This window comes from Topomyia yanbarensis, chromosome 2 (assembly GCF_030247195.1).
Source record: "Topomyia yanbarensis strain Yona2022 chromosome 2, ASM3024719v1, whole genome shotgun sequence".
Lineage (NCBI taxonomy): Eukaryota > Metazoa > Arthropoda > Insecta > Diptera > Culicidae > Topomyia > Topomyia yanbarensis.
This window is the reverse complement of record NC_080671.1, coordinates 30,864,991-31,009,169: the sequence shown is the minus strand read 5'-3', so window position 1 is coordinate 31,009,169 and position 144,179 is coordinate 30,864,991. Positions and strand designations below refer to the sequence as shown.

Genomic DNA, 144,179 nt, shown 5'->3' with positions numbered 1-144,179 from the left:
ATGCTGCTCTGTAGTATTTCTCTCTATTCCGGATAGCCTAAGGATGATTTTTTCCGTGATATAGTGATACAACGAATACGTTTGATTTACTTCTGCGTCTGTTGGAAAGTTCCGTAGATGAAGTCGGCTTTAGATGGATGGCAGTTCGCTGACTTGCCTGTTGGTTATTCAGACCCAGGTAGGGAAAGTGTCCTTTTGATCTTGAAACTTGCCTTGTTCTTCAAACATGTTCGGGCAGCTACAGTCGTAATTCGTTGGTTGGTTACTTTATAACCGGGCCGCTTTTTTAGTTGGACCCCCGCTAATTCGACCATTGGCCAATTGAAAAGCATCTGAATGTCAAAATCTCATGTCAAACTCATTTTAACAATCAAACTGTCAATAATTAGAAATGCAAGCAGATGCATTTTCACCACAGAGAACAGACATATGAGCTGGAACAAACTTTCCCGAAAAACCTGTGTAAACATTTAAATGAAAATACGTTGAAAATCACCATCGCATACAGGTTCACATGCATGAGTCACCATTGTATCCAAGTTTGCAAACAAGTCCCGTATAGCTCTTGCTGGCCGAGCGCCGCCAAATTGCTAGTTGCTGTTGTCATTTTAAAGCGACAGTTTTATTTCTTACACAAGTTGAAAACTTTACTTGTATGTCAGTTCTCAGTGTTTTCACTACTATTTTATCCTTTGGAGAGTTTTTGACGTCTGTCAATCAGTCCAATTAGCGAATCAAATTCGTTAGTTGGACAGAGGCTGTGAGCCAACCAGCGAATCACGACTGTATTGATGGTGGTTTATGCTGCCACTCAGTAGTTGTTGGACCGGAATGTTCGTTTTACTGAACTGCTGAAGCATCGTCAATATGTCCCATTGACTAAGGATGAGCAGATGGTCGCTATCTATTGTACTAGGTCATATTGACAAAAAGGATTACTCCAAGCAATGTTGTGAGGTACTTTATCGAAAGCTTTTGAGATTTTAAAATATATTGCATATAATAAAGGCGAAACACTCGTGTTTGAGCGTAACAAAAACTCGAAGCGTGGCCTTACTATCTGAGTAAATTCGTTAGACAAAGGTGACAGACACTGTTGTAGTAACCAACGTCTTCAAATTGGTAGGGTGATAATAGAAACAACGCCAAAATATACTCATTACCTTATTTGTTTTTTCTCGATCTAACGCACTCTAAATTATTATGTTTGGTACGATGCAGAATGTTGAATGAAAGTTCCCCATCATCGTCACCATCATTACCGTCATCATCCTTCTTATCATCGTCGGCGTCGTCATCGATGCCGCCACCGCCGTACGCGCACTAGCGGTTATCACAAATTTGGCGGAATGAACTGATTACCCCGTCTATTGTTATTATTGGCAAATGAACGACAGTTTGGTATGTTTTGGAAGGGTCATAGATTGGCCTGACAGTCTACCTTAGTCGCTCGCGAAGATAGGACCCTAATAAACAAATTATTTCGTCTTGTGAAATTTCGAGCGCTTGTACTTTGAACTCTTAAACCGTCAAGGCCAGGATGACTGATTGCAGTCTTTGCCAGTACGTTGGTATGTTTCTGTGATGGGTCTAACATAAGAGGGTAATCTTAATGTGCGTCTATATTTCAGGATTAATTGTTCGATACTATTTGTACGCATGGCTGATCGGAATTGGAGTTTGGTTCCTGTTGATTCTGGCCACCAAAGTAGGAGCCGATGGAAATAAGTTCAAATACTACGCAAAGTATGGAATGATCTATTTTGCGACTCAAGCTTTCACCACGCTGTACGTACCAATTTCTCTACTGAGACCTCGAAATCCAGCTAACGCACGGTGAGGATCTATAATTACATGAAATAATCGTTGTGTGATTGAGTAATTTTGATTTTAGAATAATCTCCACTATCGTGTCGCACGCGTCGTCTCTTCTACCGATTACGTGGGAGTTGCGAAATGCTAAAATCTTGAAAGAGGCCAAAGGAGCAGTAGTAATGGCCAATCATCAGACATCGATGGATATTTTGGGTAACGTACCGAACAAACAATTTAAAGGGTAATTCATCTAAATCCATTCATAGGCTGTTATCGGTAGCACCGATAACGGTCACCCGATTCTTTTTGTTATAACCTAATGGCGGGGCCTTAGGAGTTTTGTTTAAGTTCGTGATAAAAAGTATCGCATTCGAACAAGATAAGACGGGTTTGATAATAGTGCACCTTGTTTCGATGCGGTTAAATTATGCAATCCACCACCAGTAATGCAACGAGAGATTCGTAGAAATTTAAAATCTGGTTCATATTCTGAATCGTATAGTGCTAAAGTGATTATAACTATTCACTGATCGAACCATGTGGTTTCGCGCTAACACATTGTTATCTATTGCTTTGATATGCGTGTACCTGAGAAAATAAATGTCAATCTAATGGGTCAATACATCAGAGTGAAATAATATATCAACGCTTTTTCTTGAAAAGGGCGATACTAGCAGTGATACCATTCAAAGAAAATCAACAGTGAATATTTCCAGACTTGGTTTTATTTCCTATTTAAGAACTATTGTGTTTTTACATCCTAGATTGCATGGTTCAGTGATCGAAACCCAAAACTTCATGAAGTATTTGAACTTATTAAATTAAAATTTGTTTTTGCTATTGAAATTGACAAAATGATAGAATCGCCTTTTCGGTCCCACCTATCAGCATTGAAGTATCGCCCTTACGTTTTTTTACAATAATTACCGTTCTACACCACCGATTTCGTCCGTGTTTTTTCAATAGCGATCATTGTTACTATTTACAGCTGGTATCAGCCAGGGCAGGAAATATTCGAACCGAACCTATGTTCGAATACTTTCAAAGCGCGAAGCTTTGCGTTACTGGTTCGTATTCACAAGCTTCGCATCACAATCGCTTACCATCGTAATTGCGGACATTTGGGCGATACTTTTGCATGCTCTTCGGCGAGGACAAATGAAGCTTGGTGTTCATTTCATTGATGTTCGGAAAGATATGTAAAAGCTTTTGCGTAGTTTTCGACGAACACGAGCTAAGCTCTTGGTTCGTGTGATCGATATTTTTGAAACAGTTCCACGGAGCTTCGAAGCGATGTTCGCGAACATAGAAAAAAGATTACCTCGAAGTATTTCAGAATCGCGAACACCGAAGGATTATATCAGTTTAGCATCGCGAGGGCCATCGCTAACATGTTCGCCGGACGATATTAGTTTTCTTTATTCAAATACCTACCTACTAGTTATGCAAAAAAAAGTATATTCTAGACAGAGGCCTTGTATTAAGGGTGGAATAGGTGAAAAATAATTGTGACAATGTGTAGCTTATGGATGCTGGGGTTAACTGAAAAGTGACGTTTATTTAAGATAAAGTTTATTTAAGATACCCTACTGATATATTACCAGTAGGGATAAAATCAAGATTTCGTGACAGGGCGGGGATAAATTTTCAAATGAAATAAATTAGGGCTAGAAAATGAAGTTAAACACAATGTACACAACGTATTGAGTGGCTCGCTTATCTTAGTCATGTTCCTATGTCAGTTTCTTGAGGATCCAGTTATGTCAGTTTCTTGAGGATAAAGATATCGATATCCATTCAAAGGAAAAAATCGATTATCAGTTAAATAAATAACGTCATGATGTGTATGATGAATCCTAGAAATAAATAGGGAATGTCAATAAACTCGACCATTCCCGATTCATATTTGGCAGTTCTGGTCGTTTTGTAAATCTTGTTTTCGACTAACAGTAAAACCATTTTGATTCAGAAGTATGTTTTAGAAGGGCGCATGTTTTTTCGTGCACTTATTTAAAAAACGCTTTGAATCCATCTACCAGTGTGATGAGACATTTTTATAACTGTTTTCGAATATTATATCGGTTAAGAACTTTTAGAACATGATATTTCGAGAAATTTTGAAAGTGAAATTAAATCAGTTGTAAAGTTATAGAAAATAGCCTTTTAAAATGAACAGACAATCGAATTATTACTAATACTTTATGAATACATTATCTAAGTTCTTCATTCAATGCAATATGTATGTAAAAAGTTAAAAACTGGATTTCCCTTGAGAACTGGGCCAAAAAATCGAAAAAAATGTGTTGGCGATCCGAGAACTAGAACAGAAATTGTAACCCTTGGACCTCTGAAGTGCATGCGTACAAAATGCTATAGTCTAATGTTTGTTTTCATTCATATCATTTAATAATTTTCAGTTGAGCAATTCTGTCGCAAACTGCATTGTGGAGCGAGGGTCATAACTTCCTAAATTTAAGTGTTCTTATTAATTTAGTACACTCTCTTTAACATAAACTACTCTAACGAATGAACGAATGGGAGTAGGTTCGATAAATTTTGAAAGAAGCCGTTAAATCAACCACTTAAGGGATTACACCACCGCAAAATTAAAAAAAAATCGAAATTGATCTTGATTGATTTTATTATTCCATATCAACATTTGAATAGGGCTAATAAGATTTGTGAACAAACTTTTGTTTTGCTGATTTCTCTTAATTTGTTATCATTTCAACACAGAAAACATTTGAAATCGATTCTACCAAGGGCAAAGATGTTGATTCATGTGTATTTTTCATAAAATTCAACTCTGTAGCGGAAAAATGAGCGAAATAAGTTTGTTTACAAAAGTCTCATTAACCCTTTTGAAGAATTACTATTGTATTGATCTTAAATATGGGTCTTCAAAATTATATATCAAAATATGGAATGCGACAAAAAGCGAATAATAATGGAAAGACAGTATTCGAAAAAGTTCGAGTTTAGAACGACTTTCATTCTACTTGGAGTTATTTATTTCGCTTCTCATTTTCCGAGATTTCCCTTACATAAAGCATTTCGGCTATAACTGATTCAAAAAAAATACAGGGGGCCCTAAAGATTTCTTTCTTTTATTTTTTATTTGTAAAAGTCAAATAAGGGAAGATTACATCATGGAGAAGATAAACCAAATTTTGTCCTTTTCAGAATTGTTTTTGGATTTCCAACAAAAAAAATCACTAGAACATTGTTTGTAAATTCTTTGCGTTTCTCCATCAATAATTAGTTAACAAATACAATACAAACAAGTTGGAATATCCTTCTCATTATTTATCACAAAACACATGTACAGGAGTCAGGAAATAAATTTCATAAAAGTGGAACATGTAATAAGTTTGACACTTCATTTATTAAGTGAACAGATTCTGTCGAAAAGGTTTGAAAATAAATATTTTGTCTCTTGTGATTAGGTAATCAACCAATAAACTTATAAAACAATATTATAAAAATCATTTGGAATCTTTCCTCTTGGTTTTGTACAGATGCCAAGAAATTATAATTCAATTAATGACAATAATAATGGATTCAAGTATGTAGGTATTTGTTAATAAATTCATTTGGTAAAATTAAAAATAACGTTTAACACACAAATCATCGCATATTATTGAGTGAATATGACTAGCCGATTTAGGAATGTTGCGCAAGAACGTTAGAAACCGCAACAAGTTGAAAACAAAGGCCAACGGACTACGCCTAACTACCCCTCAGTAGATGCAAATAACTGAAGTTCGCCGTCTAACTGAACTCAGACGTCAGCAGTGAGATTCCTTCCGAAAATTGTTCTTTTTAGGAAGAATTTGTTTTAGATAGGGAGATTATTAAGAGAGGGGTAATGGTTTTAGCGTTAAAAAACACTATTTGCGATTTTTTAGAAATTTGGGCGAAGCGAATTGATCAAAACTTTTGTACATAATAATGTATCATTTCATCCAAAAGAGTAATTTCACCAAAAAACATTTTTTCACGTTGAAACCCTTACCCCCTTAAACATACTTTAAACATCTTCACCTAAACTCCTTGGCAGGGAAAATATATTCCGATTGAAGAAGAAAAGACGAGTTTGCAATCAAAGTAGCTAGTAAACATAATTGTATTCCGAAAAAAAGAATTTGAATTTCACTACCACTACGCTCATTCAAACTCGTGGCTCATAAATTGGTAAGGTATGCGACGTATGTATATTTCTATGTATAATCCCTAAATCCTAAATTATAATCTTAAAATAATCCATTTTATTTATACTCAAAATAAGATTTACAGTTTATGATAGTCACGTAGCGAACATGTTCGCGGTGGCCTCATGATGCTGATGCTTGAAGCGATATAAAACTTCGATGTTCGCGATTCTCAAATAAACGAGGCATTCGCTTTATATGTGTTCACCGAATATCGCTTCGAAACTCTGTGGAAATGTTCCAAAAACGCAAAAACCACGAGCCAAGAGCTTACCTCGTGTTCGACGATGTGTGCTTCTAAGGTTAATGTGAACTTTTTCGAACATTGTAAAGAGCGAACTAGATGCGAAGCTCGCTTCGTCCGAGCAGAGATAAGTTTTACCCCTAAATGTTCGCAGCGATTGTGTCAAACTCATCGATTGCATGTGGTATGCTTGAGAAGGTGCTTCGTGAAGCTTCGAACAGCAATCAATTCATTTTTCGAAATTTTCCTGCCCTGGTATCAGCTTGATAATCCTAAAAAAACACGAAAATAACAGTTTCGCCTCTAAACTGCTAGCAAAAAAAGTATCGCCCTGTTTGTTTGCATGGAGCGTGGAGGGCGAAACTTTAAATAAACAAACAAAAATACAGTTTCGCCCGTTGTATTTTTTGCTGTAGTTTAAGAAAGCAATATCATAGAATTAAAATTTTTAGGTTAATTTGTTGCGTTTCAAAGCCCTCATTCGCATGTATGAAAAAAGCTTTATGTTTACATTTGTAAGTATCGCCCTTTTCACAAAAAAGCGTTGATATCATCACTGCAATAGCGGCATATACCCTTAAATAATTGTACAGGGTCCGGCACTCGAAGTGTAACCAACTTCAGACTGTTCGCGCAACTGTCACACTGGCATCAACTGTCTACAAATTGGCTGTATGACAGATCCGAGTATTGTTTACAAGCGTACAAAAGCATTTTGCCAAAAGTGAACGCGAAAAAGTGACCTGTGATTGACTTCAAAAGAGGAGTTGCTTCGCTTGGCCGAAAGCGGTTTCAATTTCAAACATCGTGTTTTCTGACGATTTTTTTCCAAATTGAGGAATTTGTAAACGCTCAAATCGATAATGTTTACTTGACCCACCGTTCATATGAGAATTTGAGTCATCGGTTAACCGCTAGGAGCAGTGTCGTAATATTTCGATTAAAAAAAACTTAAAGCTAACTAATTTAATTAAATATGGTGCAATAATTTTTTTAAGGATATTACCTGATCACTACATTGAGAATCTATTGTTTAGGCACCATGAGGACTTTTGGAAAGCAGTGGGAATTGAATCTTGCACTGAACTCTTAGCAGAGGTCCTATAGTTGTCAAATTATCAAGAGTTCTTTTTGGAGGGATGTTCCGAAATATGGAATATGGAATGCTTCGAGTGTGAAGCGAAGTTTGATTAGGTTGATTGTCTTTAAAACAAAAAAAAAATGGATAATTTTTAATTTTTGCTAAAATGTATTTTTATGACAATGCGTAGAGATGACATAAAACCAGTGTTGCGAAACAAGCGAGAAACACATAAAACACGTTCGTTCGCTGGCGTGTACGAATAGCATGCCTAGCGTTCTTCGTCGTTCGCGCCCAGGTGAATTAAAACCGCGCGCAGGAATGCTCGCCAGAAACTCAAGCTTTCTTGTAAGCTTACATCTAGTATAGGGTGACCATATCAAGCGAGTAAAAAACCAGGACAGTTCAAAGGGCACTACCTCCCTCCAAAACCTCTTAATCGGCTGTGCCTTCTCCTCAGATTTTCGGCAACTAAAACGTTCTAGCTCCTGGCAGGCATAACTTCGATCACCCAGCTCTTTTTTTCGGATTTACACACACGCATTTCTTGTTTCATAGCCATCAGCGAAGGCTACATTTTGTTGTCAAAAAATCGGCAATCATGAATTTAGCATCAGTTCAGGACCGACGAGGAGTTATCAGCACTCAACACACGTCATTGAAGTAAAGCAGGAACATAAACGGTCCCAAGTAGCTTTCCTACGCTATTTCTGATTTAAAAATAAGTACCTGGCAATGACAATTATTATATCTGGATCTGAGAGCTAGGATCGAAACAGCTGTAAAAACTACCATTGATTACAAATTTTATCGATTTTTATATGAAAAACAGCGGATAGGTTCAGTTTGAGTGGGACCTTCCGTACTCGCTGTTATGTAGGATGCTATACTCGGCAGGTTAGTCGCTGTTCAGCGTCCAGGCGTGAAGCCATGTTAATCGTGGATTCGGTGCTGTTTGCATTGACCCTGAAGTGGTTCCATAATCACCAGCTGGAGAGAGCACTCAATGAAGTTATTCCACGATAGTTATTGATGTTTCGTCGTTTACCTTTCCTTGGATTTCCAGTTATACGAAAAATGCCACTGGAAAGAGAACTCAAGCAGAAGCACACTTCGATTTGTCTTCTCAGAGGTATCGAGCTGCAAAATTAGGAGGCGACATTTTCTACTAAACAAATTTCTATTTAATTTTTTAGTATTTCTTCAAGTTTCATTAATCACGATAAAAATCAAGTGCGGGTGAAACGTTTGAGTTTGTCATATTTTGGCGCCTGTTAACTATTTTTTAAAAAAGTAGGAGATCACGACGACGGACGCGATCGACCAAAATTATATACATATTGCTCAGTCTCAAAAGATTCAACTGAGATGAGTTTCCGAACGCATTTGAAGTAGTGGGAGTATGCAGACTAATTTACTGGGATTAAACCAGGGAACTCTATCATATACCGAGTGTTGGGTTCATGGTTAAGAATCTCTCGAGCGGTGATAGAGAATCATATTAGGGGAATAAATCGTTCTACACGAACTACCAAATCTCAACTGTTACAAAGTTATTGAACATTCCAGTCCAGCATAGTCGATGGGACAATCGGTCTAATAAGTGTTCTATAGTAGGTTAGTTTCGTGCGGAAGGTTTTTTAGAGTGAGTGAATCCGGCGATTAGCAAGGGATAAACAAATAATTATCCTCAACTATATGTATTATCACTATTTAGTGAATATCTTTATATTCAAAACGACGACCTATCAATTTCTATACATTAGTTGAATGCAACGAACGCAAACTACAAATCATGGAAAAATAAAACCATAAACTTAATAAATATGAAGGTATTTGCTGATTCAGATCAATTTATGTTATGATACGGTTTTTGTTGGAAATTTTGTACAATCGCTGGTTGGGTTGACAGATGTTAAAACTGGTCAAAGGGGATGTTATTAGTACAAGTTCATCTGCTCATATTTCTAACTATTGCCAGTTTTATTGTCGAATTGAACTTATCATGAGAATTTGACATTCAGATGTTGATACAGCAATTGCAATCAACTAGTATATAAAAATGGATAGGCCGCTATTTTTAAAACAAAAATATTCACTAAATAATGATAATACATATAGTTCAGATCAACTATATCGCCTATTTATTGATGTAGATGACTCTGTTTTATATTCTTCTTAATGTAGATTAACAATGAAACATTTACCTGTTCAATAATGAAAAAATAATTAGAATCGGTCAACAAACCATTGAGATATGGCCTTTTGAAGTAAACATTCCAACTTTTATTCATTTTTTTAGTTTTCACATGATATTTAACGTTTGGTAGACAACCCTATTTTCATATTTTTTCAGTGCACCATATAAATAACACCTTTTGTACATTATATTTATGTAATTAAATGGTATGGTTTTCCTTTAAAAACCGCGACACGTATAAACGATCTAAATAGTCAATGGACAAACATGGATTCACGCTTGAAATCTGTTAGAAAACCCATCTATGACCACATAACGCATTCAAATCGTTATAACTTTCGATTCCATCATTTAAATATTCTCAAACTTGCAGCGGATATACTTGATAACTATATCTTTCGAATGCCAAGTACCAAATTAGTAGACAAATATTTTTTCGTTTATAAAGATAGGACCAAACCCGTGGGTGTTTGCTGGTAGCCTTATGAAACGTGTCATAAAACTTCAAATTGCAATTTCTATCGAATCCCTCGATGGATCATTTTGAAATTCACTGAGAAGATGCTTGGATACTGTATCTTTCGAATGCCGTATGACAAATTTATGGTCATTTTTGTTAATAACGGTTTTAGGAACACCGTGTATAGTTTTCCGTTCCATTCGGTAAATTTTAGGTCCAATATTCATAATATAACATTATTTTAAAAAAACGTTGTAATACGTAAAAACGATTTTTTCAAGGATTTTTTTGTTTTTTTAAATAAATCTATTTTTTTTTATTTCGATTATAGAGGTTTTAACCTTAAGGTCATTCGCCTTTTCGGGTTAGAAAAGTCGCTTATGAAAAATTTCTAACCCTATGTGCGGGGTCGGGAATCGAACCCAGGTGCGCTGCGTACAAGGCAATCGATTTACCAACTACGCTACGCCCACCCCATAAATAAATCTAATGTAAACAATGTTTACTAAACATAGACAACCATACATAGGAAAACTGCGGTTGTTTACACCTGGCCTATCAAAACAACACCCAGAATGAAAAAACTATATGCATTGGATGGTGATTATGTCGAATAAAAATAACCCTGCGGGAAAACCGGGAAAACATGTTTTAATTTTTTCTGAGAGGGCATAATTTGTCGTGAAATTCGATATGTCAAATGCTTCTGATAGCGTCAAATCAAAACTGTCAGCATATATCATTATTTTGAATTTAAATTTTATTTTCACCAGATTCTTGGAATATCTCAGGGCTTGGCTAATGCTATCTGAATGTCCCATGTTTTTTTTTGCATATTTATGTACTTTGACATGCTACAAGACGTATTTTATAACCGGTCGAAAAGAGTTCTCTTTGCAGGAGGAACCAGTTTCCCGGAATACCCCGGGGTGGTGAATTTTTATCTGGGAATAGTTAGGCCATGTGAACTGTTTTGTTTCCAATTTTAACAAGTTTAACTTAAATAGCTTAGTTTAACGACAATAATTGCAGCGGCAGCAAATTGGAGAAAACGAGCTCCAACTGTAATACTTCGTTAGCGTCAGAAGTCACCATTGCCCAAACACGGAAAAAGCTTGCTGCATCTAATCAAAAAGTATGTTATTGCTAGTTATATAATAATAATCGGCGAAACTACGGTTCCAAACAAGTCATCGGCGACAAGATTCCAGAGACAGCCAGAGCTTAAAAAAATTGACATCCTTGCGTGAGCTTGAAAGAGTAACGAAATTCAATTCATTCCCGCTGCGATGAATGATATGTTTGTTTCGTTTCCCTCGTCATTCGTTCGCTTTGTCAGACAGCGCATTCAGGTTCGCATATTCTTAGTTTCAGAAGCAAACTGAATTTTGTTTCTACGCTAGCTATGAGAGGGATTATTGACTAAAAGTGCACCAGTTATAGATTACGCAGTTCACTTATGCTCGAAAATGTAGAAGATGTCAACACCAACAAACTGTCCGCATAATAACAAATAAATGCTTTGGTTAGTGAAGGAATTTATATTACCTCTGCAAGCATTCTGTTCTGCATGCAATTTCAGTCAGTTGGAAAGTTAATGAATGAGGGAGGCGTTGAATCTAAACGTTGGTTTCGGTAAATACAAGCAGAAAAAGAAAATTGATTTTGAAATTGACTGGTGACAGCATACCACCTTGTGAGTATCTCAGACACTCAGTTTTCCAATAAATATTTGCCTTAACACTGAGCACGGCTGTCGGTTGTTAAGCATTGCGTGTATCCAGTTGGTGGCCACCTTTTAAGCCGTGTGGTATGCGGCGGCTGAAGTATTTCAGCACATTGGGTAACAAACCTAATTTGGACCCCTACATATTTTGAACACTGTTAATATATTTGCCTCCTGCCGGGTTTTTCTGTATTGTTTGGTTTGACGCAATAATTACATTTCTAGGGTTGTCTATTAAGGTTCAATATCATTGGTTCATTTCTAATAGTTTAAAATTAAACAGAATCCACAGTTTTAAAAATAACACCGAAAACGTTTCATATTTCAGCGATAGCCAAGAGGAACCGGTGGAAGCGATACATTTTAAATTGGATTTGAATGTACAATTGTAATATTTTTATTGATTTAATTAGTTTGTCTGGTTTGGTATTATGTATGTTGACAAATCTAAGCGGCACATCATGACTAAATAATGACAATAGGAGTGTGCTTGTTGAATTCCTGAAACACTCACACGAACACGAACATTACGATTCAAGCGACGTAGTCTTGCTGTTTTAACATTGCGCCGAAGACTTGAATACCACAAGACGGAAACTGAAGAAAACGGAAAGTAGAGGAAGAGAAACGAAGAAAAGCTGAGCTTAGAAAGAATAACAAAAAACCTCCTCGAAAACAAAAGAATTAAAAATTAATATTTAGTACAAGATGATTCCTGACGAACTTTGAACCTTGATATATTATCTGCTTGAGGATGTTACACCATAATGATGTTACTGCCAGCTAAAATGACTGTCGTCGTTTCTGCTTCTTCTTTTTATTTCATCGTCAAAATCAAAACATTGCATTGGCGCGCAAGACAAAATTGTTTGTAATTTGAATGTATTATCTCAGATTGCTTAGTAATTGTATCACTGTGTGTAGGCACGTTAACACATGCAGATGAATAGATTCTCTTTACGAAATTTTGATTCGTTTGGAAAATTTGTTCTGTTAGAAATTAGTATGCCATGAGAATTCAAAAAAAAAAATAGCTGGGATTTGCTTTATAGCAGACTTGATCGCAGGAAGCGTTTTCCGTAGAGTATAAGCTTTCATTATAAATTGAACACGTGGTTGAATCGGAAGCAAAATATAGTTTATGTACCGAACCAGTCTTTCTTTCCTCATTTGCCAAGTGGTGTACCGTAAAAACCGTACATAGTCCCTGTTGCTATCGCTAACATGTTCCTTTTTGATTTTTAAAATAAATGAAACACGTGTTAAAAAATTGCTGAACGGTACGCTTGTGGGTGTGCCATCTCCTATCGGCATAGTACGTTCTGCCCGCACACAGATGCTGTAGCGTAACCCGAACATAACCGAACCTTTGGTGTGACGAAGATGTAGTACTCATCTGTCTTTTTGACACGTACTTTCCAGGCAATACGGAACCTTCCCTGAATTCTTTTCAAGTAGTTCTGATTCTTGGGCATTTGCTTCTAAATTTGTTAAAACCGAATCGTGTCTTTCGAATCCATTTTAGAAGCATCGCGAGGTCATGGATTACCTTCATGTATTACGAACAGTATACACGCAATGCTTAGCAATCGATATCTGTGCTCATCGTTAAGACAAGTAGCGATAAGAAAACTGAGTATCTGTGGCTGTCTTCAAGGTGGTAAGATGTCCTCTGTTATGGAACCTTGTCGCTGATGGCTTGTTGAGGAAGCTTAATGAGCTTGGGTTGCTGACATATGGTTTCGCCGATGAATATCATATAATGATCACCGGTATTTGCATTAACACACTTTTTGATATGATGCAACAAGCCCTATGTTATGTTATGAGTAGTGGTTATGTCTTCATGTTCAGTTAATCCAAATAAAACATCAATTGTGCTTTTCACGCAACGAAGGCTTACAACCGGAGTTCGTCCGTTGCAGTTCTTTTATTCTCAATTTATTGTCGCAGATTAAGTTAAGTACGTTGGGGAATTCTTAACTCAAAACTTAATTGGACAGCTCACATCGATTTCAGGATGAAGAAAGCTTGCATGGCCTTCGGCCAATGTAGACGGGCTTTCGGTAAATCTTGGACACTCAAACCCAAGTACATCCAGTGGACCCACACAACAATTTTTAGACCAATACTGGCTTAAGGGTGCCTTGTTTGGTGGCAGACTACCTATTCAACGTGACGAACATCTACCTATTCAATATGATGAACATCCAGAGAAGATAAGAGAGACCCGTAATAACATGTAATAGACTTATAAATGTAACTGTGTAGCACGGTTCGCAGGCGAAAATGACAAAAAACATCCTTTAGATGGGGTTATATTTTCGGTTTTGTATAATTTTGTATTTGTAACAAGGTATATTTTTATATATTTCATAACCTATTTCATTTTTTCTACCGTACAGGTCTCATGACACTCTGGAGCACCCTGCGGAATGTAGTTTCGATCGCGAAAAAGGAGATGTTCTTCATTTTACCCTTCGGTCCGGCAGTTTGGTTGGCCGGGATAACCTTCATCAATCGTCAGAATCGGACATCCGCCATGAAAACGTTGGACGGTTGCAAACGTCTGATGACCGAGAAGGGTTACAAAATGTATCTCTATCCGGAGGGAACCCGTTATCCGGAGAGGGGGATGTTACCGTTTAAGAAGGGTGGTTTCCACACGGCCATTCAGGCAGGTGTCCCCATTATTCCGGTGGTGTTCTCCCATATGTACTTTATCGAATCGAAGAAGTACATCTTCAAACCGGGTCACGTGATAATCAACGTTTTGGAACCGATACCGACCAAGGGCATAACTAAGGATAACTTGAATGATCTGATTACGCGTACCCGGGATGTTATGCTGAGTGAGTATGAGAAACTGTCAGCCGAGATGGATGCCAACCTGGTCGACCCGAAATGGCTGCGGAGTGAGCGTCCAAGGTTAGCTATTTACGATGGTGATAAAAAATCAAACTAAATAAATCAGTTTTGCTATATGTAATCAGTTGATAGATAACTGCATTGCCAGTGTTCTGGATTTTTTGTTGGCTTTGCTTTGTAATTTGGTGCTTATCACCGCCTAATTTAATCGTGTCTTTGAAACGAAATGGACTGATAGGGAACATAAAAGATAATACGATACTAACCGAATAATCAACCGAACTAAGCGATTTGAGTAATGTGGAATTTCAATAGAACTGCCCCGTGAAACTTCGTTTTTATTTTATCCGAAGGCCTGATCACGCCACATCATTAAAAATAAAGAATTCCGATTCATTAGTCATCTCATCGCCAATATTTCGCCTTATTTTAGAGTAATACACGACGAACTGAATTACAAATCCGTTAGATGGATGTTCGCTAGTTGGACTGTATCTCAATTCAGAACAACTGGTGAATGCTATCCCTACTTTGACAATTGTGTTTACGCCAGTTTGGCAGTAACACTCCGTCAGATTCCTTAGCCATTCCTCTGTGAAACTTGGTTTTTTTTCTTCCTGGCGGAGGCTTGAACGTATGACAAGTGGCTTCCCGATAAGAGGATCATAACAAACATCTTTCAAAACTATATGTCCCATTGATATGTGTTATAAATGTCTGTTATTCTATTTATTAACGAAATGAAAATTACTAAAATTGTATTCTGTTACAATTTTGTTATTAGTTTCTGATCGGGTTACGAGACCAAAATCCGCCAAACCAGGGTTAGTTTGCCATTATGTCATGTAAAAGCTTGATATCCCAGAAACCGCTTCTCAGATTTATTATAATGTCACCGTTGCATATCTATGTAGGTCACAGCTGCGGGTGTATGATAAGAATATAATCCTAGGAAGTATTGCTCAAGGTATATGATAAGAGCGATCGGTTTAGATTGATACCGTTGTTTTTGAAATCCAACCAACGTGCCTTCTACAAATCTTCGCACGTTTAGCTAATCAAATCGATCGTAACGGAAGTTTTTTCTCCATTGGAACCAAATTTTGTCCAGTTTTCTTTGTAAAACTGGTGGATCTACATCAATCGACCGTCTCCTCCAAAAGTTCCAGAAACGGATGACAGTGGCCTACATGTCAGGTGCTGCCAAGCGGGATTCGAACATTTCGGCGCGGCACTTGCCCCAAATACTTGATGTTAGTATATACAGGAGTGGCTAAGGTGGCACTTTGGTATTCTTAAGTACATGAGCGGTGATAGTGATATCAGAATAAATCGACTTGCTTTCGTCATACCGTTTGTTACATATTTTTGGTTTCCAACGTTAGCAAACCGTGTGATCTGCCACACCTATTTATACCACATTGCTTATGTACAGCTAGTTAGGAACTGCGTTAGCCAAATATTGTACTTCATGCAGCAGCAGCAGGAATTAAATTTCACCATCAAGGTGCAAATGGAAGCTTATCACACACTGTAAGTGCAAATAAAAAATCAAAAATGTCGCCCACAAAACTTTTGACAACATAGAATCTTTGCTTGAGGAACTGAAGGATGGCATTAAAAAACTTAAATATTACGACCTGCAGTTCTGCTACAAAAAAAAAACTTTTAAAAGAGCATGATAATGTCGCTCTTTGGCGGACATCAACAAAGCGAATTAGCAATTCGCAAAAAAGCTGAGCAACGCTTCGAAAATGTGTCTACGTACCTGAAGTCCCAAAGTGACATATCACATATAGAAGAAATGCGAAGTAATAAATCGAGTTGACCTTCATTAAAAAAATCAAACTTCCAAATTCCATCCCAGTCTCGCAGAAAAACTTTACGTTATACTGTATGATTTATCACCTTCTGCGTAAAATGTAATCGACTCCGAATCTTCGGCTCTCGGCAACGTACTCGACGCCTTAACGAAAAAGAAGCTGAAAAGGCAAACAGCAGAAGAAGAAGTAAGAACACTAACAACATCAATAACAACAAAAACACCAACTATAATAACATGTAAAACTACATCAATAACACAAGCAGTATTCTGAACAATAACAACAACAACGCAAGCAACGGCAACAGCAATTATAATAATAGTAATAGTGACCATATCAGGCGAGTGAAAACCCAGGACAATCTAAAAGTGAGCCGCCTTCCATCGTTACGTCTCGCTCGAACGTATTTGGCGGGTACTTCTTTGGATTTATACACACGCGGTTCTGCAATTCTCAATTGAGCGAGCGGATGAGATGAAATATTTTTAAATTGTCTGCGAAGGACCGTCTTTAGCACTAAATACTCGTCATTGAAGTAAAGTAGAAACATCAATCGTTTCAAGTAGCCTCCCTGAGGTATTCCTGTGAGTTAGGATCGAAATGTAGATACAGAGAGAAGAGAGAGCCACATCCAACCTAGAGCGAAGCGATCACTGACATATTTCAGTACCGCTGCAAACACAATATAAAGCTCAGTATCAGATTTCGTGATCGGACCGTTTTCGGATAAACTAAAACCCGCTACAAACGGTATAAATTGGCAGATACGCAAGTAATATACATAGATTTAAATTCAAAATTCTAACGCAATTTATATTTTCTAAAACAACAGCCCAGTGTGACGATAATACCTGTAAACAAAGGTGTGCTTGACGATAACGCGGTAACAAACTTTGTAAGTGGTTAAGAAAATCAGTGTATCTTGTATCGTAAATGTGACTAAGTGTTATTGTTTGTAGTTTCCTTGAAAAAGGTGCAATATATGTCGCCGAAACGTCGGATATAAAGTACATAAACCGTGTTTGACATTTTATCCAGACTTAATATAATTTTTGGAACAGAAAGAAGCATTAGAAGCGAAAAATATTTAGAAATCAATTTAATGTATACCGGCACGACCGTTTACGAAAAAAAAAGTTATTTTCGTGTATTTTTGATTCCAGGTTTTAGGTAGGTGCTAGCTCAATTAATTTTTTATTACCCATTTCGTATACTGGGAAAACCGTGTTCCGAGGTAATCGTTCCATTAACCAGCTCTGCCTGAATGTAATGTTTGTATCAAATGGATTATAACATCACAATGAGACTTTCGATTCCTTACATGATGTAGGAAATCGACACGTATTTACATTTAGTGTATTTAATTGAATATAATTGATATATAAATTAAAATATTTTTATAGAAAAATATACCAGTTTTTCTATGTCAACAATAATACACAGAGAACTACATCTAATCTTCGGCAGCATATCCCTAAAGCACTTCTTGTCTGCCGCGCTGCAAACCGCACGCGTTGGACATACTTGGTCCAACAACTCGCCGAATACTCACCAGAAGTACACTCCAGAGAATGGATAAAAATCACAGCAGAATAAAGGAGACGGAAATAGAAAACATGCAAACTCTGCATATTAAATAGAGACAGAAATTTTCTGTTTCTCACTGTGCACAGAGAAACAAAAACATACAGAACCCGCTCATCACTCACTCCCGTCGCTCACACTCCGCCACGATTCCCACGCACACCCAAGAATACACCCACAAGTAAGCACTCATCGAGTGAACAGACCGAAACGCCCAACGCACAAATTCCATAGCAGAAAAAACGAGAGACAGGCAGAAAAAAACATGCCGTCGATGAAGCTCTCCATGTAGTGTGCATACGAACTTTTCAATGAGTTTGTCCATCTCACTTCTTAAGCGTTTTTTTCAAAAAGACATATCTGCAATTAGGGTTCGTCGCGGTTGCGGTAATATACACAGCCATTTATTAAAATAAACGAAATATTTCGTTTCATTAACGAAAAATAATGCCGTTTTCAACGATAACATTCGTGCAGTGTACACTAAATGTGTAAAATTTACGAAAACTTTCGTTCATCAAGCGGCCATTACTTCACACCACAATCTGTCTAGTCCTCAATAGAGATGACCAGATTGAAATAAAATGAATTTTGCCAGGTCGATCCTTTTAGTTAAAAATAAAAAATCGTTGTTGTCATCGATCATTTATTGTGATCCTAAAAGATCGATTGAAAGAAATATGGTAAATTATATGAAAACTTTTCTAAGATAAACGAAACTAATTCGAGCAACCAACGAAATCGTTCCTAATATACGAAAACATTTATTAAAATAAACGAATCATTTTGTTTCATTCACGAAAATAATGTCTTTATCAACGACGACAATCGTGCAATGTACACTGTGCAGTGCAGTAAAATTTCATTTCATTCAATTGAAACTGAATGATCGCAGTCAATCAGTCGTCTACGGTAGCATTCATATTCATTTAACGCGACAGTTGCTTTTTAACTTAAGCTCGGTTCATGGCACTTCACTCACCGTTGCTTTCAAATGAGTCGAAATTCATATTCAGTCTCCTTCGCTTGATCATCTCAAATGAATAGATCTGCTTTCAATTTACCCAGTGAGCACCAGTCAAATGAGATCCGGGTAAACCTAAGCAAGAACAGACAACTGGCTTCGTATTTATGGAAATCGTCGGCGAAAACAATTAGATGAATTTCATATATTATTTGCTGCTAACGGATGATCGACACCTTGTAGATCACAAGGAAGCGATCCCGATGTCCAAAACCTTTGCTGGGAACAGAAAATTACGGTTAGATATGTTTTCTATAGCTGCAGCCAAATTCCCACTTTTAACATATATGCACTGAATATCTACTGTGTTTAGTGTAATTATGGCGTAATTTACATCAAGAATCCATTACACATCATTTTTTCCACCGTATGAGCTTAAATATTGTTAATTATCAACTTTCGAGAAATCCGTTTGTTTATCTCAACGATTTCTCTGACGTCACCAAAAACTGTCAATTCGCGGAGTACACACTTAAAAACCATTACCTACAAGTAGGTAATTTTAATTTGCTGTCCTTATTTCACTGCCGGAAAACAAAGGAGAGGGAATGATTTTTTTACTCAAAATTAATGGGATGAAGTTTATCCGGCTTTGGGGAATATTTCATTATTTTTGGGTAAATTTGGACTCTTTCGTTTTTCGTTGGAGGAAGTAGAATGCACAGATTTAAAATTACCTACTGGTAGGTAATGTAACTTTTCTGTGTAGCAAGTCTTGTTTCTGTGAGCCGTGAGTGTATGCAGCTAGCGAGGTTGGCAGTGCAGCCAATTTCTTTGTCATATTTAGATATGTTGCTATAATACACATAATAATGACCGTTTTATTAGCACACATTTCGCCAACATTTATCTGGTACTAATCAATCCAACATTTTTATCACATGCTACATATTTCTAGCAAATTTGGCCAGCAGCCTATCCATCAGAATCAAATTTGCAACAAAAATATAATAGAGATGAACTTACTACCAAATAACGTTTTACATTGCACTCAGTTCCAATAAGCTCTTATTATTAGATTCATTATTTTTCGTCTGAAATCTGCGAATTTAAGAAATCTCGAAAGTAGCAATAAAAAATAATTATTACCAAACCAAAACAAAACTAATATTTACGTAAAAGCCCTTTACGTCATTTGTTTATTCTTTTATTTTTCATATCCTCCTGATTTATCAGCTTCATCGAAAAAATGACAACCTCATTCATACAGAGAAAAAATGTTCCTACTTGTATCCGTCTTGAGTTGCCTCGTCTTATCATAGCCTTTACCCTGTATGTATTTATTATCTTGATCGGAGTTATTTTCATGTTAGTGAGTGTTCATTCATATTGATTTGTGAGTGGTTCATTGGAATGGCTCACTTCCATTAGCTGAGACCGTGCTAATGTGGTTGGTTTTCAATTGAAACTAACCAGGTAAAAACGTCAAATGACCAGAACCTGCGATTCAATTGACAGTGAACTCTGAATGACTCAAACGAAGACGACAGCAGAACTCAACTGATATAGTGGTGGTATGCTTAAAGTGAAAGACTCGCAGTTTCACTTGAAACGAATATTTTCGTTTGAAATTGATATTTTACCGCACTGATGTACACTAAATAGGGTAAAGTGCCTATTTTCACCATACTAAGGAGGGTGCATCACTAATTCATTAATTACTCGGCTTACAATCAATGGAATGCGTACAAATTGACATCAACAGCTTTGCTTCGTTGTTAACAAATGTAATAAAACACAAATGCGCTGAAAACGGTGAAATTATCGTGTTTGATAGCAACGAAAACTCGAATCGAGTGCCCCTATTGTTGCGCTACCATTTGATTCAATGTGTTGAACAAAGATGGCAGACACTGCTCAAACCAACGGCTTGAAATGGGTAGGGTGATAATAGAAACATGGCGAAAATGGGCTCATCACCCTAAGTAAACATTACGAAAACTTTCGTTCATCACGCGGGCATTTCTTCGTAACACAATAAAATCGATTTTGACAGATCGGTTTTTTCAAATTAAAAAAATTGGTGTTGTCAAACATCGATCGCAAAAGGTCGAATGGAAAAAATAAGAGTGTAATAAATACGAAAGCTTTTCTAAGATGAACGATATGAATTCGTGTGACCAACGAAATCGTTCGTAATACACACAAACATTTATTAAAATAAACGAAACTTTTCATTTCATTCACGAAAAATAATGTCGTTTTCAACGATAACATTCGTGCAATGTACACTAAATATGTAAAATTTACGAAAACTTTCGTTCATCAAGCGGCCACGTCACAATCTTTCTAGTCCTCTATAGAGGTGAGCAGGTTGAAATAAAATCGATTTTGCCAGGTCGATCCTTTCAGTAAAAAAATCGTTGTTGTCAAACATCGATCCTAAAAGATCGAATGAAAAAATAATATGCTGATAAATACGAAAACTTTTCTGATGAACGAAATGAATTCTAGCGTAGAACGAAATCGTTCGTAATATACACAAACGTTTATTAAAATAGACAAAACATTTCATTTCATTCACGAAAAATAACACGATAACATTCGTGCAGTGTATACTAAATATGTAAAATTTAGAAAGCTTTCGTCCAACAAGGGGCCATTCTTGTCAATGAAATGAACGAAACCTACTATTAAGTTCTTTACAGACACAGTTAACCTCACTTTTCTTGACAGTGCGCTTGTACAGTTTACATGGACTTAGAAAAAAGTCCATGTAAAAAGTACAAGCGAACTGTCAACAATGAACAATCAGTTCATTTGTGACGTCACCGTAAAGTATTCTATTTACAATTCGTCGCAGAAAACGACGAATGAATTCGTGCATTGCACGATCAATTTAATTATATTTACGAATTTATATTATCAGTGTACGCGTTGTTCCTGGTTTTCATCCAGCTCCTGACTTACAGTCCACTGTCATCCATTCCAGAAACTTTAGATGATGGTCGAATGATGTAGTTTTCCTAAGACGCGATACGATAATCTAGGATTATGCACAGGTTTGCTGATTTTCTTCCATCACGACGGAATCGCACTGGTAACTGCTAAACTTAGCGGATGTAAACAATACACTCTGAAGAGAAACTAGGACAATTTTGGCTAATTTCGGAGAAGTATAAAAAAATTTAGTTATCGAAATCTACACAACCTTCATTGTTTTATTTATTTTTTTTCATTTGTTTAATTTATGCAATATCCAAGGTTCCTTTAAACTAACTTTTTATGAAAGGTGTCAATATCTGTGTCGCACGGGTTAGTTGGGGTACAGTGCGTTAATTTACACTGGGTGCACGTTTGTCTCTAAAATCAAAAATCGTTGTTTTGGCCTGATTTGCCACTACTCGAAAACTGTACAGATGTGTTATGCGACTTAATCGGTGGATTTTATGCCAAAAGACATGAGCTCGTCAAACTGTCCCGAGCTCTGTTCGATCGAAACCTGTTGGATCATGGTAAAGCGCGATCTTCGAAAGCTCTAAATAGAGGTGAAGGACGAAAAAGAAATGTCGAGAAAGTGAAACAAGAGGGTACAAGACACGGTCACAGTGACATAAATGATGTAGCAATTTTCACGACCCATAAGTTAACCAATCAAGACTAAATACTCTTCAGTCTTAAGAGAATTGCTGCTTAATATTGAAATGAAAATTAGAGCTCGAATATTTTATAATTTTTAATACGAATTCCTACAGTTAGTGTACTACGATCGAAATACAGCAGTAGTAGTAAATTGATGAAAACATACTCAAAATTTTATGAAATAACCCACGTGAAAATTTCAATGCTGTTCCATGAAAGTGAAAGAGATTATGATATCTTCTCGTGCTCGTGCTCGAATCGCGGGCATTCGAGGACCACACGCTCAGGCGTCTCCTCTGCATCACCGCACGCGATGCAGAACGGCGAACTCGCGTGGCCGAACCCGATCAGATACCTTTTGAAACAGCCGCGACCAGACAAGAACTGCGTCATGTGGAAGTTCACCTCCCCGTGCGCTCTGTTCACCCAGACCGACAAGCGTGGAATTAGTCGATGAGTCCATCTGCCGTTAACAGCGTTATGCCACTGATGCTGCTACTTGATTAAGGTGTCAGCTCGGACTCGTTTACGGACTCCTCTAGTACCTCGATCTCTATAACACTACCTATCTTCTTCGAGTAGGAGGTTTATGGGAATAGTTCCACCTATGACGTAGCCTGCCTCTGACGAGATAGTTCGATACGCGCTAGACGCCCGCATGGCCATCAGCTTAAACGTGCTGTTCAGCCGAGATGTGTTCCTCTTCGTTTGCAGTGCCGTCACCCAAGCAGGTCCTGCATATCTGAGCACCGATGTGGAAACAGTAGTCGCCAGTAGTCGTTTTTTACGGCTGCTGATCGCCGAATTGTTGGGCATGATCCGAGATAGTACCGAAATCACTTTTACGGCCCTTCCGCATGCATGGTCGATGTGGCTATTAAAGCTTAGCCGGTCGCCTATCATCACTCGCAGTTGTTTACCTTCCCGCTTTGAGTCGATGATACAATCTCCGATCTATCGCCTCCGTTGCGAGTACTTCCACTTCCTTAAGTGATTCGCCGGTCACTAGGAGCACCACGTCGTCCGCAAAACCGACAATATTCACGCCCCTGGGGAGGCTCAGCTTCAGCACTCCGTCGTACATAGCATTCCAGAGAGTTGGGCCGAGAATGGAACCCTGTGGAACGCCCGCTGTTGCGGTTACATTTCTTTTTTTCCGGCGTCAGTTTCGTAGATCAGTTGCCGGTTCCGGAAGTAGCTCCTCATGATCCTACAGAGATACGCGGGAACTATCAGTCTGTGCAGCGTATCGGCGATTGCAGCCCAGCTAGCACTGTTGAAGGCATTTTTACGTCCAGTGTAACCACTCCGCAGTAGCGGTTTCCTCTTCTCTTTTGCTTCTGTGCAGCCTCCATAGTTTCCACAACCGTTCGTATAGCATTCACGTAGATCCACCTTTTCGGAAACCGGACTGCATATTGGAAAGTCCATTCTCTCCCTCTGTGTATGTTGTAAGCCTGTTAAGGATTACTCTTTCAAGCACTTTGCCGACTGTATCCAACAGGCATATCGGTCTGTATGCTGAAGGATCTCCAGGGGGCTTGCCTGGCTTCGGCAACAGCACCAGTTTTTGTCGGGGTAGTCACCATCGTCGATGCACTTTTGCAACGCAGTCCTAAACATATCCAGGTTCGATAGCATTGCTGTTTTCACAGCCACGTTGGAGATACCGTCTGGTCCCGGGGCCGTTTTTGGTTCTCAAGGCTTTTGCCACCACCATCAGCTCCTCGTTGGTTACACGCGCTTCTTCTTCGTAATCATACTGCGTCCCGTATGGCGTGGGCGGCCAGGCTGTCGGTTCATGCTGAATAGTGCTTCTACGATGGCTCTCATCCTCTCCGGGTACTTATCCGGTGGCACTGCCGGTCCTCTTATCTCCGCCATGGCAACTCGATAGGCGTCGCCCCACGGGTTCGAATTGGCGTTGCGATAAAGCTTTTCTAGGCCGGCTTTCTTACTCAGCTTGATTTCCTTGTTAAGTACGGCTCTTGCCGCCTTATACGCTGGTCTTAGAGCATCTCTTTCCGCGACGTTTCGGGCTCTCTGCATCTTCCTCCGGGCTCGGTGGCAGCATGTACGTAGGTCGGCAATCGCCGAGTTCCACCAGAAGGCTGGGCGGCGAGTGTACCTTCTCTTGGCATGGTTGCATCGCACACTCTTGCTAATGCCGTTGTCACTTCATCTGCACTGAAGTCAATGTCACTCACGCCTCAACGCTTCGACGAAGACTCCCTTGTCGAACTTCGTTGTTTTCCACCTCCGCTCTTTTGATTGAATCAGACGCGCTTCCAACTGCCTATTGCTTCCGATAGTGTACCGGATCGCTTGGTGGTCGCTGTGGGTTTACCCCTCGCACACTCTCCAATTTAAACTTCCAACCAGCCCTGGGCTGCAGAAGGTAACGTCAATAACTGAATGACTACTCCCCCTTGAGTTAGTGAATCGGCTGCCCCATTTTACTGCTCAAGCGTTGAAGTCGCCGGCTATAACGACAGGTCTCCGATCTATGAGCTCCTCTGTCAGCTTGTCGAGTATTTCTGTGAATCGATCGGTCGTCCAGCGCGGGGGTGCATAGCAGCTACAGAAGAAGACTCCATTGATTTTGGCGATTACGAATCCTTCATCTGCACGATAGACCACTTCCTGAAATGGATATCTCCCCGTCGTCCAAATCGCCGCTTTAAACATTTTAATTTTTTTTTGTTTTGACAACACAATTATAATTTTCAGAAGTTATTCGCGATTATCCATCAATAACAATTAGTTTTTCAAAATACCCATAAAATTTTCTATAACTTTCTCTTTGACGTGAAGGCGATATTGTAACCCATTTGAAAGCTTCATACCGTCGCTGTTGTGCTATCTTATGACAAGCGCCATTTAGCAGATTTCGAGAAAAACGATTTTTAAAGTTTGAGATTGAATATCTTGAAACTTATTAATGGTATAAACAATCCAAAGAAGACAATTGATGCTTCTATCTATTCTGCATTAATCTCTCAAATATTATGAAGATCGGTTGACTATGTTGCGAGTTTTTACTATGAATGTAAACAAAAGTCGCACTCACACGTGTCATAGGCGTGTATTGATGACAATTTTTATATGACGTGTCATAATCGTGCATGGAAAATTTTCCATAGAAAAAAATCATCAATTTTTAACTTTTATTCATATCTTTGCGTTCATATGGTCTATAAACAATCGGTGAAATGCATTCTGAAGGAAATAAGTCAGGGAATCTAGAAAAAATTGTTATTTTTGATTACAGTGTTGCCAAATATGCTTTATTTCCAGTTTAAAACTGAAACTGTGTTTTTCTCACAACTCGTGTAATTTTCTTTTGAAAATGTTTATTCTATTGCGTTCCTCAGACATTTTCACACATAAAAACATCTAAAACATCAATATAACTTGAGCAAATCTCTAGATACAGTGATTTGAAGCAAAAAACTCTAAATTTCTCATCATGTTTCTCGCTATATCTAAGTAACCAAGTAGAATTTCAAAATTCTGAAAACGCCACTTTGTAGAGATTTTTCAAACAAGTAATGTGGCATATCTAACTCAGTTTACCCCAAAATGGCGTTTGTCATAAGATAGCACAATGATCGTTAGAACAAAATTTAAAATATCTCGAGAAATACCACATTTTAAAAGAATTTTGTTATTAGCATTTTGATTTAAAATGTCGTTTAGAATCATATTCAAAAAGAAAATTGTATTTTTGACTGTAAATAGTAGGGGAACTGGGGGTAAGACGGACATATTAAGCATATACTGAAATATAACATAGTAAGAGCATGTTTTTGTCAACATGTAATACTCTATGTTGTAGCTTCATATGTTGGCTTTGGAGTGCCCAGAGGAATTATATTACAAAAATCAATAAGTAGCATTTTTTAAAGAACTCGAAAACGAAGAAATATCTGCTCTTTTTCCAGACTGCGGGTGAAACGAACATATGGTGGGGGTAAGACGGACATGCTGCAGAAAGGATGATCACAATGCAAAATATTAAAATTTACTGTTTCTTGCGGATATTTAGTATGGATTGTGGTTCTTCTTAATATATATGTTCAATTCGAGGTGAAAAATGACGTTTTGGGGTTCGATTTAGAGTTGAAGCAAATGATGTATTTTCTAATATCGTTTTTGCCGTTGTCATAAAGAGAGCTAGACAATCAGTTCCAATGATCAGTCACAATCACTTATACAAAACTGGAAAGTTATATATTAAACGCGTAATTGGTAACATTAGTTCCTCGATAACACACAGTCAGAGTATGGGACCTGCACAAAATCGTCTACCAGGTTCTAGGAATTCCGTATATAGCCCCGGGCACATTAACATACATCCTGCAGTCTACTGCATGTGAGACTTCAGCTAACTTGATGGTTCTTCACGTTTGACTGCTTTAATTTCGTTTCTACGGGCGGGACATTCATAAAAAGGATGAATCAATAGAATTAATCAAGACTGTCCGTGTTGCCCCACCAGTACACATATTTTTTAAACGTTTGTACTTATTCACGCATAAACAAACTTACCTGTTATTTTCCACGAAGGTGTCACTTAAGAGTTACTTTATCGAAATAAAGGAAAAAATCCGCGAAAGAATTGATTTTTTCATCGCTAAACCTTAAAATTGGAAACTTGAAAATTACATCCGCACGAAACTGCACTACTGATTATCAATATTTGCTTAAATTGTTCCCCGTTTTAGCAGTATTCAAGGCCTACTAAGTGTTTCATAATTCAAGGTTACCCATAATGATAGGGTACACATACAATGCAATTGAAGTTTTAATGTTATATCCCTAAAATAACCATGTGTCCGTCTTACCCACAGTTCTCCTATGAATTATAAAAATATGTCAAAAGTTGTTGTTAGGAAAACTTTTTTTATTGAAAGCTTCTCCATGATCCAAATACACTGAAAAAGTTTATTTTACGTATTTAAAACGATAAACATTAGATTTTTGACATTTTATGATGGGGTAATACGAATTACTTTTAAGAAGGGCATAATTTCACGAATTAACAGTTTATGTTGGAACAAAATTCCAAATATTTCGAAAACTATCGCATTTTGGAAGATTTTTGTTAAATGCATTTTGATTTAAAACGATACTTAGAATTATATTCTGTAATAATATTACAGTTTTGTATGTTAATTAGTATGAAATTTAAAAACATGTATAAATGTTATTGTTAGAAAAACTTTTTTCGATAAGTTCTCCATCATACAATTACACTCAAAATGTTTCTGTTCTCTTCAAGTTGTTGTTGATAAAATATAAAAAATTAGGAAAAATGGGTTTTTCGCAATTTAAATTTTTAACATAAATTTATGTTTTTGTGAAAACATTTTATTCATTGTATATTTTTTTTGTACAGAAATGTCCATTCCCTATTACTTATTCTCAGAAAATTTTGCTGTATAAAATACAGTAACCGAACAAACAAAAATTCAAATTATGGTACGCAGAAATGCCTACGCCCTTTTAAAACATTTCTCTTGAGCCAAAATAATCTTACTGATTGTAAAAAATGTTTAGTCTTCCATACCGGTGAAACGTGTAAAGTTTCATAGGAATCTAAGATGGTCGGTCACGATTTTAAATATATTCGGATGGATCTTCATGGAATTACTGCGTGTCATAAATGTATATTGATGATAAAATTTGTATGACGTGTAATAATTGTGCATGGACATTTTTCTATGCAAGTAAAGCAACATTTTTTAACTTTTATTCATATCTTCGGCTTAATTTGGTCTAGAAACAATTGATAGGAAATTAGTCAAGAAATCTAGAAAAAATAGTAATTTTTGCTTACAGTGTTGCTAAATATACCATTTTTTCAGTTTAAAATTTAAACTGCATTTTTTTCGCAATACATGTATTTTTCATTTAGAAAACTATTATAATAGTGTATTCCTGGGACATTTTTACACATAAAGACATTTAAAACTTTAATATAACTTGAGCCAATCACAAGATACAGTGTTTTGTAAGCAAAAAACTCACAATTTCTCATCACGTTTCCGGCTATATCTTAGTAACCAAGCAGAATTTTTAAATTCTGAAAGCGCAACTTTGTAGAAATTTTTTAGACAAGTTATGTGGCATATCTAACTCAGTTTACCCCAAAATGGAATTTGTCATAAGATAGCACAACAGCAACGAAGTGTTACTGTAAGTAGGATTGCATTTACTGCTACTCGTTGGTCTAAATTAATTTTTCTCACCATTCTATGTTGCTTTCATGCAAACGGATGAAACGGGAGCATCAGTATGACCATCAGATGGTTGAATGATCCCTGCCTATTAGTTGCCTGATATGTGTGCAATGTAAACAAAACGCTCATTTCGCGAAATGAATTTCGCAGCTACAATACCGCATTGAAGCTTTAGGGGAGAGTGTAGGCGCTTGTTCCTTGGAACTCTTTGATGGACATATAGCAGAAAATAAATAAATTAAGTTTTTGCGAGCTATAACAGAGATGTTCTATAGACATCTGTCATAGTTGTGGATATTTGAGTTTCTCTAAAAATAATGTACACTTTTGTTCGGTTGGATTTAAAGCAGAATCTTCGTGCTCATTAGTCATGGTTGGATGACTATGGATGGTTGGAATTATCAGCCCTAGTTGGCAAATTGTAAATTTGGAATGAATTATATTTTGAAACGACAGAAAAATGGTGATTAATAAATTCAAAAGAGTAGTTTTATTTTCAAGGTACAGGGAAAAATCAAGGGCCAAGTATAGTCACTCTCCCCTACCGGCCAACTTTGCTGATATCGAATGCATATGGAGAGCGAGAGGGATATCCATTGCAGATGAGTAGATGCAGACCGCAGACTGTCGTCGTTTGCGAACAACCGTTAGGGTTGCAGTCGAAACAATCATCTTTTGTAATGTAGACCGTAGAAAAAATGTCAATCGATGTCAATTATTTATTGGATACAATGTGGGTATGTCGTTATAGAGTCCTTATTCAATGCAGTTGACATGTATTTAGCTAAATAATTGCCACCTTCTTTCATTGGTAATGTTGCTAGGCAGCGATAAACAACAATTATTTCGTTTGACCCCGGAACTGAGTCAGGTTCTAAACCTAACTGTTGTCTAATCATATATTTTGACGTCAAATAGGGTTAGAAACTGACTCAATCAAAACCACATTTTACGATTAATACATTTCCGTTTGGAAAAGAACTAAACATTTTAGTTAACGCCACTTGAGGACTACCTATACCTTAAAAACTAAAATAATAATATTTTACATTTTCATAGTGATTCTTTGACTGCTAAACCGTCACTCTATACAATGCCACACATTGTTTCTGCAAGATACCACCACCCCATAATCAACGTTATCGTTCGTTGAGCCGGCATGTGGTCGGAGAGAAGCGGAGAAGAAAGGGGATATCATCCACCGATGCTACGCAAGCCGCACAACGCTGTGTCATTCGCGATTTACTCGTGGCGCGGAATAGAGTGCTACCTTCGACTACGGACAATACTTCTCTTCGTTGAGCGAAAGTTAATGTTACAATAGAACAGATACTCGACCGGGGAGCGTGCGCGTGCGTGCCGAATCTGTGCCAAACACGTAGGCACGGCAGAGCCGGTTTGCTACAGGAAGTTAGGGACGACGATGACGACGACGGCAAGTTCGCATGGTACAGTAGTACAGTGAAATGTTCAAACGAGAGAGTTAAGGAGCGACGGACGTCGTCGAGAGCGGAAGTGGCCATCGATGTCGTCGTCGGGGAACTCGAATGTCAAAGCCAAAGGCAAACACATTGTCCCGAAAGAGGCACGAAAAGTTGTTGGTTTGATGTTTTTGTGTTTTGGTGCATTGTGATATTCATCGAAGTTTTTGCATACATCGTAAGTGTTGATGAGCATGGTGTGAACAGTTTCGACGAAACAACGGAACCGAAAGTAAACAGTGCGGCACATGAGAATTGATTTTTCTCTACTCTAACAAAAAGTGCATTTAGGTCAACTTATGAGTAGTATGATTAAATGAAGTACAACAACGGCAATAATAGTGGGTATCGGAAAAAATCAATGCGACAGTTTTAACTGCGACAGTCGCAGTGTGCTGTGGGGTTGTTTCAATATATTATCGTATACATAGAGAGCGTAGAATTGTTTCACGTGAGGCTGGCAAGCGGAACGAGGTAGCAAGCCATGGAAGCAATGATTAATGTAATAAAGGTAGGTGCACTTTAATTGTTACGTGGGTGCGATTTATATTAACTGGTTCAATGCTTGTTCACGGAGTTAAGATATTTTTGTATAATAAGACGGATCAGGGATATACATGGATATGCAATAAACGCGTATTGGATTAAGAGAGCGCTTCAAACAGTTACATTTCGTTCAATGAATTGACCAATTTTATTCTTTTAGTGTTGCGTTGACTGACTGTGACAATTTGGCAAAAAAGCAAAACATTGGTATTACATGCTGTTTCGGAGCTAGACCTTATGTTTCGACAGATTTTACAACGGATTTTTTAATGTGCAAATCAAGTTCTACGAACCTACTGACCCATTAGGAATAAATTCTAGCTGGACCTCGAACATATGACCACTGCCTTACACTCTGAATCGCCGGATCGTGGCAGGTCACAACTGTTAAATTGGACTGACACCGGTTTTGTATAGCTGCACTGTCGAACGTTTTGCTTTTTTCCATAGTCCACTGTGGGAAAATGGTGCAACTGTTCTCGACAAAAATATCCTTGCATCATAAAGTATTTAACAGTACGCTTCATAATGATCTAGCTGACTGATTGCTGTACCGTCATTACGTTAATTTCACACTTAACTGCTTGTTTGCGAAACCTATAGGTTGAAACAAATAAATGATGAGGATCAACAAGAAATTAATTTTCCATTTTCTATTTAGGTCCGTAATAGATACCTGGCATTATTTAGCTAATTTCTTCTATAAATTGACAAAAAGTGGGTATTTTTTATTTAAATATTGGTCCAGAATCTAATCATAGTTGGATTTGGTGTGTAGGATGCGTTGATGTCTGGTATGTTGCATTTTACAACGGCTAAGATTCGAAGGTTTGAGTGATTTTCGCAGTGATATGGCCTGGAAAGTTAAACTTCATACTAAAGAGCTCTCCAACTCAAGGATAGAATCGTCTCTTTCAATAATTCGTTCATAAAACCGATGATGATGTAGCGGACCCTGTACATAGAACGAATATTGTCAATAAATTTATTGACAAGACTACCTCAAAATATTTGTCCTACTGGAGCAGTACAGTTAGGTTCTCGGAATCGCTTCTCGTCCGAATCACTCACTACAATTGCAGACGAGACGGGAAATTTCACCCACTAAAACACTGTTTAAAGCCAATTGCAGCGGACCGTGATTCTGAATGTGATATTCATTGTACGGTTAAGATATGTGCTATTGTAGAGACTTCGCGATCGCGTGTATCATCGTGAAGGGTTCGAGCGTTTGTACGTTAGCGTGTTCGACCGTTGTATGTCGCGTGTGCTAACGTGTATGTGACTTCGCGCTTATAAATTCTATTTTATAACTTTGTGTCTTTCGCATATTCGTGTATGTTTTTGGATGATCGCGTGCGGACCGTGAATTTGATACTTAATTTTTGGTGTACGATTCAGATGCTAGAAGACAGTGAGTTATGCCATATTACCAGAGCTGCCGGTCATGTCGCCATGAAACGTGTAGTCTAGTTGATATGGGCTTCATTTTTTTTACTGGTCCAACTCAATGTATGGACCTAAGTTTCCAGGACGGAGGGTAAAGATTTCCAGACGTTACCGATTCATTATCGCGCGAACACGGACGTTTATCGGTTCGCCAGTTTACCGGAGTGTTATCAAGTTTGCGCAAACGCGTGCGTAGGTGTGCGTGGATGATTACGCAGGGCATAAGCGTTCATATGTTAACGTGTTTGTCGTGTGTATGTGACTTCGCATGTATAAACTCGATTTTGTAATCGTGTGGTTATTCACATATCCACGTGTGTTCTTGGATGATTACGCGGATCGGCATTTTGATATTTAGTTTTCGGTGTACGGTTCACATTCTGACAGGAAATTACTTACCCCATATCACTAGAGTTCCTGGTTATGTCGCCATGGAACGTGTTGTCCAGTGGATATGAGAGTTTTCTTTTTTTAATTGGTCCAATTGAAGGCATGAACCTAGACTGCTGAAACCGAGGATAGAGACTGCGGAAGTGACTGATTCATGATCGCGTTTGCGTGGGAGTTTGTAGGTTCATGCTTGAAACCGCGTTTGAAAATTTATAAGTTCTGAGACGTTCACTTGATCTCCTGGATGTTTTGTTATGTTATCCGGATGTAACCGGTTCATAATCTCACGAACACGGGCGTTTGTTGGTTCACTCCTAAGACCACGTTTGTGGATTCATAAGTGCTGAAACGTTCACTTAGTCACCGGGGTGTTATCCTGTTTGTGAGATCGCGGGCGTAGGTGTGCGTGGATGATCGCGAAAGACTCGAGCGTTTGTATTTTAACGTGTTTGTCGCGTGCATTAGCGTGTGGAAACTTCGCGTGCATAATTTTTTTCTATAGCCGTGTGGCCATTAGCATGCCGTTGAATGATCGCGCGCGGACTGTGAATATGATACTTAATTTTTAGTATACAGTTCATATGCTAGAAAAGAGTGAATTCTCCAATTTTACTAAAGTTCCCGATCATGTCGCCGTGGAACGTGTTGTCTAGTGTATATAAGCGTAAATTTTTTAACGGTTCCAACTGAAAGCATGAAGCTAGGCTGCTAGGATCGAAGGTAATGACTTCCGGACAGGACCGATTCATGATCGTGCAAGCGGTGGGTTAATGCTCGAGACCGCGTTCATAAATTTTTAAGTGCTAAAACATTCACTTAATTACCGGGATGTTTTAATGTTAGTGAGAGCGCAGTATTTGTGGATGATTGCAATTGCATGTTCGCGTTTGTGACCTGGTTTGTGTTATTGTGAAGGCCACGACCGTTTGTACGTTTAAAATGGAAGAGATTGTGAGTGTATGTGAGAGAATATGCAATTTATTGTGCTAGTGAGTTTAGTATGTATGTGATTTAGGATATAGGAATAAAAGGAAAAATAAGTCAAGCAAAGATAGATGGAGTTAGAACACAAATATAAATTATTTTTAGCATGTCTCAATAATGTTGAGGCAGAGTAATTTGATCTATAAAGTGGTGAATATAGATATTTTCTATACTATTGAGTAGATGGAAATGTATTAGATACAGAAAGAAATAGATATTATATGCATCTGAACTACCATTTGGTGTTTAATGATATGGCTCGCGTGGATTGGATTTCTTCAAAAACTAAGTATTTCAGTTTATTATGTCGGGCTAATTAAGCATTACCTAGTGGCTGAACAGTAGGTTTAAGAAAGAGGTTCCATCCATAAGAGATTGTGTTGCTGAAACCAGCGGATTCAATTCGTTATAAACGAGAATTACTCGCCATCTTCACGAGCCAGAGCGACAGTTCGAACGAGTTAAGAGATAAAAACACCCACCTTCAGTCTTTTATAGATCTTTTTATAGAATGAATCGATCAGTATGCCCAGGATCAAACGTGTCTTCGACCAGCTGAACCAATATGTCACTCCATTCAAACGCAAACACATCCATATCATCTGTTCGCCAAAACACTCGATCTAATGGATATTACTCATGAGATTCAGAGATCAAAGAACCAGCACTCGCTAGGATCTCCCACTCTTATCCACCACCCAAGAGTACGCGCCCTTAGGTTCATTACGGAAGCCCAGGTATATTGACAAGATTGCCTCAAAATATTATAACAATTCTTTTTCAAAAGTGTTGCCTAACAAACATTTCAGAAGCATTAGCTGCGCGGTCACATATATCCAATTTCATCATATAATGAATGCAGTACAAATTTCATTACGAAACTTCGTTGCCGCAGAAATTCTCATTTCTCAAAAATTTGAAACACGGCACTGAGCAAGAAGGCATTCAAATCTAAATCTCTCCATTATTCTTGTGTGATGATGCATATGGTAAGGCACTGGTCTGATTAGTCAGGCATAGTATGTTCGATTCCTACCAAAGAAGGAATCTTGGTATCAGCAGAATTGTAGCACTACTCCTGCTATTGCGAAACCTACTGATACAGACGACCAAAATTTTACAAAGAGATTTTAGTGTTTTTATGAGTTCATACCACATACTATTATAGAGTTACAATATTCATTTAGCAATAGAAGGAGGGGAATGCGTTTCTAAAGAGACTTGGGTATTTTTGTACGGCATTGACGAAGTTAGTAAGTTGAAAATGCAGTTATTCCACGCTTTTACACCTTTCGTGGTACTGGCTCATGGCAAAGAGAACCAAAAAGCTATGTGTCAATAATGTAAACAAAATGAACTCCACAAAATCTTTTATAATCTGAAATTTCGATTTTGTAATTTACTTTGAAGGAGCATGTGGTTGGTTGCCGGCACTGGTCTTTTGTCGCCGACACCCCGACGTGCAGTGTGTTGTGTGCTCTATTAGCACGTTATGTTTGTTTCGATTGCCGTAGCAAACCGACCCCTATTTTCTGCTCTGCAAACTAAATATTTTATGTGCCAATGAAAATCTACTCAAAAGTTTGTTTGGATCATTTGCTTAGTGTTATAAAATGGGCAAGACGAGTAGATGCCTGAGCTTGATTTTGGATCCCATTTTGAAAACTGGTGAATGGTGACTTTCAGTTTTGCAGAATTCTCTATATCCCGAACAATATGGCTATTTTCGGTACAATTTATATGAGTCGATGTCAAAAAATCGATGTCTCACACCATTTTGAAATCCAAGATGGTGATCCAAGATCTATTCTAAAATTACCCATATCGACACAGGAAACGGTCGTCGAGATACACGCTTCGATTTTTTTTGTACGCTGGGGACTAGAGCGAGTAGTTCGTATCGAACAGCCAGTGGCGGGTTGTCGAAGCACCAGTGAACCGCAAACCACGCACCCCTGGAATCGTTGGACAGACCTCGGCACCAACCGACTAACCCGTTGAGTAGATTAGGTCCAGAGTTAAAAATAATCGAAGCTCTTTTTTGACGGCTGAAAATGAACCTGACGCGACTCGCGGTGAATAGAAAAAATATTCATTCAAATATCCATCCTTATTCATTCAGTTGAACATCGTACAATATATTCATTTCACTAATTATCTAGGAAAATGTTTTCAAATGCCGGTAAAGCATATGAAACAACAATCATCATCGCTTACATTGTGCCAGGGCCTACTTTGATGCGTTTGATTCGTTGCTGCACGGTCGCTTCGTGTAATAATCGGAGACGAATGAAAATGTACATGGATGTTCGTTTGACGTTTTCAGCTGCGTCACTGAATATTGAAAATGAATGCGACTGAATATGATCAATTTTCATTCAATGTATTTGAATATTTTTAACTCTGATTAGGTCTACCGCTGGGAACTAGATCGAGTAGACCGCGACGAAGCGTAGAGTTTAATGGCTCAGAAAATGGACATCGGTACCGAGAGAAATTCCGTCACCGAGAAACTCTCAGTTGGAGTAGGATGAATTTACCGATTGTAGGGCTAAATGGCTTGAAAGTACGCAAAGGGCCTAAACAGCGTAGTAGATGGATAGAATGACGGAAAGCAAAACGAAGGTCGGGAGTTAAGTGGCTCAAAGATCGAGTGGATCAAGTGCGGCTCCAAGTTAACTGCGTAAAACTCGTGAGCAAAAGAAAGAGGTGCAATGAAAGCACAACGAGACCCTCCACGAAGTAATACTTTAATGCTTTAATCCCATGGGTGAAAAAAGTAGAATAAAGTTTGCATTCAATTAGAATACTATACCTTTCATTTGAGAAAATCGTGATTTCTTGAGCGTTTTTCAAAAAAAACATATCTACAGTGACTGTTTACTTCCTCTCGTAATAATTGTTTACTTCCTCTCGTAATAATTCGGTCGATTTAACATTTATCCCTCAACCCTTTGCATAATATGCTAGTTAAAACCACCGCCTTTCGATCTGTACCGTAAAATAAGTGAAAAGTGTTATAGTGACGCCGTAAAAATCGAAAGAGAAAGTAAACAAAGAGAGTAACTCATTGCAGATATGGCGTTTTGAAAAAACGCTCAAGATATATCGCTTTTAGCTCCATATTTGTTTAATTCGAATTTGCGGGCTCGGAGAAAAATTTATTTAATTCAAGGACTTTGTCCCTTCTTCGAAGCGTCCAGCTAGCTAAAGTTGTCGAAGAAAGTTTAATTAAGCGTCAGTGAGCCGGGATCACAGATCCAAGCATTTCATAACAAATTTTACAAATTTTTGCGTCAATAATATGGTACCAAATATGTCGTCACAACGCTACGTGATTCGATTCTCAAAGTTGAGCAGATTCGGCACATAGCATTGTACTCATATATAGTTCTTTATTAAGTGGAGTGAATGACTCCGATACCATTTAACCTTTTTGTGATACAGGCGGGCTGATGAGCGGAATTAAATCGTGCTTGTGCGAATAAACATTTGCACTGTGAAGCTCGTGCAGGACGAAAATAGCAGAAATTAAAGCGACAACCGTACCGCGCATTCAGCTGGTCCGTATGTGTTGTTTACTATTGTAAAGTTCATTCACCGGATTCATCTAATTTTATAGTGTCTCATTACGGACTGTCACTTTTCGACTTTGAATCCCTTCGGCAGATTTCGATATTGCGTCTTCTCTGGCGTTGAGTTACTAGTTAGGCGGACACAAAATCTTGAGAATTAATCAAATCTTGACAAACATATGATTACGGCCTAAAAGCCAACTGTCAAAATCCACTTTGAATGGAAATTCCGGACAAACCGTTACACGCCAATCACAAATGTTGGTAGTAAACGAAAGAGAAAAGTTTTCTCTTTCATAAACACTTGTGAACTGTGTTCGACTAGTAACGGTATGTCCGGAATTTTCATTCAAAGTGGATATTGATAGTTGGCTTTTAGGCCGTAATCATATGTTTGTCGAGAAATGTTCTCTAGTAGAACGCTTTCATTGTCAGTATTGAGAGCAAGTGTTATTTTATTTATTTTGACTTCTCTATGCTGATTAACAAAATAAAAAAATCTAATAGCAGAGAAGATAATCGCGAGCTTATTTGTCCTAATCTCAATAGTGAATCAGCTCCTGCTTGGTAGTTTTATCAAGCATGAGTTTTAATATTTACAAAAGGGTTAACTTATAGTGTTGCTGGATTTTTTCTGGACAAGATAGCTACGTATACTGTTAAGAGAGATACAAATAAAAATAAAATGTGCTTTTTAACCGCAGCTAGATTTAGAATCCATGGTTTAGGTACGGTCTTTAAGGTACAATTATTTTCAACATTTGTGAAAAGCATGCAAAGGAATTTGGGAGGGATGGTTGATTGTTGTCTTTAGATTTTCGGCAGGTCCTAGTAGAGAAGTTTAGGAAGAGCAAGAGGCCTGTTATCGTGCCTTATCTTATGTCGTTTTTGCTTGAAGCGAAGCTGGGTCAGTTTTAACCCCAACTGCTGTCAAAATGTATGAACTGACAGCGGTTGGGGTTAGAACCTGACTCAGTTTCGGGTCAAGCAAAAACGCCATTAGGAGTAAATTTATTATTATAACAATTGCAATACAGAACTTCTCCACACGGATGCCAAATAAAACGTTTTGTTACGACATGCTCGTTTGACTGCGGCATTTGACATGTTCCGTTGACTTCCGTCATTGTCTCCGCTTAACCATGACTATATGAACTGTAGACGTATCCAGCTGCGTAGGTGTTGTGTCGTTTTGACATTTGAATTGGGAGGCAAACAAATCGCCTCTGGGTTTAAGAGGATGACGGTATTATAAAAATGCGAGATCTCAGTGTTGGTATTTAAAAGGTCGGATAGTTTCAGGCACATAGCCAAATAGGGAGCACGGGTGCAAAAGCACTCCCACCTCGAAATTTTTCAAAAAAATAAATTCAAGAAAAAAGATGTTTTTCGGCGACTCTAGAATCTCGTTTTTTGGTTTGAATAAATTAATGAGAAAATATTGAATAAGATTGTTATTTCGAATATCAAAGACAACGGTCACGACACTGTTTCTGCCCGAGCCAGTGCGAAGCGAACGACAAAAACAATTACTTTTATATTATGTGCCTTGCCAGAAGAACAAAAGAAATTGTTATTCATTCTTTCCATTTAATTGATACTGTTTTTCAAATTGTGGCAAAACAAACTTTATAGCTTTCTTCAAGTAGTCGAACATCTCCTCCAAAAGTTTTTTTTAGCGTTATTGATTCCCCTCGTCAGTAACTAACACCAACTTAATGCTAGTTAGATAAATCTATACCAAAAAGACACTAAAACGATTGCCTGATACCTTACTACTGATGTCTCGGCGATAAGCGTAGAAGTTCATGTTTGTTGATGAGGAATGTTCAACCGAAGCTGTCTTTTGGGATGAGACACAAACGCCTAATGTAACTTTTATGTTAAGTATTGTGTCCTCATACACAAATAATTTTGGTCCTTCCCAAAAAAAATTTATCATTTGGGAAGCTTCGGTTCAATATTCCTCATCAGTAAACATGAACTTCTGCGCTTATTAATGCATCATCAGCGTTTCGGATCGTAGCTCACATGATGAGACGTGTAGTGGATAAGCAAGAGCTGTAGAAACAGCGCGTCGAAGTATAGCTTCCAAGGAGGTTCCTGAATGTACAACCAAAACTGCTCAATTCCACCGTAGCGGAGGAGATTAGGTCCCAGAAGAACCGTGTGAGTCACCGCTTTTCCCAAAATTTGGTTAACGAATGCTGGGTTCAACAGCAGAAGGCGCAGTGGGAGAAAGCCTCGTCCCACTAGCAGTCAGCCACACCGAACTCGGCTAACCAGCGGGGTTAGCAGTAACGAAGCAACGGCAGGAGCATAAACTTGCTCACCCACAAGTCAGACAAACTAGAAGGATTCATTGAGTATGGCATGTCAGTGCAAGCATTGTGTGATCACATAGAAGTTGCCAACGAACGAGCGCATTTGGGCGAATCCCACATTCTTACAGGAGGTAGTAGGAATGCTACCATCAATTCAAAAACTATTGCGGGCTGGATACAAACGTAGCGTAAGGAATGCAAATTTTCGAATTAAATGGCTGAAATTGTTCACGACGCATCGAGTGTTGTACTGTACGAGCATGATGCGGTAAAAGAGCCAGCAGAGACAAGTCGTGAAACACACGGCCGAAAGTAAGGACACAAAATCGCTTGCGTGTCACTACTGTGGTAAGTAGGGTCACCCACCGTCTTCGTGAGTTCAATGGGTTCAAAGTCCTCATCGAGAATGATCTATGGCGAAAAGATTTGCGTCTTCAGCCATAGGCGACGGACCTGTCGCAGCAACAACAGTGCCGTCTTTAAGCATGGGAACGCTGGGCCAGGACCAGGATGAACATGAAAACATTCTGTACACTGTATTTCAAAGAATAGTCGCACTCAATCGTTCATAAATTCTTAGTGTATGGATAGTATTAGATCGGTAGCAGCTGGAAGTCGCACATTGCACCGTATTTCATGGAATCAAGATGTTTAAAGAGCATCACAGCAGCAGGACATGAGGCACTGCATAACTATTGAATCAATTCAAACGTCAATACAACAATTCGATTCATGTTTCAATTTATTTTTAACAAAAACAATGAAAATTTTGGTACAATACGTATACACAATTGAAAGGCAACGGACCTTGGCCAACTATTCAGAACACATTGTTTGGCAAGCAATCTGCGGATGTAACAAAATATTTATTATTTTTGTCACATCTGGATCTGTCAACGGACAAATCCACTTGGAAGCCTCCAAACGTGGCTTCTTGAGGTCTTATGAAGACTCGATACTTTTTGGCCGGATTTGGTATGTTTCCCTGTACTCGGTAAGTCTTAGACTGGCATAGAACGAACAATGTTGTTTTTGCTCTACACTCCACCCTATCAAAACAATTTAAAGCCGTCATGAAGATAAACGCTCGGAATTACCAAAAAGAAGTTAAAATGCCCTTATGAAAGTGGTTAGACGTATCAACCATAGCCTTACCCTAGATTTGATTTATTCTAATCCCGGAAAATGGGCGTGAATTTGAGGATATGCGCTGCAGGCATCTTTTTTATTTCGATTGTTTAACATTGCTGATATTGAAATGAATTATGCCGGTCATATTGATCCGTGTAACTTTTTATCTTTCGTTTTGAAAACAATTTTAAACAAACTTTACTTGCCAACTAAGGTATTAAACACTTCTAATATCGAATAGTGAACATGTTAATAGCTGTCTTCGAAACGGGTGTACCCTATTAGGCAGAAATACATTAGGCATAATGGACGTTAGGCATAATGGACGATTGGCATAATTGACTTTAGCCATAAATTATCACTTCAAGAAAATAAATTTTTGGCGGTGATGGTCTAGAATGATAAGAGCGTAAATGTTTGACCATTTTGGATGTGGTAGAATTACTCTGGAAGGTGATCAAACTCGGTCAACATCTTATTCTACTGTATATACTTGAATAAATCTGAACTCAAATAAAAGAAGCAGACCGAATGCGTGGTACTTGCATCAATTTCACTACGTACAACCAATAAATTTCAAACGACTAAAATAGATTTTTTTTAGACTGATATGAATACTGAAGATAATTTGAAATATTTGAAATGCTAATATCTGATTGATGGTGAAAAGCAATTGCTTATCATTATTATTAATATAGTGGAATTAAACGGAAGACATCGGTCTTAAGAAGATTAATTATGACATTTCGCCAAGTCGCTCAAAAAGTTTTGAATTTTGCAAATAAATGTAATTCAACTTGTTTTTTCTATCTTTGACAGTACTCATTACGAACTGTCTTTCGCTTTTTCAAATAAAATTTGCAGAAAACCCTCTAAAAATCACGCATTTAACTCATTTTATCGCCACAACTTTATATATAACCCCTTAAGGTATGAATAACGCACATCCACTTAGATTAGTTCTTACATACATGTATGGTGTATACATACATGTCAAAGAAGAAAATATGTGCTTTTAAGAACAGCTCATGAAAGAAAGAATGATGCATTATATTATTTATTCAACGAATATATAAATATTGCTGCTCAATATTGATTATCTCCTATAATATTAAGTTCAATGATTACATTCATAAGGCCATCAAAATAGAACTACGGAAACTGTCTGATACGAGAGAGAGTTTATTTGTGTACTGTAACGAGGAACCAAAACGAAAAATGCTGTACATAACAATGCATGTTTCCATAGGGTTGGACCCTAAATGTTTGGTTGGCTTTTTTAAATATTTGGATTAGTATACATATAATAGGCTTGAAAGGCGCTTGTACCAAACTGTTGACTTAAATCAAGGGATAAATTCTTCATTTCGTCCATGCTATTTTTCATTTTGGAGTCTCTCGTTAAACCCGAAAAACAAGTGTAGGATCAATATCTCTATAATAACGAAAGCTTTGCGATTACTTTTATATTTTTGTGAATTATGCCTATCGTCCATTATGCCTAACGTATATTATGCCAATCGTCCATTATGCCTAACGTCCATTATACCTAACGTATTTATGCCAAACGTCGCGCACCCCTTCGAAACACCTATTTGTTGATTTATAATACTGTTATTATTACTTAAATTGCACCAGTTCACGTTTTGCGTATCTCCGCAGCGGTCGCTATAACGAATGCCCAAAACGTCCGTCGTAATATAAAATCAAAAATGTACCTCACCTATACCTGGGTTCGATTCCCAACCCCACACATAGGGCTAGAGATTTTTCCAAAACAGATTTCTCTAACCCGAAAAGAGGCGAATGACCCTATGGTTAAAACCTCTATAATCAGAATAAAAAAACATCATATCAGGAATAACACCAAATGAAACTATGTAAATGAACCAGGCACGTTGCCAGAGGGGTGGTTAGAGGGCTAAAGCCCTCCCCCAATATTTTTCAGAAATAAATTTAAGTAAAAAACATTTTCGGTGACTCTTCACAAATATGTATCTTGTTTGGTTTGAACAAATTAATGGAAGAAATTGCTATTTCGAACCACCAAAAATACCAGTCACGATACCTACTCAGCATACTGAGAGTGATAAAAACAGTTCCTTTCATATTGTGTGACTTGTCTGAAGGACAAAAGAAACTGTGATCTATCAAGATGAGTGAGTCGCAGAAGCAAGAAGTGGTGCTCCAGCCAAATACAAAGGCTATTGGTTTCCGGCCTTTTCGCAAAAGACGCATAAGGTGATGTGAAACATTTTCTGAAGGTGAAAATGGAGATGGCATTCAGTGCTGATACCGTTCACCAAATTTGCCCCTAGCTGCGGGCCGGAAATGAACATGTGTAAATTGGAAGCATTTTTGAGCCTGGCCATACTGGACAGCTGCTTATACCGGTTCAATTAAAGGGGCCCCTCAGCTCAATAGTGCCCAGGGGCTCTGCGTAGTCTTAAGACGGCCCTCAGCAACAACCGGAGCGAAGTCGATGGTTGTCAATATCACCACCCACCATTCTCTCCTACAGTCACGCAGAAGGCCGAGAGAGTTTCAATGATGGAGCTATAAAGCTATAAATATCTTTGCCTACTTAGATGAAGGATCTACACTGACGCTGATTGTAGACGAGTTACCAATGCAGCTTGGTAATCCCCAGGCGCTTTGCCTTCATTGGACTGGCAGCGTGTCTCGAAGGGAGAAGGACTCGAAAAGGGTATGCTTCGAGATTGCAGGACGCAGCCTAAAGTTCAAAATAGCAGAGATAGATGAGACTCGGGTGGTGTGTATACGGTCGGTAGCTGGACGAACCGGCCAAGTTGCCATATCTGCGAATGTAATTCTAACAGTGAGCTGTATGCAGCAATGGAGCAGTTTTTTTGCGGTCGAGCAAGGGTGTGTTAAAGTACTGCATTCAATGACGTCGAATGAAGATCAATGCGCACAAATTCTTTTAGAGAGTAAATGCTTCGTGGATAGATTCGAGAAATGACTGTTGTGGAAACAAGATGATATCGTACTTCGAAACAGTTTCGATACGCTAGAGATGCGCACAACGAGCGACAGATGATAAGTTATCGAGGGCGAATCCGCACAGAGTATGGTATATGGTAACTAAGGCGGATAAACCCGGCAAAGTTCGCGATATCAGGGATACAGGAGTCAAGGTAGATGACATATCGGTCGATTCCGTATGGTTGAAGGGTCTGGATAGGCTAGTGTCGTTGCCCTGCATTCTCTTCCATTTCCGATTGTATCAAATGTCTGTGGGTGCCGACATTCAAGAAATGTTTTACCAGGTTCGTATACGAGTATACGAGAATTCGATTCTTCTGAGGTACCATTTATCAACTTGAAGGATATTGCCACGTTCGGCTGTACATGTTCACCGGCGTCAGCTCAATATATCAAGGACCTCAACGCGAAGAAGCATTCCGAGAAGGTTCCGAGAGCTACTTCAAAAGTCCTAGCAAACAATGTACCATAACATTTTAGAGTTTCTTTGGGAGTTGGTGGCGTCGATTAGTCTCTGAGTCAACCCTTAATCGTATCTGAAAGCATGAACGGACAAATGTTTTAAAAAGGAGGCCTTACGGGATTTTGAAAAGATTTGGCATCCTTACACTGTGTCTCAAATGTGTAAATATTAAATCATTAATTTTGTTTTGTACCAAGATGCACATTTGTAAAATTCTAAAAATATAGTTAAAAATAACTCAAGTCGGCCCCAACCCATAATGCCTTAAAACTTATAAGAGGGGGCAAGGTGCGGGCATTATGGGTTGTAGGAGAGGATTCAATCAAGCAAAGTTGTCAAAACATAATTATTCAGTAGTACTTCATTTTCAGAAAGTTTGAAATAAATCGGACCTATGGAAAAAATGGGAGGTAATTGGTTGTTTGTTGATAACTGTAGGATTGCTGCAGTGAACAGATCGTTTACATATTACAGTAGTAGATTGATTTCCATAATACAAGACGCCTTTTAAAGGGAAGAAGTTTTTTCTTTATACACCGCTAAACGCATCTCCAACACACGAGCATCACAGGTACATATTTTCAAGAAAGAAATTTCTCCAAGTAGACGTACTTTATTGTGTTCAACAGATCAGGCATCTGTACTTCTATTGCACTATCTCCGATATAGATGTAAATCTAAGCTATCGTATCTACGATTCTCTGTAGCAACGAACTGGAATACCCGCCTGGGGGCCCGACGCGGCTCTCGACGGCCCTGACCATATCATCGAGCTACCTACGATTGAAAATTCAAAAAATAAAAAATTGAAGCAGGGGACGGGCATAGCGTAGTTGGTAAATAGATTTCCTTGTACGCAGCTTAGCTGGGTTCGAGTTCCAACCCCGCACATAGGGTTAGAGAATTTTCCAAAAGAGATTTCTTTATCCCGAAAAGAGGCAAATGACCCAAACCTAAATCCTAAATGAAATAAGAAAACAGTCTCTCGAAACTTCTCTACGGTTAAATTTTTATCAAATTCGACCTACTGTTGAAAATTTCATTATTATTTCTTGAAAATGTTTAGAGATTTTTGTAAACAAACTTATTTCGCTCATTACTCCGCTGCAGAGTGAGATTTCATGAAAAAGGCACTGTAATCCCCATCTGTATTTTTCCTACTAGCAATTGTACAAGTTTTTCGCGCTGAAATTATTACAAATTAGGAGTAATCAGCTAAACAAAAGTTTGTTTACAATATCTATTAACCCGATTTGCATGGATGGCGATAACTGTGCTTGGTGGAGACGCACGGCTGTCTACGATTTGCTGTTTAATTGCTCTCTCAAGGTTAATCTAAACGTGCGTCGTCAAGGCAACCGGACTCTGTTAGCCGGTACTCATCAGGAACAGGAGATATTGCTATCTGTCATTACGTAATGGACGGCTTAAATTCCACCGGTTGCTGCTGTATGCATATGTGTATAGAAGATCACATACATAGTGGGAGGGAAGCAAAAACAAGTCAGATCATTTTGTTGTTTTGCTTACGCGCGGTGTCGGTTTTGCGTCGCGACGCGACTACTTTCAGTTCGTTTGCTGCCTTGCGTCGGGTCGTGTAAAAATAGAGCGTGTTTACGTTGTCGTTTAAGTAAGTGGTGTGGTGTTTACTACTGCCTCAAGTCATGGAACGAAGTGGTGATTTCGCTGAGAAATTAAACCATCGAAAGTAACGGGAAACAAATATAGCTAATTAGCTATCGCTGGTTTGTGCGGTTTCAATCGGAGAATGAGCACAAGTGAACATTAAAGGCGATTAAAGAATGCAATTTCATAGTTTATTTTTGCAGCAATTTAACCATTGAAGAGATTTTTCATCACCAGATAGAATGAGTAGGTTGTTTGAACTGCCTAAAATGATTTATAATTGTTGTCAGTGGTCATTTATCGACGTACATTCCACACAAATGGTGCTAGTCACGTTCCGGAACATTACCTTGCCGAATTGTTCGATGCTAACAAAGTAGAATTTAAACGCCGTAACACCGACAATTTTTTGGGATCGGGCGGAAATCAGCATTGCCTTTTTCTGCACGGAAATCGGGGCGTCGTACCAGCGGAAGCTGTAGATTTCATCTGAAATGCCGTAGCTCTGGAAATAATTATCGGTAATTAACTTACGTTATGTGACTATTGGAATAAGTAAATACAATAATCAAAAATACTTACAACATGCGTCAATTCCGATCCTAAGAAAGAGAATGCTAACATTTCAAAGGCCAGAACTTCGCATAGAATCAATGTATTGATTGCTCCCATGTTATCAATATTCTATCAGATTTGAAAAAAAATCATGTTCAAATAATTTAATTCATCATCAAGCCCTGTTTACCATTGTTATATATAAAATCAGCAGACACCACACGAGAACGCAACCGAGAAATTGGGCCAGCAAAATTGGACTAATAAGTTCCTCCAGGAGCTCAGCGCATCTGTTAATTGAATCACAACTTAATTAACTCTCACTGCGAAAACAAAAACAATGTACATCATACTTACCTCAAGGCCAAATAATGCTGCTGAATGACTACATCCAGCTCCCGCTCCCGATGCTTTCGAGTAGCCCCGCAGGGCAACTGATCCAGTAACCGAATGCGTCTGGCTACCAGCTCAAACATCAGCGAGACGTACTTTATCAGACTGTAGTAGACCATTGATTTGATGGCGAGAAATGTTCCGCTCAGCAAAACAACTGGCGCATTCAGCGTCTGACAGATGGTGTAGTGCCAAACGTTGTATGGACTCAGGTATGGTAACCTGTAAATAGTACTTTGTTTCACACTGAGGTTAAGCAATTAATTTAGGGCCCCTACTTGTTGGGACATTTGAAGTAGAATGGTTGCGTTGAGTCACTCCAGGTGTAGTATTTGTAGAAGGTCTGCAAAAGTGGGACGAATATGTACACGGGGATGTTGCTGCCCGCGTAAACGAAGTAGAATCTACAAATGTTCCGTACAAATCTGTTGGTTTTGACGATTACGTCTCGATATTCCCGTGGTTGCTCCGGGTGGCAATCTAGGTTATGAAAGATTTGATTAATTACGGATAATGGATCTAAGATTAATCGTACGATGTGCCAATGCCTTCTGAAGGATGTCCACTAGCAGCACTATTTTCGGTAGCTTCCACACATAGGCGAAGAACACCGGATATAGCAGGGCAACGAAAACGAACTCGCCTAGGTGCCTGATCAAGACCGGCGGATCGCTCGTATCCAGATAGACGATGATGGGCATAAGACGGACACAGAAATGGAAAAGGAAAAATGCATATAACCCGTAGAAGCGGCGACGTTCGTCCCATGCTCTGAAGTTTTTCAGCAGGCGAATCACTACGGGAAAAACTTCATGCAAGCTTCCAAATGTGAGAAATTTTGGAATCAACTTCATGGCTCAGGTTTGAAATTATTTCGATTAAAACATTTCCGTAAGTGATCAAAATCAGAACTGAGAAACTAACTGCTTTGGCGAGCTTTAAATTCATTCGTTTATGACAGTCGTGTGAATCTTGCCAGACCTGCGTGCACAGTCGTAATAGTACATATTATTCCCGAAAAACTTGCACTATAATTAGGGACTGAGCATGTTTATTCGTTTTACATAATTAAGCAGTCTGTTTAGAGTACATTCAAATACATTCGGGGAATCAATCCATTCCTATGTCAGTTCTAGGCTTGATTTATATCACGAAATACTGGAATATCATTCAATTTAATTTTCAAGTATACTGCCAATAGAAGCATAAGTATTGAAAAACAGCAAGCCGAGAAATATTTGACGAACGGAATTTTAATAAGAATGTGATTCTTATTAAAATTCAGTTCGTCAAAGCGGTACACAAAATTTTTTGTATATGGGAATTTTTGGAACGGGCTTGATGAGTAGATGATGAAAATAAATTTTTGGAGCTTCTCTGAAATTCAAGATGGCTACTGCCAGTCGAGCAATCTTATCGATAAGTCTAACAATATAGGTATACTTTGTATGGGCTTGACGGGTATATGACGGAAATCGATGAGTGACATCATTTTGAAGCCAAAATGGCGACTTACGGTTGAGCAAAATTGTCTATAACCATATCATCACCATATCTACCCCTATATACAGCGAAAACCCGTTTTTCAGCTTCTTAGTGAATTTTAGGCTGACAGGGATATTGACAAATTCGACACATATTTTTTTCTTTCTTTTTAATAAAACGAAGTTGTTAAAATATTTTTGTTTAGTCGTCTGACAGTCTCAAAATTCCTTTATGATCATTTAGGTTAAATTATAGTGTAACATTTGAAAACTGATATCTTTACTTTTGCACATTTTGCATTTTTGAGATAAGAGATAAGAATAAGCTGAAGATAGGACTCAAATTTGGCTTGGTTCGTCTGTTAGAGTCCATCAAACGGAATTTCATATAAGGCTGACAAAATCGGATGCGCGACGTTTGGCATAAATACGTTAGGCATTAGTACGTTAGGCATACATACGTTGGGCATAAGTACATTAGGCATAATGGACGATAGGCATAATTCACAAAAATATAAAAGTAATCGCAAGGTTTTCGTTATTATAAAGATATCAATCCTACACTTGTTTTTTCGGGTTTAACGAGACTCCAAAATGAAAAATACCATGCGACATATTTATCCCTTGCAACTGCTGGTTTTTTTTTTCTATTTTTCTCGTGGCCGAGATGAAGAAAGTATTCTTGATTTAAGTCAACAGTTTGGTACAAGCACATTCTAAGCCTATTTTATGTATAATCAATACAGTTGCATCCAAATATTCAAAAAAAGCCAAATAATGAACAAACATTAAGTTTTGGAGCCTATGGAAACTTGCACGGTTGTGTACAGCATCAGCCTTAGGCTACAGATTTTACGTTTCTGACGATACCTTTTTCGTTTCGGTACCTCGTCACAGTACACAAATAAACTCTCTCGTATCAGACAGTTTCCATGGTTCTATTTTAATGGCCTCAAGAATGTAATCATTGAACTTAATAATATAGGAGATAATCAATATTGAAGCTGCAATATTCTTTCATGAGCTGTTCTTCAAGAGCACATATTTTTTCTTGGACAATTGCACCATACATGTATGTAAGAGCTAATCTAAGTTGATGTGCGTTATTTAGACCTTAAGAGGTTATATACAAAGTTATGGTGATAAAACGAGCTAAGTTCGTGTTTTTTTATTTGAAAAAGCGAAAGACAGTTCGTTAGGAGTACTATCAAAGATAGAAAAAACAAGTTGAATTACAATTTTTTTACAAATTTCAACACTTTTTGAACGACTTGGCGGAATGTCACAATTAATCTTCGTAAGATGTCACTACATTAATAATAATGAAAAACAGTGGCTTTTCACCATCAATCAGATACTAGTATTTCAACTATTACTTGTAGTCTTCTTCAGTGTTCATATCAGTCTAAAGAAAATTGCTATTTTAGTCATTTGGAATTTATAGGTTGTATGTAGAGAAATTAACGCAAGCTGAGTTTCCGCATATCACGCATTCGGTTTTCAGATTATTCTAGTATATACAGTAGAATAAAATGTTGATCGAGTTTACCTTCCAGAGTAATTCTACCCCGATCAGAATGAAATAACAAGATTACAAGAGAACACAATTTTTGTAATATATTGTCTTATAAATTAGGTCTCGTTAGTAGTTAAAATAACAGAAATTTATAACAAGTAAGAATACGAGATATAGTTTTGAAATATTTCTGTTATGTGTTTCTGATCGGGACCACATATAAAAAGTTCAAACATTTACGCTTTTATCATTCTAGGCCATCACCGCCAAAAAATTATTTTCTTGAAGTGATAATTTAAGCCTAACGTACATTATGCCTAACGTCCATTCTGCCTAAAGTATTTATGCCTAACGTCCATTATGCCTAACGTACGTATGCCAAACGTCCGTATGCCTAACGTATTTATGTCTAATGGGGTACACCCGCCAAAATCGGTTCAAAAAGCAAACAAAATCGGTGGTAGACATAATTGAAGGCAGGCAAATTAGTGACAAATAAAATCGGGATCTAATCTACGTTAATGGTTTTAACATACCTACTAACATAAATTCAGGTTAAAGTTAAATGGAGCAGAATGTGACAAATATAATCACATGATGCCCCACATAGATTTTAGGTTTATTATAACCGTTCCAATTTAATTATTTTCGAATATTTTCCATTATAAGCATAAAACAAGTAATTCTGATCAGATTTATCAGTTTATTAATATGCTACATTTATCGTCCAAGGTGTTTTGGAAACTAATTAACTTACATGGAACTATGCCTAACGTCCATTATTCCCAACATATAGTATACCTACCCGATCAGAAACACATAACAGAAATATTTCATAACTATATCTCACGCTGTAACTTGTTATAAATTTCTGTTATTTTAACTACTAACGAGACCTAATTTATAACACAATTTGTTACAAAAATTGCCCTCTGTTATAATCTTGTTATTTCATTCTGATCGGGTAACGTCCATTATGCCTACCGTATTTATGCCTAACGTCCATTATGCCTAACGTACGTATGCCAAACGTCCGTATGCCTAACGTATTTATGCCTCTCCGGGGTTATAGTGAATTTATCTAAACCAGAAGTCGCTATCTTGGATTTCAAAATGGCTTCAAACATCGATTTCTGCCATGTACACTCCATTCCGAAAATATCCATTGAACTGGGGGTATAGAGAATTTATCTAAACCGGAATTTCACAATTGCTTCAAACATCCATTTGCGTCATATACTCGTCAACACCATTCCGAAAATGCTTATATCTTCGGGGTTATACTAAATTAATCTAAACCGGAAATCGCCACCTTGGATTTCAAAATGGCACCAAACATCGATTTCCGTCATATACGCGTTAGCCCTATTCCGAAAATACTCAGTTTTTATTAGTAATAATTAGCTAAGAATATGTTAAATTGTACCACTACATACTGCGCTGTACGAACTCAAATTTTTTTACGTCGCCGATATTTCGAATTTAGTTCATAAAAAAGTTACGTAAATCGAATATTGCGTAGAAAAACGAGTTCGTAAATAGGAGTTTCAGTGTACCTGATTCCCAGGAACTGTGAATTAATGGTTAAGTTTAGCTAAATAGCATATTTAGAAAAAAATAGTATATAAAATAAGCCATATTTTCTTTGGAAAATTGTGGTTCCACCCTTGGCCGCATAAAGAGCGCCAACACTAACTGTGAATGAAGAATGAAGAGAGATATTGCTTATGGCACTAAAAACTGGATTCTAACCGCACTGCGCATTTGCTATTCTTCTATTAAGTTCTTCTCATAGACTGGTTAGTTCGACTGGTCGGTCTCTGCCACTTGAAATACACGTGTTTTGACAGCTCACATCTTTCAGTAGCAGTTAAATTACTCGCACTTTGCAAGTTCGGAGTCCAAATTAGTGGAAAGTGTGCAATATAATATAGACATGTTCAGCAAAATTACTGCAAAATGCCTGTTCTATGACTTTGCAAAAGACACCTAATTTCTATTTCTCTCTCTTAGTTGAAAAATTAGTATTGGCGCCTTAGCTCACCTGGGCTCGATTCCCAACCCCGCACATAGGGTTAGAAATTTTTGTAAAAGAGATTTCTCTAACCCGAAAAGAGGCGAATGACTCTAAGGTTAAAACCTCTATAATCCAAAAAAATTATTGGCGCTCACTATGCGAAAACATGTGGAACTAATTGTTATTAACGGGATTAGGCTGACAATTTTTAGAGCAATTGCATAACCTTTCTATATGAGAAAGGCAAAAACAGTCAATTTTCGTCATAAATTTTTTTTTCGAGATTTCATCAAACCTCAACGTTTTATGCATTTTAAAGTCATTTGGCATCAAAAATGCAAATTCGATTTTGAAATTTTCCCTTACTCTCCCCTTTGAGAATTTTTTATTTCAGTTTATATGGGAATTTGCTGTGTGGTCGCACTCTTCAACCCATAACTCTGGAACCGAAAGTCCAATCAATAAATTCAGTAGCAGTCGATGGGAAGGTTGTACCTTTCATTTGAGACTAAGTTTGTGCAAATCGGTCCTGCCATCTCTAAGAAACAGAGGTGACATTTTTTTTCCACAAACATACATACACACACATACAATTTTTTTTGGCTTGTATAGGCTTAGGTAGGAGTATGCAGTAAGGGGTTGCTACTTTAAAATTATAACTAGTTTAAAATTTCTTAACGGATCTTCCTCCTTGATTCGCCGCTGCGCAGTGGTCCAGAATGCAAATTTAGCAGGAATTTTGAGATTTTACTAAAACTAAACAACTTAGCCTTATTAAGTCTTTGGAGAAGTTTTCGTAGTTTATGAGTCCCCTCTTTTTGTTAAAACATAAAAACAGTTAGGGTGGTTCTAATTTTACCTAGATCAAAAAATTAACTTTTTAATCATTCTAGCTAGAGCCAAACGACCTTCAGCGAAGTTGTAGAACGACAAATTTTGGAAAAGTTTTCTAAAGACATTTAAGCTCTATCTGTAATACTTTTTATTTTACAACAAATTTAAAGTCGGAACTTAGGGTGTTTCTTCGAAATACAGTTTAATTGCAATAACTTTTGCTGTAATCATTTAAAACTGAAGTAGTCTTCAGACAACTTTAAGATTGTTTCAAGGCGAATAATTTGTTTCGTGGCACCATATATCTAGCTATTTCCGTTGAAAGGTTATAAGCACTTTTTCGCCAAAAATGGGGTTGTTTGGAATAACAATATCACTCATTTGGGGCAAAAAAAATAAATCTTTTTGAACTATAAATAAGGTCTAAAAATGGCGAATGCGATATTTTTTAAAATTTCATAAAATTGATTTAAAAAAATCTTTTTTTTGAAATATTAAGTGCTTATATCTTCTGAACAATAAAAGCTAGAGTTTTGATGTATTAGAAGAAAATGTTCGTCTTCAAAAATTCTGAAAAACATCTGAAGGATAGGTTGGAAAAAAATGAAAACTGAGAAAGTTATATTAAAAATTTGGGTTTTTCATGAATTGACTCTTTTTATTATGTTTAAATTACTTTCACGGTGAACAATATAAAAAATGCAGTTTCGTTTTCATGATAAAATATTGCACTTTACAATACTTTTCTATTATTTTAAATAGTGGGTAGGGTGGTTCTAAATTTTTGAAAATCAGAAAATTAACTTTTTAACGGTTAGAGATAGAGTTTCGCTGTCTTACAGAAAATTAAAGAAAATAAAATTTTAAAAAACTTTGTCGAAGACACTGAAACTCTATGTCGTGTACTTTTCATTTTACAAGAAATTTACCAAAAAAAATTAGGGTGTTTCTTAAAAAATGGTTTTCTTTGTATAACCTTTGCAGTTTTGATTTTTCATTAAGATCACTTTAGAAATACTTTCAGATATTTTGAAGGAGAACAATTTGTCTTAATATATTGAACCTCTAGCTTCGCTCGTTAGAAAGTTATATATACTCTTTACTAAAAATAAACTATTTTTGAGTAAATATTGCAAGATATAACAAAATATCGTATCTGCCATTTTTTGGTGATCTATACTACAAAGCATGCTATTTCGTATGAAAGCAACAGTATTTAATGTTCAGTGCCCAAATCGAAGATAATTCTATTTGAAAAAGTTATATTTTTTATATAAAAGTTCTTATAACTTTAAAACGAAAAAAGTTCAACAGTTGGTATTTTAAAGCATATTATGCGCCCTAAAATAATCTTCAAGTTGTCCAAAGGGTACTTTAGCCTAAAATAAAAACTTAAAAAATTTGTTATTTAAGGAACACCCTAAAGCTTACATTTGAATTTCTCGTGCAATGGAAAATATGCTAGAGCTTGCATGTCTTCAGCAAATTTGTCTAAAATGTGTTGCTCTACAACTTCATCAAAGACAGTAAAGCTCTATCCCAAACCGTTAAAAAGTTCTATTTTAAATATTGCTAAATTTAGAACCACCCTAGCATCGGTTTAAACAAAAAGAAGGGCCTTGCAAAGTACAACAACTTTTCCAAACATGTTGCAAGGTTAAGTCATTTAATATTAGCAAAAAGTTAAAATTCCTGCTAAATTCGCATTCTGGACCACTGTGCGCTGGTTTCAAGCGATGTTTCAGTGTCGACACATAGTATCTCAAAATCGTATGTATCGTAAACCGGGGTGACATTAATCACTTTTCGAAGTAATTATTTCGTATTTTTAGACGCAAAACATATATTTTAGGTATAATATTTTTGAACCATGTACTGATGTATGGAGAACAAGATTCGATGGTTTTACCTAAACTTGTCCGCTTACAGCTATTTTTCCAAAAATGATTTCAAGTTGAAGTGCGTTTTCGTATTCTGGGGTGACTTTGATAACCTGCATGTTCACCCACATTAAGTTTATGATTTTAATGTTTTCCATTCAAATGTTTGTTTAAACTGATTTTGAAAAGATACTCATTGTTAAACAGATGTTAGTTGGTATTGTACAAAGTGTTTCAATATACTGTAAAATTTGAATGACCAAAATTCGTATAATTTGTGTCCAACTAGAATAAAAGGATCTGATACATTTAAAACTGATAAATCTTGAGCTTTTTTTCAAAACGTCATATCTGCAATGAGTTACTCTCTTTGTTTACTTTCTCTTTCGATTTTACGACGTCACTATAATACTTTTCACTTATTTTACAGTACAGATCGAAAGATGGTGGTTTTAACTAGCATATTATGCAAAGAGTTGAGGGATAAACGTTAAAGTGATCGAATTATTAACAGAAGAGAAAGTAAACAAAGAGAGTAACTCATTGCAGATATGACGTTTTGAAAAAACGCTCAAGAAATTTGTTTTATTTCAGTGGTTTATCAATGTACAAAAAGTTCCATCCATTTTAACACGTTGGAATATTCAATATGTTTCTAATTTAAGCTTGTAATAATTTGAAATAATTACCAACTAGTTTCATAAAAAATTGTTTTTAAAATAAGCAAACTCATAAAAGCAAATTTGGCACATCCCATTTTAAAGAAAAATAAAAACTCGCTTGGAATTATTACTCTTGCTGAAATCTGAGATTTATTTGTTTTATAAAAAAATTGAGACTTTACGAAGCTTCGTAAAAATAAGGTAAAGTCAAGTTTCAGTTTTTTGTAGTTCTTGTGCCAAAAAAGCGAACAAAAAAATATACCAGATCAGTATTTTTTAAGTTTAGAGTAAAACTCATTTCAAATTTTAAATGATTCGGTGGACTATTCTAGCTAAATAAGCGATCTACGTAAAAAAATCGAGTGATAAAAGTCACCCCGATGATCAAAGTCACCCCGGTTTACGGTACTATGTGCAAATCGTACTGAATATGTAATATACATTTCCACCATTTTATTGAACATGATGGGCCACGGAATCGTAGTTTGGAAAATGATAAAGGCACAATTGCACCACTAGATCGATTAAAACAGGTTTTCAAAACAAAAAATCACATTCCCGTTTATATTTTCGAGCCGGGGAGAAATCGGTTAATATAGTGAAACTTTATCAAGACCTGACTACTCAGTACCCAGCGGTAGCTCAGATCACACGTGTTCGGGCAAACAAGATACGTGTTATAGTGAATGACCTCGGCCAGGCAAACAGGATGGCTTGCTGCGAGCGCTTTACGCGGAAATTTAATGCCTACATGCCTGCTATGGCTGTAGAAATTGATGGGGTTGTGTCCGAACCTGAGTCTGTTGGAGCATGGGGCGGGCTGCTTTAAGAACTTCAACAGGTTTAGATTTTGGAATTCAAACAATTGTATACCGCAAACAGCGTGGGAGATAAGACTACCTGCTCTCTATCAGGCTCACTTCGGGTGACATTCGCCGAGTTTTTCCCCCACTACATCCTCAAAGTTCGTCTACCTGTGCGGCTGTTTGTACCGCGGGTAATGAGCTGCAGTAATTGTAAACAATTGGGCCTACACAGGCAATACGAAAGGTCACCGCTACGATCACTGTTCTATAGTTGAACAGCAGAAGTATCCTCCCGAAAATCGATTTCTTCAAATTTTTAATAAGCAGTTTAAAATGTGAAGCTTTCGCATTATGTGAAACTTGGTTAACTTCCGGTGTAATTCTCAAGTTCCACGACTTTAATTGAATTCGTGTGGATCGAGATAACTCCTGGTCCCTGATCCCCACGGTAGCCTATCGTGATTTCAATTGCTAAGGGTTCCAGATCATCACAATCAATCAATGTCTTGTATGACCTCACACGGAAGATTGATTGAAAAAGTTTGCGACCGCAATATCCGATAAAATCGAATCCACTCAAGAACTTCCTCCGAAGGAAGAATAAAGGTTTTTGGCTGGCTTGAATCTTGACGTTGCGAATTGTTATTCCGCAGCAAGAACATTTCTATTTCCTTTGTTGAACTTAATTCACAGCGCAGCGGGAGGCAACAACACTACACTGTTTGAGTAGTGAATAAGAAACAAAGCCCGGTAGACAAAATTGTTTTAATGATACTATAGCGGAACGATACTTAGCTTTTGTTGCTGTTGTGTACGAGATGAGAAGGTATATTAATTCTGACCCTTATTTTTGGTAGCTTAATTTATCCTGCAATTATGTAGAAACGCCCTGTCACTCTGTTGAAACGACATTTCACGTAACAAAAAAAATCGTGTAATCGACTATTGATAAAGCGTCAAAGCATTTAAGCGGTATCCCAAAATGGAATCTGTGCAAATTGTTCGTTGAGAGCCAAGGGCCGAAAGAAGACTCCAAACCTAAATATGCAACCAGTCGCACCATTTTAGTCGCTCATCATTATTTTCAATTGATCCATTTCGGCAGTTTTGTCATCTCATGCTTACATCAAAATGGTTGTCGATAGGCAGTCATGAAAAACGTACAAACTGTTGTTACTGATACAAGTTTAATTTAAGTTTCTCGAGAGAACATTGCTTAACTGGAAGCAAAAATTAATATACCTTTATGTGATTACTTATGAGTGACTTAGTCGTAATCGGTATCCAACCGAAGGAAACATGTGGCAGAACCTAATTTTCTAGTAATTCTAGTTATTCGCATTTGTGTCCATTTATTAATACTTTTCCCCAATTCTAATCACAACCATCTTTTCCTTTCCTCATTCCAGGACGTCTTCCTCAACAGCCTGGTGCTGCAGTTTATCGTGGCATCCATATTACTTAGCTTGGTATGGCCGACGTACAAATATTACGCCAAAATGACGGCCATCCTGATGGTTTCGTCCCTGGTCCTGATAGTGCCGATACCACTCTTTCTGTTCAAACCTCGGTGGCCTTTGAATGCCTTGTAAGTGACTGAGTCTCAGACCTCTATAGAATTTATTGTTTTTAATTCCATTCCATTTCTTTCAGAGTACCAGGAATTGTCGCGTGCGAGTTCATTCGCTGGCTCGGCGTAGAGTACGAAATCCGCGGTGCCGAACATATCAACGTGAAGAACGGCGGGGTAGCACTACTTAATCACCAGAGTGCGATTGACATCGTACGTAAGTCGTCTGATTGCTTCGTTCTCCGCACGCATTTGATTGATCACCATCCGTTATCGTTCCAGTCCTTGCCCGACTTTTGCGCGAATTCCGCAACATAGTGCCGGTGGTGAAGAAGGAGATTTTCTACGCACTCCCCTTCGGAATCGGTTCCTACCTGGTGGGGGTAGTTTTCATCGACCGCAAGAATACTGCCTCTGCGATGAATGTGATGAAACGGGAAGCGGTGGCCATCACGCGTGATAATGTAAGCCTGACCAATTGTTGAGTGAGGTGATCGAATCTCGTTTCGTTTTAGCTCAAGTTGGCAATTTTCCCAGAGGGTACCCGACATGACCGGGACACGTTGCTACCCTTTAAAAAGGGCTCGTTTCACGTGGCAGTGGACTCTCAGGCGATTATCCAACCGGTGGTCATTTCCAAGTATGCTTTTATTAACCACAAGAAGAAACGCTTCGGTCGGGGACGGGTCATAGTGCAAATTTTGCCGGAAATATCGACCAAAGGCAAAGGGAAAGAAGATATCAATGAGCTGGTGGAAAGCTGCCAGCAGATAATGCAGGCACAATTCGACGCACTTAATGCTGAGGCCAAGCAGTACTGCCACCTGTAGGGGATATGCGGTAGGGGAGTACAGGATCAAATGAATTGATATATAGCGTAGATTTAGGGTTAGATTGCAAAAAATAAATCCTTATGACTGGGGCGCAGTGATGTTCTAGAGGTAACGTCTAGCGTAGGAATTCGCCCGAAAAGTTTCGTTAAAACGGGCGAAATGAAACTGTTCAGTATCAGATATCTAGTCCAAATTAGTGAAGCTAAAATACGACAGCAGGTTTTCAGGTTTATTAATATAGGAACAATATTGACACAATAAGTTTAAAAAAACGCAGTTTAAAATAATGACTGTCGATCCTTCAGAAGGATGGCTGCGTATATTTTGAACAATCAAACTCTCTCAACCCTTTTATATTATTAATCCTCTCTTGTTACACCTTTTCATCGATCTAACTCATTATGATACGTATTCTACAGTTACAGTTTGGTGACAAATAAATCCAAGTTTCAAAGAATTTCCGAAGCTACTTGTTTAATTACATGCCATGAGAGAAATTAAATAGTTACTCCAAACACCATTCAAACACATTTTAAATGTATCGTTTCCATATTTGGCTACTAGTAGTTATCTTGTAGTTGAATCACAATTTTATTTTGATATCAAAAATGTCATTTTTACATTTCTTATAAAAGAAATGTATAGAATTCGCTCAAACTTTCAAGATTTTTTCCGAGGCCCGGAGGGCCGAGTCTTATATACCAATCGACTCAGCTCGACGATTTGGGACAATGTCTGTATGTGTGTGTGTCTGTGTGTGTGTGTATGTAACGGACAAATTCTCATTCGTGTTTCTCAGCAATGGCTGAACCGATCTTATCCAAACCAATTTAAATGAAAGAACTAAAAAACAGTATGAACGCTATTAATTTGTTTTTGGTTCTGATGTTTAGTTTCCAAGATATGAATGTTTGAATGCGTAAAAATGGCGTTTTTTGCAGTTTTTTTAAATTATCTGCCGAAATTGACAATAAAGATTAACAATTTATACGTTTTCAGATAGCTTTAACGAATACCTTTCGAACAAGCTATAGATAGTTGAAATCGGACTATTATCAAAAGAGATATTAAACATTAAATGCGGACGAAAGATTTTTATCATTTCCCATTGCCAGAAATATGACCAAAAACATGTAATCTATTATTAACGCCAAAACGGCTTATTTTAGGTCAATAGTATCTTCGGAGAATATAATGGAAGCAATATGCCCTTTCTTTTGGTATTGTGCTTTTGCTGATTAATCACCCTATGAGTGAGATATTTTCACAAATTTTCTTGGAAGTGATTATATCGAAATGCTGTCTTCAGCAAATTTGTAGCTCTTACTTTTGCGAATAACTTTACTGAAGACTTCAAATATCTATTTTGAATACTTTAAAAGTTATGGCTTGTTGTTTGTGGATTACTCTTTGTCGCCTGTTTATTGCTCAATACAGTAATAATCCATTGAAATAAGCTAAACATTATTTCGATAAAACGAATTTTGTATTTCATTTTACTATCTACAACCGCTAGAAATAATCACCGAACACTTCCAAGTTGTCTGGAAGGAACTTGATAACTTATCAGTACAAAAATGTTCATTTGTGCGAACCTTCTGACTGCAATTTTTCTAAATTATAACCATCGGATCGATCTGAAACATATCGGAAAATGAGAAGCGAAATAAATAGCTCCAAGCAACGGCGTAGCCAAGAGAAGGTTTTGGGGTTTAACACCATACAACCACCGCCCCCCCCCACACCCAAAAAAAAATTTGGATTGAAGTTGAAAATTTATTGATGCAGACTAATTTAATTCAATATTACAATAACAATTATCTGATCCGTAGATTGATAACCTGTTGTTGTAAACATCATGAGGACTTTTGATAAATTGTCGAAATGGGGTCCTCCTAATATGTAACTGATCTATTGGTCTTGATTTCACATTTGTCTAATAGCATCAATATCAAATTCCTGCCTGAAAACATTCCAATAGAAAATTCCAGAGTTCTGTAATCAATCATAATCCTCAGATTTATTTTCAAATTGAGCTCGTTTTTGTAGAGATGTACTGTGATAAGGGTCTTTATTTAATAGGAAGCGAAGTTAAAATTGAAACATAGAACTGTTCACCAAAAAACCTGTTTTAATCCACCTAGAGGTGCAATTGTGCCTTTCTCATTTCTCCAAACTATGATATAATAGCTGGTTCGTACAATATAACATTATGGAAATCTCTTTCATTCTTATTACACTTGGCAAGTACATATATAAGAGCACCTTTTTGCATTCATCGCGGTATCGGTTTGAATCGGAGTTTTCTATGTGATCGCACTCCACAACCCGTAACTCCGGAGCCGGAAGTCGGATGGAGATGGAATTTAATATCAGTTTCCGGGGACGCGACACCTTTCATTTGAGACTAAGTTGATCAAATCGGTCTAGCCATTTTAGAGAAACCAATATAACCGTTATTCTGAATTTGAATACTTCAGGATCCGTCGATGGTGGCCAGTGTGACCAAAGAGCCTTTGAATGACTGTTGGGGACCTAGATCTACAAATTCAACAGTTGTGCACATTTTGGAAAAAAATCACCTTTTTACATTCATCGCAAAATTCGTTACAATCGGAATTTGCTGCGTGATCGTACGTATCACCCTGTAATTCAGGAACCAGAACTCGGATCCACACAAAATTCAACAGCAGCTGATGGACCTTTCATTTAAAATCAAGTTTGTCAAAATCGGTTCAGAAAATTCCGAGAAACCGATGTGGACAAATCAACAAATTTTGTTTTGTAACCATACTCTTCAACTCGTAATCCGGATCAAGATGTCGGTTGAAAATGAAATTCAATAGCAACCTAGGGAATATTATACCTTTTATTTGAATCTTAGTTTGTAAAAATCGGTTCAGCCATCTCAGAGAAACCGATGTGGACATTTTGTTAACAAATCCGCACATACACACATACATACATACATACATACATACATACGTACATACATACATACATACATACATACATACATGCATACATACATACATACATACACACATACATACACACAGATATTTTGCGATCTCGGCGAATTGAGTCGAATGTTATATGAGACTCGGCCCTCCGGGCCTCGGTTAGAAAGTCAGTTTTTGGAGCAATTGCATAACCTTTCTATATAAGAAAGGCAAAAGAATAATATTTAATTAGCTTAATAAGCATGAGTGCAATCCATACTATGTAGCATAATGAGTTCAATGTTATCTTCATGTGATTATAATTTGGAAAGGTTGGTGGAATGGGTTTGAACATGTAGGGAATGGGGGGTTAGTAGAGTGGGAGTGGGGGATGCGTCAGATATCCTTCATCTTATTTTGGTATACGGGGTGGATGAAGGAAATGCGGGCGTGAGGGTAGTCCAAGAGGAGTGGAGTGATGAAGGAGGGAGGTGCAAGGGAAAGGCGGAGGGGGGGGAGGGCCGGCGACGCAATACTCAACTGCATATTTTGCCTTCCATTTGAGACTTGGTTTGAGAAAATCGGTTCAGTCATCACCGATGAACCGATGTGACTTTAATTGTGGAATATGCCCGAAATTCCGGACTTCCGGAATCGTCGATAGTGGACAATATATTCAAAGAATGTTTGATTGGCAATCAGTGATCTAGATCTGCGATTAGAAGTAATTTGGTGACCATTTCAATAGTTTTTAGCCTCTGAGGTATTACGATTGTACCGATTTATATGGAAAATTCCAGTGTATCCTTACTAACACCCCTGTAACTCCGGAAGCAAGAGTCAGAACCGAATGAAATTCAGCAGCAGTCAATGGCATTACTGTATCTTTCATTTGAAATCAAGTTTGTAAAAATCGGTAGTGAATTCGTTGTGGAATGGGTGTGATATTAGTTTAGGAACTTGGCGGGTTCCCCGGGGGTGTCATGAACCGTCATAGGTGGCCAATGTGGTCAAAGCTGCTTTGATTGATCATTAGTGATCCAGACCCGCAAACTAGAGTAATGTTACATCAATTTTGATATGTTTTACATCATTTGAACATCATGGTGGTACCAGTTTATATGGGAATTTGCTGTGTGACCGCACTTTTCAACCCGTAACTCCGGAACCGGAAGTCGGATCAACTAAAAATTCAATAGCAGCTTATGGGAACGTTATACCTTTCAGATGAAACTAAGTTTGCGAAAATCGGTTCAGCCATCTCTGAGAAAATTGTGTGAGTTTAAATGACACACACACACACATACACACACACACACACACATACATACACACACAGACATTTGCCGATCTCGACGAACTGAATCGAATGGTGTATGACACTCGGCCCTCCGGGCCTTGGTTAAAAAGTCGATTTTTACAGTGATTGCATAGCCTTTCTTTATATGAGAAAGGCAAAAATGCATAACTTTCAACATTTGCTAAAAATATTTTTGCCTTTTTCATTCACTCTAAAATTCGTCAATCTAATCCCGACCCGAAGAGCCGAGTGTCATATGCCAATCGACTGAGATCGTCGAGATCGGAAAATATCTGTGTGTGTATGTATGTGTGTGGATGTGTGTATGTGGAAAAAAATGTGACCTCTGTTTCTCAGAGATGGCTGGACCGATTTGCACAAAGTTAGTCTCAAATGAAAGGTACAACCTTCCCATCGGCTGATATTGAATTTTTTATTGATTGGATTTCCGGTTCCGGAGTTACGAGTTGAAGAGTGCAATCACACAGCAAATTCCCATATAAACTGAAATGAAAAATTTTCAAAATCAAATTTGTATTTTTGATGCCAAATGACTTTAAAATGCATGAAACATTGAGATGTTTGACAAAAATTGACTTTTTTAGACTTTGGTACATTTTTGCCTTTCTCATATAGAAAGGTTATGCAATCACTCTAAAAATCTTCAATTATACCGGACCGAGGGGGGTATGCAGTGAGGGGTTGCTACTTTAAAATTAAAACTAGTTCAAAATTTCTTAACAAGTTGAAAATTTTTTCGCAGGACCCGGACCTCCCGGATCTTTCTCCATGATCCGCCGCTGGTTTCAAGCGATGTTTCAGTATCACATAGTATCTCAAGATCGTGGCTGTCGATCCATTGTATGTATGTGCAAATCGTACTGAACAACCATTGTATTGAACATAACCAGCCATGGAATCGTAGTCTGGACAAATGAGACAAGCACAATTGCACCACTAGGTGGATTAAAACAGGTTTTTATTTTAGGAATGCGTCGAGTTGAGACGAAAACGTAATATGATTAATAACGAGGATAAAACTTTCCGAATGTAGAGAGAAATTTATGAAAAAATGACGATTTCCATTCGACTCTAGCAGTTCCTGATCGATTTTGATGAGCATTTAATTTTTGTTGTATGACCAATTATATGTATAGGTCAAATGTTTAAAAACAGTAATTTAAGGTCAAGATAGCATCATTTTGAAACCGCCAATTTCGGAGGTTTAGTATCTTCGATGAGTTTTACAAACCTTAAACAGCGCATCATTTGATAAAATAATTTTGACGGTATATCGTCCAAGAAGTATTTATGGTGAATTTTCTCAGGTTAATATTCATGACTACAATAAAGTCTCAACAAATTCGCTAAAGACACGAACTCTGTTACTATTTTCTGAAAAAATAATTCTGCATAATTTTAAAACTTCAAAAATTACGGTTTCGGAATTATGCCGTTTGGACAGTATGATCGATTTTCACCAAACCCCCACCAAACCGAATTTCTGGCTACGCCACTGACTTCAAGTAAGTAGAAACAAAGTCGTTCTACACTCGTTCACAAGAAACTTCTTCGAATGCTGAATATCTATTATAATACATTGAAACCCCGATTTTATCAGCCAAATATGAACATATGTTTGATGGGCTCTAGCAGACGAACAAGACTGAATTCGAGTAAATCTTTTCTTAAGCATGTTTTCCTTATCATGAAGATGGAAATATGCAAAAATAAAAAGTTCATCATAATCAGAAATAGTTATCAGACTACATCAAGGGACGGGAAGATTATTTTAACAGCTTCAGTTTATAATAAAGAAAAAAATTTGCCCGATTTAGTCAATGTCCCCATTTTGTCAGCCTACAACACACCATGAGATTGATAAAAATGGGTCTTTATTGTATGTATTATTCACTGTGTTTCACATTAATAGATACATTCCATTTTTGGGGATTTTTTATTGCATCGAACTACAACATTTTTTAGGTAGCTTTCAAGGGGTTATTTTATAGACTTCTTCCAAAATTTGGCGAACCTATTTCAATTCGTATACCAATTAATTGGTATACTTGAGGGTTTATATGTTGCAGATAGAGAAAATACTGAAATTTTCAGCTTTTTCCCTATACAATATTACGAAAGCTTATTAATACATTTTTCCTAATAAGTTTGTGAAAATTATAAACTATTTGAAATTTTTTAATAGTTTAATTTTTTATTTAACCGTGATTTTTAATAAATAGTGACCATCGCTTCACAACGTAGTCTATTTTTCATGGCTTGCGGTGAGCACGATCTCTCGAATTGCTGAACTGAAAATTATGGAATAGAAATAAATTTTTAGTATTCTTTACAGATTAAACTCGCCGCGCAGATAGCTCTGAATTAGACCCGCTGATGCCCTAAGACGGTTTCGCTAGATTTTCAGAGCACTGTGCACCCAGTGCATTAACGCAAGTGACGGAAGGTTATCGAAAAGTTTCGTGAAAATGAAAATTCCAGTAATGATGATGATTTTCCCAAACGGTTCGTTTTCGAGAGGTTTTATTTGTTCTTTGACATCAGGATTACCGATAATAATTCAAATCAAGGATACTACTGGGAAGTCACCTTTAGAAAAAGTCGATGTCAAAGTAAAATTTGTAACTATGCACGCATGCACTTCAGAGATAGCGTGATATCAGGAGCTGCGATTTCATTTCAACGCTTTTTTGTGAAAAGGGCGATACTTACAAATGTAAACATAAGGCTTTTTTCATACATGCGAATGAGGGCTTTGAAAAGCAACAAATTAACCTAAAAATTTTGATTCTACGATATTGTTTTCTTAAACTACAGCAAAAAATTCAACGGGCGAAACTGTATTTTTGTTTGTTTATTTAAAGTTTCGCCCTCCACGCTCCATGCAAACAAACAGGGCGATACTTTTTTTTTAACAGTTTAGAGGCGAAACTGTTATTTTCGTATTTTTTTAGGATTATCAAGCTGATACCAGCTGTAAATAGTAACAATGATCTCTATTGAAAAAACACGGACGAAATCGGTGGTGTAGAACGGTAGTTATTGTAAAAAAACGTAAGGGCGATACTTCAATGGTGCGACCGAAAAAGTAAACAATCGCCAAAGGGTCAATTTCAATAGCAAAAACAAATTTCAAATTAATAATTTCAAATACTTAATGAAGTTTTGGGTTTCGATCACTGAATCATGCAATCTAGGATGTAAAAAAACACAATAGTTCTTAAATAGGAAATAAAACCAAGTCTGGAAATATTCACTGTTGATTTTCTTTGAATGGTATCACTGCTAGTATCGCCCTTTTCAAGAAAAAGCGTTGATTTCTTAGTTTTCAGTCGCGTTGGAAATTTGAGTAAAGTATAAACTTCAAATCGATTCAAAAAAAAATTCGATTTTTTTGGCTCAGTACAATATATAACCCCTTTAGGAAAATTCAGTTTTCCCACCACAATTTAGATATTTTATTAACAGAGCATTAACAATAATTCGTTGGTATGTCTGTTATGGGCCGTTTTTTCGCTCTCCCATTGATTTGGTTTGAGATTTCTAGCACTGATGTTGTCCTATGCTGATTTGAGCGATTCTCTCAGTCCTGCCACTATCCCATGTAGTATCGCGAAGCGTCAAGTTCTAAATGTTCTCAAACGATATAATATCCGAAGAGAGTGATAAGAGTTATAAGAAATGTCTCATCACACTGTTAGGTGGATTAAAAGCGTTTTTTACTATCGTTGATCGTTTTATGATATGAAAAAGCTTGTACGTAACGGAACTATGTACGTTATAACTCCGCTATTAGTCGATGGGCATCAAACATTTCTACACCAGCCGATTTAGAGATATCTGATTTGAATATTGTTAACAATTTATTTTCTGTACTATTATTTACTATTTATTTATTATTTATTTCTGTATTCTATTCAATTATTCGTAAAATCGAAAAGAGCAGAGAAAAGGGAAAATTCATCAATATCTGCACCTAATAAAAATCTCGCATAGAATTTTAGTACCCCATTCTTCGCTTGACAATCAAGCGAATAGTATGTGGAGTGCACTGTACGTTAAGAAGGTGCAGTAAGAAGAAGACAGAATGAATATTCGCAATTCTCACTCACTTACGCAAGAGGAAGCTTTTCCAATGTTCAACCTTTTCAAGAGCTGCTCAATTCTCCGTCACTATAAACACCGTGTGAATTATTTTTCTTACCCAATATAACTGTTAATCACTTCTCTCACCAGAGAACGTGATAGTTTTTTATTTGTCTAATTATCCAGTACATTACACAATGGCACTTCCCCATTCAAAATTCTGACAAAAATATAAAAATTGGTTTATATGGCTAACAATTGGGGTTTTAACTAATTTGGGGCCACTGAATCTATTTCAGCTATCAATTTTCACATTTCATGATTCTTATTTTCAATTATTTTTATATAAAGTAATTTGAAAGCGATGGTCGTTGAAGCGTTAATATACACTTCAATAATAGTAGCCAATCACCAGGCTTGCTGGAGCATCACTCATGATGCAAAAATGAGGTGAGGTATCAATATTCTGAGGAGGACTTCACACACCTCTCCAATAGCAGAAAAAAAACTCTTCTCCCACTCAACAAGCAAACTCATCATCAGAGGTGATGACTTGTTCAATGATTAGAGGATGTTATGTGCATCACACAGGAGAGGCGAGAGCGCAAAACTGATTGAAGATGGGTTGGAATCCCTCTTCCAAAATGCTGAGAGTGTGGAGCGCGAGAGTGATTGTTTCCCTCTCTTGTTTTAATGGAATTTTGTCTGCTGCGTAGGATGGGGATATAAGTATAATTTTCGTGGTGTAGATCAGTGCTTCGGGGAATATGGATATTATCATGTGGTGGGAATGTAAGAGGCTGGAGGACCCAGTTTTGACTCTACTGTGGCAAACGGCCTTGAGCACAGGTTTCAATTGAGCGAGGATTCAGTGGCCTAACTAAAATACTAACGATCAGATAACACTAAGCTCGGAAAATTTAAAATCATTCCTATTCGTCAAACTCAATAACACCATAATAGAAGATAAATATTTTGATTTTGAAATCTAATACAACATGAAATCGCTTCCAAGTGAAATGGGTGCAAAATATTCGATTCTATTCTAGCGTTCTTTCTCAATAAAATTAAAAAAAAATGTTTTTATCAAATAGTTTCGTTTTTATCTCTATTATATATTGTTTTGGCCGGTTAGTTTCCAAGTAATGAAGTTCCAATGGGCAATACATTTTTAAAATGAGATATTTATCGACAGCAATATTTAAAATTATATATAGTCGAAAATTTTATGCTATTCTGATTATCTTTCAACGCTAGGGTAATGAGCCTATTTTCGGCCTGTTTCTATTATCACCCTACTAATTTGTAGCCGTTGGTTAGAGCAGTTTTTCCCATCTTTGTTCAACGTATTGGATTAAAAGGTAAGGCAATAATTGGAACACTCGATTCGAGTTTTCGTTGCGCTTAAATACGAACATTTTACAGCTTTCATACCAATTCAATCAGATTCACAAATTTTGTTTTCGTACTCGAAACGCTTCTCCATAAATAGTTTAGTTATAGGTTTGTAAGAGGTTTACCTCTTTTCCCTATATTCGGAGCAGAAGACGAAGCTTCTTATTTTGATACTGATTTCACTAAATAATCCCCCTAGAAGAGAAATAATGTTTTAAACAGATTGATTGACATTTGTAAATTTTCATTGCAAAGTATTAAAAATTGGGTGAGTGGCATTGAATTTTCAGGAGGAAACTCGAAAAAATGCGGTGTACACACTAACTTAAAACCTCCTATACTAATCGTTTAGAAATTTCGCAGAGTTCTTTCTCACATCATTGCCCAGGTACCTACGGGAGTGCTTTACAACATCATTATTATTTTTTAAATAACATGGTAACCGATTTCTTAACGAATGTATTGCCTTCAAAGTGCAATGAAAAATTTGAAAAAATAAAGGCTGCTCTCATTACTCCTTATCATCTTTACTTATAGCAAAAAACATTTTCTGAGACCTTTGGCACCAAAACATTAGTTACGTTGTCCAGACTTAGCCGATTACTAGAAAGTTCTAAAGAGAACAATTGCACCTTTCCAAAGGTATGCTGTATTATTCTGTTATGCAAGAAATATTGTGCTAAATTGCGACAATAATAAGAAAATTGTCATGTTTTGCATTTTTTTCATGACAAATATGCAAATGGTTCAACATTCTTCCAAAGGCACTTTATGGTTCTAATAAGAATTCGGAAGAACATTTAATTCTGTTATAAATCAATTTGGGGGCATGCAACATTTTTCAAAACATTTTGTGTTGCACTATAACCTATGTTAGTTCACTTGAAAAGTTAAAAAATCACTATAGCACCGTGAAATGAGTTATGATGAAGTTTTGGTAACAAATTCTTAATCCACCTGGACAGTGCGTAACGAATAAACGGTTTGCTTCAATAGAAACATGTGTGTCACGTTTTAGCTTAGCTATGGGTGCCATTAGGATTCGTCGCGGTGCGGATGTGGGCGGTAAATGGATAGTCCGCACCGCAACCGCAAAAAAAAAAAATAATAAAACCGCACCGCTTACCGCAACCGCATTGCATTTACCGCACCGCACCGCGCGGTAATGCGGTAAAAATCATGTATTTTAAAAATTGTGCTGAAAAATTATTCATTTGATTTGAGTAGCCATATATAGTAAAATGTTATTCTTATTTACACGAAAATTATCCTTGACGGACTCCTCAGAATGTAACTTTTATGAAAATATTCAACTTTGTTTTATTAAGAGGGGTGAGGGTTTTGGCGTGAAAAAACACTTTTTCTCGATTTTTGCCTTTCTCATATAGAAAGGTTATGCAATCACTCTGAAAAACGTCAACCTAATCCCGGCCCGGAGGGCCGAGTGTCATATCCCATTCGACTCAGTTCGTCGAGATCGGAAAAAGTCTGTATGTGTGTGTGTATGTATGTATGTGTGTGTATGTGTGTGTGTATGTGTGTGTGTATGTGTGTGTGTGTGTGTATGTATGTGCGTATGTGTCAAATAATGTCACTCATTTTTCTCAGAGATGGCTGGACCGATTTGCCCAAACTTAGTCTCAAATGAAAGGTGCAACCTTCCCATCGGCTGCTATTGAATTTTGGATCGATCGGAATTCTGGTTCCGGAATTACGGGTTTCAGAGTGCGGCCACACAGAAATTTCTCATATAAACTATAGGAAAAATTAAAAACTGAATTTTTATTTTTGATGCTAAATGTGTTCAATGTGCATGAAACGTCGAGATTTGATGCAAACTCGAAAAAAAAATTTGACTACGATTCACTTTTTTGGATTTTGGCACAATTTTGCCTTTCTCATATAGAAAGGTTATGCAATCACTCTGAAAAACGTCAACCTAATCCCGGCCCGGAGGGCCGAGTGTCATATCCCATTCGACTCAGTTCGTCGAGATCGGAAAAAGTCTGTATGTGTGTGTGTATGTATGTATGTGTGTGTGTATGTGTGTGTGTATGTGTGTGTGTATGTGTGTGTGTATGTGTGTGTGTGTATGTATGTGCGTATGTGTCAAATAATGTCACTCATTTTTCTCAGAGATGGCTGGACCGATTTGCCCAAACTTAGTCTCAAATGAAAGGTGCAACCTTCCCATCGGCTGCTATTGAATTTTGGATCGATCGGAATTCTGGTTCCGGAATTACGGGTTTCAGAGTGCGGCCACACAGAAATTTCTCATATAAACTATAGGAAAAATTAAAAACTGAATTTTTATTTTTGATGCTAAATGTGTTCAATGTGCATGAAACGTCGAGATTTGATGCAAACTCGAAAAAAAAATTTGACTACGATTCACTTTTTTGGATTTTGGCACATTTTTGCCTTTCTCATATAGAAAGGTTATGCAATCACTCTGAAAAACGTCAACCTAATCCCGGCCCGGAGGGCCGAGTGTCATATCCCATTCGACTCAGTTCGTCGAGATCGGAAAAAGTCTGTATGTGTGTGTGTATGTATGTATGTGTGTGTATGTGTGTGTATGTGTGTGTATGTGTGTGTGTATGTGTGTATGTATGTGCGTATGTGTCAAATAATGTCACTCATTTTTCTCAGAGATGGCTGGACCGATTTGCCCAAACTTAGTCTCAAATGAAAGGTGCAACCTTCCCATCGGCTGCTATTGAATTTTGGATCGATCGGAATTCTGGTTCCGGAATTACGGGTTTCAGAGTGCGGCCACACAGAAATTTCTCATATAAACTATAGGAAAAATTAAAAACTGAATTTTTATTTTTGATGCTAAATGTGTTCAATGTGCATGAAACGTCGAGATTTGATGCAAACTCGAAAAAAAAATTTGACTATGATTCACTTTTTTGGATTTTGGCACATTTTTGCCTTTCTCATATAGAAAGGTTATGCAATCACTCTGAAAAACGTCAACCTAATCCCGGCCAAATTTTTTTTTCGACTCGTTTAGGGTTTCTGGAGTTTAACAGGGGCGTAGTTGATGGTTTACGGAGAGGGGTTATACCCCCCCTCTACTGTTCGCGCCCCTCCTTTAAAAATCTCCTTAAATCACCCCTCAGACCACCACCCCAACCAGCCCTCATACCCCTCCCTTTCAACCCCATCATCTTTAAACCACCACTACATTACAAAGCATACCAATTTAAGCTGGGGAGTCGTTCGTTCATGGGACTTTCGCCCTCCTCACATACCCACCCCCGCATGACAAAATGAGTTAGCAAGCAGATAACATTGATCTAATGCTGATTAGGCTAATGAAGTATGATATTTTTTTGTTTCAAGTGTTTCACCGTCGACACGTAGCTCATCAAGTTCGTGGCTGGCATGCCATTGTGTATAAGTGCAAAGTGTACTAAGAATGTAATGGACATTTCCACGATTATGTTGAACATAAAAAGTCTCCGTGCCATAGTTTAGAGAAATGAGAAAGGCACAATTGCACCGCTAGGTGGATTAAAACAGGTTTTTAAACTTTGAGTGAAGTGAACTGATCAAAACTTTTGTACATTATAGTGTATCATTTCAATAACATGCTGTAATTTTTCCATGCAAAAATATCGACAAACGGCTCGGTGACGAAGCTTTTTGTAGAACGTCTCTGAAAAAACATGATTTGCGGTGTTACCTGCCATTCAAAAACTACTTAACCGATTTCTTTCAAACTTTGTATACAGATTCTATGTAAAAACCCCTACGTTAAAGGTTCGAGATAAATTTTCAATTAAGACAAAAACTGTCCAAACTATGCAAAATTTGGCATCTGGGCTAACTTTGACTTGTCACAATATGAAGGAAGACCTTGAGGGAGACTTTGAGAAACACAAAAAAAAAATCGCAATGCCCTATCTTAACTTCGAAAGCTTTACTTTCAAAATGTTACAAAATACTCCTAACTGAAAAATATTATTTGTTAATTTGGTAGAAAATGTTCCCAGTTGGACAAACAATGGACGCACGCGAAAAAAATTCCTTCGAATTCGTTTAGTTTGATGATGATAATTACATTCTTTGGATTGTTTTTATCATTAGTCGATCTCTAAATTCTCCAAATTAACCAAAATTCACAGTTGAGACAATGTCATCGAAAACAATTCATAATTCCACGATTTCTAAGAGGAATCAGGAGAAATGATGCATTTTGTAATTGGATTTGACAGTAAAATTTAATTGTTTTTCAATGATTGGATTTTGCGTTTTATGTATTTGAAAAGGTTTATTTGTAATTTTTTTCTTTGAAGTATAAAACAAATAGTTTTCAAAATATGTCGTTAAAATAATGGTGCCAAATTATATTGGACACAGCTTATAGATTTTATTTCTTAGTAACAGTATGTTTTATCATGTTTGAATGACCAAAATGTAAAAAATCAAGTAGCGATGGGTCGAATATAGATTATATTCAGATTTCTTTTCAAATCATTGTCAAGTCTATGGAAATTAGAGCAATTAAATGTTTATCATGTTTCTCTATTGTAGGGTAATGAATAAAACTTCAACGTTCTGAGAGAGAGAGAGAGAGATGTTCCTAATAATGACATTGCTAAGTATTCGTTCAGAAAATCAATCTAGTTGCGTCCTTCTTAAATGGTAAAAGTCATAGCTTTAATCCACTTTTTAATGCAGACTGCAGACTTTATCAATTATTTTTTGAAGTGCGGTTGCGGTAATACCGCGCGGTAAAAGCTCATTTCCCGCACCGCATCCGCGAGAAAAAGTGTCTCACCGCACCGCTGTTTTTGCGGTGCGGGTGCGGTAAACACCGCGCGGTTGCGGTAATTACCGCAACCGCGACGAACCCTAGGTGCCATACGTCAAAAAACGTAGCGATTTTTGATACCTAACTACTTCTTCCTAAACGAGTATTATATTTTAATAATATATCGCTTGACAAATTATGGCCTCTTAAGGAGGGTGCTGTACTATTTTATCACTTACGAAGCCTACAATCGATGAAATTTCTATAAATTGGCACCAACACGTTGGCTTCGTTCCTAAGAACCACTAGTAAAATAATAAATGGCCCGAGAATGGTGGAATACTTCTGTTTGAGTGCAACGAAAACTCTAATCTGGTGCCCAAAATATCGCACTATCATTTAAGTCAAAAGATAGTACAAATATATGGCAAACGCTACTCTAACCAATGGTTTCAAATGGGTTAAGAGCTAATTGTAATAGGGCGAAAAGAGGCTCATGACCCTATACATATTTGAAAACTATGTATATATTTAAACAGTTGAATTGCTTCATGCAACGCTTAACTATACATTCATTTCAAAAACAAAAATATATATCAGAAATAAACTTTGCACACGCATCAAACCCATATAACGAAACCTCATAGCAACTAATCATTACCTCCTCACAAGGCGTGTGAGGACATCACAAACTCCTCTTGAATCATCATGAGGTGTAGCCCACTCTCCTCCACGGAGCAAATATCCCATGCGTAATAAAATATTTTTCCACATCATTTCGTTGAGCAAGAGAGGAACTCTCTCATTTTTCGGGTCCTCACACACAACGGTAGAGATGCTCCCGTTGCATCATTCTTTTCTACCTCATCCTGAGGGAGGGATAGCAGCCCTCATTGTGTGTTGAAGTGTTTATAACAAGTCTGCCAATCACATTTGTTGACAGAAATGTTTTCCAAAACTAGTACAAATCACTAGTTTTTCAGCAATATTTTCATATTGTTTAGTTAACTAATTTGTAGAAAGATTTATGAGTTATCAGGAGTCTCCATATGGGTATTTTCAAAGCCATGAATATGAAGCGCAAAAATGCGCAGGATGAGTCCTACATATCTTGATCTACACTAAATTTAGAGTCAGATTCATAATATGTGATACATGGAGGGCCATTTCAAACAATGTACGGTACATTAATATAAATTACTGTTTTTATATTCACTTTCTCAATTGATTTTTCTTAGTACAGAATACCGCACTGAAAGCTCGAAACTATAATTAAACACAATCATTCTTCTTTCTTAAGAATTCAACCAAAACTGCTCAAATCGGCAGTGTTGCTCTTGATATATTGCCATTTAAAGGGCGAAAGTAACCCACCTCCTCCTCTCCCGCCCGTCATATTGTGACAAACGTCAAAGTAAGCTGAGATGCCAAATTGCACATCATAAGGACAAATATTTGACCCGCACCTACTTAGATTGAAGTTTTTGGGAAAATAAGTGGAAAACAACGTTAAATGCTACAACTATTGAAGTGGCATGCAGAAAATTATAGGTTATATTATTTTTTTAACGTTCAAGTTACCTTTTTTAAGCATGTGTTAGAATTGAACGCTTGGTAGTGTGCGTAGGAAAATTTGTGTTCAGCTTTGCCACCGGATCATCCATTTAAACCTTTTTAAAACTCTAAAAGAAGAATATCAGTCGATTTATTAGATCATCACGATTCAATTCATGCAAAATACCTGCTGGTAAAACCATCGGCTTAGCTAAATGGTGCTTTTGAAAAAGTGGCTGTGGTTTTTTCACTGCGCAGTTGTGTTGCGTACCCCAGCTCGGTGTGGTAGTGTGAAAAAAAAAATCACAGCCACTTTTTCAAAAGCACCATCCAGCTAAGCCGATGGTTTTTCCAGCAGGTATTTTGCATGAATTGAATCGTGATGATCTAATAAATCGACTGATATTCTTCTTTTAGAGTTTTGAAAAGGTTCAAATGGATAATCTGCTGGCAAAGCTGAACACAATTTTTCTTACGCATACTACCAAGCCTTGAGGTAACTTGAGCCTTAAAGGAAGCAATTTTAGTATTATAATGGAAATAGGTTCGTTTCTTGGAAAATTCGAAAATTCTGGGTTCTGGGATATTTTTCCCTGTGCGTATGTCTAGCTCTGACTCAAAAAGATTGTAACTACTAGACACGGCGTGCGGTCACACTTTACTCCTTTACTACCTTTACGACAATAATAAAAGAATCCTGTAATAACCAGAAGTTTAATACTAAACATATACAGGTCAGACTCTATTATTCGTAGTTCTGGAAATTTTCACTCCGGATATTCCCAAAAAACAAAAAATTTCTCGTAAAACTCATTTGCTTTATATTCGGAAAATACTACCATACACGAATGTTTGACTTATGGAACTAGTTTTTGTTCAACAGTTTCACAGTATGTATACATTGACGGCGCCGGTGGTTGAGTGGTAAGCGTGACCGCCACTCATTCCAGTTGGCCTGGGTTCAATTCCAGCCGAGGTCGTTGAGATTTTTCTGAGGTGAAAAAATCAGTGGTCACGTCTTCCTTTGGAAGGGAAGTAAAGCCGTTGGTCCCCGGTCCATGAAATTGGTGGATCGATATCTAGTCCAGGTAGTGGAATCACCTCTCTGGCGTCGGTAAAGAAGAAGTAGATCCAACTTCTATACTCTTACTAACAAAAATATTCTCCTCCCATGATACTTGTGGAGTGCGCAGTAGTATATACGGCCTCTAGCAAAAGCAAGTATCGGACTAACCATTCCTTCCCTTTCCTTCCGCGATCTACGTTCGGGCCTGGCCGGCGCCGGTATTGATCAAAAACACTTTAAGATTGATTACCAGAAGTTGCACATTGAAAGATGTTTCGGTACTCCCAAGCATAATTATCTACTGATTCCCTGTGCAACTTCAGCTAGTCCAGATCGATAACGGAGTAGCAGCCAGGGGTGGTCGCACAAGCTCAAGCTCAACAGTTTCACAGTATGTATACAGTGGTCCGAATCCAGAATTTAGGATGACAAAAATATTTGTGACTGAACGACTGGTTAAAGCTCTTTCATGTCCTCGGAACAATTAATCTACATACGAAAAAAATGTTCCCAAAATCGTGAACAGTGTCATGAATTCAGGAACAATCACGTTTTTACTTTACGAAAACAGGACCATGAACAAAAATCATGTGTTTTATAATTATGTTCAATTTCCCTTCAGTAACGCCCGCATAACGCTTTTATTAGTGGAAATATATGTTTTTGCTCCAGTCACGGGTTCCATCATGTTACTATCAAATCGATTTTCTGTACATGAACTTATTCACAACCTTATGAACATTTTTCATAACACCGAAAGTTGACTGATGATTTTTTAAATAGATTTAGGAACATTAACTCACGAAATTAAAACAGTCTCGATATTTCCTATTGAACTATTTCGCTAAGCTCGGATTTTGTTCCATTCAGTTCTCGTAAAGTAATTCATGATTCCTAATATATTTGTCACCATTTGTCCATGCTCGCGAAATAGTTAAGAAAATTATCAAATATTATTTATGCATCTGTGAACTTGTTCATATACATATAGTCCATGTTTAATGGTCTATGTAATGTTAGTAAATAATTCGCTAGAAAATAGATGTGACATTAGATTATGAACTTGGCGAGTTCCCTGGTGGCATTAGGAACAGTCGTAGGTAGCCAATGTGATCAAAGCTACTCTGATTAGTCTTTAGTCATCTAGTAATCCAAGTAATGTTAAATCCATTCGAATATGTATTACATCTTTCGAACATTATAGTGTTACCAGATTGTATAGGAATTTGCTGTATCACCGCACTCTGTTCGTATATAGGATAATTCGGTCGATTTCTATGATAGTGTTAGTATCGGGTAAAACCAACCGGAATTCTGATTAAATCTAGGCTAGAATCGTCCCCAAAATTGGCAGAAATCAGCCGGGATAACTGATTTTTTTACTGGGTAGATCGGATAGCGAAATATAAATTTCAGGCAGTTTCCGGATCCGGCACAGTTCTCTATCCGGACCAGTTCTCGGTTCCCAACCCCGAACCTCCCGGATCCAGACCAATCCCTGGATCTATCCCATCCTCTTTTCTGATCCGGACCTGAACCAGGCCCAGACTTGGTGCTTAGATCCAGAAAAGTGTTTTGTTAAGACCGTTTCAGCATTAAACGTCTTGCTATAAGAGCATTTTTTCTTATTTCCGTAAAAGTATTACGGCCGAGTTTTGGGTGTACACACAGACATTTTGTTACCTCGACGAACTGAATCGAATGGTATATAACACTTTGCACTCCGGATCTCGGTTGTTATGTCGATTTTTGGAATGATTGCATAGCTTTTCTTTATACGAGAAAGGCAAAAAGTAAAACATCTGTCACAATTCTTTTCAATTAACCCACAGCGAATTGGTCTCTTTAACAAAGTTGTGCATTTTGTCACAACGAAAATATTTCTGAACATTGTAATCACTAGAAATCAAGAATAAAAATATTTAGCTTAAAAATTTGAATGGAATGAGTTTGTCATAGAAAATACCCCATCAATCGATAACTGTATACGACAGAGAAAATATGTTTTCAGGCAACTTTAAGGAAATGTTCTTCTCTACAATTTTCTCGAATGCACTCATGCGCTATATCTTTTCATTTGAAAATTAGATTTTCTATAGGCTACTATGATCGGTTTCTTAAAGAAGAAATAGCGTGAATAGATGGCGCTTTTTATTTAATAAACCTTACATAACATGTCAATTCGCAAATGTGGATACTTTTAGCTTCATCCAATATAGTTCATCAAAAGCATGTTTGTAACCACTGTGCATTGGTCGTCTCATTGAATTTATTCGTGAAATTCGAATTAAGTTATTTATTGCTTCTATAAAAAGATTTACGCTCCCTTTTGTAATAATTTTATTTTATTGAAATTAAACATGTTTTTATGACCAAAAACCAAGAAAACCAGCCTCCGACCACAATTCGTATCGTCCGATTGCAATGCTGTCCTGTATCCGGAAGTTGTTCGAAAAAATGATCTTGTTTCGCCTCGATAATTGGGTCGAAACAAATGGCCTTACTGTCAGATACACAATTTGGCTTCCGCAAAGGCAAAGGGACGAACGATTGCCTTGCGTTGCTCTCAACAGAAATTCAAATGGCATATGCTAACAAAGAGCAGATGGCATCAGTATTCTTGGATATTAAGGGGGCTTTCGATTCAGTTTCGATCAACATTCTTTATGAGAAGCTGCACCAGCATGGTCTTTCGCCAATTTTAAATAACTTTTTGCTAAACCTGTTGTGTGAAAAACAAATGCATTTCTCGCATGGCGATTTATCGACATCACGATTTAGCTACATGGGTCTTCCCCAGGGCTCATGTCTAAGCCCTCTCCTCTACAATTTTTACGTGAATGACATTGACGAATGCCTTGTCAATTCCTGCACGCTAAGGCAGCTTGCAGATGACGGTGTGGCCTCTAAGTGTGCATATCCGCCACAATGATCAATCAGCAAACGACGATGTCAATTACACAATATGTATCCCACTTCCTACCTTTTTCCTTTACTTACATAAGAGGGGAGCAAGCCGCCCCTAAATACGGCTTTTCCTTCCCCCCACTAACATGTGACATGTAATTAAAAAAAATGAATTATCGGCCTCGTTAAGCTAAAGCATTTGGGCCTAAATAAACGCATTTAAGATAAAAAAAACGCTTTTAATCCACCTAACAGTGTGATGAGACATTTCTTATAACTCTTATCACTCTCTTCGGATATTATATCGTTTGAGAACATTTAGAACTTGATGTTTCGCGATGTTTTTGATAACACATACTACATGGGATAGTGGCAGGACTCAGAAAATCGCTCAAATCAGCATAGGACAACATCAGTGCTAGAAATCTCAAACCAAATCAATGGGAAAGCGAAAAAATGGCCCATAAAATAGACATTCCAACGAATTATTGTTAATACTCTGTTAATAAAATATCTAAATTGTGGTGGGAAAACTGAATTTTCCTAAAGGGGTTATTTATTTATCATTCGCATGTATGAAAAAAGCCTTATGTTTACATTTGTGAGTATCGCCCTTTTCACAAAAAAGCGTTGAAATGAAATCGCAGATCCTGATATCACATTAACTCTGAAGTGCATGCGTGCATAGTTTCAAATTTTACTTCGATATCGACTTTTTCTAAAGGTGACTTCCCAGTAGTATCCTTGATTTAAATTATTACCGCTAATCCTAATGCCAAAGAACAAATAAAAACCTTTCGAAAACGAACCGTTTGGGGAAATCATCATCATTACTGGAATTTTCATTTTCACGAAACTTTTCGATAGCCTTCCGTCACTTGCGTTAATGCACTGGGTGCACAGTGCTCCGAAAATCTAGCGAAATCGTCTTAGGGCACCAGCGGGTCTAATTCAGAGCTATCTGCGCGGCGAGTTAAACACTAAAAATTATTTTCTATTCCATAATTTTCAGTTCAGCAATTCGAGAGATCGTACTCACCGCAAGCCATGAAAAATAGACTACGTTGTGAAGCGATGGTCACTATTTATTAAAAAATCGCGGTTAAATAAAAAATTAAACTATTAAAAAATTTCAAATAGTTTATAATTTTCACAAACTTATTAGGAAAAATTGTTTAATAAGCTTTCGTAATATTGTGTAGGAAAATAGCTGAAAATTTCAGAATTTTCTCTATCTGCAACATATAAACCCTTAAATATACCAATTAATTGGTATACGAAATGGAATAGGTTCGCCAAATTTTGAAAGAAGTCTATAAAATAACCTCTTGAAAGCTACCTAAAAATTGTTGTAGTTTGATGCAATAAAAAATCATATTTGGCAATTCATATTTGGCTGATACAATTGGGGTGTCAATGTATTATAATAGATATTCAGCATTCGAAGAAGTTTCTTGTGAACGAGTGTAGAACAACTTTGTTTCTACTTACTTGAAGTCAGCGGCCAGAAATTCGGTTTGGTGGGGGTTTGGTGAAAATCGATCATGCTGTCCAAACGGCATAATTCCGAAACCATAATTTTTGAAGTTTTAAAATTATGCAGAAATATTTTTTCAGAAAATAGTAACAGAGTTCGTGTCTTTAGCGAATTTGTTGAGACTTTATTGTAGTCATGAATATTAACCTGAGAAAATTCACCATAAATACTTCTTGGACGATATACCGTCAAAATTATTTTATCAAATGATGCGCTGTTTAACGTTTGTAAAAGTCATCGAAGATACTAAACCTCCGAAATTGGCGGTTTCAAAATGATGTTATCTTGACCTTAAATTACTGTTTTTAAACATTTGGCCTATACATACAATTGATCGTACAACAAAAATCAAATGCTCATCAAAATCGATCAGAACCTGCTAGAGTCGAATGGAAATCGTCATTTTTCATAAATTTCTCTCTACATTCGGAAAGTGCTATCCTCGTTATTAATCATATTACGTTTTCGTCTCAACTCGACGCATTCCCAAAAAAAACCTGCCTTAATCCACCTAGTGGTGCAATTGTGCTTGTCTCATTTGTCCAGACTACGATTCCATGGCTGGTTATGTTCAATACAATGGTTGTTCAGTACGATTTGCACATACATACAATGGATCGACAGCCACGATCTTGAGATACTATGTGATACTGAAACACCGCTTGAAACCAGCGGCGGATCATGGAGAAAGATCCGGGAGGTCCAGGTCCTGCCGAAAATTTTCAACTTGTTAAGAAATTTTAAATTAGTTTTAATTTTAAAGTAGCAACTCCTCACTGCATACTCCCTTCGGGCCGGTATGATTGACGATTTTTAGAGTGATTGCATAACCTTTCTATATGAGAAAGGCAAAAATGTACCAAAGTCCAAAGAAGTCAATTTTTGTCAAACATCTCAATGTTTCATGCATTTTAAAGTCATTTGGCATCAAAAATACAAATTTGTTTTTGAAAATTTTTCATTTCAGTTTATATGAGAATTTGCTGTGTGATTGCACTCTTCAACTCGTAACTCCGGAATCGGAAGTCCAATCAATAAAAAATTCAATAGCAGCCGATGGGAAGGTTGTACCTTTCATTTGAGACTAACTTTGTGTAAATTGGTCCAGCCATCTCTGAGAAACAGAGGTCACATTTTTTTCCACATACACACATACACACACATACATACACACACAGATATTTTCCGATCTCGACGAACTCAGTCGATTGGCATATGACACTCGGTCCTCCGGGTCGGGATTAGATTGACGAATTTTAGAGTGAATGAGAAAGCCAAAAACATTTTTGGAAAATGTTGAAAGTTATGCATTTTTTGGTGAGCAGTTTTTATGTTTCATAGACATTAAATCAATTTTAACTTCGCTTCCTATTAAATAAAGACCTTTATTACAATACATTTCTACAAAAAAGAGATCAATTTGAAAATGAATCTGAGGATTATGATTGATTACAGCACTCTGGAATTTTCTATTGGAATGTGTTCAGGCAGGAATTTGATATTGATGCAATTAGACAACTGTGAAATCAAGACCAATAGATCAGTTACATATCAGGACCCCATTCCGACAATTTATCAAAAATCCTAATGATGTTAACAACAACAGGTTATCAATCCACGGATCAGATAATTGTTATTGTAATATTGAATTAAATCAGTCAGCATCCATAAATTTTCAACTTCAATCCAATATTTTTTTTTTGGGTATGTTGGGGGGGGGGGTTGTATTGTCTTAAACCCCGAAACCTTCTTTTGGCTACGCCGTTGCTTGGAGTTATTAAATTCGCTTTTCATTTTTCGATATGTTTCAGATCGATCCGATGGTTATAAGTTAGAAAAATTGCAGTCAGAAGGTTCGCACAAATGAACATTTTTGTACTGATAAGGTATCAAGTTCCTTTCAGACAACTTGGAAGTGTTCGGTGATTATTTCTAGCGGTTGTAGATAATAAAATGAAATACAAAAGTCGTTTTATCGAAATAATGTTTAGCTTATTTCAATGGATTATTACTATATTGAACAATAAATAGGCGACAAAGAGTAATCAACAAACAACAAGCCATAACTTTTAAAGTATTCAAAATAGATATTTAAAGTCTTTAGTAAAGTTATTCGCAAAAGTAAGAGCTACAAATTTGCTGAAGACATCATTTCGATATAATCACTTCCAAGAAAATTTGTAAAAATATCTCACTCATAGGGGGATTAATCAGCAAAAGCACAATTCCAAAAGAAAGGGCATATTACCTCCATTAAATTCTCCGAAGATACTATTGACCTAAAATAAGCCGTTTTGGCGTTAATAATAGATTACATATTTTTGGTCATATTTCTGGCAATGGGAAATGATAAAAATCTTTCGTCCGCATTTAATGTTAAATATCTCTTTTGGTAATAGTCCGATTTCTACAATCTATAGCTTGTTCGAAAGGTATTCGTTAAAGCTGTCTAAAAACATATGATTTGGTAATCTATATTGTCAATTTTGGCAGATAATTTCAAAAAACTGCAAAAAACGCCCTTTTTACGCATTTAAACATTCATATCTTGGAAACTAAACATCAGAATCAAAAACAAATTAATAGCGTTCATACTGTTTTTTAGTTCTTTCATTTAAAATTGGTTTGGATAAGATCGGTTCAGCCATTGCTGAGAAACACGAATGAGAATTTGTCCGTTACATACACACACACACACAGACACACACACACACACAGACATTGTCCCAAATCGTCGAGCTGAGTCGATTGGTATATAAGACTCGGCCCTCCGGGCCTCGGAAAAAATCTTGAAAGTTTGAGCGAATTCTATACATTTCTTTTATAAGAAATGTAAAAACATGTTTTTATTGAAAATGAAATTTTATTGTTGTTTTAATGCAAAATATTTCCAGATCAACAAGATTATTGGTTGAAGTAATAAACAATAAATGATAAGATTCATTCTAACCTGAAAAAGGGCGAATGACCATAATGTTAAAACCACTATAGTAAAAAAAATATTATTAAATGAACGTTTGAGTTCAATAACACATATTTTTGGTTTAAATATGCTATTTTTTTCTGCGTATATTATATATTCGTATATTATACATTACATATTATACATTCGAACGACATCGTAAGGTCGTTCCCGGACAATCCAACAGTTGGTTTGCTTCGATACTAATTAAATCGCAGGAACCGACTGAATTACTCCAAATTCGAACAGAGCCGAATTTGGGATATCCATTTTCATTCAGTTGCTTTATTTGACAGCTTCAAATACCAAAATGTTTTTATTTCAAATTCTTTTAAAACTGCGGGATTTAAAATTTGATATTTTCTTAATGACAATGTGAGTTCACGGTCCTAGGAATTCAATGCGGTAAGAATGAAAAAATGAACTAAAATTCTTCAAACTAAGGGGTAAGATCTTTTATTTCTGTTGAATGCAATTTATTTTATTTTATTTGTGTTCGTGGAAGTTCAGTCATCTAACTTGGGCCTTCAGAGAATGTATTAAGAAGGGCCTGGTATCGCGATACTCAACACACGACCAAACAACGTCCTCAATATCTTGGTAACGCTAGCTATAATCGACGCCAAAATATAACGCACAGTATATACTAAAATTCTTTCTTAAAATTCTTACTGTTTAACTAAACCCATTTATTTCTAGGTATAAGTTTGATAACATCCCCTGACAACTTTGGATTGATTTGCATTCTTCGACAAAGTTATAGGCAATAAAATTATCTTTCTTAAAGACCAAAAGCTGTCTTTGAATATACAAACAGAGTGGTCGTTCCCGTCCTTAGTAAACATTAATATAATTGTATATCTTATATAATTGTGGCAAAAAGTACCTAATGTTTAATATTTTTTTTGAAGTAGTAAAATGACTTATACATGTGCGCTATTCTGCAAAATGTTTAATAAGGATTCATTTATAAAATAAAAACTTTCCAGTGTAAGATGTCATGCGAAAAAACGATACTTTATTTTCAAGTGGCCACCATTTTGTTTCTATATCGAATTTTGTCATGTTTTTTAGGTTGGGGCGCCTCTACGGAATGTAATCTTTAAGATCGTTTTGGTTTGCTGCTTGTAAACGAATTGCGGCCTGTATCGTGCCCGCAGATGAGGTCGGTTTTCAAACCACCTTTTGCTGGAGCCGCCATTTTAGACGCCATTTTCGACACCATACGCTCGAAAATTTTTATTTTGTAGATGAAACCTTAATAAACATTTTGAAGAATAGCGCACCTGTCTAAGTCATTTTACTGCTTAAAAAAATAGCATTTAGTACTTTTAGCACAATTATATAAGAGGACCCCCTTAAGGCCAACTAGTTCAAATGATAAATAATAAATAATTAAACGAATAAATAAAAAATAAATAATTAAGCGAATAAATAAAAAATAAATAAATAAATAAATCAAAGAAAAAACAAATAAATAAGTAAATAAATAAATAAATTAATACTTCGTTGTCCATGCCAGCAAGGAACTCCTCGTATTTCTGTTTAAGATTGAACAATGATAATTTATAATTATTGCAGTTCTTTTTAGTCCACACTATGCGGACAAAATTTGGAAACAATTATTTGTTTTGAATTTGAATGTGAGCTTCGCTGGTTGATAATTGAAACTACTGACTATTTTTTGTTCGGGTAGATTCTTTGTTATAGTTTCCGAAAGATGTTTTGTGCACTCGTTGAATGCAAGCAGGTCAGGAAAATGTATAAAACTCCCAACAAAACTCATTCTCAAGCATAGGTCGTTTTCACCAACCGAAAGAATAAAAAAATATGACGCACCCTTCTCACACAAATTATCAGGCAGTTTCTTAACGCCACTATTCAAATGTCTGGATTTTATTTTCTTTGTCCTTGTGGAGTGTGCATAAGAACTTCTGCTTATGGATTCAACCCTTTTTTGGTACTTCATACAGCGATAAATTGAAAGTCGTTTGCTAGCAACATTTTACTTTGCTGTTAAAAGTAACGACATTCACTGGCGTAGCCCTTGCACTGATACATCATCATCATCATCATCATCGTTTAATGCAACCAGTTTAGGAAAATGTATAAAATTACCCACAATCTCCATTCTCAAGCATTTGTCACTTTCACCCATCGGGAGAGAAAAATATTTTAATGTTTTCTTTGTTGAAAAAACTAGTTTAAATTTCTTTGTTTAAACTAAACATCAGAATGACTCGAATCTATTAATATATGCGATATAACTTATTTCAACACCAGTCGTGTAAGATAAGCCGAAAATGTAGAAAGTTGGTAAAAATTGGTCAAAAATTCGTTAAGAAATAGGAGTGACACTAACTTTGGAACTTGGCCAGGTCCTGGGGCATCAAAAACCGTTATAGGTGGTCAATGTGGTCAAAGCTACTTTGGTTGGTCATATGTGGCCTAGACCCATAAACTCATTAATTGTTGCACCAATTTTAACATGTATATCTCATTCTGACATTATAGACATCATTTGCTGTGTAACCGCATTCTTCAAACCATCACACCGGAGTTGGAACAAACACTTTCAATAGCAACTTCTCGAAGCGTTATACCGTTAATTTGAAGCTAAGTTAATGAAAATCGAGTCAGCGACATTGTCAGTTCCTCGAAGCTTCCGGTTCCATCGTAGGCTGTCGAAGTCGTCAAAGAGGTAGGTGTCAGTGAATCAGTATCACAATTCTCAGCATTTAAAAATATTTTATTATGTTTGGCGTCACGTAGATATCAAGGTGATACCGGTTTATATGAGAATTTGATGTGTGCTCGCATTCTTCAACCCGTAACTCCGGAACCAGAGTTCCAATCCAAATAAAATTAACCTTCCTAAACTCTAGCGAAATTTTCTTTCAGCACCAGTCGCTGCTCATTCGGAGAGCTTACAATTGGAGAATATTTTCTCAAATTTTCAGGGCAAAATACTGTAAATTGAACGAGTAACATTGAATATCCCGAGGCGCCCCTTCCTTTAATAATGCTTGAAATAGTAATTTTTTTATCCTGTCAGAAGCGTCAAGAAAAATTCAAAACATATTTTTATGACATGACAATTGATATTATCAAAATGCCTTAAGGTGCTCTTGACCGCCAGTTTGGTTATGGACAAAGATATTACTTCTCTGTATCATCACACCATACACAGTACAACGGAGCCAGGACTAGAAATTTGAATTAATTTTTTCGTTCCGTGCCGATTGTAGACAGTATTTGGAAAGAAAAATCCTGTTGCGAAATTAATATCTTCACTAATAATAAAATTCTTTTCTATGGCTAGTAGTGTGTGAGGAACATTTTTTATCTCCGAAAACTAAATTAAAATCCGACAATTATGGACTTGCATAAATACCGAAAAAATGACTTCAATTCAATTTTTAAGAAGCACGAAAACATGTCGCTTTCGAATCAACAGTCTGAAATATTTTTACCTTTACTCTGGTTGTGTATCTGACAATATTAACCCATCTTATTTCCGTCACAAAAAATATATTGCATTTTTGCCTATCTCATTTAAAGAAAGGCTATGCAATCACTGAAAAAATCGATTATTCAACCGAGGCCCGGAGGGCTGAGTGTCATCTACCAGTTCAGTTCGTCGAGATCGGCAAATGTCTGTGTGTATGTGTGTCATTTAAACTCACCCAATTTTCTCAGAGATGGCTGAACCGATTTTCACAAACTTGGTTTCATCTGAAACGATTCTATAAGCTGCTATTGAATTTTTAGTTGATCCGACTTCCGGTTCCGGAGTTACGGGTTGAAGAGTGCGGTCACACAACAAATTCCCATATAAACTGGTACAACCATGATGTCCAAATAACGTAAAACATATTAAAATGGGTTCAACATTTCTCTAGTTTGCAGGTTTAATGATAAATCAAAGCAGCTTTGAGCACATTGGCCACCTATGACGGTTCATGATGCCTCCGGGGAACTCGCCAAGTTCCTAAGCTAATATCACACCTATTACCCAGCGAATTCTCTACAGATTTTTACAAACTTTATTTCAAATGAGAGATACATTAATGCCATTGACTGCTGCTTATTTTCATTCGGTTCTGACTCTTGGTTCCGGAGTTACAGGGGTGTTAGTAAGGTTACACTGGAATTTACCATATAAATCGGTACAATCGTATCACCGCAGAGGCTAAAAACTATTGAAAAGGTCACCAAATTACTTCGATTTCCACATCTAGATCACGGATTGCCAATCAAACTTTCTTTGGATGTATTGTCCACTATCGACGATTCCGGAAGTTCCGGATTCCGGGCATATTCCACAATTTAAGTCATATCGGTTCTCGGTGATGACTGAACCGATATTCTCAAACCAAGTCTCAAATGAATGTCAACATTTGCGGTTGAGTATTGTGTCGCCACTCAGCACACCCCCCACCTTTGCCTTCACACCTCGCTCCTTCATCACACCTGTCCCTTTGGGCCACCCTCACATCCGCATTTCCTTCATCCACCCCGTATACCGAAATAAGATTAAGGATTTCTGACGCATCCTCCACTCACACTCACTAAACTTCCACCCGCTTCACTTCCAAACCCATTCCACCAACATTTCAAAATATAATCACATGAAGATAACATTGAACTCATGTTGATTAAGTTAATTAAATATTAGGGGAGCCCGGGGCTAGTTGGTGGTTGGGGTAAGTTGGTGGAATCCTTTTGTCTCCCGTTTCTACTAGACATATAGCCAGTGGCGTAGTAAGAAAATTTTTCGGGGGGGATATGAATTTTTTTTGTATATATATGAAAAAATGTTCAAAAATATTCTGAGCAGGAAAAAAATGTTCAAAACCAACAACTCAGGGAACGGGTTTGGGTAGTCAAGGTAGGAAAGCTAGCTGTTGGTATAGAATCAACTTCAGACTGTCTAATTTACTAAGCCCTTCAGTTCCCTTGTGCAATTCAGTACCACTTCCTGGTTGAGCTTCCGACTGGTTCGCGAACTACTCGGTCTAGTCCCCGACGATAGATCTAGCCTACTCCGACGAAAAGTTCCCCGGCGAGAAAAGTTCGAAAGCAAGCCAACGAGCCAGGTGCTGCGAGCAGTTCGGCGATTCCGGTAGAGTAGGGCATCCGGTTTGCTGGAGCCCCGGCGCGGCTGGTGGTGTATCGTCGCGATCTACGCGGTCTCGTTCCCGGTGGTGAATTTGACTGTCGCTGACGGAGAGGTCCCAGACGAAAGAAGTTCTCCCGATACCGATTCTTATTTGGTTTCAGTACTACAACTTCTTGAGCCCTTTGGCTCCGTGACCGGTGCCATTTAGCACCGCAACTGCTTTAAGCCCTTTAGTTCTCTTCTTGGGCCACTTAGCACTACTTCCTTGATGATCCATTCCGCTCCTCAACTTGTTCGCGAACAACTCGGTCTATTCCCCGACGATGGACCTGACCTACTCCGACAGAGAATTCCCTGGCGAGAGAAGTTCTCCGGAGATCGAGCTAATCAGCTAGGTGCCGAGGTCAGTTCGGCGATTCTGGTGAAGCAGGGTGTCCGGTGCACTGGTGCGCCGATGACCCGCGACTAGTGGTGTCTCGTCGCTGTCTACTCAGTCTAGTCCCCAGCGGTGAATCTAGCTTACGCTAACGGAGAGTTCCCTGGCGAAAAAAGTTCTCCCAATATCGATTCTTCTTTGGTTTTCGCTATTTTTCTATCGGAACAACCGGTGGGGTGCCGTGGTCGGTCTGACGAATCCGCATGGAGCGTGACGTCCGGTTCGACTAATCCTCGGCGGTGAATCTAGCTTATTCCTGCGGAGAGTTCCCTGGCGGTGATTGCTCTCCCGAAACCGTTGTTCGATGTCCATTCCATTGTAAGACGGTCATGATCTACATCAGCGGTTCTCAACCTTTTTCGTACCACGGACTCCTTAGATATCACACTGGGTTGCTGCGGACCCCCATAGATAAACATCAATTTTGTATGCTATCAATATGTTATTTTCAATTTGTTAGGAAACATGACTTGAAATTTCAATATGCACTCGGAAAATATATTTTTCTTCGCGGACTCCCAGCAATGACTTCGCGGCCCCCTAGGGGTCCGCGGACCCCAGGTTGAGAATCACTGATCTACATCATATCTCTGTTTACTGCGTTCCACGAGTAGATACAGAACACTAGATTAGGATTGTCGCTGGTGTTCCCATTGTTTTCGCCTCGGAACATGTTTGTTTTGCTTCCGGTATATATCTGTCAAAGTATCGAAAGTCTCTCTAGTAAAAGTCTTTGGTCCGCGCTTCTGGTACACGCAGAAAAATATGGCCTGCTTTTAACCTGCTCGGACATTCAAAGACTTCAAACCTCGGACATTCAAAGACGCTCCGGTGTCTCCTCGACGATCTCACACTTCAAGCACAGTGTTGACGTTGCGTACCCACACCGATGAAGATACTCCTTAAGCAGCCGTGGCTCGATAAGAGCTGTTTCAGGTTGAAAGTCATCACTCCGTGCTTTCTATTGACCCACGCCGACAGGTTTGGATGAGCCGGTAGGTCCACTTTCCTTTCTCCGTATTGTCCCATTCCTGCTGCCACGTCACCATCGAATCGCTTCTCATCATCTTCCTCATGTTTCTGGCGTTTCATTGTTTGTAGCACTTGATATCCTCCGTCAGGGTAATGCAGATGGGGATCATCTCGGCGACAAGGCATACTGCCTCCGGTACGCAATCAAAACTCGTACGACCAGCAGTCGAAGCGTCCTGTTCAGCTTTTCGCGGTTTCATTGTCTCCGTCACCGAAACCTCCATTTCTACAAGTGTCTCACCGTTAGTGACACATCGTCCACGAAACCAACGATTTTCACTTTCCTGGGAAGCCGCAGTGTTAAGCCCCATCGTACATCCCATTCGAAACTGTTGGACAAAGAATGGAGCCCTGAGGAACGCCCGCTGTGACTCGCATTGCCTATTGCCCGTTTGTTCGTCTAGTACAGCAGTGCTCTACTCTGGAAGTATCTCTTAAGGAACTGGCTCATTCTTTTATGCCACGCTGCGGCATTGGTCTATTCGAGGCTGGATGGCTCGTTGACTTCCCACACTTTGGCAGCAACATCAGTTTCTGCACCGTCCTCATTTAGGGGATTACCATCATCTAAAGACTTCAGCAGTAGCATCCTAAACGGATATGCCAGGATCGCAGCTTTCAGCGCCACGGTTGGTATTCCATCCGGACCGGGGGTTTTCTTTGATTTTAGTCACATCGACGCTTCTTTGAGCTCGTCGTTAGTCACTTACCACTCGGCTGTGTTACCTCCTTCTTCTTCGCCGTACGATGTAGGTGACCAGGTAGTTGAATCGTGATTCGGGAAGAGACCCTCAACGATTATCTTTAGCTTACCCGGGATATATTTCAGTTGGTGTTGACGGACCCTTGTCTTCGTCATGACGACTCAGTACGCGTCCCCCAGGGATTGCTGTTTATTTCTCAGCACAGCTACTTATGGTAATTGGCTTGCTAAGCTTGATCTCCCGTTTTAAAGAGTCCCTACCTTCTCAAAACGTCGCATGCGCTCCTCTCTCACTCTCCGATCTTACGCTCTGAGTCCGCCTTCTGGATCTAAGACAAGCAGCGTGTAGCGTACTGAGCTACTCATTTAACCCGTAAGCTGCACGCCGTCTACTGCATGGCCCTAGTTTTCGTGACATTGTAACGTCACAAGCCGTCACAATCCTTCTTGTTAGATCAGCTGCATCAACGTACTTGATTCCGTTGTTCGCCGAAGTAACTCAACAAAGAGGTTTTCGTTAAAGGCTTTCGTCTTTCACTTTAGCTTGCGGCTCGTAATTCTTCGAGCTACAGCAGGGTTCCATTGGCCGATGCGGTAGCGAATCGCCTGGTGGTCAGGGTTACCATATTCACGGATTTTTCTGTAATGTAACAGATTTTTTTTCACAATTTTTGATCACAGATTCTTTTTTACAGATGACAGATTTTTGGCATATTGATGAAAATTTCACAGATTTTTGAAAATGTTGCGATTTTTCACAGATTTTTTGGAAAATTATCACAGATTTTCACAAATATTTCTCCTGTTTAAGTCATCACAGATGGTAAAAAGACTTTTTTGACCGAAACACAGATTTCAATGTGGCATCCCTGCTGGTGGTCTCTATGGGGATACTTCTCTCACACTCTCCAGTCCATGTTCGCCGTCAGTCAAGGAAAAAAAGTGGCGAAATTTCTCTCCGTACTGATATCCGTTTCGTGAACCAATAAGCTCCCAGCTCCTCGCTTCGCCGCGAGCTACTTGTTATAGTCCTCGGCGGTTGAGCTAGCCTCCACAACGTGCCGTCAGGTAGGTGTCGAGTCTGCAGCCAATTTTCACTACAAGGAAATATTTTCACAAGATGACTTTTGCAAATGAAACTTTGAGAATTTTATTTAAAATTTTAGGCAGAAATTTGTTTAACATATTGAATTTTTTCAAAATTCTCCAAAATATTTCGGGGGGGAGGGTTTCGTCCCCAAACCCCCCCCCCCCCCGCTACTACGCCACTGCATATAGCGCTGCCTCTCATTGTGTAGCTCAAGTTATGTGAAACCCATTATACAATGTGTTTTCGTTAAAAAACATTTTGTTTTGTAAAAGTTTTGGGCGATATTGTGTTTTCGAGCATACCAAGTAAATTTTATTTAATTTTAAACACTCTCAATTGATTTTATTTTTCGATAGTGCGTAAAATGAGCTATCAGTATCCGTATAGATATTAAATCCATCCATTGGTTAAAGTTATTCTTTAAATAGTTTTTGTAATATATGCGGTTGAAGTAAGTTGGCGGTGACGCATGCGGGGCAAGTTGGCACTACTATTTACAGTGCAAATATAGTCATCAAATATTGTTATTTTTGGAATTCACTCCAAAGTAAAACTGTGTATCTCGTCAAAGCAGGGGATATTTATTTCGGCCAATCGCCTGAAGGATTTCGAAAATATGCTTTTGAATATGGAATACGTGTCAAAGTAAAATGCCGGGGTATTGAGACTGAAATATATTGGCAATTGTCGGTTAATATGCAGTAGGATTCCGTTTTTGGCAACAATATTTTTTTTCAGTTGCCAAAACTGCGCCAAAAATGGAACCTTACCTTAAAAGCTTTTATTTTCAATTTGTGACATCACAAGTGTCACAAGAACATTAATTATATAAGAATATGTGAAATGGAATGAAATAATAGAAAAAATCAACAAATTTAACTTTATTCGCTATGCCCCCTTCATAAAATATAGTGATATGACTCCTATGTTTGGAAATAAAGTCAAAAGCGATATCCATTATTACAACAAAATGATTATTGAGCACTTTACAAAAGATTTACAATGAACAAAATTAATGTTGCCAAAACCGGAACCCGTTTGTTGCCAAAAATGGAATCTTACTGTACAATTTTATCGAAAAAAACATTCAGCACGAACCTTATAATTATAATAATTGAATCTACTTTTTCTGGCGTACCCGGGGCCGGGGTAAATTGGCGGGATTTCTGCGTCACATATTTTTGTCTATAAAAACAAAGACAATGTAACAAAAACTTTGAAAAAATTCAGGGATGTTGGCTACAGCCGCATGTTCTATTCAAGATCTATGTACATCAAAGCGGTATAAAATGGGAACTGAAAACACCGCAAACTAGCCCCGGTCTCCCTTATACTTTTTTGTTTAAAGTGAGTCTGCGTCTACTTCCGTGGTAGTCGTGGGATACGTGCAAAGTGAAATAAGAATGTAATAGACATTTCCACAATTCTATTGAACAAAACCAGCTAATGAATCATAGTTTGGATAAATGAGAAAGGCGCAATTGCACCACTAGGTGGATTAATACAGGTTTTTGTAGTTATCTTAGCTCCACAGGTTCCTTGGTCCCGGTGCAGTGTGCGCATGCGTAAAGACGGTACTGTATGTATTGAATTCTTTTGTTGAAAGTTTTTCTGAGCGACACATGCAACTATTTCGAAAATTTATTGTGAGATGACTGGATTATAAGCGTTCAAAATCTATGCACTGTTCGTTACGTATGAAACAAAGACGTAATCCTACGTCAAAATAGAAGCCTATCGACGCTTTAATACAAACTATATCTAATTACTCCCCAACATAATGTCAATCATGATTACATATTCACTTTATCAATTTGTTTCATTTATTGTTTAAATCTATGATCTAAAAAGAAATAAACAAACACCAGCACAGTGTCTTGAACCTTAATGGTCTCTAATAATTTGTTGATAAGTTTAAATGAGTACTCCTACAAACACATGCAAAGTAAAATTTAATTGAATTTTTCAGTCACAAAAATTTTATGTTAGAAAAAAAATATATTCTAGAATGGCAACCCTTGCCGCTCAATGCTCACTTGTTGTTATCAGTAGTAAACAGACGCGAGCTTTCGAGACGACGCTAAAGTGGTTGGCAGACAAAACCATAGCCGTCGCCGTAGTTTAGCGTCAGTCGGCGGCGGAACAAGACACGAAGAGTACGGGTGACACTCGTACCGGTTAGAATCTCGTGAAGTAAACGAAGATTCTGTGAGTTTTGTTAGTTGGAAATTGTAAGGTGTAGGTGAACATATTTATGACATTTTTTGGTAATTCAAAAGTTCGCGTTTTCCTATCGACAGTATCCTGATTGTCCTAGAGCAAGCAAGAAAATCGGTAAGCGTGTTTGTAACTGAATTTGAGCGTGGGTTGCGAAGAGAGACAGCCAGGGGAAAAAGTTCGGAAAGCTTTCGCTCACCGGACAACTCCAACGGGCAAACAGCGTGGTGAGTGTTGCTGGCACGTGCATCATTCAGTGATTAGAGTGAGAGTTTGCAATCTCGGTGTTGTTGGCATATGTTCAGTTTTAAGTTCGATTTATTGTGCAATCACTCGAATACTGTGCGGAGTGAAGTGAGTTCAGTCTATAGTGTCAAAGTATATTGTCATCATACGATCAAGAATTGAGCCGGTTAAAAATAGTCATATTCGTTGGTAGACCGGGACGGAAAGAGGCAAACACAATCGAATTAAATGTGTAGACCAAATTAGGTCCAATTGAGTCGCGCCGCTTCTACTGCTGCTGCTGCTGTTGCTGTTACCACTAAAAGGGGCACGGAACAACGGGGCAAGGTAAATTGATAGCGGCGTGGTGGAGTGAAACGGAAAGGTTTTCTTTTCGTTTTCTCGATTGGATGCTGAGAATGTTATCAACCGAGGGCGAACATGGCGGAGGTCATGCGGAGCACTGAGATGAGAATGATGTTGTGTATGTCTGCGTGTCGTGTGATTCTTTTGATGTTCGTGAAAAGCCTAAACTCTTTTGGCATGCTTTGATGAGTTTGTTTTTTTTTCCGGATGTGCTAACTGCTTTGAACAACAACTCTGTTCCACTCAATTATATAAACGTTATTCGAACATTATCTTGGAAGTTAGTTCAGGTTCAAATGGAAATTTACCTGATTATTGAATAAGTATCAATTACTGTAGAAAACAACCAGTTCGTTGCTATCAAGATAACCACAAATCGTCATTACGAACTTTGGCCTTTATTGTCTGTCCAGCTGGCACTGTTGGGCCGGTGTTATTCGAACACAAAGGTGCACTGTGCCGTTTGCCTGTTATCAAAGACCTTCCTACTTAAACCAACCAGAATTATCAGCTATAAGTTCAACGGCTTCTTTTTATTGGAAATTGTCTTCCACATGCAGGAAATTCGGATGGTGTTCACCTATCTAACTATACGTTGTTAATATTAAGCTGAGATTAGAAATGCATTTATCTTTAGAATAATTATCATTTTTATCAAATTTGAAACACGTGCCGAATACTTACTAAGGTTCCTTTTTGAAATGGATTTATTCAATATACATCATGTACATGTCGTTTCCGATGCCACCTTGCACCTGTTTGTGATAACCCTGGTCACCCAGTTAACCTTAGGAGAGATTTAGAACAGTCGCTGCCTACTATGCCTACCTGTATCACTATCACTATGCAATGGCCGAGCAATCGCAGCAAGTTTTATCAATATTTATTGATTGCTCCTTATTTATTATTATTCATTCGACATGTGTCATAACTGATCGGTTGCAGGGTTGGAAGGTAAACACACAAGCGGCTCTGGCCATTGCAACGTTCAATAACGCAATCGTTCTTCAACAATGTTGGGGTATTTCGGTTGTGTGGTTACGGTAAATGTCAACGAACCGCAAACGTATTTCACATTAGAGTATATATTAGAATTACATTGACCTTGGAAGACATACGTAAGCAGTAAGTTTTGGTGATTTGTTTCGAATGCTCACATGAGTGCAACGTCTTAATGATACGATGAGTTATTGTGACTCGCAAACCGATTAACGATTGGAGGCTATGATGAAGCACAGGCACGCAATCACTTCTCGGTTGCGGCTGGTCTCGACATGGAAAAGGTTAGTGATGAGTCGTTACTATCTGCGTGACAGTGACTCACATACAACGGTTGGCGCTGTCGATTGGCTAGGGATCGTTGTTTATAAAGTTTCGTACGACGTGATTGTGGAACCGATTGCCGAGAATGTTTAGATGCAACTGAGGAGGTAATGTTTATAAGCGCTCGTGATAGTTCATGATAATAGACCGTACCATATAGCTCAAGGATTTTTGAGTAAACACCTTTTTACTTCTACTAATATGTAGCTAGTTTTATTACTTAATATTGTTCTACCAGAGACTAAAAAACCGAGTAAAAATATTATTCAACTTTAAAATGTGAACTAACGTGAAACTGGCTAAATGTCAGTCATTGGTGTCTTCGGAAATATTTATTAACGGAACAAGCACCTCCTTCTGATACTGTATGTCCAAAGATTCATCCTCCTAAAAGTGAGATATCTTCTGAGAGCTATTCAATAAAACGCAATCTTCATAAATAATCATCAAAATGTTAAAAAAAAATATTATTGTTCTGTACCCGCCGATAGAACATTTCAAATTTAGTCTCAGATGAAAGAGGGAGTATCTAAAGATTCGATTAGTGAGTACTTCAGCGATACTGATTTTTTGTTTAAATATTGTTCTACACTGATAATATAAATTCGTAAATATAATGAAATCGATCATGCAATGCACGAATTCATTCGTCGTTTTCGGCAACGAAGTATTTTCGTGCATTGTAAATAGTAGGTTTCGCTCATTTCATGAACAAGAATGGCCGCTTGGTGAACGAAAGCTTTTGTAAATTTTGCACATTGAATGTATAATGCACGAATGTTATCGTTGATAACGACAATATTTTTAGTGAATGAAACGAAATGTTTTGTATCTTTTATTAAACGTGTGTGAATTCATTTCGTTTATCTTAGAAAAGTGCAAATAAGCAATCAAATGAAAATTCGATTACATCAGTGGATCTTATCAGGCCCGCGCGCAGAAAATTCTCAAGGGGGGTTTTGATTTTTTAATGTTTATTTTAAAAGAAACGTACAGAAACCCTCAAACTTTGAAGATTTTTTCAGAGGCCTGGACCTAGTCCTGTGAACCAAACGACTCAGCTCAATAAATTGGGTAAATGTTTGTTATTGAGAAGGAGTCATCAAAAGACACCGCTGCATAGTGGTCGGAAACTCCAAAAACGGGAACTAAATTCACTAGAGACCAAACCATCGAATATATTCACAGCGTTTCTTTGGACGAATCGTTCGTAGGAATATTCCCCACAATCCGAAAAAAATAAAATTAGGCCTGGTTTACTACGATCAAACTAAAAAAAAATAATTTTATACTGACGAGGTAAAAGTTGGTGTCTTCGACAAAGTTTTAGAAATGCTCGTAATGAAGAATTTTGTCGAACAACGTAAACTTGTAGGACTTAAAGTTATCGATTTCTAAAACGTTTTCTATAGCAACACCCTTAAATTTAGTTTTTTAATCCAGCTTTTACGTGCCATAACGACGGTCTAAATTATTTAGTTAGTAATACGTTTTATTGCCACTTTTTGACAATAATCGTTTACGTCATCCTTCCAGTGAGAGAAAGTCATCCTACGTAAGTCCAATGCGTTGGATGTTTATGCAATGAACGCGCCGACATCCTCAACTGGGCGTTGCTGTCAAGCTGGCGTAAACGATTATTGTCAAAAATGGGCAATAAAACGTATTACGCACTAAAAAATTTAGACTGCCATTATGGTACGTAAAAAGCTGGATATAACTTTTTCCACTGTGACTTTTCGTGCAAACCATGTTCCAAACAAATGTGGTGGCATTAAAACCACATTAAATTGTTGAAGTTACTGTAAGTAAAAATACTCATTCGTTTCAAAGTTATTGAAGATTTTAACATTTTGTACCATTAATTACAACATATTTCGAAAAAAACGGAAATTTTTTTGCTTCCGTTGATTTTTATATGGAAAAACTACAAGGGGCAGCCCTCTGGGGTTGCACGAACTGTAGACGTAGGACTATAATGCTTCAGGACATTATACATGCGAGCTACAACATAGCTCCTACGCCGCACATACCCCTCTCCCCTGCCTAACCATGTATCTGACATGAGCAAATATAAGAATACGTTTTTCAATACACTAACCTTGCCGGTGTACCACGAAATTGCTACTTGAGGAAGCTTAAACATTTTCCTATACAATCAACCCGAGTTTTTGACGGAATTCTATCTGTAGCTCTTATTTTGTGCGAAAATATCACCCCTCTTCACTTGGGGTTTCTTTTCGAAACACTCTTATTGTTCTTTTTCACATTTTCAGAACACTTTTTCAAATGCACTTTTATCACACACCACTGAAAAAAAAAAACCCGCGAAACTTTAATCATTTACTAAATAAACTTCAAATTTTCTTCCAATGTGCAGATGACCGAAGGAAAATGTCCGAAAACTCATTTGTGCGTTTGAATTTTCACTTTGAATTCCATTTTTTCTGAATGTAAACAAGCGCGTCGGTGCCTAGCATCAAGCGTGCGTTCCTGGCTTCTACATATCTTCACCTTAAAGTAAAATATTTATTTTCTTACGTATAGTTTAAGCACAACCAAGCAACATCGAATGTTGCATGTTGAACCAAACCTTTTTGGTTATCAGGTCATTGCATTTGTAGTAGGTGATCGAATTCGATTAAACTTATTTGAGAAGATCTGAAGAAAAAACAGAAAACCATGACCGAACTAATATCTGTAACTAAATCTTTATAGCACAAGATCAGCTTTTAAAAATTTGTAAAAACTTTTCGACTGTGTGTGGTAAAAAAACTCAGGACTGGTGCAGAAAAATCAAATTTTAGACAATATAATCACATTTCATGTATAGACCAAGCTTTCTAGTTATAATTTGCCATTATTGTAACTTTCCTAAAGTACGGCTACAAATGTAGCGAATACAGTGGTCTTAATCATATATCGAAACTATAAATATACAAGAATCGACAACAATTTTACAATTTTAAATGCGTTTTTGCAACGGTTTTTCGAGTGGCAGTGTATTCAATCATAAATAGGCTTTGTAGTATGTACCTATTAGCAGAATCAAAATAGAATAGGCTGAATAATAAACTTTCGTTGTGCTTTCCATCGATCCGCGTAAATTTGTTGCTAAGAAATTTTTCGTCTTTGCGCAGTGAAAGCACAGATTGCTATCATGCAGGTTACGCATGCAACCACTAACAAACAGGAATGCCACATTGAAATCTGTGTTTCGGTCAAAAATGTATTTTTACCATCTGTTACAACTGAAACAGGAAAACAAAATCTGTGATAAATTTCCAAAAAATCTGTGAAAAATCACAATATTTCCAAAAATCTGTGAAATTTTCATCAAAATGCTAAAAATCTGCCATCTGTGAAAAATGATCTGTGATCAAAAATTGTGAAAAAACATTCCTTTCATATCAAGCGTTGAAATGTGTAGGACGCTTATGAATGTCGAGATGAGGTCCGTGTTAGGGAAAGTCTTACGCAAATTTGTGAAAATTGTATATGTTATCCCTATTTATTGCATATTTACGGATTTTCTAATAGTGTGCTAATAAAATACAAAGATGAAATTGATAATAATTTTTTACTGGCAATTTTCTAAATCGATTAGTGTTTATATCATGAAAATCCATCAACAATCAAGAAAACGTAAGAGAAAAATTTGTCAGTTGTCTTACATTAACCCAATGTTTCCACAATAATACGGATTTTTCAATAGTGTACAGTTGAAATACCAATTTATAGTTACAACCAATTTTTAAGTTGGACTTCTCTGAATCGATTAGTATTTAATTGACGCAAATCCATCAACCATTAACAACTACTCTCAATTAAAATTATGCCACATTTTTGTGACGAAATCAGATTTTAATTTTACACGAGCACAACACAAAAGAAAGCATAGTGCTTGAACGGGTAGCGTACCTCCACAGCCAGTGTAACGGACATATAACTCAGCTACACAGAAAACACACAGCGCAGTGCTCTGCTCCGCCCGCCGTTCAACAGGCAACTGAGCTTGTCCGGCCAAATCCGTTCTTAAAATAGTCGATGATGACGTCATTCATAGAAGCGTAGCGCGCTAGGTACACCAACCTGTCGTGCCGGACTTGGGAATTGCTATCTACTGTGTGTAAATTCGCGATATTTTGACTAGGTTGTATATTATTTAAATTTTTAATGCCATGATATAAAAATCTTTGGGTTTACCTATTGGAATCTATTCTTAGAAGCATTTCGGGGCGATGTGCGTAAAAAAATTGAAAATTTATCGTGAGATGGCTGAATTATATGCACACCAAAAAAATCTGAATTTAATCGTTGACGTAATTCCAAACTTGCCATAATCTAACAATCTGTAATTGACAAAATGACGAAATATAGCTGTATTCTGTTTAATTTTATATGGAAGATGCACTTTCCATGTGCAGTGCTATAAAATTACACTCTTCGACATTTTAAACAAACGCCATATGTGGAGTAAAATTACGCGACTCGCAAAATTCAAGGACATGTAAAATTAAAATATTCATAGGGTTCTAGAGTGCCATGCATCAAACCTTCTGTAAAATTTAGTAATTTCTCCCGATTCCGAACTTTTAACTTCAATTCGCGAACCGGCCTTCGACGTTGAAGGTGGACTGTATAATTTTCCGTTTGGTTGGATTTCGGATCTCAACCGATAAAGCTTACCCGCTTGATGTGCTTGTTGATATAAAACTAAACTTTATTCCTAAATTGTCCCCCTTTTTTTTGCTGTTGTGTGGTTGTGGTAGTGTTAATTTTGATTGTAGTTTTAGTACATTTCATTTTTCATAGCATGTAGGTATATAAATCTAGTGTGTAGTATATAAGTATAGTTTAAGTGTTAGGTACAGGATCCTAGGGTTACCCGTAGATTTAAGTTCAAAAATATTTTTAATTATATTTAGGGTTAAGAAGAAATTCAATAAATTCATTTTATTTCTGTTGACGATTTAACACCTTCTTATCTTTATTATGCATCGTCTGAACATTGAAAATAATGCCTGCTCGTCCATTTTGGTTTGCACCATATACACAGTTGAAGTTGGTGTTAAAAAATTTAAAATTCTTCTATAACTCTAAAACGGATGAGTATTTTTACAAGAGGTGTACGCCGCGCCGCCGATTTCAGGTCTTCAAAAATATTTTTACATGCAGTCTTCAACAGTATTATGTGGTTTTAATACCTCAACATTTGTCTGGAACATGGTTTGCACGAAAGCTCACAGTGAAAAATGTTAAATTAAAAAAACTAAATTTAAGGGGGTCGCCTTAGAAAACGCTTTATAATCGAAGTCCTGCAAGTTCAAGTTGTTCAACAAAATTCTTCATTATGAGTATTTCTAAAACTTTGTCGAAGACACCAACTTTCTACCTCGTCAATTTTTCTAGTTCAATCATAGTAAGCCATGCCTCAATTTATTTTTTATCAGATTGTGGGTAATATTCATACGAACAATTCTTCCAAAGACACGCTATGAATATATTCGATGGTTTGGCCAAGGGGTTTCCAACAGCATTGATTAAAATTCCTCGATTACTCTGGATTATTTGGAAACAAAGCGAGTTCTTGTTGGAATTACTTTGGATTATTCAATTATTTTAAGCGGAAACTTAGCAAATTGGTCGCTATTATCTAATAAATTAATAAATATAATAAAAATAAACACCTTTAAAACATTCTAGCTCTGCTGGATTATTCTCACTACAAAAATCCTAAACCATGTGAACCGACAAAAAAATTCAAAACGACTCACAGTGGCACCTTCCCATTCAAAGATGCGACAAAATTATAAAAATTGGTTTATTTGGCTAAAAATTGTGTTTTTAACTAATTTTGGGTCGCTGAATCCATTTCTGCTATCAGTTTTGAAATTCCATAATTCTTTTTTTCGACTCCTTTTATGTAAACCCAATTGAAGGCGTTGGTCGTTGAAAGGTTAATATACACGTTAATAATAGTAGTCAATAACATCAGATAGCAGAAAAGGTTGCCAAAACTAGTAAAAATTACTAATTTTTCAGTAATATGATGTCGAGTAGGCAACCAATTTGGAAGAAGATTCATGAGCTACAGGGCGTCTCCAAATGGGTATTTTCAAAAACATAGATATAACAACTTCGGCGCAAAAATGCGCAAGATGAGGCCTATATATTTTGAAACTACACTAAATTTGGAGTCAGATTCATGATAAGTGACCCATGGGGGATCATCTCAGAAATTGGAAGAGGTATAAAGATAAATTACTGAAACGCCATTGAATTTTTCAATTGCTTTTTCTTGATACAGAACAAAGGTAAATCATTTCTGTACAAAAAGCTCATATCTATAGTTTAGTATATTCATTCTTCTTTTCAAAAAACTTAAAACTACTCCAATAGGCTGTGTAACTTTTGAGATATCGCCATTTGAAGTTCGAAGGTGCGAACAATTATATGGAAAAGAATTGAATTGTAATCATCGACATCACTTGCTTCAACGACATGTGAAAAATTCATTTTTAAGCTTGATCTTGAGCTTGTGCGACCACCCCTGGCTGCTACTCCGTTATCGATCTGGACTAGCTGAAGTTGCACAGAGAATAAGTAGATAATCATGCTTGGGAATAGCGAAACATCTTTCAATGTGCAACTCCTTATAATCCTAAAGTATTGATCAATACCGGCGCCGGCCAGACCCGAACGTAGATCGCGGAAGGAAAGGGAAGGAATGGTTAGTCCGATACTTGCTTTTGCTAGAGGCCGTATATACTATTGCGCACTCCACAAGTATCACGGGAGGAGGATATTATTGTTAGTAAGAGTATAGAAGTTGGATCACTTCTTCTTTACGATCCACCAAACTCATAGACCGGGGACCAATGGATTTACTTTCCTTCCGAAGGAAGACGTGACCACAGATTTTTTCACCTCAGAAAAATCTCAACGACCTCGGCTGGAATTGAACTCAGGCAATTTGGAATTAGTGGCGGTCACGCTTACCACTCAACCACCGGCGCCGTCACGACATGTAAAAAATTCATTTTTCATCCGATTATCGCAAAATTTTGAGATACTTTTTTTCGAACCAAGAGAAAAATAAAATAAATATTTTCGAAAAAATTCCAAGACATTGATTTTTGGGGTTTTGTCACTCATCGTGCCACTGTGTCGTTTGATTTTTTTTTTATGATTTCACACAATCTTTAATTTTTTTTATAAAATTATAAAAGGCAAGCGGTATGCTTCTTCCTCAGGGTTCATCTCTTAGCTTCCTTTTGTACAATTTGCTTGTAAACGACATCTATGAATATCTTGTAAATAACGCTAACGCAACATGCAGATGTTGGAGTGGTCTCCGTAATAGAATCCAAAGCCATCGATCTGCAAGGTACTTTGGATAGTTTGTCTGCTTCAACTTTCAACCGGGTGTAAGGTTTCCATGCAGAAAACAAAGCTAGCCGTATTTTCAAGGAAGCGTGATACAGTACAAGTACAGCTTCAGTTTATGTCTCAGAATTAGCCGTAATTTGGGATATCCTTGGGATCGTTGACACCCTGCCTGTACACCATTATTTCTTCTTTACGGATAGTATAAGTTGTATAGAGTCCCTCCGTTCGATGAAGCGTTGAAAGCACTCCTAGAATTTTCTGGGGAAAGCACGGAAGCTCCTGAGTGTTTTTTTAGAAACCCTACCAGATTAGTACCTTAGTTTGGGTCCCTTCGAATTGCTCCATTCCGGGTAATAAGAAGTCGCAAACTCTAGCTAAGGTGAGTGCATTAGAAAGTGATTTTTATGAAAGATCAATTCACTTCAACGAATTTTATATGTATTTTTCTCGTCAAGGGACACTCGAAAGAAAGCAAATCTCGTGGAACAGTAAAGACTTAGGAAGGTGGCAACATTCTATAATCCCACAAGTATCCACGAAAGCCTGTTTTAAGGGAGTAGATATGGGTTGTAATTTAATTCGAGTGATGCCCATGCCAAGTCATACGTTGGATGCGTATTCCCAGTATATTGGGCTTGTAGAGAATGATCTTTGAACTTGTGGCGAAGGATTATCACGACATCGAACATGTTGTCTGGTCATGAGACGAGTACTGTGGCGCCATATCTCAGATAAGTTATTTCTTTTGGATTCTGGATGTGCTGGCGATAAATATCCAAACATATTTCTTCACTTTTCTCTATCATTCTCTGATCTCTACAACAAGACTAGCAGAAAATTTATCGTTGCACTCTTGAAAATCGAATGCAAATAACGGACTGAAGTTTGGGTCTTTAAAAAAGACCAGCCGCGTGCCAAAATGGTACAAGTTTGTATTCGTCTTGTTTCTGTCATCGTTTTCCGCCATCTCTTTAGTGTCCCTAATATGCTCTCTACTACTAAATCCCCCGAATGACGCTCTCGTGTATTTCCAAAGAATTGATCCCCCGTGTGAATGTTTTCCAAATAATATTTTGCGCGCCTACCAAGTGCCGAAAAGCGTTTCTCCTAGTTTAAAATGCTAAGAGGTATCCAAATGTTTTTGATTGCCTCCCTATTTCTTAATTAAATTCAGTCAATATCTTAGGTCCTAAGACATTCAATTTGGAGTATACAAAAAATGAGAGCAAATATGTGAAAATCAACATATAATGAGTCGTGTAGTAATGAATTACTTTACGATTACTTTATGATTAACTGATTATATTGTGTTTATGGCTGATTACGTGAATTATTTTAATAATACAGACAATTACCCTGCTTAATATTGATTACCAAAGTAATCAACGGATTACCGAATTATTTCGAAAAATCGAAGTAATTCTTGATTAAGTGTCACTATTTTGGCTCGTTGGAAACCCCTTGGGTTTGGCCTCTAGTGAATTAAGTTCACGTTTTTAGCATTTCCGACCACTGTGCGCTGCCTGCTAGTTCGTGGTGGATTCGGATTGGTTTGTAGTAGTTGTTAAGCCAACCGACTAAACCTACACCTCACCTTGGATTGCGTTCTTGCTTATTTTGTTTTGTCTTAATCGTCATGTTTTTATGCATAGCTACTTTTCTTTACTTGCTGTCCAACCTTCGCGAAATATCTGACCGGCTCAGGTCTGCTGCAAATATCGTCACCTGTTGAGACATGAACCGATCCGGGGGTGTCGACCATAAGGATTTTCATCTGTTTACAACCACCTTCGCAGCGCTTCTTGTCCTTCTTGGTGTTAGTCGTTCCTATTTATCTGCTAGCTGGTGCTGAGAACTTCTCGGCGGCGGTATTTCACCCTATACCGTGCCCATTTTCGCGATCCATTTCGCTGCCACTCCAACTTCGTGTTTTTCCTCCTTAGCTGCCGTTGCTAGCCCGCTGACCAACATCTGCAATCCTTTGAATTATTTTTCTATATCTACAAGTGTAACACTAGTAAAATATTCCTTTGAGATATTTGCTGTAACTTAAATATATTCCAATACGTAGACCGAGATATTTTGGATAAAAATTGCTCATTTATTAAAACTTGCTGTTATGTAATATATTCGTGTTATGGTGGAGTTAAACTTCAAATCGTTTGCTTCAATTTCATAAATATGAATTTGAATGTTTTGTGCTCCACTGGTCCGTAACTGACACGAACTTGCTACCTTTTTAGTCGATAAATTTATTTATCGTCTATCTGGTAGCAAGTAGTGACGAGTGGAACACGAAACATTGAAATCCAACAATTCTTAGGTGCTGTGTTCGCGTATTGGTTCATCCAAATTTTGGGCCAAGGCGTTGAACAGAGATAGCGACTCTGTTCCAACTGATTTAAATACAATACAATAAGAATACGATTGAATTAGGTTTAGCACGCTGCCACTGACTACGCGATGACCTACAATTTTTTGCCATTATGGTGCACTTGACGCTTACTCTCACTTTTCCTTTTCCTTGTATACTAATCATCGAAAGTATTCCTATAAACGAGCTAACATACCTGAGCTTTTCGGGTTTATCTGATAAGCGTCCTTATCAACAGGTAACGAACCGCTGAACAAATGCCTAGTGCCAGTAGAAGGGTGAAAGGTTACATGAAATATTTGCCAATACATGCGCATATTAGACAGCGTTCACTTTGTTTACGCTGTTGCCTGCGAAGTGATTGTAGAACGTGATTAACTTGATAGCAGACACTAATCTACAGTAATGCAATATTGAACCAATTCGTCATAGAGATTGTGATAGAAAAATAGGAGCAAGGAATGAAAATATATAGCTGAAACTTTCTATAGAATTTAGTAACTTCAGCTTCTTCGTGCCCTTCGTCACTAGATAAATCATTAGCATGACAAGTAATCGGGCTGTCGATAACTGAAACTCACGCGTATTTTCCTTGTTTGGTTAACAGTAGGCTATGCTTATGTTTCGGTCTGTTGATTTGACTCTCAAAACAGATTCCATCAGTTGTTTTATAAACATTTTTTTTGTATTCCGTAACTTTTGTTCATATTATTATAAACAACGCTTCACACTCTGTTCACAGATGACCACGACCAACGGCGAGCTGCTGGGGCTTGCATTCATGGCATTCTTCATCATCACGTTTTCGTCCACCGCCCGCTACTATGTCAAGTTCCTGTGTTTCATCTTATTCTCAGTGGTGTGCGCCGTCGGACCAATTCCGTTCATGCTGCTAAGGCCACGGGACTATCGGAATGCCTTGTAAGTAAATGACGTTTAACATTAAAATCCAACCTTACACGTGCTTAGTTTGATACAGCTTTGTACTGAATTTTACATCAATAAATAACAATCGATTTGTCGTATAGTCATTAATTTGGTTCTGATAATGCATTCGTTTCTACGAAATAAACGAAAAAAATTGGTTCCCATGTAATGAGCTTATGCGTCTCATTCAATAGAAGACTTGTAATGCGATTGAGCCAATATAATTAAAGCCATTCATTGCCAATGTTTACCAACGCGCAACAGTTCAACTCCCCGCTTTGCTTTGTCATCATCGATTACTCGAGTGGGGCCGACTGGGGGTCGGGGAATAACGCTCCCTGTAAATAATTGACCACGCATCGTCCGGCTGATGAACTTTATTCCCCACCCGCAGGACGCTTCAATGTTCCATGCGTTCTTTTGTTTCCATTGCCGATTGCGTGCTGAAGCTATCAAGCCATGAATTATCGGTTTTATGAACAACGACAGTTTTATTGCCTTTCTTGCCCCTCGAGCTCATATTTTGTTTGCGTATTTACTTGTAGACTGCCCGCCTATCTGTGCCGAAAGTTTGGGGCGATCCTGGGAGCCTCGTTCGAAGTTCGTGGAAAGGAGAACATTAACCAACAGCATGGCGGAGTGGTGCTAATGAATCACCAGAGCGCGTTGGATCTTATCGGTGAGTTTGAGCAGTCGTGAGTTGGCACTTTGCAATAAGGATATTAGGTTATTTTGTTGTATTTTTCGGTCAAGAGAACTTTTTTGTGCACAAAGGCACCTATAATTTTTAATAAGTTAGGATTTAGGTTTCTTTTTCATTGTCTCATCAGTATAAGGCTACTGACTTGACCACTGCATAAACGTTAAATCTGAAATGAAACACGATTAGACTACAAATCAAAACATCTGTGCTTACTGAATATGGTCCGTGGCCTGTCGCTTGCCTGTGGATACTAGCATTGTTCCATTTTCGATTTAACGTCGTTATAGTTGTCAAATCGACTGTCATATACTGATGAGACTAATCTTTGTTGACCAGTAGGGTTCTGCGTTTCATATGATTTGTTTGCTTGCGTGTTTAACTTTTATTTGAAGAAAAAATAAAATGGTAACAGTACCAAAAAAACCAAAAGAAGCCATGAAAATAAAAATAGCAACAAATTGTAAAAATTCCTTGGTCTCAGTTCTAGTTTTATTCCTCCAACTTACCAGTCAAATTTCGATTTTCAGTGCTGGCCTATCTGTGGCCCATCATCGGCCGAGCGACGGTGGTGGCCAAGCGGGAGGTGCTGTACATGATCCCCTTCGGAACGGCTAGCTGGCTGTGGGGAACGCTTTTCATCGACCGGAATAACCGTAGCTTAGCTAGAACTACAATCAACAAAGAGTCGAAAGCTATCAATGATAAGCATGTAAGTGGTGTTTCGAGTTCATTGTTCGAAATAGTATCTTTATAAACGTGCTATTTTTTGCAGGCCAAAATTCTCTTCTTCCCCGAAGGAACACGAGGCAATGGAGATAGTTTGCTTCCGTTCAAGAAAGGTTCATTCCATGTCGCCATCGAATCGCAAGGGTTCATCCAACCGGTGGTTATCTCCAAGTATCATTTCCTAAACTCGAAGGCGAAAATTTTCAATCGAGGTTAATAAAGAAACTTATTTTAAAATAAAACACTAATGCTGTCGATTCTAGGTAAAAACATCATAAAAATCCTGCCGGAAATTCCCTGCGCAGGTCTGTCCAAGGACGATATCCTGCCGCTAATGGACCGGGTCTATCAGCAAATGCAGACCGAGTACGACGCTCTGAGTGATGAATCGCTTGCGATTAATAATCTCAGCAAAAGCCTTTGAATGCCACCAGACAATGCTAAACTGAAAGCAGCAAATCAACAACAGGACCGGGTTTGATAATTGGCACTATGTTGGGTTGACGGTTAGGATCCTTTAGGAGATAGCTAGTGTGGAGAAATTTTACCTTTATGTCTGCTTCAATCAGAAGCAGAACCACGTTCATTGAAAAATGTCCGTTTTTAAATTAAAAATACTAGCACAAAAGTACGAGAGAGAAATTGTTTAAGTGATTAATCTTCCCCGCCCGCCCGAAACGGTTGCCAGAGTTTGAATAAGTTATTCCTATTGACGATGATTCAGTAGAACAAATTAAATGAATGCAACTGTAACTGTTTACTGCTGAATTATAGTTTTCAGCATTTTAGTTTGACGGGAATCCTGTGAAAATAAAACGGGTTATATGTCTAAAATGACGAGCGGATCGATCGATTTGATATAATGATCTATTATAAGCTAAAAAGTCCTATAGTCCTATAGATATATGTTTATTTTAGAGTCACTAATGCTATACACAGACAAATACAAAGCAGCTATATAGACAAAATGAACAAAATAAAAAGCTTTATAGTGAGGAGAGTTTACAAAGAGGATAATTTATGTTCTTGTGATACAGAGTGAGTAATCGTAAAATAAACGCATATTGAGTATAATTGACGTCCGTATTTAATCCACTTCGAAATAAACAAATGTTATGCAGTTCTATTTTAAAGTGTATGCATTGAAAGTTTTTACCATGTAGTCAATGTAGCCTAGTACGTGTCAAATCTGAACGCGTACCGAAAAATACTTAATAGCCCAAGTAGACAAATTGTTCACGGTATCTTGCAATGACTGTTGCAGATTTTTGTCCTATAACAAAGATTACAAGTTGCCTAAGCATGCAAGAACTGAAAAGACATTCATCGATGAGCTCTGGCAAAGGTCCAACTAGCTATATCGTGTTGTTGTCCATGCTACTGCAGCTTCTCTAAAAGAACATTAATAGAAACGGAATACAAATCTCTTTTCATCTCCAAGAAAATTTATGTCATTTTCTCTTTGCCAGCATAGGTCATTTGAATTTCGGTGGAGAGCAGTGCAAGGCTATCATTCGTACCTTTGCCTTTACGGAAGCCGTTTTGTGTATCAAACAAAAAGCCGTTTACTTCGACCCAATTGTCAAGTCGGAACAGTATTATTTTATTAAACAGTTCCCATATACAGGACCGCATCGCAATCGTCCGATATGAGTTGTGATCGGAAGTTGGATTGACTTGTTTTGAACTGGACCTACACTTGTCTCCATTCATAATGGATAATGTCACCCTCATGCAAAATAGTCAATTAAGGCCTTTTGCAGAATTAGGCAGAGATTCAACATTTTGAATATTCCACGCTTTCGTTGGTACTGGTTTGGTTTCGCATACGTCGGACTTAGCTCAATGAGTGCGTATTCTCTTGTTACTTCGTTAACGAACCGGCTCTAATAAGCGCGTTTTTTACATTTATTATAAAAGAAATAATCAATGGTCAAAAAGTTACAGTTAAAATTCAATGTTTTGTATGTGACTCTCGAATAAGGGCTTTCGTAAAAGGTATAAACATTTAAACAATGGCTGTATATATAATAAATTTTAACTAAATAATATTAATCAAGGAGTTGCTAACTTCAATGCTCAAAACGGATGTCAAATGTGTTTAATGGGATGGAGAGACGGAAGCATTGGAACATACAGAACCAAGTGGTCTGCCAAAATAACAACAGACATATCGGAAACAATGTTACAGTTACGAATGCCAGGGGAAATACATCGCTTATTGCGTGGTCTCGATTGTCTAGCACATTGGAAAGGTTTAGAGTTTCGAACATTTTTCCACTATGCATCAATCGTTGTCTTGAAACCGGCCGATGTCCCAGATCGCAAAACGATTGGGCGAGCTGAATCAATTGACTGAAAATGTAAATCTCAAAGTAAATACCATTGGAATGTAACCGACATTGAAAAAAGAAATCACTCAGAGAGATGTTAATAGTAGTCTGTCAGGCACACAACATTGAACAGTCCATTTCGCTAAAGTAGAATGTGAAAGCTTTTCACTGAGTGCAGATGCAGTTAACAAGTGGTTTTTAACGAAATCAAATGAAATTATAGCTATGAAATATGCACTCAGCCGCAATGGTTCTATTGAAATTAATGGAGCAAGTCTAGAACAAAACAATTCATTTTTCGAAACGCCTATTCGATCAGCCAATTAAAATATTTATCGTTAAAACTGCTGGGGAAAATCAGCTGAATTCTACAAAGTATCTGATATAAAGTGTAAAATGGTACCTGTACCCTTCAATGAATCTGATATTATATTCATTCCATTAGTTCACCCCTTGTAGATTTATCAAAATATCATTTTATTTTAAACAGTAATTTTTTGTACAAAATCAATGAATTCATACATCTTTTTTTCTGAAATAGCGTCCTTTACAACTGCTTCACGGTTACCGGTTTCCAAAACTGGTTTTCTCTCAGTGTATTTGAGATTCCTCGGTCTATTTTTGTGCTTTGAACTGCTTGCTGTTTTTCATTACACGTTTGAAAAACTCTTCACATTTCAATTCTGTGAAATCCTTATCAGCCTCTAAAATCAGTCTCAGGAGTAACGTGCGAAAGTTTTTGTAGAACTTCAAAGGGACTTTACCAGAGTCCAATCCTTCCACCAGTTGACTATTGGCCGATTTGCTTTCGTCTGCGATTTGGTTGTTTCCCGTCCAAGAACAATCAGTCAAAAACTTCCGTGTGATGAAGTAATCAATGAGCTTATAACAGCAATCAATTCCGTTTAATTTCCCATCACTGCCACAAACAAATTCCATGTTAGAGGTATATGTTTGCATCACTTTCCCATCTTTCAAAATCTCCTCCAATTTAACTAACTCTTCCACTGAGTTAACTGGACTTTTCACTCTATCAACTTTTTCAACTGGAATGTTGTGTAGATTTGCGCTGCTTTTGATAACATTTTGGGCTAGATATTCCAGACTTGTTTGTAATTTTGCCATAAACTGCATCATTTCACTCTAATTTTCTATGATCCGATGCTGGTTCGAAACAACTACTTCCAAGAGATTACCAGTTTGAGCAACGGCATCGTCTTCCTGCGGCACTATGAAAATTTGGTCAGAGCTTTGATCCACACTTATATCCGGGAGAACCAGTAATGATTCGGAATAATGCAATGAGAGCTGCTCCCCCTGAAAATGAAAAAAATATATACAGTGAACACTGGCAGTATTTATTACCAAGCTCTCGTTTTCTGTAACTGGTACTGCCAAATGCTGATGTTCGTTTTGATTTCCGCTAGGAAGATGAACGTGTTCATTGAAATCGTTTACAAAATTGTTCAAACGTTTATCTTGATTTGCTAGGCGAGTTTTCTTCATCGTTGGAGGACTTGCATAGTTTAGTTCATCACCTTTAGTATCTGACACAACTTCCATTCTTGCCATCTCCAAATCCGCTTCTGCTCTGGTTGCAAACTCTCTCTTTTTGACGCAATTCATTCGTTCCCATTTCGGGTTTGGAACGGGTCTTTCATCTTGGGATAGTTCAGAAACTGCACTCTTTTTCGGCCAGTGAAGCACATCATCCACTTTCCACCCGGCTGGTACAACTCTAAGGCTAATTTCGTCTTCCTCAATAGTTTGCACTATTCTGAACGGCATTTTACCGCGTATACGGACACCAAATGAAGTAAAAACTATACCTTACAAGGAAAACCAGACTTTTTACATTTCTTATAAAAGAAATGTATAGAATTCGCTCAAACTTTCAAGATTTTTTCCGAGGCCCGGAGGGCCGAGTCTTATATACCAATCGACTCAGCTCGACGATTTGGGACAATGTCTGTGTGTGTGTGTGTGTGTGTGTGTGTGTGTGTGTGTGTGTGTGTGTGTGTGTGTGTGTGTGTGTGTGTGTCTGTGTGTGTGTGTGTGTATGTAACGGACAAATTCTCATTCGTGTTTCTCAGCAATGGCTGAACCGATCTTATCCAAACCAATTTTAAATGAAAGAACTAAAAAACAGTATGAACGCTATTAATTTGTTTTTGATTCTGATGTTTAGTTTCCAAGATATTAATGTTTGAATGCGCAAAAATGGCGTTTTTTGCAGTTTTTTTTAATTATCTGCCGAAATTGACAATATAGATTAACAATTCATATGTTTTTAGACAGCTTTAACGAATACCTTTCGAACAAGCTGTAGATTGTTGAAATCGAACTATTATCAAAAGAGATATTTAACATTAAATGCGGACGAAAGATTTTTATCATTTCCCATAGCCAGAAATATGACCAAAAACATGTAATCTATTATTAACGCCAAAACGGCTTTTTTTAGGTCAATAGTATCTTCGGAGAATTTAATGGAAGCAATATGCCCTTTCTTTTGGTATTGTGCTTTTGCTGATTAATCCCCCTATGAGTGAGATATTTTCACAAATTTTTTTGGAAGTGATTATATCGAAATGATGTCTTCAGCAAATTTGTAGCTCTTACTTTTGCGAATAACTTTACTGAAGACTTCAAATATCTATTTTGAATACTTTAAAAGTTATGGCTTGTTGTTTGTTGATTACTCTTTGTCGCCTATTTATTGTTCAATATAGTAATAATCCATTGAAATAAGCTAAACATTATTTTGATAAAACGAATTTTGTATTTCATTTTACTATCTACAACCGCTAGAAATAATCACCGAACACTTCCAAGTTGTCTGGAAGGAACTTGATAACTTATCAGTACAAAAATGTTCATTTGTGCGAACCTTCTGACTGCAATTTTTCCAACTTATAACCATCGGATCGATCTGAAACATATCGGAAAAAAGCGAAATAAATAACTCCAAGCAACGGCGTAGCCAAGAGAAGGTTTAACACCATACAACCCCCCCCCACACCCAAAAAAAAAATATTGGATTGAAGTTGAAAATTTATTGATGCAGACTGATTTAATTCAATATTACAATAACAATTATCTGATCCGTAGATTGATAACCTGTTGTTGTAAACATCATGAGGACTTTTGATAAATTGTCGGAATGGGGTCCTGATATGTAACTGATCTCTTGGTCTTGATTTCACAGTTGTCTAATAGCATCAATATCAAATTCCTGCCTGAAAACATTCCAATAGAAAATTCCAGAGTTCTGTAATCAATCATAATCCTCAGATTTATTTTCAAATTGATCTCGTTTTTGTAGAGATGTACTGTAATAAGAGTCTTTATTTAATAGGAAGCGAAGTTAAAATTGATTTAATGTCTATGAAACATAGAACTGCTCACCAAAAAATGCATAAATTTCAACATTTGCTAAAAATGTTTTTGCCTTTCTCATTCACTCTAAAATTCGTCGATCTAATCCCGACCGGGAGGGCCGAGTGTCATATGCTAATCGACTCAGTTCGTCGAGATCGGAAAATGTCTGTGTGTGTATGCATGTCTGTATGTATGTGTGAGTATGTGTGTATGTGGAAAAAATATGACCTCTGTTAATCAGAGATGGCTGGATCGATTTGCACAAAGTTAGTCTCAAATGAAAGGTACAATCTTCCCAACGGCTGTAATTGATTTTTTTTATTGATTGGACTTCCGGTTCCGGAGTTACGAGTTGAAGAGTGCAATCACACAGCAAATTCCAATATAAACTGAAATGAAAAAATTTCAAAATCAAATTTGTATTTTTGATGAGAAATGACATTATAATGCATGAAACATTGAGATTTGATGTAAACTCGAAAAAATTACGTTTGACAAAAATTGATTTTTTTGGACTTTGGTATTTTTTTGCTCTGTTACTATTTTCTGAAAAATTAATTCTGCATAATTTTAAAACTTCAAAAATTACGGTTTCGGAATTATGCCGTTTAGACATTAAGATCGATTTTCACCAAACCCCCACCAATTGTAAAATTGGTATTGTAAAAAAACGTAAGGGCGATACTTCAATGCTGATAGGTGGGACCGAAAAAGTAAACAATCGCCAAAGGGACTATATACTATTATATACAATCATTTTGTCAATTTCAATAGCAAACACACATAATAATTTCAAATACTTCATGAAGTTTTGGGTTTCGATCACTGAATCATGCAATCTAGGATGTAAAAAACACAATAGTTCTTAAATAGGAAATAAAACCAAGTCTAAAAATATGCTCTGTTGATTTTCTTTGAATGGTGGGTTTTTTCAAGAAAAAGCGTTGATTTCTTAATTCTCAGTCGCGTTGGAAATTTGAGTAAAGTATAAACTTTAAATCGATTAAAAAAAATCGATTTTTTTTTGGCTCAGTACAATATACATAACCCCTTTAGGAAAATCAGTTTACCCACCACAATGCATTGATTGAGGAATTTAGATATTTTATTAACAGAGCATTAGCAATAATTCGTTTGTATGTCTATTTTATGGGTCATTTTTTCGCCTTCCCATTGATTTGGTTTGAGATTTCTAGCACTGATGTTGTCCTATGCTGATTTGAGTGATTCTCTGAGTCCTGCCACTATCCCATGTAGTATGTGTTATCAAAAACATCGCGAAGCATCAAGTTCTAAATGTTCTCAAACGATATAATATCCGAAGCGAGTGATAAGAGTTATAAGAAATGTCTCATCACACTGTTAGGTGGATTAAAAGCGTTTTTTAAACTTGATATGAACTGTCAAGCATGTACACACAAAAAGGCTTTTATGCTGGCACAGTGCTGCCATAAAACTTATTGCTCTTCAGTCAGATTAATTGGCTAGCGATAAAACTATAATATGGACTGCGCAAATATTTTTATCGGGATGCATTAAAGTAATATTATTGTTAGAGAGCAGTATTGCAGGGTGAATGGTTTTAAGCACTTTATGTATTCCACCTTGCAAAGAAATGGTTGAGGCCATATTTAGGGTGTGAAATCTTCATATTTCAAATGCAAGGCTTTTCAAAATTATTTCACAAAATATTGCCAGAAAATAAAGTTTTATGGTGCTGAGGGCATTTTTAAATTAATTTATGTGTCGTGGGATTCGGGATAACATATATTGTTAATTCTCATTTTTTAATATATTTTATTTATTTCAATATTTATGATTAATTCAAAAGCGCGTTATTGTTTTTCGACCTATCCGATTGATATTCATCATAAAAATTGAACCGCCTACTAACATGAGCGTTGAATTTATATTTTTTTATAACCTCGATGGTAATTCTCTACTCTACATTTTTTCTTAACATTTTTACGCATTGGGTTTTGTCAAGTTATTTAATGTGGGAGTTTTGTAGAGGAAATGGTAGACAGATATAACTAATTTAACCTACGAGGTAATTACATAAAACTGTTTTATTGTTTGTTTAAAATGCTTAAGGTTGCCACAAAGTTTAAAAAAAGGTTTTATTGAAATCTCTAGGACTTCTTATGGTCTTGTGTATTAAAACTAAAACGCATTTAAAATAATAGTCTGAAAGCCGTTTGTAGAATGGGCCCACCTACTCTAGTAATAGTTTAAACAAATTCTTGAAGAGGTGTTCTGAATGTTTTGATCTTGTAAATGGTTTTGATAAGAAAGTTTTAATCATAGCGTTAAGCTTACAATAAAACTAACATTGCTACTTGGGTTAGAATATATTTAAATTTATTTCTTAGTAAAAACTGTTTGGAAAATATACTTGCTACCGCCCGTTAGAAAACGTCAGTCTTCGTAATGTTTGATGTATGTCCAACGAGATTGGTGCAAATAAATATTAAGACAAGCTGTATCAGAAATTCAGAAAGAAATTATGTTATTATCTGATTAATAGTAAGTATCCCTGGATTCTGAGGATGAGTTGAAAAATGAGACCACAGCATTACAGACGTTCATTCATTCATTTTATTGTTTGCTTTGCAATTTTTACCACTCATGAACCATATTTTCGGATTAAAAATAGTTGTTTTTACATTTCTTACAAAAGAAATGTATAGGATTCGCTCAAACTTTGAAAACTTTTTCTGAGGCCCGGAGGGCCGAGTTTCATATACCAATCGACTCAGCTCGACAAATTGAGACAATGTCTGTATGTGTGTGTGTATGTGTGTATGTATGTATGTACAAAATGTCATGTAATTATCTCAGCAATGGCTGAACCGATCTTAATGAAACTAGTTTCAAATGAAAGGCCTAACGTTGCCATTTGACACTATTATTTTTGATTTTCGATATGTTGTTTATTTTCTGAGATATAGGTCATTTTGTCAAAACATTGCAGGTTTTTAGTAAATAACTTTCAAACAAAGCAACGCTGTCCCACAAACTGCACATAATTAGAGACCTTATAAAATACCTTTCTATCAAGCTTTATATTGTCAAAATCCGTTCACGAGCGACGGAGATATTAAACATTTTGTATTTTTATTCCTCGCTTACCAATTTTCACTAATTAAAAAGGAATCCGTTTCATATAGAGTATTGCTTTACTGGTGTTTTAGGGACAAAACTAAACCGATTTTGAACATCGGGGTATGAAAACACCTCTACGTGATTCAAGGATTATTCGATTATGAAACCATTTTGTGAATTACCTATATAATAATTGAACTATTTATCAAAAATCAATATGTAAGCTCACTTCAAAAACAAAATAGTGCGTCCATGGTGATTTTTTTTCTAGAGTTCATGTATTTATCCCTTGGATTAGGCGTTGCGTTCAATCGTGAAGTAAATATTGGATGGTATATAATTATACAGTTCATCAAGTAATTCACCTAGTAGTGAGATAAGACTTCTCATACAATTATACTCGTGGCATCACCGAAAGAAACTGTATTTTTGAATCCCAAAACTCTAGCAAAAATTTGGCCCTTTGCAAAATTTAGATTATATTGGTTATGGCGCAAAAATTACTATCTACATTATTTATAATGTAAGGAATCAATATATCGCATAATATACCTATAAAAATAAGGTCTGGCATGGCCTCACATGCCCTCATCATCTCTATCTCACTCTCTCTTTCTCTCTCCCTCTCTTTCTCTCTCTCTCTCTCTTTCTTCATGTTGATGGCAACTTTCACGATTCACATCTATCTTGCTATTTATCTATCCATTTCTAAGTTGTGTGATAAGATTCTCTGCTAATCTTTATTAATATTCAAGCTGATTTCATGTGTGCGATGTAATTGTGAAGGTTTGAGAAAACAAAACTATTTTTTGTCTATTACCCTATTATTTTCTTTGCATTTTAGTGTATAAGAGACTCGCGGAAACAAGTTTAATAATACATCCTACATGTCAAATAAAATATTTGTAGTCCGAGAAAATTTGCAAAATATTTGCCTTATGGGAAAACTATAACTATTTTCAAGGTGAAATTGGTATTTCGAAACGTTGCACTATGGGTAGACAGGTGACCATCGAAAACTACATCAACTCAAATTTAATTCAGTTCTATTCAAAGCTTGTATAAAGGAAATTCATGGCTATCTCAGAAAAATATGTGACTTAACTGGGAGGTGGGACATTCCACGTGCGATATTTCAACTCTTCGTATCTCTATTGAATTTTGAATAAAACATATGCTCAAATATGTCATGTGAAAACTAAGAACACCTTTTTGTGATGATATTATTGAAAATGCACATACATTATATTGGTATGAACTTTCATGAAAAATAACGGATCAAAGCCCAAAAATATCCACGAATTAGATCCGGGAAAAGAAGTCTCCCAAAGTCCCCACTCTCAATGGGGGATGCAAGTACAAGGTGTCTTCTAACTTATCGTCGCCCATATCTGCTCTATACTGAGTACACTTCAATTGAAGTTTCAATGGAAGTCACAATTAGTAGTGAGGCATTGGATAATTCAGCACACGTTTCGTTCGAGTTTTCCATATTGTACAAGTAAATTAAAGAGGATTACAGTAAGAGTTTATGCATTGGACAGATAGTTGATCTGACTACATTTTTGCCATCCTGACAGTTTGAACCATTTCTTTTTCACAGTAATGGATTGTCCAGGACTTATTTATCCATATTTCCTGAACGAGAATTCCGAACGAAACAATATGCAAACTATACGGATGACTGGAAAGAGACTGCATTATAATCAACTGAATGCACGCCTTTTATGCTATCGACATAGCCTAGACACTTCACACTATTTATTTTAATTCAAATGAAAACTTTGAAATATCTACTTATCTCTTTTACGTATCGCATTCTCCATCTTTTGCTCTCTGTTCAAAGGGCTTTCATGAGATTTTGTCTACTTTCCGAATCTGTAATAAGTTTTGATGTAGGCGTTCATTTGATAAAGTTATGACATATTTGTCGAATGAAGATTCGTCAAATCGTTGTAAACGTCACGAAAGAATGTGTCATGTGACCTTCTCTCACTTTACTATATTAAATTGCGCGTTAAATTACTGGACCAGCAAATTCTATTCTGCACAATATTTTTCGGGAATATATGACCAAAAAGTAAACTTTGATTTCCAAAGCAAATTGAACGTTCCAGGTTCCTGATAACTAATTAAGGTCTATCAATAATGTTGAAACACTAAATAATCTTGAAACGACGCTGTCAAGTAAAGAAGCGTGAAACCGAAAAGACTAAAACAAAAAAAGAATAGAAGCCCTAGAAATTTTGTTCATCTGCGTTCATTTAATCTAATTTATTCGTTTCATCATTTGGATTCACTCTGATCAGTTTATTTATTTCGTGCATTTTAGTCATATCATTCATTTCACTTATTTTATCCACTGTTTTCATTCAATGCATTCTATTCATTTTCCCAGTTCATACATTTTGTTTAAAATGAAGAACATTTTATTAACCTGACTATTTTTTCAGTTTTATTCATTTCATCCAAATAATTCTTTTGACACTATTTATTTTTTCTATTAATGTATAACCTTACAACATCGATTAATTCATCATTTCAATCAATGCATTTTCTTCTTTTTTATTCATTTTGTCAATTCACTTCATTTTGTTTATTTGGTTCGTTTGTTTCATTTATTCATTTAATTTATTTTTTATTCATTTTATTTTCTTTGTTCATTCCATTCATTTTATTAATTTGAACCCTTAAATTAAATTGATTCATTTAATTCATTTGATTCATTTGCTTCACTTGATTAATTTGATTAATTTGATTAATTTTATTCGTTTGATTCATTTGATTCATTTGATTTATTTGATTTATTTGATTTATTCGATTCATTTGATTCATTTAATTCATTTTGTTCATATCTTTAATTTTATTCGTTTCAGGTTCAGTCATTCCATTTATTTATTTCATTCAATTTGTTAGTTTGAGTCAATTCATTCTATTAATCTTATACTTATTTCTAAATATAGTCCAAATTTTTATTAATTAAGCTAATATAATTTGATTCGTGTATTTTATAATTTTGATTTACTACTTCGCATGAGCACTGCAAACTAATGAATGATCCAACAGTGATATGTGTAAGAAATATCTCATCTCACTGCTAGGTGGATTAAATCGGTTTTTCAAATTTGCATCACCAACTTATAGGGTCTAGAGTAATTGTTTCAAAATCTAGCTACTCTTATTGCCGCCGCATTTTTTCAAAAAATTCTTCACCATTCTGACATTTTCACTGTATCTCAATAAAAAGTAATAAGAATGGTGGCCAGACTCCTAACAAGTAGATTTCGTAATATTGGAGCACTTCTCACTTCATATTCCTGCGTTTTGCACGAAACGAAAAGGATGCAATATAGTTGCCACTGCCTTAAAGGTTTAAAGATTTTCTAAATGCGTTTCCTGACATGCGGTGAGAGTGGCGAAAAAATGGCAAATCATGCACAAAATTCATTCAAGCTGTTTCTCAAGGATATACGTTGCGGAGACAACGAGACTGGATCCAAATGCAATAATTTATTCTGTGGTAGAATGTTAATTATGAAATTCCGACAATAAATTGAAGATTTAGACCTAAGTTCAATAAGTTCAATTGTACTACCTACTTTTAGTAATCTTGCTTCATATAAACTTTTCTAACAGTACTGTATGTTTCAATTTCTTATAGCACAGAGAACAGACCAGAGCTTAAAAAATTGACATTCCTGCGTGAACTTGAAAGAGAAACGAAATTCAATTCATGCCCGCCGCGGTGAATGAAATGTTTGGTTCGTTTCCCTCGTCATTTGTTCTCCCGACACAGCAAGCGCATTCAGGTTCGAACATGTTCGGTTTGAGAAGCAAACTGTATTTTGGTTCTGAGCTAGCTCTGAGGCGGATTGTTGAGCGAAAGTGAACCACCAGATATAGATTACGCAGTTCACTCATGCTCGAAAATGTATTAGATGCCAACTTCTGCCTTCAAATTCTCCACACAATAATAAATGAATTTTGGCGAAGGAATTTATCATTCTGCGGCACTCAAGAACTCGATTCTGTATGAAACTTCAGTCAGTTGGAAAGTTAACGCATGAGAGAGGCGTTGAATCTGTATGTTGGGTTCGGTAAATACAAGCAGAAATATGTAACTGATTTTGAAATTTCGCAGCGCTGGAACAGACATACAAACTAGAACAAATTTTCCGGAAAAACCTGTGTAAACATTTTAATGAAAATACGTTGAAAATCACCATCGCATACAGGTTCGCATGGATCATCATTGTATCCAAATTTGCACGCAACGCCCTTATAGCGTTTGCTGGCCGATCTAGTGCCATATAACACAACAGTACGCAAAAACCAAGGTGTATCGACGTTGTACCAGGTATGCTGGAACGAGCAAACTTTCTTTTAGCATGCTGAAGATCATTTTTCCAGCTTTTTAATATCCTATTTATGTACTATTTATCAAAACTGTCCGCTACAAGCAAAAAAGTAACAGAATACGTGCAATCGTTATTTTGTATGGGACACTTTTCGAATGCCTCTGTCAACTCGGTTCGTCGGTGTTGCTACTTCCTAGTGGCATTTCAAAACGACAGTTTTATTTCTTACACATATTGAAAACTTTACTTGTATGTCAGTTCTCAGTGTTTATCGTAGCAATAACACGAACTAATGACAGATTATCTAAAATATAAGAGATGAGTACACCAACCAATAACACCTCACTTTTTTCCTATTTCTAAGCTCAAACTTACTAGTTTTAACCCTCAAACAGGCAAGGGATCTCAGAGGCCCGGCTATTTATAGTTCTCTAGTTTCATTAAACTTGTAATTTAAAATTCAAATGATGGAGCGTTTTCGGGCTATCGATTCTCTCACTGATTAAACCACAAAACAGAGGCTTTTGGTTTCATTGGGTCTTAGGAGCGATGCTTCTTGAAGTTACAATTTTAGCTTTTTGAGGGTTAAATATACTAGGTTAAGCTCTAATTATAGCAGTATGAATTAGAATAGTATAAGATAATTTAAATAATTTTGCTGGGTTCGCTTTAATTTAGTCCACCCGCAAGTATATCAAATTGATTTACCAAACTATCTTCGCTTTGTTTATGTATACACCCAGGTTTTTTTACGCGGGGGATACGTACCGCGCAAAAAAAACCACGTAAAAAACCGCGTTAATTAGAAAATCCGCGTAAAAAACCGCGTTAATTGGAAAACCCGCGTAGAAAAAAACGTAGAATATTTTTGGATGTTTTTTGCACGTATTACGCAAGTCCTTTTGAATCCAAAGGCCTTTTTATGAAAAAATTCTAAGTCCTTTTAAATATAAAGAACTTAGAAGAATTTTGACAGTTTCCTTTTGTGCATATTTCGCAATTAACACTTTTTACATTTCTTATAAAAGAAATGTATAGAATTCGCTCAAACTTTCAAGATTTTTTCCGAGGCCCGGAGGGCCGAGTCTTATATACCAATCGACTCAGCTCGACGATTTGGGACAATGTCTGTGTGTGTGTGTGTGTGTCTGTGTGTGTGTGTGTGTATGTAACGGACAAATTCTCATTCGTGTTTCTCAGCAATGGCTGAACCGATCTTATCCAAACCAATTTTAAATGAAAGAACTAAAAAACAGTATGAACGCTATTAATTTGTTTTTGATTCTGATGTTTAGTTTTTAAGATATGAATGTTTGAATGCGTAAAAATGGCGTTTTTTGCAGTTTTTTTAAATTATCTGCCGGAATTGACAATATAGATTAACAATTTATATGTTTTTAGATAGCTTTAACGAATACCTTTCGAACAAGCTATAGATTGTTGAAATCGGACTATTATCAAAAGAGATATTTAACATTAAATGCGGACGAAAGATTTCTATCATTTCCCATTGCCAGAAATATGACCAAAAACATGTAATCTATTATTAACGCCAAAACGGCTTATTTTAGGTCAATAGTATCTTCGGAGAATTTAATGGAGGTAATATGCTCTTTCTTTTGGTATTGTGCTTTTGCTGATTAATCCCCCTGTGAGTGAGATATTTTCACAAATTTTCTTGGAAGTGATTATATCGAAATGATGTCTTCAGCAAATTTGTAGCTCTTACTTTTGCGAATAACTTTACTGAAGACTTCAAATATCTATTTTGAATACATTAAAAGTTATGGCTTGTTGTTTGTGGATTACTCTTCGTCGCCTATTTATTGTTCAATATAGTAATAATCCATTGAAATAAGCCAAACATTATTTCGATAAATCGAATTTTGTATTTCATTTTTCTATCTACAACCGCTAGAAATAATCACCGAACACTTCCAAGTTGTCTGGAAGGAACTTGATAACTTATCAGTGCCAAAATGTTCATTTGTGCGAACCTTCTGACTGCAATTTTTCTAACTTATGACCATCGGATCGATCTGAAACCTTTCGGAAAATGAAAAGCGAAATAAATAACTCCAAGCAACGGCGTAGCCAAGAGAAGGTTTTAACACCATACAGCCCCCCCCCACCACACAAAAAAAATATTGGATTGGAGTTGAAAATTTATTGATGCAAACTGATTTAATTCAATATTACAATAACATTATCTGATCCGTAGATTGATAACCTGTTGTTGTAAACATCATGAGGACTTTGGATAAATTGTCGGAATGGGGTCCTGATATGTAACTGATCTATTGGTCTTGATTTCACAATTGTCTAATAGCATCAATATCAAATTCATGCCTGAAAACATTCCAATAGAAAATTCCAGAGTTCTGTAATCAATCATAATCCTCAGATTTCTTTTCAAATTTTCAGCTTTTTTCCTACACAATATTGCGAAAGCTTATTACACAATTTTTCCTAATAGGTTTGTGAAAATTATAAACTATTTGAAATTTTTTAATAGTTTTATTTTTTATTTAACCGTGATTTTTTAATAAATAGTGATCATCGCTTCACAACGTAGTCTATTTTTCATGGTTTGCGGTGAGCACGAACTCTCGAATTGCTGAACTGAAAATTATGGAATAGAAATTATTTTTTAGTATTCTTTACAGACCCGCTGGTGCCCTAAGACGATTTCGATAGATTTTTAGAGCACTGTGCACTAGACTGCCCAGAAAAATGATGAATTTTTGAAAACTCAATCGGCCCACCCCTGAGTCGATTCCTAGTCCCACCAGGAGTACTTGTACCAAATTTGATGCAAATCGGACAAGTCTAACTACCGGACCAACGTGCCTGAAGTTTATATTGGATTTTTCAACAATTTACATGGAGAAAACTCACTAGCTCGTATTTTCGCCGCTAGGTGGCACTGTATACATCGTATTATCACTGTAAGTGAAAATAAGAAAGATATTTTAATTATCTACAACTTTGTCGAAGACTGCTAGTAAATCCGGCTATGTTGAAAGAAGTTATTAAACTTTTAACGAAGTGATGTCTGAGTCAGTTTTGCATGGGGCCTAGCCTAGGCCTAGGTTGTGTATCAGTACTCGACTCCCGCGAACTATATATTTTTGTGAAATAATGGTTAGATTTAGCCGAATAGTATGTTTACAAGAATTATAATAAATAATACGAGTTATGTTTTGGTTAGAAAATTTTAGTTCCACCTGTGACCGCATAGAGGGCGCCACTACTAACTTTTCATAGAAGAGAGATAGAGTATCAAGTTGTTCAGAAGAAATACTGAAAAATGCCTGTTCTATAACTTTGTAGAAGACACCAAATTTCTATCTCTTTCCGTTGAAAAGTTAGTGTTGGCGCCCTCTATGCGGTAACAGGTGGAACTAAAATTTTCTAATCAAAGCATGATTCGTATTATTTACTATAATTCTTCTGAACATACCATTGAGCTAAACCTAACGATTATTTCACAAAAATGTTTAGTTCGTGTGAATCGAGTACTGATACACAACCATGCACTATTAGGCCCCATGCAAAACTGACGCAGACATCACTTCGTTAAAAATTTAATAACTTCTTTTAACAAAGTCGGATTTACTTGCAGTCTTCGACGAAGTTGTAGACAATTCAATTATCCTTCTTATTTTCACTTACAGTGATAATACGATGCATACAGTGCCACTTAGCGGCGAAAATGCGTGCTGGTGGGTTTTCTCCATGTAAATTGTTGAAAATTCCCATACAAATTTCAGGCCCGTTGGTCCGGTAGTTAGACTTGTCCGATTTGCTTCAAATTTGGTGCAAGTACTCCTGGTGGGACTAGGAATCGACGCAGAGGTGGGCCGATAGGGGTCATTTTTTTGTCCTGTCACCCTAATGTACACCCAGTGCATTAACGCAAGTGACGGAAGGTTATCGAAAAGTTTCGTGAAAATGAAAGTTCCAGTAATGATGATGATTTTCCCAAACGGTTCGTTTTCGTGAGGTTTTTATTTATTCTTTGGCATTAGGATTAGCGATAATAATTCAAATCAAGAATACTACTGGGAAGTCACCTTTAGAAAAAGTCGATGTAGAAGTAAAATTTGAAACTATGCACGCATGTACTTCAGAGATAGCGTGATATCAGGAGCTGCGATTTCATTTCAACGCTTTTTTTGTGAAAAGGGCGATACTTACAAATGTAAACATAGGGCTTTTTTCTTACATGCGAATGAGGGCTTTGAAACGCAACAAATTAACCTAAAAATTTTGATTCTACGATAGTGCTTTCTTAAACTACAGCAAAAAATACAACGGGCGAAACTGTATTTTTGTTTGTTTATTTAAAGTTTCGCCCTCCACGCTCCATGCAAGCAAACAGGGCGATACTTTTTTTGCTAGCAGTTTAGCGGCGAAACTGTTATTTTCGTATTTTTTAGGATTATCAGACTGATACCAGCTGTAAATAGTAACAATGATCTCTATTGAAAAAACCCGGACGAAATCGGTGTTGTAAAACGGTAGTTATTGTAAAAAAACGTAAGGGCGATACTTCAATGCTGATAGATGGGACCGAAAAAGTAAACAATCGCCAAAGGGGCGATACTATCATTTTGTCAATTTCAATAGCAAAAACAAATTTTAATTTAATAATTTCAAATACTTTATGAAGTTTTGGGTTTCGATCACTGAATCATGCAAGCTAGGATGTCAAAAAACACAATAGTTCATAAATAGGAAATAAAACCAAGTCTGGAAATATTCACTGTTGATTTTCTTTGAATGGTACACTGCTAGTATCGCCCTTTTCAAGAAAAAGCGTTGATTTCTTAGTTCTCAGTCGCGTTGGAAGTTTGAGTAAAATATAAACTTCAAATCGATTAAAAAAAATCGTTTTTTTTTGTTTCAGTACAAAGGAAAATTCAGTTTTCCCACCACAATATAGATATTTTATTAACAGAGCATTAACAATAATTTGTTGGTATGTCTATTTCATGGGCCATTTTTTCGCTTTCCCATTGATTTGGTTTGAGATTTCTAGCACTGATGTTGTCCTATGCTGATTTGAGCGATTCTCTGAGTCCTGCCACTATCCCATGTAGTATGTGTTATCAAAAACATCGCGAAGCATCAAGTTCTAAATGCTCTCAAACGATATAATAGCCGAAGAGAGTGATAAGAGTTATAAGAAATGTCTCATCACACTGTTAGGTGGATTAAGCACGTTTTTTGCAAAAAGTTCGTTTGAATGCAAAGACTTAGAAGATTTTCGGAAAGATGAAAGACGGGTCTGGAAGGCTTCTTATGGCCCGCACCTCAACAATATGGGTATTTTAGGAATGGTCTTTACGAGTAGGTGCCTGAAATTGATTTTTGACCCCATTTTAAAATTCAAAATGGCGACTTCTGGTTTAACGAAATTCGCTATAACCCAATCAATATGGGTATTTTTGGAAGTTGAAGTTGCAGTACAAATAGTTTTAATTAAAAAGTCGAATTTACTTGAAACATCGACCTTTGTCTCCTACTCGTCAAGACTATTCCGAAAATACTCTCAATATGATTGAGTTGTAGAAAAATTATTTAAGTCGGAAATCGCCATCTAGGATTTCAAAATTGCGTCAAAAATTAATTTCTGGCACCTACTCGTCAGGACCATTTCGACAATACCCATATTGATTGAGTCATAGCGAATTTCACTAAACCGGAAGTCGCCATCATGGAACTCAAAATGGTGTCGAACATACCTGCATGCATGGTGTATTCTGTCACCTACTCGTCAAGACCATTCCGAAAATGCTGAAAATTCCAAAAATCTTCTAAGTCTTTTGCATTTTGTGTTAATTGCGAAGTCCGTGCAAAAAAAACTTCCAAAGATATTCTAAGTCTTTTGCTGCGGGTTTTTTACGCGGATTTTCCAGCTGGCGCGGTTTTTTTAAGCGCTACGTATCCCTCGTTTAAAAAAAAACAGCGTAAATATTTTTTTTAAATTCCATTGTAAAAAAACTAAAATTTATTGGAAAAACGTAGTTTTGTCAATCGTCGCCTAGCGCTACCATGGAGCGGTACATATACATTTTTATAGCTTCAAAATGAACCTTAGCTGAGGATTCAAACCAACAATTGGGACTTTTGATCGATAAATTCTTTCACATCTATCTACCTAAAAGGGCGATTTTCTTAGGTAGGTTCGAATAGCCCCGGGTTCCCTTATTATTGAATTTTTCCGCGCTCGTATTAGGTATTCAATTTCATTGCAATATCTAAATGCACGTACCTTCCTCTTAACACTGCTCATAATGTCTTGTACAACGTTGGGTCTAACTAGTGTTTGTGTGGAGATCCAATTTTCCTAATTTCTGCTTTCGATTTCACTTCCTTGGGATGCTTCTGGAGGGCCTGTTTCACGATGGCTTAGTATATTTCAATTGGCAGCAATTCCGTTGTGTTCGAGGGATTGACTGATGATAGCACGAATCTAACTTCCTTAACCTTGCATCTTTCCAGAACATCTTTCGAGTTATGACACGATATTCAATTCGGACAGAAAAGCGTAGAGCCATCGTGAAATCTTAGAAGTGGAAGTAGACACTTTTGGAGTTATTTTTTCGAATACACTTGACCACTGATCGTTCCGGTTATTACACTGAGAAACAAAAATGCATATTTTTGTTAGTATACTTTCTAATCCCGTCTCTTTTATTCTGCTATAATTTTTATGCATTTTCATGCATAAACTTCTAGTAAGCATTCAATGAGTGGATAGATTGAATATGTCCAATGAGTAAAATTTATAGCAGAAGAAACGAGAGGCAGATAGAAAAGTATGCTATCGATGCATAAATAAATTTCTGCGTGTACGAAAGGTATGCTCCGCTTTCCACGCGACTTACCGTAGATTGTACCATTTCCGGCTTCTTGCTAATGGCACGGTGAGAGATATCTGGAGTTACCAGCAGAGATGCAAGGTAATATTTTTTGATATCTGTGTGCAACATATGTAAAACTCTGTGAAAATTTTTGTAAAGAAAAACGTAAAAGTTATTTTCAAAACAAGAAGTGGCAATCTTTTTTTCAGTCACTTATGAGATACACGTCCAATGAAGTAGGGCATTTCAAACACAGCTAAATATTATTCTGAAGTCACATGCAAGAGTAGAAGGTCTAACCGGCTTTTTATCCAATCCAGATCATACGCTTTGAACGCTGCCCTCTTTCTTTCCTATTTCTGATTCCTTCATTTCTCTTTCCGTTCTCTACGTCCGTTCAAAAATGGCTATCTATAACTAAGATTCCCCTCACGCTCAAACGGATATTGACATAAAATCGATTCATCGGCTTCAAATTGTATCTATGGTCCTCATTCGGGCCCCTTGTGATTTTAATCCGTGTCAAAGAAAAAAAAAAAAGCTCTGACACAACGATATTTGACTGTGACTGAAACATCACAGATTCGCCCTAATAAGCTCTTCTTGGTACCAAGTCTAAATCCTTTTTTCAAGGCATACAATGTACCAACAAAATAAGTTGAGATCGACGGAGTGTTCAGCGAGACGAGTTTCATTTGCTCGAATCTGCTGAAGCATGGGATTGACTGTTTTAAGGACCCCACACTTCAGCCAGTGAAGACTGTAATCGATTGTATTCAATATCAGCCACAGCTAACGGAATTAAGACCTACACCAGCTCAAACTTACTTCCCTGGGTCTGCTTTATCTAACTATCTCCTTATTGACAAGATTTATTTATCTGTTCGCTGTTTTATGCTACGGGTTCCAACCGGATTGATGACAAATAAGTGGGCCTCATAAAATGGCGTAATTTTTTGTGAAAAATAGCGATTAAGAGTTAGGTAATTTATACATAGAATGTGTATCCAAAGTTTGAAATAAATCGGTTAAGGGGTCCTCTTATATAACACTAGTTTACAAATTTTGGGTTAATTGTATGAAGTTAAGAAAAAAGGTGTTCTCTAAGTCAATTTTGGGTTGCTGAGCATGGAAATCATATCCATTTTCTTTTTCAAAGAACCGTTTTTGTGATTTAAAAAAAGGGTTTTTGGTCAATATTTCAGGAATAAATCTTCCGATTAACACAAACGACTAACCATTCGAAAGGTATTGATGTGCCCATTCCAAAAATGTATAACATGTTAGGATAAAATATCAACAATTTAGGGTTAAGAGCAACCAAAGTCAAAAAAGTAGTGTTTGATAAAATTACTAATTTTTAGTTGATTTTTCATAAAAAATAAATCAGCCAAAAAAACCTTTTAAAATCTTATGTGACAGGCAAACTTTTCATGTAAATTATAAGCCTAAGATCACAAAAATCCGACAAAAACTGGTGATGTTATTGCTCTGTTTTTCACATATCTCTTTTGGTCTTAAATAAGATTACACTAGTTTACAAGAAAAATGAAGTTACGAGAAAAAGGGTATTAATTTTAGATTAATTTTAGGTCGCTGAATACGAAAATAATACTCTATTTTGCTTTCAAAGAAGTTCGAGTTTAAAAAAAAAAGTTTTTCTTTTACCTCCGCTTTTTTTTGCTCTATTTTTTATTACAGAAAAATAATTTTTCATATTTTCAGAATCTAATGTGACAGATTTTAACAATTTTAAGGTAATTCTATTCTATTCTATTCTAACCCTTACACAGCCAGTATTAAAAAGCATCCTGGAAAACACTACAGTTAGTCTAGTGTTTTTCTTGTCAATTTGAAATATATTTTCATATGCTGCAAACTGCCTACTGTGCAGAGTTTGGTTTAAAGACGATTCAAAATTATGTGGTAATTAAATTATTCATTTAATGAATAATTTAATTAACGAATCTTTTTGAATCTTAATAGAGGAAGAAACGAGGACAACCGTACCGACCGTTTCATTAAGGGGTATACAATAAATCATTGGGAGTGACTTGGCTAAGAAGGTTAATGTCACTCCTTTGGTCCTTTGCGATGGGACAGAGGTATTTACACCTTGTCCTGGCTAATAAGCCTAGGTTAAAGCGCCTTTACTCGCTCAGATTTTAACAATTTTAAGGTAATGGCGATAATCTAAGAAGAAAGGTGTTTCCTCAGTTAATTTTGGAGCGTTGAACACGAAAACCAAGTCCATTTTTTTTTTCAAAAAGGCATTTCCAAGATTTCTTTGAAAAAGGTGTTTTTGGGCACTATTTTAGTTATTTGTCAATATCTTGTTCAAATAGGATCCGATCGAAACAGCTCGAAAGGTATTGTTGTACCCTTTCGGAAAATGTATAAAATGCGTAGATCAAATCTCGACAAACATATGATTACGGCTTAAAAGCCAACTGTCAAAATTCTCTTTGAAAGGAAATTTCAGACAAACTGTTACCCGCCAATCACAGATGTTTGTAGTAAACATAAGAAAAAAGTTTTCTCTTGCAATAACTGCTATGAACTGCGTTTAGCCAGTAACGGTTTGTCCGAAATTTCCTTTCAAATAGAATTTTGACAGCTGGCTTTTAAGCCGTAATCGTATGTTTGTCGAGAAAAGTACATTTATTATGATTACCATCAAACAAAGTGAAAAAAGTCTAATGTTCGACCTTTTTTTTTAAAAAATGCATATTTCTAGTAATTTTTTTATAATAAATCAAGGACAGAATAAAATTCTTTTGGAATCTAATGAGATAAAACATCTTTTTGCATAAATTTTAATCCAATGGTCATAAAAGTCGGATGAAAAATGTAGATGGTATGAAGCACTGAGTGAAAATTGCAACTTTTTATTTTTCGCACTATCATACTTTCGGCTGAAATAATCTTCTATACTTGATAGTTATTGTTTGTGTTGGGTACTGTCTTCTCGAGCTTGCATCCATCCATCCTGCAGTATTTGAATGGTTTTGGATATTTCATTGCACAACTAAGTGTCCTTTTTAAACTGCGGAAATATCGTTGGAAAAGTTTTGTTTTGTCTGTGGTGAGTACATATTTTACGAATTAAAGGAATTTTAGCCTTCTGCTTCAACAGGCTTCACGGCAGATTCTCAGTTCACAGAATATTACGTGACTCCTTCCCGATAGGGACTCGAATATTTGAAGACTGGCTTATGAGACCAGTGCTAAACCCTCGGGTCCGCTAAAATCATAAAATTTCCATTTCGCGCAATGTGCCATAGCATCAACATTTTCCATCCGATATTAGTGGTATTAGGCTTAAAATTAACGTAAATATATTGTTTGTCATCTTAGATTCTAAAAGGTCCGGAAAAAAATTGTTTTTTGGTAAAAAAAATCATTTAAAAATGAGTAACTTTTAAAAATGGTCAAAAACGCAGTTTTTTAGCTTTGGTCGCTTGCAGCAATAAAAATTTTACATATGATCGACACATGTTATATGTTTTTGGAAAGGGCATCTCGGCACCTTTCAACCTGCATATTGACTAAATTAATCGAATGATTTTGACACGAAATATTGACTAAAAACTACAAAAAGTGCTCAATAACGAGTTTTTTGAGAAAATCATAAAATCGCTTCTTTGAACAAAAATAAAATATTGTTTTCGTGTTCAGCGACAGTTAGCCCAAAAAAATACTTTTTCTTGAAGCTTTATTTTTCTTGTAAACTATTGTAATTGTGGCATAAAGTACCCAATGTTTAACAATTTTTTTTAATCAGTAAAATGACTTAGACATGTGCGCTATTCTGCAAAATGTTTATTAAGGTTTCATCCATAAAATAAAAATTTTCGTGCGTAAAATGTAAAAAATGGCGTCCAAAATAACGGCTTTCTCGGGACAAGATTTTTCGAATCTGTGGGCATTATCGGGTTTTGCCCGCCTAAAAGAAGACAACATTCTCGGACGCTGTAATCTACAAAATCGCAATATTTTGATCATTACCAATTTTTTTACAGCCGGCCAAAGTGGACAAATCATGCGAAGAAACGATACTTTATTTTCAAGTGGCCGCCATTTTGTTTCTATAATGAATTTTTTCATATTTTTTAGATTGGGGCGCCTATGTGAAATGTAATCTCCAATATCGTTTTGGTTTTTTGCTTGCAGACGACGAACTGCGACCTGTATTGTGCCCGCTGATAAAGTCGGTTTTCAAAACATCTTTTGGTAGAGCCGCCATTTTGGACGCAATTTTTGACACCTTACACTCAAAAATTTTGATTTTATAGATGAAACTTTAATAAACATTTTGCAGAATGGCGCACATGTCTAATTTTACTTCTTAAAAAAAATTATCAAGCATAAGATATACTTAAATACACGGTACAGGACAGATACTCAGACTGGATAAACTGAGGAAACATAATTTTAATTTCAGTACTGCCTAAGACATGGCATGCATTTTTTATATGAATTTTAATCTAAAAACAACACCCGCTCAAACTGCTTTTGGGAGAGCATTTTTAGTTTCAAAGTTTTCAGTTTTATATTATAGAACTGTCAAAATTACGAATCTAGACCTGAAACACTCCTGAACGTGCCCTTAGGTCGTTATTAACTCGAAATTATTTTCTCTAATCTATACTCTTACGTATAATACTCTTTATACGTTGTGTGCCGACGATGATTTTGGCCGATTGCACACTGACTTCATCATGTTTCGCTGCTGATTATCTAATAAGAGTTACTTAAAAAATGGTAAATAGGAATTCTTACCAATCCGACCCATATTAAAACCTTAACAGCATAATAGCCACCATTACCGGATGCCTCCATCCCCATCATTCACGGGGAAGGATAAAGAATAGTGTAGACGGGAAGTGTCGATGCTTTACCTACTTAACGGAAGGACACACAGGTGTCGCGAAGATGCAGATTTAGAAGGGTTAAGGTCTAGGATTCGTTCCAAGCAAGCAATGCGACCTGTAAAGCATAGTTCATTATCTAGTTTTTTAGTTAGACTCTGAGTACACGGTCACTCGTAAAAGAAAAGATCTTGCTTAGCTTTTGAGTTTTTTTTTCTGGGCAGCCGGCTACCGAGAGTAATCTATGTTTTCTAAACAAAGGCAGTTTGAACTCCAAACAGACGGTCGGGTATTACACTCACATATACTTGTTCTTACGTGACATTATTCAATTGATTCGAAGTTTTATCACTGCGCCAATCAATATTGAAATTTCCCGTAATTATGTTTAGTTTACTCAAATCAACAAAATGCTCGCACCCCATTTCTAACATTTCGAAAAACCGTCGATCACTTGAACAAGGGCAATGGTATACAAATGCAAAGTTTCCCGCCTGTATGCCTATTTAAAGTGATATACCGAAGAACCAATTATGATCAACCGTTTCGTTTACCCGCACGTTGAATTTAATTGATTCTCTGGCGTAGCACTTTCGACTAGGACTAAGTTTAAATTGGTTGGCTCAGTGTAACCGTAATTATTTATTCTAACTTGCAATCCTAGATGAATACTTTTCTAAGTATGTATCAGCACAGAGAACAGACATGTAAGCTAGAGCAAACTAACCCGAAAAACCACTCTGGACGTTAAAGCATCAAACAATGGATAGGTCAATGACGAAAGGTATTCAAACTTGCATTCAAGCAAAGTTTCGTTCTTTTTTCACACACCCCTCGTATGCAACCTTCGTTCCAAGTGTCAAATTGAATAGCAAGCCGTTGCGAATAAACCGTTTCAGTCGTTTCAGTGCAGTCACGTGTTTTTTCCTTCGCATCAAAACAAACGCGTCTACTCGACCGCTCGCAGAAAAAATAACAATAACTGAACTGCTAAAATGTCCATCCCAACGCCCGTTTGCCGAATCTGCCTCTCGAAGGACGAGCTGCAAGTATCCATCTACGGAGCGTACGCCCAGAAGCACAAGATTCTAGTCAAGATCCGAGTCTGCCTGCCGATTTCGATCGATCGCAACGACAACCACCCGAAAACGATTTGCCACAACTGCGTGACCCGGCTGGATCAGTACTACGACTACTACTGCAACTCGCTAACCAGCCAGCGGGTGCTGGACGATGGCGAGGCTTCCTTTCGGGACTACTTTCGGAAGAAAGTAGACCAACGCTTCACGGCCGCAGTCGAACGTCGCGAACGACAGCAGCAGGCTATCGTGTCTCAGGAAAGAATCGTTCCGGCCTCGGCGGTGGCAGTAGCGGCGATACGCCGAACTCAGGATGATTTGTTGACCCAATCGCCGCAGCTGAAGCACTATTCGTCGGGTACATATGTGGTTGCAGGGAGAAGTCCGGCACCGGCTCCATCCACCAGTTTTCTTGATCTGAAAAATGGTCATCGTAGGAGAAAGAACGGTATTTCAAAGAAGCTCCTGTTAGGCTATCACGGAAGACGCGGCCGAGCGTCACCGCAGCTGTTTGACGGTATCGATTAGAAGGAAGTTTTAAATAATTGTAAATAAACCAATTTTATTAGTAAAACTAAACAAAGAGTAGTGTTTGCTTTATTTATAGTCATTCATATGTTGATATTTGGTGGTTGCTATGATACCGATGGCGTTGTTCTTTTGCGTCAGACATAACCCCCAAAAAGAAAAAGCTATGCTTTGATACTATACACTGAAGTTCACTGAAGCGATTAGTTCTATGATGACTTTCTTGGAGACCTGTAAAAATAGTGAAAAAATATTTAAAGACTGGATTTTACGGTGTATCAATGTGTGACAGTTATTCCCAGTTAAGTGTCTTCAGGTATTTAAAACTTTTGCTCCAAAGATGAATTAATTAGTAGTGAGAAATTTTCCCACAGAAATCATTCACCGAAAAAAATGGGGAACAATAAAAAGTAACTCTGCCGTGACCACGAAATCCCAAATCATCCAAACATGAATGGTTCATCATCATCTCTAATTTTCTGCTGAGCATCACTGGTTTACAGAATACAACGTTGATGATAATAGAATTAACGAGGGGACGCTTTTCCGTGGTGAGAGAGATAACACTAGAGAGAAGCTAGTCGCTATAAACGGAACAACTGCCCGCATCTAATTATGATTGAGTGATGATTTAGCGGTTTTCAAAAATTCTTTCGGAAAAGTTTCTTCCAGCAGCAACATAAACACTTCCTCCTCGCTGTGAATGAAAAGCATTTTTCTGTCAGGATTTTTAATTCATCATTCATCTTGCGGTCAAAGTGAAAGAAGAAAACGTTGATTGGTTTTTCCTTCCCCCGAACCGATTTCGGTAGTAAATTGGAATTCTTGCAGGACATGCCTGGACTTGGGAGGCTATGAACTCCCCTCCAGCACAAATAGTTGTCCAACGTAGCCTCGCATACTTTTGTGGCATCGGTATCAAAAAGTTTCCACTCTGCTGGAAAATCCCCGTCACCCAAACTTAGTTCTGGGGTTTTCCCCTCACCGACATCGAAAATACCTGTCCCAAAATCTCCTTTATGAGATCAAGCATCACCGGGCAGAGAAAAAGCCTTCACTCGAATGATAAACGTTTCCGTATCCGCACTCCCTCTGCTGCGTATCGTGTTTCTTGGCTTCCTACACACCCTGAACCAGTGCTAGCTCAGATTCGGATACGTCGTTGCTGATAATCCTGGACTCGGAACAAAAATGGGCCGGGGGTTTATTACGGGTGCTCGAGAGGTATTATCTCTGGTTTTTTGCCCTTATCCAACTTCTTTTTTTTCTTCCGCCGGGGAGACTTGATGACTTTTTGCGGTGGATGGAAAAGTCAAAATGTTTGCTCTCCAATTCCCCTTCCATCAAAGTCGGCTTGGATTGTTCATTCAGGTTGACATCCTTTAGGCTGGCACGGCACGTTCTTCATATTGTTTCCCGTGGGAGAAAGTTATTTACAAACATTCGAGTAGGTATACTACACAGAGACAAACATCGAAGTTCGAAACTCACAGCGTGAGTTCACTGCTTGAAAGCGCCGAAAGGAGTTCAAAAGATTTCTCGAAATTCAATTACGACATTCCCGATTGGCGGAAAACTTTCAGTTTCTTGTCTAATGTTTAACCGCCATCAGCATTATGCCATCAAAATGAATGTCTTCTAGCGCTGGAGTGAGTTAAACCGAATGAACCAAGTTTTCAAAACGATTGTTTTCAATTTTGCTCGTTTACAGGTAGGTAGATAGGTGGAGCAAAAACAAAATTGAGGCTATAATCACGTGAGAGGCAGATCTGAGTGTAGATAACGATATCTCCCGTACGGACGAAATAGCAAGCAGATTGACATTGAGATCACAAAGATTTTCAGTTTTTTCCTGCCATGATATGACGCAGTGGAAAGACAATCGGTGTGAACTGTTTCTGAAAGTAAGTGTGTAAACGACAGATTTGGATAATCACGTTTGTATTTAAATTTTACCACATGGACGACGAAATCTCATACCTCAGCCAGATGGAGTCCAACTAGAAGAAGTGTTCTTAATTATTAAAAAAAATCAGAATCATTGCTCAGTGGCTCAAACAGCGTTTTGAGGCACTTAATTCATGGAGTCAAAACTGTCCATATTAGCGATTTCACATATTCTACAATGATTGTGTGTATAAAAAGCGGCAATATTATTTTCTTAAAAAATTGGTCATAGTAGGCTACAGAAATTTAACTTTTGAACCGAAAGAGATAGCGCTTGGATGTCTTCGACAAAGTTGTAGAGGTGAGTACTTTTATAAATTTTGCAGAAGACATGTTGTCTCTTTCACTCATAGTAATCGAGTGATGAGAAGTTCTCTATGGTGAACTCCTTTATTTTCTATTTTTACTTAGAACTTTTTTATTTCTGATTTTAAGCGTTTACAATGTACTAAGGTATTTTTTATCATCACAGGCCAAAATTAAATCAAAATCAGCTATAAGCCTTTACGCAGCATTCATAGCTACCTCGTCTCTTCGGAAAAGTTGTGTGTTTTGTGATGATAAAAAATACCTTAGTACATTATTAACGCGTAAAATCAGAAATAAAAAAGTTATAAGTAAAAAAAGGAAATAAAGGAATTCACCATAGAGAACTTCTCATAACTCGATTACTATGAGTGACAGAGATAACATGTCTTCTGCAAAATTTATAAAAATACTCCTCTCCTCTACAACTTTGTCGATGAATTCCAAGCGCTATCTCTTTCGGTACAAAAGTTAAATTTTTTGTATCCTACTATGACCAATTTTTTAAGAAAATAATATTGCCGAAAGATGGCGCTTTTTATACACACAATCATTGTAGAATATGTGAAACCGTTAATACGGGCAGTTTTGACTCCAATGAATTAAGTACCTCAAAACGCTGTTTTGAGCCACTGTGCATTGTATCAATATGATTTAAACTAGTTTTTGAGATAATTTTTTATAAGTCTTATGAAAGAAATGTATGGAATTCAAACTTTCGAGATTTGCTCCCGAAGCCCGCAAGGCCGAGTCTATGTACCAATCGGCTAAGCTCGACGATTTAGGGCAATGTCTGTGTGTGTTATAAGAGCAGAAAAAAAGTTCAAAAACCTCCTGAGCAAAATTTGTTTTCAAAAAGTCACTCAGGGAATGGGATTGGGCAGCCACCCGACCCACTAAAACAATTACTCTTGCTGCCCTTCGGTTCCATTATGCCATTCAGCACCACAACTATTTTGAGCCACTTAGATAATTTCTTGTGCCTTTTAATTCCCATACTCTGTTCAGATCCCCACTTGTTCACGAACCACCCGGTCTGGTCCTCAACGAAGTACCTAGCCTACTCCGACAGAGAGTTCCTCGGCGGAAGAAGTTCTCCCGATACTGATTCTTTTTTTGTTTTCACTATATTTCTCACAGGCCAACAGAAGGGGTGCCGTGGCCTGTCCGGAGATCCCGGAGTTCACTGGCGCCCGACGACCCATACCCGGTGCTTTATCGCGGTTTACTCGACTGTTTTCAGCCCTGGAGCACAGGAAGGAACCCCGTATCGACGAAACACTAGCTAGCAGACGTCTCGCTTTGCTTCACGGAACGCCGACGTTTGGCATGATCCTTGCTAGTGCGTTAGTTGCCTTAGTCGACTAGTCGGCCTTGACCGGCCAATGAATGCTTCTACCACGGTACTTATTTGCGACCACGCGGTTAGTCCTCACTCGGAAATCTAACCAATCAAATAAAAAAATCTTCCGCGCAATCACCAATAACTCACATCGAGCTATCCACTTACCGATTAAAGTGTACTGTCTTCTTGTATCCGAGCAACGACGCTCATCTTCACACTTATTGATTTTGTTACTAGGGTGGGCCGTTACAATATGGGCCTATACTAGGTTGGATCGCCCGGTGGCTTCCCTGGCTTCGGCAGCAATACCAGCTTTTGTACCTTCCGTATTTCGTAGAAGTTGCCTTTATCTAGACACTTCTGTAGTATTATCCTGAACATGTTCGGGTATGCCAGGATCGCAGCTGTCAGCCCCACGTTTGGTATTCCATCAAGCCCGGGGGCATTCTTTGATTTCAGTCGCTTTAATGCTTCTGCGAACTCATCGTTAGTCATTTGCTGATCGTCCGTGTTTGTCCTTCTTCTTCGCCTTAATTTTCTCCATCACGACTCGGTGCGCGTCGCCCCAGGTATTTGTAGCTACTTCGCGACACGGCTCCATGTGGCAATCTGACTTGCTAAGCTTAATATCCTGTTTTAAAATGGCCCTAGCTTCCCTGAATGCTGCCTTGTGCTCCTCTCTGTCTGGCTGCGATACTGATCTCTGAGCCCGTTATTCTTGCGCTGAAGCAAGCAGCGCGTATCGTTCTGAGTGTCTCATTCCACCAGTAAGCTGTGTGGCTCCAGTTTTCGCGGCATTGTGGCATCAAAGGTCGTCAATATCCTTCTTGTTAGATCAGCCGCATTAACGTTCTCGGTGCCGCTGTCCGCTCCACGAAGAGGTCTTCGTTGAAGGCTTTCGTGGTCTACTTTCACTAGAAGTACTGCAACACGGTTCCGTTGGACGATACGGTGGTGAATCGCTTGGTGGTCGCTATGGGTATACTTCTCGTATATTCTTTAGTCCATAATCGCCGTCAATGAAGGACTACAGAATGTGACGTCGACAATAGACTGCCTTCTTCTCCAAAATTTGTCAACGGAGCCTTTATTGCACAATCGTACGTCTAACTTCGCTAGAGCTTCCTTCAGGATACACACTCTTGTGTTGGTTACCCTATTCTCCCACTCCACAGCCATCACCAATGACTACCGGCATTCGGTCGATCAACTGTTCGGTTAACTGTTCCAGCATTAGGTCAAACCGGTCCACTGTCAACATTAGAAGAGCGTAACAGCTTCACACGAAGACGCCGTTGATTTAGGCGATTACGTAGCCTTCGTATGAGCGCTCTACCACTCCTTGACTGCGGAATCTACCAATAACTTGCATTGCAGCCGTTACCGATCTATTCGCCACCCAGTTACCGTCATCAAGGGGGACTTGATACGGCTCTGCAATCAAAGCAACGTCACACATTGGCTTTGTCGTAGACTGCCACAACAGTTGCTCTGCGGTGTCACAGTGTCAGATTTATCAGGATTGTAGGCCATTATCGTTGGCCTACAATCGCTCTCTTGTAGGCAGTGCATTTGTTACCATCCTCTGGAGTTCAAAGCATACACTTCAGCCTCTCGCAATATGGCCTGTCTCCGGGTCTTTGTAACCCCCTGCACAATGTCCAAAGCCCAAACACTTGAAGCATTTCTCTGCTTGTTTATTCACTTGTGTGGCGGCTCTCAATGAACATCTTTACGGTATTCAGCGCGTTGTCAGCTGCGGTTACCGGTAAATGAATCATCGCTGTCTGAGTTCCTCCGAATCTCTTTTTTAACCGGATCGTCAGGTGCGCCTCGCCCGGGTTACGCTGCTACTTCAATGCATCTCTCAATTCGTCTATCGCCGTGATCTCATCAGGTCCTTGCACACAATCACTGTGTTCGGATTTTAAGGCTTTAACTTTCACCTGCATAGTCGAGTTTTTAATCGACGGATCCTTGAAGAGCATCTCACTTTTTTCGGTACGTTGGGTTTCTCTACGTTTTCATCCTAATCCCTCAGCTCCGGATCATCTCTGACCTTTTTGAGGAGCGCTGCATACGTTGTTGCGTAATGTACTTGGACGAGCCCTGCTTCGCCCTATGGTGCCTTTTGACGAACCTAAGGTTTTTCTTTCCTCTTTTGTACCATTTTTTCTCTTCTCCTTTAGCTTTTGTTGTTTCCTTTGCTTCTCCTTCCGACCTACAACGTCACAGTGGGTTAAAACGCGAAAAACGTGATCGTTTGGAAAAACTTCGAAATGGTTAGTTACAGCGACATACTAGCTTCGGAAGACTTTGTGACAATGGGACTCCCCATCTTTTTAAGTCAAAAGTTTGATGATTAATCCTCCTATAAGTGAGATTCAAAATTTATTTCTCGCATTATTAGATATAGCTAGTTGGTGTATTCTGCAAAGTTGTAGTAGATTCTTCTGCAAGAAACTTTACTGAAGATGGTAATAGTCTATCTTCAACAATGTTTGAAATATAGACCAATAACACTAGTTTACAGCATTTCTGAACTAAATAACCTAGTGGTCATTTTCAATGTAAAATCGTATGCTGAATCCGAAAATGAGGTCCAAAAAATTTACAGTAGAACAGTTTTCGAGTTACAGTGAAAAAATGAATTTTACCTTTAAAATTAAAAGTACGTTCAGTAAAATTCAAATATCTTCGGTAGTAGTGCATCGATATGAAATATTATTATGTTGAATTAAAGGTAATTTAATGCACTTTCGATCGTTAGAACATTTTGTTTTAGTGCGACTACTGGTTCTGACGTTATTTACGAATCTATTAAAGTTTTTCTTAATTTTTCGTCGCTTTTTGAGCAAAAATGAGCGTGTGGTCAAAATTTTCGGCAAGATGAAGCAATCCTAAAAGTTATATTTTTATGAGAAATCAAAGCTTGCTAATAACCAATGAAAATAAGCATTTGTTAGTTTAAATCCGATGAAAATTGCGAAAGTTATTCAATTTATTGTAAAATGGCAATTTTTGTGTTTCTCTGGATCAACTTCTTGAACCGTCTCGATTCCAATTTTTTCTAGGGCTTGTTTAATAATATATGAGGGACTCTCTGTCAGAATTCTGTTAAACATGTAAATGGAAGAATTTTGAAAGAAATTAATGTGGGATAATACTCGAACTCGTTTATCCAAATGGTTAAGGACTTCTGATAACAATAATTTCAGCTTCAATGGAGTAATGTTATCAAAAATTCGGCATTAAAAATACGCATAATATTTACAAGTACAGAATCGTTTATGTACAAAACATTGTAATATGCATACTCTACAATGCCTTGATACACACATCGGAAGCTTATGGCTGTGCAAAATGCTAAATTCGGGCACTAGCTTCACGAATGATGACTTATTCACCTATTTCGTCACGTTTTGTTCTACTAACAATTTATTTTACGTTATTAAAACGTCTAGAAGTTTATAATTTGAAATTATATTGGATTCATATTGGCTTCTATGATGTACCGATGTTACTATACTGGGTCACAAAACCTCAACATACTATAATATATTTCGTAAAACATCTAATTGCTATTACAAAATATTCTACGTTCTTCAAATCATTGTTAAATTCAGATTTTGAAATTGTAAACCTAAAATAAGTCTTGTTTGATGTCCTACATAGTTTCAAAACACGAACTGCTAGATGTTCAAGGAAGGAACACAAATTACAAGTTTTACAAATTATTAATTTTATAATACTTGACTATGCAGTATCACATGTTTCTACAGATTCGTGTAGTTTGTATTAACATTTTACAAAACCGAATTGAGTAGCTAGCGTTTCAAAATATGAATCTTATAACGTGTGCGAGTTTACTTTATAACGAATTTTGTATCATAAGAGAGTTATTATATGTAATACACTTGTAAATATTACACGCAGTATTACATACAAACCATTCGATAATTTCATTGAGCCTGAAATTATTGTTATCAGAAGTCTTTAATCATTTGGATAAACGAGTTCTAATATTACCCCACATAAATTTCTTTCAAAATTCTTCCATTTACATGTTTAACAGAATTCTGACAGAGAGTCCCTCATATATTATTAAACAAGCCCTAGAAAAAATTGTAATTGAGACAGTTCAATAAGTTGACCCAGAGAAACACAAAAATTGCCATTTTACAAAAAATTGAATAACTTTCGCAATTTTCATCAGATTTACACTAACAAATGCTTATTTTCATTGGTTATCAGCAAGCTTTGATTTCCCATAAAAATATAATTTTTAGGATCGCTTCATCTTGCCGAAAATTTTGACCACACGCTCATTTTTGCTCAAAAAACGACGAAAAATTAAGAAAAAGTTTAATAGATTCGTAAATAACGTCAGAACCAGTAGTCGCACTAAAACAAAATGTTCTAACGATCGAAAGTGCATTAAGTTATCTTTAATTCAACATAATAATATTTCATATCGATGCACTACAACCGAAGATATTTGAATTTTACTAAACGTGCTCTTAATTTTAAAGGTAACATTGCTTTTTTCACTGTAACTCGAAAACTGTTTTACTGTAAATGTTTTGGACCTAATTTTCGGATTCCGCACACGATTTTACATTGAAAATGATCACTAGCTTATTTAGTTCAGAAATGCTGTAAACTAGTGTTATCGATTCTGGAAATAAAAACTGTATTCCAACCTATGTTATTCAAATGAATATATCGTTTTAGTTAAGATTCCGATTAGGGTCGAACTGATTTCATTAGTAGGATAATTCGCTGGACTTATATTTATCATTCCATTTAGTCGCTAAAGGGTTTTTTCACGCAGAACAAACAATAAATCGTGCATTAAATTAAAATTATAATGTTCAAAGTGGCTGTACTTTCTACCCCAACGTATGAAAAAAGGTGATTTTTCATGATATGTCTGAAGAAGACGCATGGTAGTGTTTGATTACCCAGGGTTCGCAATATAATTTATAAATGTCTCTTAACATTATCAACAATTGAAAAACTGTGTATTCTGCTGAAAATTCACGTAATAGTAATAATCGACGCCTGTAGTAGTGAATGGACGAGCTGCGGTGATTCTTGGTGCAGGTAATTGAGCCATGAATTGTTGTTGAAGTTTCGGTTTAGCTCGGTAACACATTAGACAACGATGAGTTGTTAAACGGCATAAATTTCGCCCACCAAGTGGCCAAAAACGTAATCGAATTGAGTTCAATAGGAGTTGAGGACCCGCATGCAACAGTGTTTTGTGATAGATGCTGGCGAGAAGCTTTGAGAATTTATGGTTTCCTGGAATGACCATAGGATGTTTAGTTTCTTCGGGAATGTTAGAATTCGCCAATCAACCTTCAATTCGAATGATTCCCTCCTTGGTAAGCACTGGGTTGAACCAGCAAAGTTTGAATTCTCGGTGAAGCGGTTCGTTTGTGAAAAGTGCCTTGAGCTCCTTGGGAAAGGCCTCTTTCTGCTTCGCTTAGTTCTTTTGTGGTAAAGACCGTAAATCTTTTCTCTGGTCTCGTGCGAAGGTCCAATCCAATCGTTGAACGTTTTCACAGGAACCACCACAGCTACAACAGTTTTGCTTCTCTCCATTTCATGTGTATCTGATTCTGGTAGAGTTCCTAATTGCGTTGGCCATGAATTCCAATCGGCGACCAGTCATAATGGATCATCCCACCATGCTGATTCTACAATCATTTAACCCGGATCTAACTTACGGGACAGTTGATCCGCTGGGTTCTGAATCCCTGGTACATGCCTCCAATGACAGTTCTGGGTAGAGTGTTGAATGAATGAGACGCGATGTGCTACAAACGTCGTCCAGGTATTCGGTGGCTGTGCGAGTCATTGTAGAACCGTTTTGGAATCTGTCCAAAAAAACGATTCACATGTCAGGTTGAGAGACTTCGTCACCTTCTGAAGCAGTTCTACCGCCAGCTGTGCTCCACACATGAAAATGAGTGTAGTTGAAACGAAATCGCATTGGGATAGGCAACGAATCGAGGAATACGAATTTCATCCAAATTGGGGAATTGAGCATAGAAATCCGTCCAAGAGTCTACTAACGCTGACGGCAGATTATCTTCCCAACGTAATGCCTTCTCTGCTGTATCCTTAAGCTCCCAAATTTGCTGCATAAACATCCTCGCCTTCGTTACGACGGGTCCGACTAGCCCCAATGGATCAAACACCTTCGCGATACAGGAAAGCACTTTCCGTTTAGTTAGCGCAACCGCCTGAACCTCCTCGAGTTGGAATCTTAAACCTGAATGTATCCGTACGAGGCTCCCAAACCAAACCCAAAGTTTTCACTGTTCGTTCGGCATCAAAATCGACATCGTTCTCGAAAGGAAGAGCCAGATTATTTGCGTAACCGAAATCCTCCCGTTCGCAGCAATCCATCAAGTTCACTTCGTATGATCTTTGCTTCCTCCACGTCGTTTGCTCCAGTGATAACATCATCCATGTAGACGTCCT

The 144,179-nt window shown here is 37.2% G+C and overlaps 4 protein-coding genes across 11 annotated transcripts; 3 read left to right on the top strand and 1 right to left on the bottom strand.

Annotated features, from left to right (window-relative positions):
• The first annotated feature begins 1,447 nt into the window (after nt 1–1,447).
• On the top strand, nt 1,448–14,922 carry LOC131682545 (1-acyl-sn-glycerol-3-phosphate acyltransferase-like). The gene is made up of 4 exons (XM_058964106.1): nt 1,448–1,571; nt 1,632–1,836; nt 1,895–2,028; nt 14,143–14,922. Exons 1-4 carry the CDS (start codon nt 1,541–1,543, stop codon nt 14,700–14,702), a joined length of 930 nt encoding a protein of 309 aa, XP_058820089.1. The 5' UTR covers nt 1,448–1,540; the 3' UTR covers nt 14,703–14,922.
• A 15,174-nt stretch (nt 14,923–30,096) lies between these two features.
• LOC131681959 (1-acyl-sn-glycerol-3-phosphate acyltransferase beta-like) lies at nt 30,097–58,845 on the top strand. Of its 5 annotated transcripts, XM_058963074.1 has the most exons (6): nt 30,097–30,522; nt 30,627–30,855; nt 57,395–57,573; nt 57,639–57,772; nt 57,838–58,019; nt 58,071–58,845. In XM_058963074.1, exons 2-6 carry the CDS (start codon nt 30,829–30,831, stop codon nt 58,383–58,385), a joined length of 837 nt encoding a protein of 278 aa, XP_058819057.1. In that variant the 5' UTR covers nt 30,097–30,522; nt 30,627–30,828; the 3' UTR covers nt 58,386–58,845. The 5 variants fall into 5 exon arrangements, with proteins under 5 accessions (XP_058819057.1, XP_058819055.1, XP_058819059.1 ...); XM_058963072.1 differs by having other exon boundaries at nt 30,097–30,855; XM_058963076.1 differs by lacking the exons at nt 30,097–30,522; nt 30,627–30,855 and adding an exon at nt 45,785–46,084.
• On the bottom strand, nt 45,984–94,947 carry LOC131681961 (odorant receptor 85b-like). 3 transcript variants are annotated; one of them, XM_058963081.1, is made up of 7 exons: nt 94,799–94,947; nt 94,423–94,723; nt 46,751–47,266; nt 46,584–46,683; nt 46,421–46,522; nt 46,188–46,343; nt 45,984–46,102 (listed from the first exon to the last, which is right to left on the bottom strand). In XM_058963081.1, the coding sequence occupies exons 3-7, from the start codon at nt 46,903–46,905 to the stop codon at nt 46,046–46,048; spliced, it is 570 nt and encodes a 189-aa protein (XP_058819064.1). In that variant the 5' UTR covers nt 46,906–47,266; nt 94,423–94,723; nt 94,799–94,947; the 3' UTR covers nt 45,984–46,045. The 3 variants fall into 3 exon arrangements, with proteins under 3 accessions (XP_058819064.1, XP_058819063.1, XP_058819065.1); XM_058963080.1 differs by lacking the exons at nt 45,984–46,102; nt 94,423–94,723; nt 94,799–94,947 and having other exon boundaries at nt 46,125–46,343; nt 46,751–46,934; XM_058963082.1 differs by lacking the exons at nt 45,984–46,102; nt 46,421–46,522; nt 94,423–94,723; nt 94,799–94,947 and having other exon boundaries at nt 46,125–46,343; nt 46,751–46,953.
• On the top strand, nt 93,427–108,633 carry LOC131681960 (1-acyl-sn-glycerol-3-phosphate acyltransferase alpha). 2 transcript variants are annotated; one of them, XM_058963079.1, is made up of 6 exons: nt 93,427–93,750; nt 105,946–106,124; nt 106,676–106,809; nt 107,361–107,542; nt 107,606–107,771; nt 107,823–108,633. In XM_058963079.1, exons 2-6 carry the CDS (start codon nt 105,946–105,948, stop codon nt 107,981–107,983), a joined length of 822 nt encoding a protein of 273 aa, XP_058819062.1. In that variant the 5' UTR covers nt 93,427–93,750; the 3' UTR covers nt 107,984–108,633. The 2 variants fall into 2 exon arrangements, with proteins under 2 accessions (XP_058819062.1, XP_058819061.1); XM_058963078.1 differs by having other exon boundaries at nt 93,427–94,096.
• The last annotated feature ends 35,546 nt before the right edge of the window (nt 108,634–144,179 follow it).

Bases quoted from the DNA above. Each gene is read 5' to 3' on its own strand.
- LOC131682545 (XM_058964106.1), top strand. From the start codon at position 1,541: ATGACTGATTGCAGTCTTTGCCAGTACGTTG. The intron at 1,837-1,894 runs GTGAGGATCTAT...TTTTGATTTTAG, and splicing joins CGAAATCCAGCTAACGCACG to AATAATCTCCACTATCGTGT. The intron at 2,029-14,142 runs GTAACGTACCGA...TCTACCGTACAG, and splicing joins GACATCGATGGATATTTTGG to GTCTCATGACACTCTGGAGC.
- LOC131681959 (XM_058963074.1), top strand. From the start codon at position 30,829: ATGGAAGCAATGATTAATGTAATAAAG. The intron at 57,574-57,638 runs GTAAGTGACTGA...CATTTCTTTCAG, and splicing joins CGGTGGCCTTTGAATGCCTT to AGTACCAGGAATTGTCGCGT. The intron at 57,773-57,837 runs GTAAGTCGTCTG...TTATCGTTCCAG, and splicing joins GAGTGCGATTGACATCGTAC to TCCTTGCCCGACTTTTGCGC.
- LOC131681961 (XM_058963080.1), bottom strand. From the start codon at position 46,905: ATGGTCTACTACAGTCTGATAAAGTACGTCTCGCTGATGTTTGAGCTG. The intron at 46,684-46,750 runs GTAAGTATGATG...TTCAATTAACAG, and splicing joins CAGCATTATTTGGCCTTGAG to ATGCGCTGAGCTCCTGGAGG. The intron at 46,523-46,583 runs GTAAACAGGGCT...CAAATCTGATAG, and splicing joins TGATTTTATATATAACAATG to AATATTGATAACATGGGAGC.
- LOC131681960 (XM_058963079.1), top strand. From the start codon at position 105,946: ATGACCACGACCAACGGCGAGCTGCTGGGGCTTGCATTCATGGCATTC. The intron at 106,125-106,675 runs GTAAGTAAATGA...ATTTACTTGTAG, and splicing joins CGGGACTATCGGAATGCCTT to ACTGCCCGCCTATCTGTGCC. The intron at 107,772-107,822 runs GTTAATAAAGAA...TGTCGATTCTAG, and splicing joins GGCGAAAATTTTCAATCGAG to GTAAAAACATCATAAAAATC.